This window comes from Bufo gargarizans, chromosome 6, assembly GCF_014858855.1.
Source record: "Bufo gargarizans isolate SCDJY-AF-19 chromosome 6, ASM1485885v1, whole genome shotgun sequence".
Classification (NCBI taxonomy): Eukaryota; Metazoa; Chordata; class Amphibia; order Anura; family Bufonidae; genus Bufo; species Bufo gargarizans.
In genome coordinates, this window is record NC_058085.1 from 353,067,438 (window position 1) to 353,169,205 (window position 101,768).

General features: G+C 47.3%; 1 protein-coding gene across 2 annotated transcripts; it reads left to right on the forward strand.

The window, feature by feature from the left end:
- The first annotated feature begins 491 nt into the window (after positions 1-491).
- On the forward strand, positions 492-76,748 carry M6PR (mannose-6-phosphate receptor, cation dependent). Of its 2 annotated transcripts, none has more exons than XM_044296275.1 (7): positions 492-792; positions 54,568-54,708; positions 55,940-56,112; positions 63,250-63,359; positions 68,543-68,673; positions 74,376-74,502; positions 75,833-76,748. In XM_044296275.1, exons 2-7 carry the CDS (start codon positions 54,569-54,571, stop codon positions 75,953-75,955), a joined length of 804 nt encoding a protein of 267 aa, XP_044152210.1. In that variant the 5' UTR covers positions 492-792; position 54,568; the 3' UTR covers positions 75,956-76,748. The 2 variants fall into 2 exon arrangements, with proteins under 2 accessions (XP_044152210.1, XP_044152209.1); XM_044296274.1 differs by lacking the exon at positions 492-792 and adding an exon at positions 51,446-51,740.
- Positions 76,749-101,768: the final 25,020 nt, after the last annotated feature.

Here is a 101,768-nt window from a genome sequence, read left to right on the forward strand (position 1 = left end):
CCTGTACCACAGATATGAAACCGCTGTTATGTTCCCTCTTTGAGAGACATTTTCCACGTCTGCAGATCACCTGGTCAGACATTTATGAAATCTTTTATGTTTATGTGAAAATGAAAAATGTTATATTTTAGTAAATGGTGTAAAACTGTTCCTAGTGCTGCACAATTATTTTCTGTATTGACTTCTAGTCTTTATTCTTTTCATCCTGTCTCCATACACTTTGAAACTTTGCGCAAAATAATGAAATAAAATGCAAAAACTACAATTCCCGGCATGCATTGAGCTCCCGCATCATGTGACACGCCCCGTGACTCCGTTCTAAGCCCGCCTGAGGCGACGCGGGTGGGCGTGACAAGCTGCAGTTCCTGGTTGCTGATTGGTTAGCTGAGGCGTCGATTACCATTGGTCCTTTTCAAGCCTCAATTGCCAGTTTGGACTACACTTCCTGTTCGCTTCCGGTTTCCGGCCCCCTGTTGAATAGAAGGAGAAGCGACAGGAGGAAGTGAGTGAGGAGTCACGTGACCACAGGCAGGGAGACGTTGTGGGGGGACGGGGGCTGATCTCTCCGGTGTCTCGGTGCAGGCAATGGTCAGATATTAGTCGGGGGGGTCTGGAGACTGACGTCAGTGACGTGCCCGCTGTTACATTGGGGTAGATGAATAGTGCACACTGTAGTTACTGCTCTTCCATTGCTGCTTAGCACAGATACCTCTAGCTATTGTGTGGCCCCGAGAGCCACCGAGGACAGGACCCCGAAGAACACTTCCACAGGAGGCTCCAGGATCCATACAGGTAACTGGTGGCGTGCAGCGCCCGCTGGGGGTCCGAGACCCTAATCTGGCCCCAAGTCCAGAGGACATGAAAGATGCAGACTATGTCACTCAGACCTGAAACAAGCCTTAGGGGCGCCGCTGATCTCATCCACACATCAAGACCCAAACCCACAACCAGTGCACATGCACCGCTTATCTCACCCGCATCAGAATCCACAGGCACCGCTTATCTCACCCGCATCAGAATCCACAGGCACCGCTTATCTCACCCGCATCAGAATCCACAGGCACTGCTTATCTCGCCCGCATCAGAATCCACAGGCACTGCTTATCTCGCCCGCATCAGAATCCACAGGCACTGCTTATCTCGCCTGCATCAGAATCCACAGGCAGCACCATTGTGACCTGCATTAAGATTCGATACCCACAGGCACCACTTCTCTCTCCCACACATTGGGACCCATACCCACAGGCACCGCTTATATCTCCCTCATGTCTGGACCCACCTGTCTCGCTTTGCTTCAAGATTCTTTGCCTGCAGGCACCACTTCTCTCTCCTGCACATCAAGACCTAAAACCACAGGCACGATATTATACCCACAGGCAGCATGAGAGCGCAGAGGCATGACTCACTCTCACATCGAGATCCCATGGGCACCACTTATGTCATCCGTATACCAGGATCCCAAACCCATGGGCACAATATTATTCACACATCAAGATCCCAAGTCCACGGGTGCCACTTATCTCAAAATATATAGACCCCACTTATCTCATCTACTCATCAGAGCCAAAACCTTTAGGTCACGTTTGTCTTCATTGATCCATATCAATACTAATATCTGAAGACTTGATGGTTCCTCTTATCTCTCCCAGTTATACCAGTACCTAGACCCCAGTGCCTGTAGATCCTGTTTCTCTCCTAATCATATTGTACCCATATTATGACTGTAGGTCCAACATACAGTCTTCCATACTAATGGTAGCTTCTCAGGAACCAAAACCTGCAGGCACCGCTGATCTCCACCAGCTCCCACACATCAAAATCTTCAGGGGCCATTTATCTTTAGCCATACCAATACCAGTATCTCAAAACCTGCATGTCCAGCTTATCTCACAGGCCATTCACATGGTGACTCAACCTGTAGGACAACTTTCGGAGTGTTCAGACGCAGCAGACTTATTTCAAATATCATTGATCAACTGTATTAGGGAAGGCGTGCGCAGTGCGTGCCGCCTCCCTTCTCTCTTCCTGCTCACCATAGACAGCAGCAGCGAGCAGGAAGGGAGACGGCACCCACTCGCTGCGCGCGCCTTCCCTTCATAGAGCTGATCAGCGTGGGTGCCGGTTGTCGGACCCCTGCCGATTTGATATTAATGACCTATCCTGAGAATAGCGCATCCATATTAAAAACACGGAGAACCCCTTTTAAAGCGGTTGTACAAGCCTAGGAAGACTTGGCTGGTTTCTTCCAAAAACTGTGTGACCTCTCTCCAAAGGTTGTGTGTGGTATTGCAGCTAAGCCCAGTGGAGCAATGCTGCAGTACCACTCCCCACCCGTGGACAGATGTGGCGCTGTTTCTTGAATGGCTGTCCCTACAACACATGATCGGCGGCGTATTTCAGAAGGCGAGCCGCTCTTACAGATCAGCTCTCTCTTCTGGTTCATAGAGTGGGTTCCCAACGGGGGTCCCTATCTGTGTCCAAATGTCTACATGAGATAAACCTCTCAACGACTAAGGTGGCTTTTACATCCTTCATACTTGTATTTATTAAAGAGGTTTTTCTGGACTTTAAAGGGGTTCTCCAGCTTTTTAACACCTTCTGGCTCCCTTGGCCCACCGCTGTTTGTCGTACTTCGGTCCGCTCTTGTAAACTTCCAGCACTGATGGGGCAGTCACGTTTCCTGCTGCAGCCAATGACTTGCCTCATCGGTGACATGTCCGCCAAGCATGAGGGGCTAAAAAATATATATTTTAAAAATCCAGCATGTCCAATCTTTGTCCCTTGTCAGGTCATGTATGATTCTGGTGAAATGAAGAAAAAAAAATATATATATTATTATTATTATTTTAAATCCTTGAAGCACTTGGCGTTCCTGCGATCGCTCGGCCCCGGTCTGTGCACTTCAGGTTCCCCTTATGCTGCCATGAAGGAAGCTTCTTGGTAGGCGTTCGGTGCTTGTAGCGATGGCACTGTTTACTTTGCTGTGTGACTCCTCTCTGCGTGCCAAGCTTCTAGAACAGGTCCGAGCAGTTTGTGCGCTGCCGATGACCTGCTGCCGGAAGAATGTGAATTGCACTTGAGTTTATATAAAACCCTGAAAGTGAAACTTTGTGTAAGGGGAAATAAGTCAGAAATCTAAGCTTCACCCCTCACCCATTCCCAAAATAGGAAGAAGCTGCGATCTGGGGGCGTTCTTCTGCGTGGTCCAAACGTCTCCTTTATTCAGAGGAGTTCTCTGCCTGAGACAGAGTGTGGATGCGACTGGAGAACTCCTGCGGATACGATGAGTGTAGCTATTAGCACCTATTTACCTAACAGAGGCCTATTTACCTTTACTATCGGGGTGGTATGTGCCGATGATGTCACGTACGTTGCTCACGAGACCGCTCCAGCAGTGAGCATGTGACCACGGAGACTGATGATTGGCTGCAGCCGTCACGTGAATGATATTCATGACATCGTTGCTGCAGGATTGGTGGGACCACCAGAGCTGCGGCAGTGATTTTTATTTTTTTAACCATGTCCATTTCTTAAAATCTCAATGAAAATCTGACAGTTTGAGTAGAAAACCGTAAATTTTTTTTTTCTTTTTTACACTTTGAATGTTACATGAGAAGCTCTGGGCAGTGCCAGAGGGGCCCTGAGTGGTCTATAGAGCCCTTTGAATTCTGGGAATGGATGGTGGCCCAAGATCTTGGACCGTTGTATTCTCACAGTAGTTGAGTAAAGCTTGTTATTCCCATTGTTCTTTGTCGCAGGATGTTCGCTCAGTTGCTGTGCGTCTGCCTAGCTGCCGTCTCAGTCGTGGCTGCTCAAGTCGTTGATGACTGCAAACTGAACAAGATGTCCCCCTCTGAACAGGCTGTCCTCGACAGACTGGCCCCCTTGAAGCACAAAAGGTAACGGGATACAGTCACGTCTTTCAGGATAACGGCAAAGCGCTCAGCCACGCTAGAGAGAGAACCTCGGAGTACTGAGCTATGCCATAGTACAGGCGCCATGTCTACAGCTCTGCCACCTGTCGGGTCCCTTTAATTTTAGGTTCTTCTAAACCTTCTGTTTTAGGAAGGGCTCACTAGGGTTTTAGGGTACTTTCACACTGTTGTGGGGATCCGTTGCCGGCACTGCCTGATGGATCCAGAAATCCATATGCAAACGGATATAATTTGTAGACTGATCCGGATGCGGCTCAGTCTGACAAATGCATTGAAATACCGTATCCTTCTCTGGGGTGTTATCCGGAAAAACTCATCCGGTATTTATTATTTTTAAAGGTCTGCGCAGACCTGAAGACCGGATCCGTCAATGCGGCAATTTTAATTCTGGATCCGGCACTAATACATTTCAATGGAAATTAATGCCGCAAGCTGCAGTATTTTCTCCGGCCAAATACCGTAAGAGGGACTGAACTGATGCACACTGAACGGATCGCTCTCCATTCAGAATGCATTAGGATTAAACGGATCAGTTTTTCTCCGGTATTGAGCCCCTGGGACTGAACTCAAATCCGGAAAAGAATAACTCTAGTGGGAAAGTACCCATAGATGATAATAAAAAATTGGCGTCAAATGTTTTAATATATGCAAATGAGCCTCTAGGGGCAACAAGGGCTCTGCTCTCTCTGCATCTGCACTTTAGAAGTCGGGGCTGGGCGTGATCACGTTTTCACTGCCTGGTCCTGTTAATCAAAGTGGAGAAGGTGTAATGGTAACGCCTCCGTTGCTCCTAGAGGCTCATTTCCATATATTAAAACATCATTTTTCTCAGCAATGAGGGCAGATATGAATATGGGACCAAAACAGATGCTTTCAGCTGCCGAGCGCACATGTAACAGGTCAGCCAGTGTCATAGGTACAAAACTGCTGACAGATGCCCTTTAAAACTACTCGCACTAGGGGGAAAAAAGCAAGCCCTTATACGGCTACGTCAATTGACAAAGTTATGGCACTTAGATTGTAAGGATGAAAAAAGGAAAAACAAATGCAAGCCCTAAGGCCCAAAATAGGAGGGTCATTAAGGGGTTAAAGGAATTTCACTTCTTACTGCTTATTGTTTTCCGAGATGCCGGGGAAGTCCTGCTGCTAAAGTATATGGATTTCATGTCTTGTTCTACTGCTTCAGGTTTGAGACCACCACTGACGATGGCAAAGACTCCTATACCTACACATTAGTAATTTGTGGTGGGGTCTTCAATGGCAGCAATGAAGGATTGGTGCAAAACAAAACGAAAGAACAACGTATCACTGTGGTCGGCCGCATCAACGACACTCGCATCATCAATGGACGTAAGTTCTCGCTGCCGAAAAAGAAAACTGCACCGCTCCTGTCCAACGGTCGTGTCTGGTATTGTGGCACAGACCCATTGGAGCAAATAGAAATGGCAGCCATTATACCTCTCCTTATAGGAGTTGTCACCCACTTTTTTCTGACTCCTGGAAATGTAAACCTTGAGACTGAGAGAGGAGAAGTTGTTGCTTGTGGGGGGGAGGTTGGCGGCACACTTCTTACATCAGGCCATGTAAAGGGGCCTTTACAGGAAGAGATTGTCGGGAAGGAAGGATTACATGGTGACTAGTTCCTTTCTGTACAGTTCCTCTTCTCCCATAATTAGGTTCATTAAAGGGATTCTGTGACCAGGTTTCACCCCTGTCAGCTAAACATATGCTGATGTTCAGGGCCTCATCACGATTCCTAATGTGGGCTTCTAAATGTGATCTGTAGCCTTATTTTGCTAAAAAAACAGCTTTTACTAACCTGTCACTCAAAGAAATAAGGTGCCCAAGGGGATGTCAAGGGATCCAAGCTGCCGGCCGCACCCGCCGCCGTTCGTACCCAGCGCCGCCTTTCCAGACTTCTGCGCCGCCTCCTAATCCTCTGTGCCGCCTCTCGCTCTCCCTCCCTCCTCCTGCTGTAAGATCTCGCACATACAGGGGTTGAGTGAAGTGCCGGCGCATGCGCACTTTGCTGTAAGAAGCCAAATTGAGAAGTCCGCACGGGCGCATCAGGCAGAGCCCTGTGCGCACGCGCGAGATCTTACAGCAGCAGCAGCAGCAGCAGGAGGAGGAGGAGGAGGGGGAAGGAAGGGAGAGCGAGAGGTGGCACAGAGGATTAGGAGGCGGCGCAGAAGTCTGGAAAGGCGGAGCTGGGCACGAACGGCGGCAGGTGCGGCCGGCACCTTGCATCCCTTGACATCCCCTTGGGCACCTTATTTCTTTGAGTGACAGGTTAGTAAAAGCTGTTTTTTTAGCAAAATAAGGCTACAGATCACATTTAGAAGCCCACATTAGGAATCGTGATGAGGCCCTGAACATCAGCATATGTTTAGCTGACAGGGGTGAAACCTGGTGACAGAATCCCTTTAAAGTGCATCTGTCAGCAGATTTGTACTTGGGAAAGGTACACGTCTGCTGACAGATGCCCTTTAAAACTACAACTTTACAAGGCAAGTAATTGTTTTCTTTTTTGGCAGCTGATTGGATCTTACTGACTTATTCTTCTGGAGAGAATTTCGACACTGACTGTGGTGGAGAGCCAAGGAAAGCGATGATTATGATATCCTGTAACAAGAAAACACTGGCGGTAAGAACTTGCTTACTATTGGGGGGGCTGAGAATTGACAGAAATTGCCAAAAAGCCTAATTGCAATGTTTGTTTATAGAAGACCTTTCACCTCTCCTGACGTGTGTTTTTTATATCCCTATCCCTCCTATATAACAATTCAACTTTTCCTATAACTCTGTTCGGTCCTGTTCCTCTGTTATTCCTTCATAAATGGACAACTAGGCGTTACCATTGTCCTTGCTAATGGGGTGTATTGTAGTGCATTGCTGAGGAGATCAGACCTCCAAAGGTTGTAGTCCCAGAGTGGGATAGAAATAAAGTGTAAAGAGGAAAAAAGTGTTTTTAATAATAAAAAAACAAACAAAAACCCTTTCCTCTGATTTTATAGATTTTATAATAAAAATTAAGGGGAAAAAAAAAGAATAAACACACACATTGGGTATTGCCGTGTGCATAACAACCAGCTCTATAAATATATCACTTTACCTCCCCCTTCAGATAAACACTATAAAAAAAAAAAAGCGATCAAAAAGATGCACCCCAAAATAGTACCAATCAAACTGTCACCTCATCCCGCCAAAAATGAGCCCCTACACAAGACAATTGGCCCAAAAAAAAATATAGCTCTCGGAATATGGAAACACTAAAATAGAAAAAAGGAAAAAGTGGCAGCACTGTCTCTAATGCAAACAAGGGGGTGCAACTGGCCCAATATGGATATTAGCAAATCCAATGCATAAAAGTAAAAAAAAAAAAAGTGGGCAGCACTCCATAGGATAAAAAGGTACAAAAATCTTTATTTACTCAAACAGGCTCCAGCATAGAGCCGAAACGTCGCATGTCCTGTTTGGGTAAATAAAGATTTTTGTACCTTATGGAGTGCTGCCCACTTTTATATATATATATTTTTATATTATACCCCTCAGGTGAACTCTGTAAAAATAAATACCGTCTATTTCGCCCCATAAGACGCACTTTTTCCCCTGTGTCTTATGGGGCGAATACTGCCATTTTGCATTGCAGACTGCGATGTATCAGCTGGAGGGAGGAGGGGCTGGTGGCATGCAAATGCGGCGGGGCCGGTGCGGTCACTGTACTCCGGCCCCGCCGCTCGCTCACTTCCTTAATGCCTAAACCTTTTATAATAGCTTTCATTGAAGTTCTGATCCCCAGCCCCATCTGTACTATTTACTAAATGTCCTGTAGCAGGCAGAGCAGGACGGGCGGCCGACCGTAACTCACTGATGTCACGTGCCTGCCCCGCCTACTTCATTCATAAAGTAGGCGGCGCAGGCACATGACATCAGTGAGTTACTGCCGCCCGCCCGCCCTACTCTGCCTGCTACAGGACATTTAGTAAATGGTACAGATGGGGCTGGGGATCGGAACTTCAATGAAAGCTATTATAAAAGGTTTAGGCAATAAAGCAGTGAGTGAGCGGCGGGGCCGGAGTACAGTGACCGCACCGGCCTCGCCGCATTTGCAAGACACGGCCCCTCCCACAGGTTTAGCTTCGGTATATTAAGGCATCTGTGGATGCCACTGTTATGGGGTGGGGGATATGTGGGTGACACATACATATATAGCAGTTCCATCCACAGATGACCCCCCCCCCATAACAGTGCCATCCACAGATGACCCCCCCCCATAACAGTGCCATCCACAGATGACCCGCCCCCCCCCCCCCATAACAGTGCCATCCACAGATGACCCGCCCCCCCCCCCCCCCCCATAACGGTGCCATCCACAGATGACCCGCCCCCCCCCCCATAACGGTGCCATCCACAGATGACCCGCCCCCCCCCCATAACTGTGCCATCCACAGATGACCCGCCCCCCCCCCCCATAACTGTGCCATCCACAGATGACCCGCCCCCCCCCCCCATAACGGTGCCATCCACAGATGACCCGCCCCCCCCCCCATAACGGTGCCATCCACAGATGACCCGCCCCCCCCCCCATAACGGTGCCATCCACAGATGACCCGCCCCCCCCCCCATAACGGTGCCATCCACAGATGACCCGCCCCCCCCCCCATAACGGTGCCATCCACAGATGACCCGCCCCCCCCATAACGGTGCCATCCACAGATGACCCGCCCCCATAACGGTGCCATCCACAGATGACCCGCCCCCCCATAACAGTGCCATCCACAGATGACCCGCCCCCCCATAACAGTGCCATCCACAGATGACCCGCCCCCCCATAACAGTGCCATCCACAGATGACCCGCCCCCCCCATAACAGTGCCATCCACAGATGACCCGCCCCCGCCATAACAGTGCCATCCACAGATGACCCGCCCCGCCATAACAGTGCCATCCACAGATGACCCGCCCCGCCCCCCCCATAACAGTGCCATCCACAGATGACCACCCCCCCCCCATAACAGTGCCATCCACAGATGACCACGCCCCCCCCATAACAGTGCCATCCACAGATGACCCCACCCCCCCATAACAGTGCCATCCACAGATCCCCCATAGTAGTGTCATGCACAGACCACCATTAGTTCAAAACCCACCAAAAGCACACCTTTTGGTTAAAAATATATTTTTTCTTATTTTCCTCCTCAAAAACCTAAAACGCGTCTTATAGGGCGAAAAATACGGTAAATAAAAACTGTGCCAAAACAACCAATTTATTTGTCACCTTGCCCTATAAAGTGTAATAATGAATGATCAAAAAATCATATGTACCCAAAAATGGTACCAATAAAAACGACAACTCTTCCTACAAAAAAAACGAGCCCCTGCTCAAGACGATCGGCAGAAAAAAAATACATATATTTTTAAGGCGTTTAGAAAATAGAGACACAAAAACATAATTGTTTTTCAAAAATTCTTTATTATGTAAAACTGAAACATAGAAAGTAGGCATATTTGATATCATCTCGTCCGTAACAACCTGCTCTATAAAAATAGCAGATGAACATTGTAAAAAACAAAAATAATGGATTAAGGCTACTTTCACACTAGCGTTCGTCGGTCCGCTCGTGAGCTCCGTCTGAAGGGGCTCACGAGCGGAGCAGAACGCCTCCGTCCAGCCCTGATGCAGTCTGAATGGATGCGGATCCGCTCAGACTGCATCAGTCTGGCGGCGTTCAGCCTCCGCTCCGCTCGCCTCCGCACGGCCAGGCGGACAGCTGAACGCTGCTTGCAGCGTTCGGGTGTCCGCTTGGCCGTGCGGAGGCGTGCGGATCCGTCCAGACTTACAATGTAAGTCAATGGGAACGGATCCGCTTGAAGATGTCACCATATGGCTCAATCTTCAAGCGGATCCGTCCCCCATTGACTTTACATTGAAGGTCTGAACGGATCCGCTCAGGCATCTTGCGCACTTAGAAATTTTTCTAAGTTATTAATGCAGACGGATCCGTACTGAACGGAGCCTCCGTCTGCACTAATATGATCGAATCCGTTCAGAACGGATCCGATCAAGCGCAAGTGTGAAAGTAGCCTAAATTGGAAAATCTGCCAAAAAAGTGAAATTTAGAAATTTCATCTCCATTTTCCTTTAATTTTTGTGGAACACCTAACGGGTTAACAAAGTTTGTAAACATCAGTTTTGAATAACTCTAGGGGTGTAGTTTCTAAAATGGGGTCATTTATGGGTGGTTTCTACTATGTAAGCCCCACAAAGTGACTTCAGAACTGAACTGGTCCTTTTTTAAAGTGGGTTTTTAAAATTTTCTTAATTTTAAGAATTGCTTCTAAAATTCTAAGCCTTCTAACGTCCTAAACAAATAAAATGACATATTCCAAATGATGCAAACATTGGGGAATGTTAAAGGGAGTCTGCCTCCTCCTCCATATGGCCATACACAGTGCTTACATTGTCCTATAGCACACCTATACATGAATGTCTGTCTGTCTTTTTCTTTACACTTGCAGAAGCTGGAAAAACTAAGTTGAATTAATATGCAAATGAGCACTCGCAAGTGCCCACGGGCGGCGTTCACTGTGTTGGAGCCCAGGCTGCCCTGCCTTTTGTTTGTTTCCCTGCCCCAGCCTCTGTATATGCCCGCCCTCCTATTCCCTTGCATTATCCTTCGGTCCGGCCGAGATCCTGCGCACTGCCGGGCCGGGGCATGCGCACTGCAATGCCCATTGGGCATGGCATCGCTTTAACTGCTGCGCATCTGCCGGCGAACGCCCTGTTGCCGCTGGTCTCGCGCCGTTCAACTGTCTGGTTTCAGTATTGTGTGGTAAAAGAGCTTTTATTTTATGTAAGAGTAAAGGCTCATGCCCACAATCGTAAGTGCCCTGTACCCATGCTGCAGACCACAAATTGCGGTCCGCAATGCAGGGCACTGGTCGAGTATACTACATTTGCGCATGCAGACCCATTGACTTGAATGGGTCTGCAATCCGTAACATACGCCTAACGATAGAACATGTTCTATCTTTTTGCGTTGCAGAGGCACGGATGGGAAGCCCACGGAAGCACTTTGTAGTGGTTCTGTGGGCTTCCACTCTGTGCCTCCACTCAGCAAAAGATAGGTGAAGTCCTATCTTAGGTCCACAATCCGCAAAACAAGACCGATCTAAGTCAATGGGTCTGCCTCCACACCACCGAGTGCACACGGCCAGTGCCCATATACTGCGGACTAGCCGGTTACGGTCTGCATTATAGCCAGTACGCTCGTGGGCATGAGCTATGACAGAAGAGGAGTCTGGTGGCTTCTGGCACATTACAAATATATAGGTACAATAGACTGCGTTTACTCTTCCTTACAAAACTGGTTCATAATGTGTAGGTACCTATCATGTATTCAGGTGTGTGTAGTTGTGAAGGCCGCACAGCTTTAAGGCTGGCAACGTATATATCAGTTTTGTCCACCCCATGTACCTGTATACAGCCTCTTTCCACTTCAGGACACCGGTCCAACATCCATAGTGTGAAAAGAGCAGACATAACATGCAGCTTTTTTGGTGCTTAGAGATATCTGGCGTCAAAACTGATCCACCGGATGCCATAAATGATCCCATATACAACTGTGGGATCAGTTCTGGCGTCAGTTTCCCCGTAGTGTTTCTGCACCATGCCGGATGGAAACTACGCTGGACATGTGTGCACCTAACTGATGGGCATGTGGATGATGGGGTAGTGGGAATTTTATGGGACTTGAGTTCCTGTATAACAGTTTAGTTGATGCTGCTTTGTGCTAACGTATTTGTGCCTCTATTTCAGGACGGCTTCACGGTAGTTGCTGGGCATAGAGACAAGACAAATGACTGTTTCTACCTATTTGAGATGGACAGCAGTGTTGCTTGTCCTCCTTAGGAGTCTCATCTCAGCGTGGGCTCCATCCTTCTCATTGTGTGAGTTCTCTCATGGACTGTAGGAAAGTAGAAAACGTTCATATGGCCCAGTATCTGGTTACTGTAGGTTTCTTAACCTAACCAAAGTGTCAGCAGTGGAATAATTTTAATCCAGCACCTTGTTACCTCCATATCTGCCTCTGTGCTATACCCAGGGAGTCAGGCTCTTCTTAACCACTTCAGCCCCGCTAGCTGAAACCCCCTTCATGACCAGAGCACTTTTTACACTTCGGCACTACACTCCTTTCACCGTTTATCGCTCGGTCATGCAACTTACCACCCAAATGAATTTTACCTCCTTTTCTTCTCACTAATGGAGCTTTCATTGGGTGGTATTTTATTGCTGCTGACATTTTTACTTTTTTTGTTATTAATCAAAATGTAACGATTTTTTTGCAAAAAAATGACATTTTTCACTTTCAGCTGTAAAATTTTGCAATAAAAACGACATCCATATATAAATTTTTCGCCAAATTTATTTTTCTACATGTCTTTGATAAAAAAAAAAATGTTTGGGCAAAAAAAAAAAATGGTTTGGGTAAAAGTTATAGCGTTTACAAACTATGGTACAAAAATTTGAATTTCCGCTTTTTGAAGCAGCTCTGACTTTCTGAGCACCTGTCATGATTCCTGAGGTTCTACAATGCCCAGACAGTAGAAAACCCCCACAAATGACCCCATTTCGGAAAGTAGACACCCTAAGGTATTCGCTGATGGGCATAGTGAGTTCATAGAACTTTATATTTTTTGTCACAAGTTAGCGGAAAATGATGATGATTTTTTTATTTTTTATTTTTCTTACAAAGTCTCATATTCCACTAACTTCCTAGAATTTTTAAATTTTTGTCGCAACTCGCCATGCCCCTCACGGAATACCTTGGGGTGTCTTCTTTCCAAAATGGGGTCACTTGTGGCGTAGTTATACTGCCCAGGCAATTTAGGGGCCCAAATGTGTGAGAAGTACCTTGCAATCAAAATGTGTAAAAAATGGCCTGCGAAATCCGAAAGGTGCACTTTGGAATATGTACCCCTTTGCCCACCTTGGCTGCAAAAAAGTGTCACACATCTGGTATCGCCGTACTCAGGAGAAGTTGGGGAATGTGTTTTGGGGTGTCATTTTACATATAACCATGCTGGGTGAGAGAAATATCTTGGCAAAAGACAACTTTTCCCATTTTTTTTTTTTATACAAAGTTGGCATTTGACCAAGATATTTATCTCACCCAGCATGGGTATATGTAAAATAACACCCCAAAACACATTCCCCAGCTTCTCCTGAGTACGGCGATACCAGATGTGTGACACTTTTGCGCATCTAGGCTGCAAAAGTGCCCAAATTCCTTTTAGGAGGGCATTTTTAGACATTTGGATCCCAGACTTCTTCTCACGCTTTAGGGCCCCTAAAAAGCCAGGGCAGTATAAATACCCCACATGTGACCCCACTTTGGAAAGAAGACACCCCAAGGTATCCAATGAGGGGCCTGGCAAGTTCATAGAATTTATTTTATTTTTTTCCGCATAAGTTAGCGGAAATTGATTTTTATTTTATTTTTTCTCACAAAGTGTCACTTTCCGCTAACTTAGGACAAAAATTTAAATCTTTCATGGACTCAATATGCCCCTCAGCAAATACCTTGGGGTGTCTTCTTTCCAAAATGGGGTCAGTTGTGGGGTGTTTGTACTGCCCTGGCATTTGAGGGTCTCCGCAATCATTACATGTATGGCCAGCATTAGGAGTTTCTGCTATTCTCCTTATATTGAGCATACAGGTAATGAGATTTTTTTTTTCCGTTCAGCCTCTGGGCTGAAAGAAAAAAATGAACGGCACAGATTTCTTCATTCGCATCGATCAATGTGGATGAAAAAATCTCTGCCAAAAAAAAAAAAATGGAGGGGAAAGGCGTCTGCCAGGACATAGGAGCTCCGCCCTACATCCATACCCACTTAGCTCGTATGCCCTGGCAAACCAGATTTCTCCATTCACATCAATCGATGTGGATGAATAAATCATTGCCGGGATTTATTTATTTTTTTTAATATATATACAAAGTGTTTGCCAAAGCATAGGAACGCCGCCTCCTCCTCAGCTCGTATGCCTTGGCAAACGCAAACGTATCTGTTACTGCAGAGTAGAAATCTCGTCTTGCAGCGCCGCATACACTGACTTGCGTGTAATCTGACAGCAGTGCAATGCTTCTGTCAGAATGCACATCAGTGCTGCAGCTAATCGATCGGTTGGTCCACCTGGAAGGTAAAAAAAAAGAAAAAACCAGGCCGCAACGCAATAATTTTATTAACTTTGCAACAGAACATATAAACTTTAACTTTAACTGAACATTAACTTTTTTGCTTACTGGTGTTTTTTTTTACCTTTATAGAACAAACCTCTCCTTCCCCATGGGTCAATGTGCAAAGCGCAAATCGCCCAAAGATGTGGCGAAGTGTGTTATGCACTTTGTCCCAGGTGAAAGGAGACGTTTGCAGCAGCTGTGTGAGTGAATGGGCCCTAATAGCCCTGTGTGCCTATCCTGGTGAGATGATCCCTATGCTAATAGTGTACCTGTGAGTGGTACTTCCGGAAACACTCTCCAAAGCATAGGGCAGGGTGGTCAGGACAGAAATAGCGGGTGTCACGCCTTATTCCACTCCTGCTACAGACACTACATCTTTTTCGGGGTGACGGTTGGGTTGAGGTACCAGGAACGACATTGGGGAAATGTCGCTCGTGTAGACGGCTAACTACACTGGTGGATGGGGCCACGGAACCTCCTGGGTACAGGAGGTTCTCGATGATCTCTTCCTGAAATTTGAGGAAGGATCCAGTTCTCCCAGCCTTACTGTAGAGAACAAAACTATTGTACAGAGCCAATTGAATTAAATATACAGACACCTTCTTATACCAGCGTCTGGTTCTGCGGGAAACTAAATACGGAGACAACATCTGGTCATTGAAGTCCACCCCTCCCATGTGGAGGTTATAGTCGTGGACTGAGAGGGGCTTTTCAATGACACGGGTTGCTCGCTCAATTTGTATTGTCGTGTCTGCGTGAATGGAGGAGAGCATGTAAACGTCACGCTTGTCTCTCCATTTCACCGCGAGCAGTTCTTCGTTACACAGTGCGGCCCTCTGCCCCCTTGCAAGACGGGTGGTAACGAGCCGTTGGGGGAAGCCCGCGCGACTAGTTCTCGCGGTACCACAGGCGCCAATCCGTTCTAGAAACAAATGCCTAAAGAGGGCCACACTTGTGTAAAAATTGTCCACATAAAGATGGTACCCCTTGCCGAATAAGGGTGACACCAAGTCCCAAACTGTCTTCCCACTGCTCCCCAGGTAGTCAGGGCAACCGACCGGCTCCAGGGTCTGATCTTTTCCCTCATAGACCCGAAATTTGTGGGTATAGCCTGTGGCCCTTTCACAGAGCTTATACAATTTGACCCCATACCGGGCGCGCTTGCTTGGGATGTATTTGAAGCCAAGGCGCCCGGTAAAATGTATCAGGGACTCGTCTATGCAGATGTTTTGCTCTGGGGTATACAAATCTGCAAATTTCAGGTTGAAATGGTCTATGAGGGGCCGAATTTTGTGGAGCCGGTCAAAAGCAGGGTGGCCTCTGGGACGGGAGGTGCTGTTATCACTAAAGTGCAGGAAACGCAGGATGACCTCAAATCGTGTTCTGGACATAGCAGCAGAGAACATGGGCATGTGATGAATCGGGTTCGTGGACCAATATGACCGCAATTCATGCTTTTTTGTCAGGCCCATGTTGAGGAGGAGGCCCAGAAAAGTTTTAATTTCCGAAACTTGGACTGGTTTCCACCGGAAAGGCTGGGCATAATAGCTTCCCGGGTTAGCGGTTATAAATTGTGTGGCATACCGATTTGTTTCTGCCACAACTAAGTCTAAGAGCTCCGCAGTCAAGAACAGCTCAAAAAATCCCAGGGCCGAACCGATCTGAGCCGTCTCAACCCGAACTCCAGACTGGGCGGTGAAAGGGAAAACTACAGGTGCGGCTGAAGTTGGGGACTGCCAATCAGGGTTTGCCAGCACCTCTGGGATTCTAGGGGCTCTACGGGCACGTCTTTGCGGTGGCTGCGACGGGGTCACTACTGCACGTGCCACCGTACCAGCTTCAACTGCCCTTCTGGTGCTCGCTACTTCACCAGGTTGTACGGCAGTGCTGGTACTAGGTCCAGGAAGGGCTGGGCTGCTGGTGTATGCCTCACCACGTAATCCGACAGCACCAGCCCCACTCTGCTGCTCTTGAAGCGGGTCCTGCGCAACCTGCGGTCTAGCGACTCGGGGCCGGGTACGCCTGGTGCTATCAGGGACCTCAGCCTCCTCGTCCGAACTTTGGGTCAGAGAGCCACTGCTTTCTACAGGTTCGTATTCTGACCCGCTGGATTCATCAGATGAGGGTTCCCACTCCTCATCCGACTGGGTCAGAAGCCTGTAGGCCTCTTCAGAGGAATACCCCCTGTTAGACATGTGGGCAACTAAATTTAGGGGTATTCCCTGAGACTACCCAAGAAAAAAAAGCAAGCCTGTCTTACAAAGGGGAGGCTAGCGAAGTACCGGAGGCCGCTGCGGTTGATAAAAAATATCAAAACTGATTTTTTTATCGCCGCAGTGCGTGTAAAGTGAATGTGCAGCGATCAAAAAAAAATATTTTTTTTTGTCACTGCGGTGGGGCGGGTGTGGGCGAACGCACGTGTGGGCGAGCGATCAGGCCTGATCGGGCAAACACTGCGTTTTCGGTGGAGGGAGAACTAAAGTGACACTAGTACTATTATAGATCTGACCGTGATCAGTTTTGATCACTTCCAGATACTATAAAAGTACAAATGCTGATTAGCGATACGCTAATCAGCGAATAACGGACTGCGGTGCGGTGGGCTGGGCGCTAACCGATCCCTAAACTACCTAACCAAGGGGCCTAAACTATACTGAAACCTAACGGTCAATACCAGTGAAAAAAAAAAGTGACAGTTTGCACTGATCACTTTTTTCTTTTCACTTGTGATTGACAGGGGCGATCAAAGGGGTGATCAAAGGGTTAATTGGGGTTCAGGGGGGTGATCTGGGGCTAAAGTGTAGTGTTTGGTGTACTCACTGTGAAGCTTGCTCCTCTGCTGGATCCAACCGACGAAAAGAACCAGCAGAGGAGCAGGCAGCCATATAACAGATCATATTTACAAATATGATCTGTTATCTGGCTTCTGATTGGATTTTTTTAAAAATCAGCAACCTGCCAGCCAATGATCGCAGCTGGCAGGTTGCTGACGAAATACTCCTGTGCGACATGCCGGCCCGAACTGCGCATGCGTGCGTCGTCTCGCGAGATGACGCGTATATGCGTGACTCTGCGCAGCGCTGCCGCCTCCGGACCGCACATCTGCGTTAGGCGGTCCGGAGGTGGTTAAAGGGCATCTGTCAGCAGATTTGCACCTATGAAACTGGCTGACCTGTTGTATGTGCGCTTGGCAGCTGACGGCATCTGTGTTTGGTCTCGTGTTCATATGTGTCCGCATTGTTGAGAAAAATTGTTTTACATAGTTGCATAGTTAATACGATTGAAAACCAAGGGATCGGTGGGGATGCGAATACCAGAAGGAAGTGAGACTCAGATTTCTACACATTTTCATAAGCATTAATGTTGTTTACTTTTAAGAATTCATCTAAACCCTTTTTAAAACTATTCACTGTTCCTGCAGTGACCACGACCGGAGGAAGTCTATTCCAAAGCCAGAATAATATATGTAAATGAGCCTCTAGGAGCTTCAGGCGCACTGTCATTGCAGAGAGAGCTGAGCCCATTGCTCCTAAGGCTCATTTGCATAAAATAAAACATAAATTTTCCCCTCACCCATGACGGCGCCCATGCGACTAGGACCTCCCACCCAGGACCGGAAACCTGAAGAGACAAAACTCCTAGAGAGGACTTACTATCTTCCCTCCCAACCTTCCTCAAGGCAGCAGATTTCCTTGCAGACGCTTCTACTGATGTGGTCTGTTTTTCTTTCAGAGCAGCTGCAATGTCAAATGCAACAAGGTGTGCTATTTGTATTAAATCATAGAAAGGGGATCAAGGGTCCAGGTCTAGACTTTGCTCTCTCCCATGTGATGGTTCTAGATTGTTTGGTTCCTCTCTTGATGACATCTTGGAGAGAGCCTCTGACAAAAAGAAGGGGTTCCTCCGAAAACTTCTTTTTTTTTTCGTAAACCCCAGGCCAGTTTTAAAAGAGGTGTAGGCAAAGTAATAGAAGTGAAAGAGAAAAATTTCCTAACGGATCTGGGGGGGTTTTGTTTAAAACCCAGGAAAACGGACCAAAAGACAAACCGTAATGACTCCAGAAGTCAGGTGGGTGGAAGACTGTCTCAGTCAATCAACATGAGGAGGGGGCGTCTTTATGAAAGGAGGATGCGGCCGCTACCAGCAAGTAGCTGCCCTACTTGCTGGTAGAGAGGTAATTTACCTAATATAAAAGTCTACAGTTAGTCCAGCAAGAGTACCCTGTTTATCCATTAAGTAACTAAATTTAATAGGTAAGTTCAGAATTTACATATATACAGACAAAACAGTTCTATGCAAATGATCCATGTAGAGGCCAGAATATGGATACCTAAGATACAGGTATACACAGGCGGGAGGCCGGGGAAAGTTATCCCTAGCACTGATTCCCTGATCTGGTCCTCTGCCCAGGGACGTCTCCTGATGGTGGGGGCGCCCTGTCCCCGTACCTGAACTCCAACTCCTAATTATCCCTGGTGAGGTGAGTGATGGAGTGGGACGATATACGTGGTGTCTAACATGGAAAACAAGCACAGATAGGAAAGGATAGGTTACAAAGGTGTCCACTGTATACTGCCCTCATGGCGTAACCAGGAGGTACAGGGCCCACCTAGAAGATAAAATATACTAACAAAACGCACAATTGGGTATAGATATATTAAGATAATTATAGATGACCTACAAACCCCGACGCGTCGGGGTTTGTAGGTCATCTATAATTATCTTAATATATCTATACCCAATTGTGCGTTTTGTTAGTATATTTTATCTTCTAGGTGGGCCCTGTACCTCCTGGTTACGCCATGAGGGCAGTATACAGTGGACACCTTTGTAACCTATCCTTTCCTATCTGTGCTTGTTTTCCATGTTAGACACCACGTATATCGTCCCACTCCATCACTCACCTCACCGGGGATAATTAGGAGTTGGAGTTCAGGTACGGGGACAGGGCGCCCCCACCATCAGGAGACGTCCCTGGGCAGAGGACCAGATCAGGGAATCGGTGCTAGGGATAACTTTCCCCGGCCTCCCGCCTGTGTATACCTATATCTTAGGTATCCATATTCTGGCCTCTACATGGATCATTTGCATAGAACTGTTTTGTCTGTATATATGTAAATTCTGAACTTACCTATTAAATTTAGTTACTTAATGGATAAACAGGGTACTCTTGCTGGACTAACTGTTGATACATATTGATACCCCGTCTTAGTATAAGCTCGCTATCTGTATTGCTGGACTTTAATATAAAAGTCTGTTTTGTTTTTTTTAAGAAACTACTGAACGAATATGAGTAAGAGCACTACATAGTGATATATCGCAGTATAAGGATTTTAAGTAGCCCAAAAAAATATATATGACTTTAGGGGGGGTGACAGAAGCCCTTTAACCCCTTAGGGACACAGCCTTTTTACACCTTAGGACCAGGCCATTTTTTGCAAATCTGACCAGTGTCACTTTAAGTGCTCATAACTTTAAAACGCTTTGACTTATCCAGGCCGTTCTGAGATTGTTTTTTCGTCACATATTGTACTTCATGACACTGGTGAAATGAAGTCAAAAAAATATTTTTTTTTGCACCAAAAAATACCTAATTTAACAAATTTTTGGAAAAATTAGCAAATTTCAAAGTTTCAGTTTCTCTACTTCTGTAATACATAGTAATACCCCCAAAAATTGTGATGACTTTACATTCCCCATATGTCTACTTTATGTTTGAATTGTTTTGGGAATGATATTTTATTTTTTGGGGATGTTATAAGGCTTAGAAGTTTAGAAGCAAATCTTGAAATTTTTCAGCAATTTACAAAAACGACATTTTTAGGGACCAGTTCAGGTCTGAAGTCACTTTGCGAGGCTTACATAATAGAAACCACCCAAAAATGACCCCATCTAAGAAACTACACCCCTCAAGGTATTCAAAACTGATTTTACATACGTTGTTAACCCTTTAGGTGTTGCACAAGAGTTATTGGCAAATGGGGATGAAATTTGAGAATTTCTTTTTTTTGTCAAATTTTTTATTTTAACCCATTTTTTCCACTAACAAAGCAAGGGTTAACAGCCAAACAAGACTGTATCTTTATTACCCTGACTCTGCCGTTTACAGAAACACCCAATATGTGGCCGTAAACTACTGTACGGCCACACAGCGGGGCGTAGAGTGAAAGGTGCGCCGTTTGGTTTTTGGAGGGCTGATTTTTATGGACTGGTTTATTTACACCATGTCCCATTTGAAGACCCCTGATGCACCCCTAGAGTAGAAACTCCCTAAAAGTGACCCCATCTAAGAAACTACACCCCTCAAGGTATTCAAAACTGATTTTACATTCGTCGTTAACCCTTTAGGTGTTGCGCAAGAGTTATTGGCAAATGGGGATGAAATTGGAAAATTTCATTTTTTTGCCTTATTTTCCATTTTAACCCATGTTTTCTACTAACAAAGCAAGGGTTAACAGCCAAACAAGACTGTATCTTTATTACCCTGACTCTGCCGTTTACAGAAATACCCAATATGTGGCCGTACACTACTGTACGGCCACACAGCGGGGCGTAGAGTGAAAGGTGCGCCGTTTGGTTTTTGGAGGGCTGATTTTTATGGACCGGTTTATTTACACCGTGTCCTGTTTCAACCCCCCTGATGCACCCCTGGAGTCGAAACTCCCTAAAAGTGACCCCATTTTGGAAACTACGGGATAAGGTGGCATTTTTTGGGGGAGTATTTTTAGGGTAAATATAATTTTTGGTTGCTCTATATTACATTTTTGTGAGGTAAGGTTACCAAAAATTGAAATTCTGATATTTCATCTCCATTTGCCATTAACTGTTGAGGAACACCTAAAGGGTTAATAAAGTTTGTATAATCATTTTTGAATACCTTGAGGGGTGTAGTTTCTTAGATGGGGTCAATTTTAGGGAGTTTTTACTCTAGGGGGGCTTCAAAAGGGATATGGTGTCAATAAAAAAGGCCATCAAAATCGGCCTTCCAGAAACCATGTCGGTCCTTTCCTTTTGCAGCCTCCCTTTTACGGATACAGCAGTTTACGACCACAAATGTGGCGTTTCTGTAAACTGCAGTATCAGGGTAATAAATTTTAACTTTTGTTTGGTTGTTAACCCTTGTTTTCTTACCGGAAAAAACGGACTGAAATGGAAAAGTGCCAAAAATAGCGGTTTTGGCACCGTTTTTTTGTTTTTTTTTTAACCGTGTTAATCTGGGTAGTTAGGTCATGGGATATTGTTATAGAGGAGATTCTTACGGACGCGGCAATATCTAATAAGTCTACTTTTTTTTACAATTATTTAGGTTTTTGACTATATTATCTTTTTTGATACAACTTTTTTTTTGGGTATCTCTAAAGTCTAAGTGTAATTTTTTTAATTTTCTTTTAGCCAATTATCTTATGTGGGGGCTCATTTTTTGCGGGATGAGCGGACGGTTTTATTGGCACTATTTTGGGGGCTATATGACTTTTTGATCGCTTGCTATGAAACTTTTTGTTATGTAAGGTGACAAAAACAAATTTTTTGCACCTATTTATTTTTTTTTTTTTTTACTGTGTTAATCTGGGGGGTTGGGTCATGGGGTATTTTTATAGAGGAGATTCTTACGGACGTGGCGATACCTAATAAGTCAACTTTTTTTTTACAATAATTTAGGTTTTAGACTATATTATCCTTTTTGATTCCCTAAAAAAAAATTTGTATCTCTAAAGTCTAAGAGTCATTTTCAATTTTTTTTTTTATCTGATTATCTTATGTGGGGGCTCATTTTTTGCGGGATGAGATGACGGTTGTATTGGCACTAATTTGGGGGCTATATGACTTTTTGATCGCTTGCTTTTTATTATGTAAGGTGACAAAAAAAAACTTTTTTTGCACCTTTTTTTTTTTTCTGGACCGTGTTAGGCTACTTTCACACTAGCGTTCGGGCGGATCCGTTCAGAACGGATCCGCCCATAATAATGCAGACGGAGGCTCCGTTCAGTACGGATCCGTCTGCATTATTTTAGCAAAAAAAAGCTAAGTGTGAAAATAGCCTAGTACGGATCCGTCCAGACTTTCAATGTAAAGTCAATGGGGGACGGATCCGCTTTAAGATTGAGCCACATTGTGGCATCTTCAAACGGATCCGTCCCCATTGACTTACATTGAAAGTCTGGACGGATCCGTACGGATCCGCACGCCTCCGCACGGCCAGGCGGACACCCGAACGCTGCAAGCAGCGTTCAGCTGTCCGCCTGTCCGTGCGGAGGCGAGCGGAGCGGAGGCTGAACGCCGCCAGACTGATGCAGTCTGAGCGGATCCGCCTCCATTCAGACTGCATCAGGGCTGGACGGCTGCGTTCGGGTCCGCTCGTGAGCTCCTTCAAACGGAGCTCACGAACGGAATACCGAACGCTAGTGTGAAAGCAGCCTTAATCTGGGGGGTTAGGTCATGGGGCATTTTTATAGAGGAGATTATTACAGACGCGGCAATACCTATGTCTACTTTTAATAAATTATTTTAGTTTTTTTGGGTGTCTCAAGTCTGAGAACCATTTTTTTTTTTTATCCCATGTCAGTCCTAAATTGGGATATAAATTTAGTACTCCATGGAAGTGTGATACTCCCTGAAGCAACCGTCAATGCAGAGGCCCGGATGATCGGGGCATGTGTCGCACTGAGTAGTCGTGTCCTTCCGTATCCCCCTCCTGCGACACACTCTGCACTTTTTTTGGGTTCGTCCCTTCTTTCCAGTATGGGGGACCACACCTGGAAAGTGTTGGCCAGGGACGATCCGGGCGCCTACAGTTCCCGAGGTACTCCGGCCTGCTCTTTCCCGGTCCGAAAAGATCAGGGCCTTGAGGACTGCCTCATAGAACTGGAGGAATGTCCCTGTGCTGCCAGCGCTTCGGGATAGTACAAAAGAGTTGTACATGGCAACCTGCACCAAGTAGACCGCAACTTTTTTGTACCATGCCCGGGTTTTGCGCATGGCGTTATATGGCTTGAGGACTTGATCCGAGAGATCAACTCCTCCCATATACCGATTGTAGGCGACGATACAATCGGGCTTGAGGACCGTTGCCGCGGTACCTCGCACAGGGACAGGGGTGATGCCGTTACCATGAATTGTGGACAGCATAAGGACATCCCTCTTGTCCTTATACCTGACCAGCAACAGGTTTCCAGTGGTAAGGGCACGGGTCTCACCCCTGGGGATGGGTACCTGGAGGGGGTGGGCAGGGAGGCCGCGTTGATTTTTCCGCACGGTCCCACAAGCGGACGTGGATCTGGCGGCAAGGGACTGGAACAAGGGGATACTGGTATAAAAGTTATCCACGTACAAGTGGTAACCCTTATCCAGCAGTGGGTACATAAGGTCCCACACGAGTTTCCCGGTAACACCCAGAGTGGGGGGACATTCTGGTGGTTGAATCCGGGAATCTCGCCCCTCGTACACACGAAATTTGTAAGTGTACCCTGAGGTACTCTCACAAATTTTGTATAGCTTCACGCCATACCTCGCCCGCTTGGAAGGCACATACTGGCGGAAAATGAGTCTCCCCTTGAACGCAATGAGAGACTCATCAACCACGACCTCCCTTCCAGGTACATAGGCCTCCATGAATTTGGCCCCAAAGTGATCGATGACCGGCCGTATCTTGTACAGACGGTCATGGGCAGGATCACCTCGGGGTGGACATGCTGCATTATCGGAATAATGCAGACATTTCCTGATGGCCTCAAACCGGGAGCGTGTCATAACCGTACTGTAAAGTGGGGTCTGATATAGGACGTCCCCACTCCAGTACAGCCTGGCACTGGGTTTCTTGACCAGGCCCATATGCAGCACGAGGCCCCAAAATGTCCTCATTTCGGCTGCACTGACCGGCGTCCAGCCACCGGGCCTGGCCAAAAAGGAGCCCGGGTGTTGAGCGACGAACTGTTGGGCGTACAGATTCGTCTGCTCCACCATCAGATTTACCAGTGAGTCACTGAAAAAATGACAAAAAAAGTCATATTCAGTGTAGCCCACTGTGGAAATCTGGATTCCTGATTGGCCTACAAAATCAGGAATCACGGGCTCGTATCGCTCTGGGCTACACCAGACAAGTTCACCGGCAGGGTGCTCCGGTGGATTTAACTGGTGGGCCGGGAAACCAGTACGAGCCCCAGAGCTGCTCGTACTAGTGTGGGCCACAGGGTCCCTAACATGGCGGTCCCCTTGCTCCGCCTGGCGGCGTCTCCGCCGCCTTGGGGGCTCATCATCATCGCTAGATGATGAGGAGGATGCGGATGACAACAGGAATGTGGGGTCATCCTCATCCTCACTGGGACTCTCGGACTCGGAGGCAAGCTGGGCGTATGCCTCCTCGGCCGAGAACGTCCGGCGGGCCATAGGGGAGTGTGTGTCTGCGTGTATATGTGCGTGTGTGTAACTCTTTATTTGGTGTGCGTGTGTGAGGGGGCACGGGTGTTCACGAACTCACCCTAAAACTAACAGAAAAAAATAAATAAAACTAACTAAAAAAAGGGCAAAAAAGTGAGGAAAAAAAATTCAAAACTGCTGATCAACCGTCCGAAGTTGATCAGCGGTGGGGTGTGCGATGCGCTTACAGTGGCCGGACGCTAAGTGCCGGTCACAGTCAGCGAACTCAAAAAAAAAAAAAAAAAAAAAAAAAGCACCCCAAAAAAGGTGGGGGGGGGGGGGGGCAAGTGGCAGGGGGAGGGGGGTAAGTGGCAGCACCCCTGGGGGGTCTAGGGTCACACAGCTGTGCTGTGGACCCCAGACACCCTAACTAGGGTGATGCAATAAAAAGTAAAAAAAAACTAACTTTCCCTTTTTTTTCCCTGCCTATCCCAAACTTTCCCTAGCTGTCCCTATGTACCTGATGGGGTGCTGGGGCACAGATCGGGTCCTGGGGGCACAGATCAGGGGTGCTGGCAGCGATGGTGGACACAAGCAGGCAGCTCCTCTCTCCTCCGGCGCTGGAACACAAAAGGAGGAGGAGAGGGGCGCCTGCCTCTTTTGAATCTGCCGCCGCACCGCCCCCTGACCAATCAGAAAGCGATCCTGAGTGGTGATGTCACCATCACCACTCAGGATCGCTGGATGGTGATTGGTGGAGTGAAATCACACCACCATCACCATCCTGTTCCGGGTTATCGGGTCTTCAGAGACCCGAATAACCCGGAAACGCAGAAAACCGCAGGTCTGAATTGACCTGCGGTTTTTTGCGATCGCATACATGGGGGGGTCACCGGACCCCCCGACGCATTTGCCCCAAGTGCCTGCTCAATGATTTGAGCAGGCACGGGGTTCCGATCGCCGCCGGCCGCGCGGCGGTGATTGAAAATGCACAGGGCGTACATGTACGCCCTGTGTCCTTAAGTACCAGGGCACAAGGGCGTACCTGTACGCCCTGTGTCCTTAAGGGGTTAAAAACAGTAGAGATGGCACTAACGGTGGCTCTTCCGGAAATAAAAAAACAAACAAAAAACTGAGATTGTTGTGTTCGGACAATTCAACAGTGGTGACCTACATAAACCGTCAAGGAGGAACGAGAGTCTCTTCCCTCCTACATCTATGCCAGGAGATCTTTTGCATAGCAGAAAGTAGAATGCTTTTCCTTTCAGCGCTACATCTGAAGGGGAAGGAGAATCTTATAGCGGACTTCGAGTCGAGTCTCCATAAAACAGGGAAAATGGTGTCTGAACAAAGAAATATTTTTGCAGATCGTCCAGAAGTACGGTCTTCCTACAGTGGGCCTTTTCGCCTCAAAGAGTCAACAGGAAGGGAGAAAAAAAATGTCTCCCTCAATCATTTGGACTGCCCATCAGCAGTGGATGGGTTAACACAGAACTAGAGCCAAGAATTGGGGTACACCTTCCCTTCATTTTGCCTTATCCCACAAGTATTGAAGAAATTAGAGAGAGAGGAAGCCTCGGTTATTCTGATAGCTCCTGATATTTGAATCTTCTGAGGTTGGCAGTACAGCCTTCATGGTCCCTACCATTGAGAGAGGATCTTCTGGGCTGGGATGAACTAGCGCACCCTAGTAAAGAAGTCCTTCATCTTTCAGCATGGATTTTGAAAGGGAAGTCTGGTCGGGAAGGGGATTCCACCTTGGTAAAAAGTCGGAAGGCGGTTACCTAAAAAAAAAAAATAATAATAATAATATAAAAATAAATACCAAGTATACTAGATTTTTGTACAAGCAAGGCTAGATAGGAATCTTAAGGCTTCCACACTAAAGGTTTAGATAGCTGCTCTAAGTTATTTATTTGATTATAGGTTAGCTGATCATCCATGGATTTAAAGATTCTTGTCAGCAGCCTCCAGGTTACATCCTTCCTTAAGACCATTGTCTTCTCCCTGGGATTTGAATACTGTTCTTTCGGCCCTATCTCAGAAGTCGCTTGAACCATGAAGCGAAATCTCTATCAATATGCTTTCTTTTAAAATGGCCTTTTTTCTAGCAATAACCTCTGCTAGACAGGTATCTGAGATTCAAGCTTTTTCTGCCTTCCCTATACCACGATTTTGGAGGATAAAGTGATTATTAGACCAATTCCATTTTTTCAGCCCAAGGTGGTCTCAGATTTTCACAGAAGTCAGGATGTGATGCTATGTCCAACTACCACTAAGTGGCTTCCTTGGGGTTTCTCCCTTGTTATGAGGCTTCCTGCCTATTCCGTGCTTTTTTCCTGTTGGGTCCCATGGTTCTCCTGAACTTGTATGCCCAACAGGTGGTATGGCTGTTCGCATATAATCAGCTGATAGAGGAGCTCACATTCACTCCAAAATGAGGCTTGAGACGCTCCCTCCATCAACGCGCATGTGCAAAGCGCCCTGGCGACAGGCGCGCATTTTTAAAGGGCACGCTACATTCTATACACGTGGGGCATGTCCTATAGTGCTGAGGCACATTTCCAGAGCGCACGCTTCCCGGATTAGGGACCTCCATTTAGGGACCTCTGTCTAAATACCTTCCTACCCTTCAGAACACATTCAGAATAATTTCTACTGTATGCAAATTGCTTTTTTTTTCCTTTTGGCTCATTATTTTCTCACCATAAATGCATTATTAAGAATACCATGTATTAGAATATCTTCCTTATTATTTTTTTCATATATATGGACTCAATCTATGCATTCTACAACCAAACCTTGCGCATTTATTAAGAACTAGGTGGAATTAAATTTACAGCACCGTGATCAATGTTACTTCAGTGACCTCAATCGTGTAATTACCAATTTGTTGAAATTAGATTTGTTTAGATTTATTTCTGTCATTTATTTCTTTTGCTATAGTTTGATGATTTGTACAGCCGCATGCTTAAATAAACAACAATCTTGCAACTATATTGCTGGAGTATTTCTTCTATTGTAAAATAGTCATAGTAAGGGCTAGAGGGCTGCAAAAGAAAGCAAAATGGGGGTTAGAGCAGGACAATTGCCCTGCAAACAACTGTGGAAATAATTGAAAATAACAGAATATAAAAAAAAAAAGATATAATAATCTTGAACTAGGAGGCGGAGACCAAAGTGGAGTAGGAGGTTGAGGAGGCGGTAGACATGTAGGTGGAAGCGGTAGACATTTATTTTTTTATAAATTTGGGAGGGCCCTAAAACATTGGGAAATGGAAAAGAGAACGCAAAGAGAAAGTGCGCTGGAGTATAACAATGGCTGGGTGTGGCCGGTATACTTGTCTATTCAGCGCAAGGTACGGACAACTGTGGACAGGTGGCTGCGCTTGTCTGTGATCACCCCCCAGCCGTGCTAAACACACGTTCGGACAATACACTGGTTGCAGGTAGGCCAGCACCTCCAAGGCGTAAAGGGTAAGCTCAGGCCATGTGCCCAATTTGGAGACCCAGAAGTTGAAGGAGGCAGACCCGTCATTCAGTACAGTACGTGTAGGTGTGTGCACAAATACTGTTCCGCCATGTTGCTGAAATGCTGCCTCCTGCTAAGACGTTCCGTATCAGCTGGTGGTGCTGGTTGTTGTGGCGTGCTGACAAAGCTTTTCCACATTTCGGCCTAACCCTCCCTTCTGAGGTGCTGGTGGTGCCCCGGGTGTGTTGGCGACTTCTTCCTCCTCCTCTGCCTTCACCTTGTGCTTCCACTGAGCCCCCGCTGTCAGGTGGGAATGCCATCAGCAGCAGGTCTACCAGCATTTGTTTGTACTCGAGCATCTTCCAATCACGCTCCAGTGACGGAATTAAGGACGGTACGTTGTCCTTGTATCGGGGATCCAGCACGGTGGTCACCCAGTAATCAGCACTGGTTAGAATGTGGGCAACACGGCGGTCGTTGCGCAAGCACTGCAGCATGTAGTCGCTCATGTGTGCCAGGCTGCCCAGAGGCAATGACGAGCTGTCCTCTGTGTGAGGTGTATCGTATGTGTCCTCTGTATCCCCCCCCCCCCCCCAGCCATGCTCCAGTGATGCCCATGAGCTGCTTTGGGTGCCATCCTGCTGTTCCTCCTCCTCATCATCCAGAACTGTGTAACTGGCCTCTGTTGGTGCAGGAACCCACCCTCCGATCCACTTGTGAATGACTGGCCTGATAACCATGGAAATTACCCCTCTTCCTCCTGTGCCACATCCTCTTCCATCATCGCCCGAAGAGTTTTTTCAAGGAGACATAGAAGTGGGATAGTAACTCTGAGGATGGCGTCATCGGCACTGGCCATGTTGGTGGAGTACTCGAAACAGCGGAACACGGCACACACGTCCCGCAGAGAGGCCCACTCTGTGGTGCTGTTCCGCAGAGCGACTCACCCGTGCGTGCTGGAGATGAAACTCCACTATCGCCTGCTGCTGCTCACACAGTCTTTTCAGCATGTGCAAAGTGCAGTTCCACCTTGTGGGTACGAAGTTACACTGCAGCGCAGACAAGCGAGCAGCAGCAGGGTCAGAACGCTGAAAGCACGCACAGATGGCTCGCACTTTCTGCAGCAGCTCTGACATATTGGGGTGATTTTTCAGGAACCTCTGCACCACTAAATTTAGCACATGCGCCAGGCAAGGGATGTGCGTCAAACCGGCTAGGCCCAGAGCTGCTATGAGATTTTGCCCATTATCGCACTGCACCAGGCCGGGTTTGGGGGCTCAGTGGCACCAACCACTCATCGGTCTGTTGTTCCATGCCCGTCCACAGCTCCTGCACGGTGTGTGGTTTTTTCCCCCCAAACATATGAGTTTGAAAACAGCCTGCTGTCGTTTCCACCTGGCTGTCATGAAGTTGGTGGTGCAGGTGTTACGCTGACCGGATGAGCCGGTAGAGGAGGAAGCGGAGTAGGAGGCAACCAGAAATGCCCTGCAATCATTGGTGGCGGAAGGACATGCACCAAACTGCTATCTGCCTCAGGCCGAGCTGCCACTGCATTTATCCAGTGTGCAGTTAGGGAGATATAACGTCCTTGCCCGTGCTTACTGGTCCACGTATCGGTGATTATGTGGACCTTGCCACAGATGGCGTTGCACAGTGCACACCTGATTTTGTCTGCCACTTGGTTGTGCAGGGCAGGGATGGTTCACCTGGAAAAGTAGTGGCAGCTGGGAACCACGTACTGTGGGACAAACACCACCGTAAGGTTTTTCCATTTTCCACCACACCAAATTTTTAAATGCTGGCATTCAGGGCCCAGGAAAGCTGGTGGGTAGAGGGGTACTTCCTCTTTCTCTCCAGTGTTTAGGGGATGGACAGCTGAACGCTTCCATGGAACAGTGTGGAGATGCTTGGTGACGGTGGTGTTGCTGCCACATCCTCTGTTTGCGGGGTGGCAGGTACCACTGTCACTCCAGAGGGGGAGGAAGAGGCCGAGACTGCAGCAGAAGAGGGAGCAGGAGGAGCCTGAGATCTTTCGTGGTTTTTGAGGTGTGTACTCCACTGCAGCTTGTGCTTTGCAGTAGTCTTCCATTCATCCCCTTCCTTGATCCTAACCAGATTATATGCCCCTCTTAAAGGGGTTCTCCGGGCTTTTAATATTGATGACCTATCCTCAGGATAGGTCATCAATATCAGATCGGTGGGGGTCCGACACCCAGCACCCCCGCCGATCAGCTGTTTGAAGAGTAGGTACGCGCCGTGCCAGCACTGCCTCCTCTTCACTGTTTCCCTTCTCGCCGTCGCCTCTGCAGCGGTAAGCAGGTGTAATTACACCTAACCGTTCCATTAATTTCAATGGGACGGATCGTTCCTATACACTTGTATAGGAGCGATCCGTCCCATTGAAATTAATGGGACGGCTTGGTTGTAATTACACCTGCTCACCGCTGCAGTCGACGGCGAGAAGGTAAACAGTGAAGAGGAGGCAGCGCTGGCCAGCACGCACCTCCTCTTCAAACAGCTGATCAGCGGGGGTGCTGGGTGCCGGACCCCCGCCGATCTATATAAAAAGCCCAGAGAACCCCTTTAAGTCTAACTTTGGAGAACACCTTGGCACCAATAATCTGGTTAAACAAGTCGGGAATCAAAGGAAGAGGGTAAGGATCACCGACAGTAATCCGATTGAGTTCACGGAAATCAAGACATGGCCGAAGACCTCCATCCTTTTTTTTTTTTTTAACAAAAAAAGAACCCTGCTGCCACTGAAGACTTGGAAGGTCTTATGTGTCCTTTAGCCAAACTCTCGGCAATATATTCTCTATAGGCCAGTCTTTCAGGTTCAGAAAGGTTATACAACCTAGATTTTGGCAATTTAGCTCCGGGAATAAGATTGATAGGACAATCATATTCCCGATGCGAAGGTAAATCCTGGCATCCACTCTCTGAAAACACGTCCGCCAAATCAGATATAAAAGACGGTAATGTCTTAGTAGTTAAAGCAGAAAAAGATGTATTCAGACAATTGTCAATGCAATAATCACCCCAATCCAGAATCTGTCTAGCTTGCCAATCGATGGTTGGATTGTGCTTGTTTAACCACAGTAAACTCAAAACCACCGGTGCATGAAGACCCTCCAACACAAAATACAAGATAAATTCTTGATAAAAGTCACCCACTCATAATCGGATATCATGCACCACTTGAGATCAACACTTCTGAGTTAGAGGTGCAGAATCAATAGCAAAAATGGAAATGTTTTTTTCTAATGCACTCGGTGACAACCCGTGCATACGGACGAACTGAGCATCAATCAGGTTCACCCTGGCCCCGCTGTCGATTTAAACACCTCAATCCCCACAGTTTTTGACTCTAGCGCCACCTCAGCAGTCAGGAGAAATCGTGTACTACCAGTAAAAGACAAATGCACATTTTCTGACTCTCCTCTAACCCCTCCAAGAGTCAGATGGAAATTAGATGCCCCTCTTTATTCTTTTTGCCGTTGAATGTACGGACATACTCTGATAAAATGTCTCTTTTGTCCGCAGAAAAAAAACATACTCCTTTCCTATTACCAGTATGCTTAAAAGTGGATCCAGGAGTAGCTCCCGCTAATTGCATGGGTTCGTCCCCAGACATAAACCCAGGAGTAGCTTCACCCAAAGTATCAGAGGAGGACGATACATCATGTCCTGAGAGTGGGGGCCCCTAGATCTCTCTCTCAGGCATCTATCCATGCATATAGCCAGAGACATAGCAGCCTCCAAAGACACTGGGGTTTCATGAAAGGCCAAGGCGTCCTTCAGCCGCTCTGATAACTCTTGACAAAACTGGCTACGGAGGGCAGGATCGTTTCACTCAGTATCCGTAGCCCCCCTCCTAAACTCAGAGCAATAAAAAATTCAGAGGAACAATCACCCTGACGAAGGCCGTGCAGCTTGGCTTCAGCTAGAGAGGTCCGATCCGGATCATCATAGATAAGACCCAAAGCTTCGAAAAATTCATCTACTGACCCGAGAGACGGCGATCCAGTCGGCAGAGAAAAAGCCCCTTAGAGGGAATCTGTCACCTAGTTTGACCATATTAAGCTCTCACCATTGCCATGTTTAATAAAATACCTTCTCTCCTGCAGTGGTTTTCTTTCTTATATTCATGCTTTCATTTTGCTAAAAAAGCGATCTTTGTGTTATGCAAATGAACCCAGAAGGTGCCCAGAGGGGCGTTATTCTTCACCCTCTGAGCCCAGTAACGCCCCCCTGCAGTGCCTAGCCCGCCTTAGTTTAGAGCCCAAGCGCGCCTCCTTGCTATGTAGTATCGTCCCACAGCCTAGTTTAATGGCGCCACACCCTCTGCTACGTCAGTTAATTCATTCAAGCCACGCACCTGGAATCTTCAGTTAGTCCGGCTGAAATCTTGCGCAGGCGCAGTACCGCCTACTGCCTGCGCCTGTGCGATCCGACTGTTCCTGAGGGTAACAGCGATAAGAAGACATCACTGGGCTCAGCGCATGCCCAGTGACACTTTTAAAGGCTGTTGCCCTCAGGAGCAGTTGGATCGCACAGGCGCAGGCAGTAGGCGGTACTGCGCCTGCGCGAGATTTCAGCCGGGCTAACTGAAGATTCCAGGTGCGTGGCTTGAATGAATTAGCTGACGTAGCAGAGAGGGTGGCGCCGTTAAACTAGGCTGTGGGACGTTACTACATAGCGAGGAGACGTGCTTGGGCTCTAAACTAAGGCGGGCTAGGCACTGCAGGGGGGCATTACTGGGCTCAGAGGCTGAAGAATAACGCCCCTCTGGGCACCTTCTGGGTTCATTTGCATAACACAAAGATCGCTTTTTTAGCAAAATGAAAGCATGAATATAAGAAAGAAAACCACTGCAGGAGATGAGGTATTTTATTAAACATGACAATGGTGAGAGCTTAATATGGTCAAACCAGGTGACAGATTCCCTTTAACCACTTCAGCCCCGCTAGGTGAAACCCCCTTCATGACCAGAGCACTTTTTACTCTTCGGCACTACACTCCTTTCACAGTTTATCGCTCGGTCATGCAACTTACCACCCAAATGAATTTTACCTCCTTTTCTTCTCACTAATGGAGCTTTCATTTGGTGGTATTTTATTGCTGCTGACATTTTTACTTTTTTTGTTATTAATCAAAATGTAACGATTTTTTTTTGCAAAAAAATGACATTTTTCACTTTCAGCTGTAAAATTTTGCAAAAAAAACGACATCCATATATAAATTTTTCGCCAAATTTATTGTTCTACATGTCTTTGATAAAAAAAAAAAATGTTTGGGCAAAAAAAAAAATGGTTTGGGTAAAAGTTATAGCATTTACAAACTATGGTACAAAAATGTGAATTTCCGCTTTTTGAAACAGCTCTGACTTTCTGAGCACCTGTCATGATTCCTGAGGTTCTACAATGCCCAAACAGTAGAAAACCCCCACAAATGACCCCATTTCGGAAAGTAGACACCCTAAGGTATTCGCTGATGGGCATAGTGAGTTCATAGAACTTTTTATTTTTTGTCACAAGTTAGCGGAAAATGATGATGATTTTATTTTTTTTATTTTTTCTTACAAAGTCTCATATTCCACTAACTTGCGACAAAAAATAAAAAATTCTAGGAACTCACCGTGCCCCTCACGGAATACCTTGGGGTGTCTTCTTTCCAAAATGGGGTCACTTGTGGGGTAGTTATACTGCCCTGGCAATTTAGGGGCCCAAATGTGTGAGAAGAACTTTGCAATCAAAATGTGTAAAAAATGACCGGTGAAATCCAAAAGGTGCACTTTGGAATATGTGCCCCTTTGCCCACCTAGGCTGCAAAAAAGTGTCACACATCTGGTATCGCCGTACTCAGGAGAAGTTGGGGAATGTGTTTTGGGGTGTCATTTTACATATACCCATGCTGGGTGAGAAAAATATCTTGGTCAAATGCCAACTTTGTATAAAAAAAAATGGGAAAAGTTGTCTTTTGCCAAGATATTTCTCTCATCCAGCATGGGTATATGTAAAATGACACCCCAAAACACATTCCCCAACTTCTCCTGAGTACGGCGATACCAGATGTGTCACACTTTTTTGCTGCCAAGGTGGGCAAAGGGGCACATATTCCAAAGTGCACCTTTCAGATTTTGCAGGCCATTTTTTACACATTTTGATTGCAAGGTACTTCTCACACATTTGGGCCCCTAAATTGCCAGGGCAGTATAACTACGCCACAAGTGACCCCATTTTGGAAAGAAGACACCCCAAGGTATTCCGTGAGGGGCATGGCGAGTTCCTAGAATTTTTTATTTTTTGTCACAAGTTAGCGGAAAATGATGATTTTTCTTTTTTTTTCTTTTTTCCTTACAAAGTCTCATATTCCACTAACTTGCGACAAAAAATAAAAAATTCTAGGAACTCGCCATGCCCCTCACGGAATACCTTGGGGTGTCTGCTTTCCAAAATGGGGTCACTTGTGGCGTAGTTATACTGCCCTGGCAATTTAGGGGCCCAAATGTGTGAGAAGTACTTTGCAATCAAAATGTGTAAAAAATGCCCTGCAAAATCCGAAAGGTGCACTTTGGAATATGTGCCCCTTTGCCCACCTTGGCATCAAAAAAGTGTCACACATCTGGTATCGCCGTACTCAGGAGAAGTTGGGGAATGTGTTTTGGGGTGTCATTTTACATATACCCATGCTGGGTGAGAGAAATATCTTGGCAAAAGACAACTTTTCCCATTTTTTTATACAAAGTTGGCATTTGACCAAGATATTTTTCTCACCCAGCATGGGTATATGTAAAATGACACCCCAAAACACATTGCCCAACTTCTCCTGAGTACGGCGATACCAGATGTGTCACACTTTTTTGCTGCCAAGGTGGGCAAAGGGGCACATATTCCAAAGTGCACCTTTCGGATTTTGCAGGGCATTTTTTACACATTTTGATTGCAAAGTTCTTCTCACACATTTGGGCCCCTAAATTGCCAGGGCAGTATAACTACCCCACAAGTGACCCCATTTTGGAAAGAAGACGCCCCAAGGTATTCCGTGAGGGGCATGGCGAGTTCCTAGAATTTTCTTATTTTTTGTCGCAAGTTAGTGGAATATGAGACTTTGTAAGGAAAAAAGAAAAAAAAAGAAAAATCATCATTTTCCGCTAACTTGTGACAAAAAATAAAAAATTCTAGGAACTCGCCGTGCCCCTCACGGAATACCTTGGGGTGTCTTCTTTCCAAAATGGGGTCACTTGTGGCGTAGTTATACTGCCCTGGCAATTTAGGGGCCCAAATGTGTAAGAAGTACCTTGCAATCAAAATGTGTAAAAAATGGCCTGCAAAATCTGAAAGGTGCACTTTGGAATATGTGCCCCTTTGCCCACCTTGGCTGCAAAAAAGTGTCACACATGTGGTATCGCCGTACTCAGGAGAAGTTGGGCAATGTGTTTTGGGGGGTCATTTTACATATACCCATGCTGGGTGAGAGAAATATCTTGGCAAAAGACAACTTTTCCCATTTTTTTATACAAAGTTGGCATTTGACCAAGATATTTTTCTCACCCAGCATGGGTATATGTAAAATGACACCCCAAAACACATTCCCCAACTTCTCCTGAGTACGGCGATACCACATGTGTGACACTTTTTTGCAGCCTAGATGCGCAAAGGGGCCCAAATTCCTTTTAGGAGGGCATTTTTAGACATTTGGATCCCAGACTTCTTCTCACACTTTCGGGCCCCTAACATGCCAGGGCAGTATAAATACCCCACATGTGACCCCACTTTGCAAAGAAGACACCCCAAGGTATTCAATGAGGGGCATGGCGAGTTCCTAGAATTTTTTATTTTTTTTGCATAAGTTAGCGGATATTGATTTTTTTTTGTTTTTTTTCTCACAAAGTCTCACTTTCCGCTAACTTAGGACAAAAATTTCAATCTTTCATGGACTCAATATGCCCCTCACGGAATACCTTGGGGTGTCTTCTTTCCGAAATGGGGTCACATGTGGGGTATTTATACTGCCCTGGCTTTTTAGGGGCCCTAAAGCGTGAGAAGAAGTCTGGAATATAAATGTCTAAAAATGTTTACGCATTTGGATTCCGTGAGGGGTATGGTGAGTTCATGTGAGATTTTATTTTTTGACACAAGTTAGTGGAATATGAGACTTTGTAAGAAAAAACAAAAAACAAACAAAAAATTTCCGCTAACTTGTGCCAAAAAAAATGTCTGAATGGAGCCTTACCAGGGGGGGGTGATCAATGACAGGGGGGTGATCACCCATATAGACTCCCTGATCACCCCCCTGTCACTGATCACCCCCCCTGTAAGGCTCCATTCAGACATCCGCATGATTTTTACGGATCCATGGATACATGGATCGGATCCACAAAACACATGCGGACGTCTGAATGGAGCCTTACAAGGGGGTTATCAATGACAGGGGGTGATCAGGGTGATCACCCCCCCCTGTCACTGATCACCCCCCCCCCGTAAGGCTCCATTCAGACATCCGCATGATTTTTTACGGATACATGGATACATGGATCGGATCCACAAAACACATGCGGACGTCTGAATGGAGCCTTACAAGGGGGTTATCAATGACAGGGGGTGATCAGGGTGATCACTCCCCTGTCACTGATCACCCCCCCTGTAAGGCTCCATTCAGACATCCGCATGATTTTTTACGGATCCATGGATACATGGATCGGATCCACAAAACACATGCGGACGTCTGAATGGAGCCTTACAGGGGGTGATCAATGACAGGCGGGTGATCACCCATATACACTCCCTGATCACCCCCCTGTCATTGATAACCCCCCTGTAAGGCTCCATTCAGACGTCCGCATGTGTTTTGTGGATCCGATCCATGTATCCATGGATCCGTAAAAATCATGCGGACGTCTGAATGGAGCCTTACAGGGGGGTGATCAATGACAGGGGGGTGATCAATGACAGGGGGGTGATCAGGGAGTGTATATGGGTGATCACCCGCCTGTCATTGATCACCCCCCTGTAAGGCTCCATTCAGACGTCCGCATGATTTTTACGGATCCATGGATACATGGATCGGATCCACAAAACACATGCGGACGTCTGAATGGAGCCTTACAGGGGGGTTATCAATGACAGGGGGGTGATCAGGGAGTGTATATGGGTGATCACCCGCCAGTCATTGATCACCCCCTGTAAGGCTCCATTCAGACGTCCGCATGTGTTTTGCGGATCCGATCCATGTATCCACGGATCCGTAAAAATCATGCGGACGTCTGAATGGAGCCTTACAGGGGGGTGATCAATGACAGGGGGGTGATCAATGACAGGGGGTGATCAGGGAGTGTATATGGGTGATCACCCGCCTGTCATTGATCCACCCCCCTGTAAGGCTCCATTCAGACGTCCGTATGCTTTTTGCGGATCCGATCCATGTATCCGTGGATCCGTAAAAATCATACGGACGTCTGAACGGAGCCTGACAGGGGGGTGATCAATGACAGGGCGGTGATCAATGACAGGGGTGTGATCAGGGAGTTTATATGGGGTGATCATGGGTGATCAGGGGTTTTAAAGGGGTTAATAAGTGACGGGGGGGGGGGTGTAGTGTAGTGTGGTGTTTGGTGCTACTGTACTGACCTACCTGAGTCCTCTGGTGGTCGATCCTAACAAAAGGGACCACCAGAGGACCAGGTAGGAGGTATATTAGACGCTGTTATGAAAACAGCGTCTAATATACCTGTTAGGGGTTAAAAATGTCGGATCTCCAGCCTGCCAGCGAGCGATCGCCGCTGGCAGGCTGGAGATCCACTCGCGTACCTTCCGTTCCTGTGAGCGCGCGCGCGTTCACAGGAAATCTCGGCTCTCGCGGGAGGACGCGTATATGCGTCCACCCAGAAGAGCAGGACCGCCGGCAGGACGCAATCCTGCGTACGGCGGTCCTGAGGTGGTTAAGCAAGGAAATAACCACACAGACTCGCTGTTTCTCATCCCCAGATGAGTGTGGACGTAGCCTAAAATACAGTTTGCACGCTTCCCTAAACAAAATTATCACGTCCCCCAGAGAATCTGTCCGGGAGGGCAACTTTAGTTTCAAGACAGGCCTGGTAACCGCCACCACCACTAGGACCAGCAGCCTGTGGTCTCTGCATCTGCGGTCATGCGGAGGTCAGCTACCTCCAAAGACAGCCCTTGCAGCTGACCTGCCAGTGCAGCAATAGGATGCATGGCTGCACACAAACAAAATGACGGTTTTGGCGGTTTATAATGTCACGCTTCGGTGGGGGAGGGAAACACCACAACGAGCAAAAGAGGAAAGGCGGGGAACATGGAATCAGGCCTGAGAACTAGGGAAGGAAGAAGGACACCTCCTAGTAAAACCCTAACCAAAATCCTGACTGACTACCAGTATGAACAGGTGTGTTCATACTCAAGAATACCCAGAGTCCTATCTAGCCCTATAGGACCATGGTACTAATTTCAGGGACAAGACTACCTGTTCCTCCAAAAGGAAAGACAAACAGGAGTCTACTTCAGGCCTAATACAAACAACAGGGAAATGCAACACACAGAACCCAAACAAAACACAGAAAGGGAAAGGAAAGACAACTATAAATAAGGAAGGTAAATGACCACATAAGCAACACCTGAGGCAAGGGGTGTGGCCATTACCAGAAACACCACAGACGCCTATTGATCCACAAGGATCTCCGATCTCCTGCCACCTGTTGCGGAAACGTCCATGACACAAATTCATGTAAAACTTGTTACTCTCCATTGTGGAAACACATAACCTACATCATATTGTGGAAGAAATAAGGATAGGAATAATACATTAGGATGACACCATAAGAGCAGAGGCAACATGGCTGATCTCATAGATGCCTATTGTCAACCCATAATGTATTAAAGGGGTTATCTAATGCTCTAAACTGCCGGGCCTCTCACAGGGAATATACTCACCCCACTCCCCGCGCTACTCCTAGTCCCTGCACAGCTGCTGCTGCTTCTCTCCATGCCCTGATGAAAACATCCGGTGTCGGGGGGAAACAGCCAATGGCAGGCAGGGACGGGGATGAGCCTCCCTAGCATCACGGGTGACGCTAGGGAGGCTCGTCCACATCCCCGCCTGCTATTGGCTGCTCCCCCCGACACCGGATGTTTTCATCGGCGCACAGGGGGAAGCAGCAGCGGCGCAGTGAGCGGGGAGCCAGGTAAGTACAGTTGAAACCAGAAGTTTACATACACTATATAAAAAGACACATATGCATGTTTTTCTCAATATCTGACATGAAATCAGAATAAACCTTCCTGTTTTTGGTCAATTAGGATTACCATAATTATTATTATTTGCCAAATGCCAGAAAAATGAAAGAGAGAATGTTTTAAGGCATTTTTATTACTTTCTGCAATGTCAAAAGTTTACATACACTAAGATTACTATGCCTTTAAACAATCCTGGACTGCCCATATGATGATCCAAACATATAGAAAAAAAAAGTCCAGCTCACCAAATATCCACCGTGCAACGGACAAGCCAAGGCCAGCTCTGTGTAATGAACTTCAAGGAAAGGAACTTCCAGCACGTAGTAAGTTAAAACGTTGCATCGTCTTTATTCCGTAACAGTCATTGTGATTAAAGTGCGGTGGACAAAACCTCCCGTCAGATCGGCATGTTTCAAACCGTGCGGTTCTTACTCATGATCTTTAATCACAATGACTGTTACGGAATAAAGACGATGCAACGTTCTAACTTACTACGTGCTGGAAGTTCCTTTCCTTGAAGCCCATATGATGATGTCATGTGTTTGGAAGCTTCTGTTAGGTTTGTTGGCAACATCTGAGTTAGAGACACACCTGTGTATGTATTTAAATGCACACCTGAAACACACTGCTTCTTTGTGTAGCATCATTGGAAAGTCTAAAGAAATCAGCCAAGATATAAGGAAGAGAATTGTGGACTTGCACAAGTCTGGCTCAACCTTGGGTGCAATTTCAAGATACCTGAAGGTGCCTCGTTCACCTGTACAAACAATTATACGCAAGTACAAACAAGATGGGAATGCCCAGCCATCATACCGCTCAGGAAGGAGACGGGTTCTGTGTCCCAGAGATGAACGTGCTTTGGTCCGACATGAGCATATCAACCCCAGAACAAAAGCAAAAGACCTTGTGAAGATGATGGCAGAAGCTGGTAAGATTGTGTCAATATCCACAGTATCAACATGGGCTGAAAGGCCACTCTGAAAGGAAGAAGCCATTACTCCAAAAACAAAGAAAAAGAAACATAAAAAGCCAGATTAATGTTTGCAAATGCACACAGAAACAAAGACCTACATTTTTGGAGACATGTCTGTGGTCTGATAAAACTAAAATTGAACTTTTTGGCCATAATGACCATCGTTACGTTTGGAGGAAAAAGGGAGAAACTTGGAATCCTAAGAACACCATCCCAACTGTGAAACATGGGGGTGGCAGCATCATGTTGTGGGGTTGTTTTGCTGCAGGAGGGACTAGTGCACTTCACAAAATAGATGGACTTATGAGGAAAGAAGATTATGTGGAAATACTGAAGCAACATCTCAAGACATCAGCCAAGAAGTTAAAGCCTGGACGGAAATGGGTCTTCCAAATGGACATTGACCCGAAGTATACTGACAAACTGGTTACAAAGTGGCTTAAGGATAACAAAGTTGATGTTTTGGAGTGGCCATCACAAAGCCCTGATCTCAATTCTATTGAAAATGTATGGCCAAAGCTGAAAAGGCAGGTGTGAGCAAGAAGACCAACAAACACGGCTCAGTTACACCAGTTTTGTCAGGAGGAATGGGCCCAAATTCCGACCAACTATTGTGAGAAGCTTGTGGAAGGATATCCAAAATGTTTGATCCTACAATCATACAGTTTGAAGGCAATGGTACCAAATATTAATGAAATGCATGTAAACATTCTCTCTCTCTCTCATTATTCTGGCATTTGGCAAATAATAATAATTATGGTAATCCTAATTAACCAAAAACAGGAAAGGTTTATTCTGATTTCATGTTAAATATTGAGAAAAATATGCATATGTGTCTTTTTATATAGTGTGAACTGTTACGCCCTCCTGCGGGGTTGTTTTGGGCAGAAAACAGGAACACCGACACCTTTGTAGCTTGTGCGTCAGACTGTTGCTAGTTTATTTTGCAAGTTGCTCAAAATAACAACCAAAACCAAACAATAGCCGTCTGGTTCCTGCCTATCTCACTCGTCTGGCTCCTGCCTATCTCACTCGGCAGCCCTAGCTAAACTCATGACACAAAACACAAAGAGCATTTTCAAGGGCAAAACAGAGCAACTTACAGTTCAGTAGTTAGAAAAGCGACCGCTCTCAGAGCTCCTAGGCTTGCAGCTCCTCAAACAGACTGCGCACACTCCCAGAGAGAGCTCCTGCGTCAGGGCTGCTGACTTAATTAGTACATCTGTGTGAGCAGTCCCCCAGGCAGGTAAAACCTGGACTGGCTCTGGGTGGTCAGGGAACCCACCCAACTCTTCCCTGACCGGCTCCAGGACCCTAAACTGGCTTTCTTTTTCCCAGGAAACTTCTAGAAAGAAAGAAAACCAAACCTTTCTGGAGCCTTTTAGGAAACTTGGTGCAATGTACACACCATCCAACACTTTATCTGCCAAACATTGTGACACCCTGTCACAATAGTATATGTAAACTTCTGGTTTCCCTGTGAGGGGCTTGGCATGGGGGGGGGGGGGGGGGTTTATAGTATTGGATAACCCCTTTAACCATTAATCATAGGCCAGGCTAAAGAAAGTCCTGTATCTTTATCGGCTACTACATAATGAGCCAGGTGAACAATATTCCATGAAAATGAGTGAAAATCTCAGTAATGCCATTCTGGATGTCAATTAATACTGTTACTGGAAAACATAAACCCCAACATCTCATTTATCTAATGCCATATTTACAATTTAAAGGGGTTATCCTATGATTAATGTAAAAAATTTAAATCAGACATAATATAGTCCATGACAACATCTTTCTAACAAAGCTAGAACCAGCCCTGTACCTCACATGGATCCAGAGATCTCCCCAGTCATTGCTCTGCTAGATTTATATTAAGCTGACAGCTCAGGGGGAGTGTCTATTCTGCTGCAGCTCAGGGGGAGTGTCCATGTTCTCCCTATCACAGCTCAGGGGGCGTGTCCATGTTCTCCCTATCACAGCTCAGGGGGCGTGTCCATGTTCTCCCTATCACAGCTCAGGGAGCGTGTCCATGCTCTCCCTATCACAGCTCAGGAGGCAGTTGAAGGATGAAACTGAGCATGTGCGGCCATCTCAGTGAGCAGGACAAAGAAATAAGAAAAAAACTAACAGCAGGTGGCGCTATACAAAGACATTTTATTGAATAACTAAGTGGCTATCCAAAATGTTTAATTACATGCAGTTACAAAAGTATTCAGATCCAGGTGCTGGTTTGAAAATTGTAGAATATTGATGTAGGCAGAGTAAAAGGAGTTATCCCGATACATTTTAAGCTTTTTTACTCACAGTATCTGCTTATCTGGAGGACTTTTTTCCCTTTCTGTGGGAGGACAGCAGCTCATGAATCTGTATCTCTCAGGGAGCATTGCAATTAACTCTCGTTAACCCCTTCTTCCCCTGCAATGAAAATAGTTACTCACATATAACCCCAGAGATACACATGGTAGGTAATGCTCCCACAATTTCCTTCTCCACTACAGAGATATAACTATATATTTTCTATAAATTTGAAAGTAGGAATGGATGAATGAATTAATTAATTAATTGTGTCTCCGCTTCACTATGAGATTACTACACCAGCACTGAGGGGATGGGAGGGGAGCAAGGAAGCTACTGAGCATGTCAGCCCACCTCTGAATGCAGGAGAAGGTGGACCAGAAGGACAAACAGCAGGGGGCGCTATCAAAGAGGAAAATGTAATTTACCATTTATTGTATAATACCGTAATACTTTTTGTGGGATAATCTCTTTAAAGGGGTTATCCCATCTTAGACAATGGGGGCATATCGCAAGGATATGCCCCCATTGTCTGATAGGTGCGGGTCCCACCTCTGGGACCCGCACCCAAACGAGAACGGAGCCGGGCAGAGTTGTAGCTGGAGGACCCCGGGTTTCCCAGGGTCCGACCACCACCAGGCGCAGCTCCCCGCCTCTCCCATTGAAGTGAATGGGAGCGCACCGCACATGCGCGGCCAATGCTCCCATTCATTTCTATGGGGCTGACGGAAATAGCCGAGCCAGCGCTCGGCTATTTTCGGCGGCTCCATAGAAATGAACGGAGGGCGGCTGCGCATGCGCAGTGCGCCCTCCTCCACTTTCTCTGCTTCATTCTCCTTATAGGTGCGGGTCCCAGCGGTGGGACCCGCACCTATCAGACAATGGGGGCATATCCTTGCGATATGCCCCCATTGTCTAAGATGGGATAACCCCTTTAAGGAAATAAATATGTTCTGTGTGCTCCGAATTAGAAATGAATCTTACATCTACCCAGATGGATGGGAGATTTAGAAAATGCAATTGGGGAATACTGAAATATTTTCCTCTTTTTACAGAGCAAATTATTTATACAAATAATTTCACTATCTCTGATCATTGCAATGTAAATAATAAAACATGTACAGTGCAATACTCTATCAGACCAGCAGATGGCAGGCTGTGTTCAGTATAGAGTTGCCGAACCCTATAGCAGAAGCTATGGCACCTCACAGACGCACCATATGGTGGAAGAAAGAGAACCTACTGGGAATACCGAGGTCTAGAGACTCTTGTGTGCTGCTATACAGAGTCTGCAGTGTGCAAGAGGACGTACCACCTAACCAAGCAACTAATGGCAGATTTACACCACACAATTGTGGGGCAGATTATTACGAATGAACATTACTATTAGGGATAAGCGAATCGAAGTCCACGAAGCCAGGGAATTCAGGATAAATTCAATTTGCTGCAAAACAGCCAAATTTCCTCGTGCTTCGCAGTAGCAAATTAACCGCCTCCGGACCGCCTAACGCAGATGTGCGGTCCGGAGGCGGCAGCCCTGCGCTCAACGACGCATATACGCGTCATCTCGCGAGGGCCGGGATTTCCTGTAAACGCGCGCACACAGGCACGCGCGCTCACAGGAACGGAAGGTAAGCGAGTGGATCTCCAGCCTGCCAGCGGCGATCGCTCGCTGGCAGGCTGGAGATCCGACTTTTTTAACCCCTAACAGGTATATTAGACGCTGTTTTGATAACAGCGTCTAATATACCTGCTACCTGGTCCTCTGGTGGTCCCTTTTGTTAGGATCGACCACCAGAGGACTCAGGTAGCTCAGTACAGTCGCACCAAACACCACACTACACTACACCCCCCCCCCCCCCGTCACTTATTAACCCCTTATAAACCCCTGATCACCCATGATCACCCCATATAAACTCCCTGATCACCCCCCTATCATTGATCACCCCCCTGTCATTGATCACCCCCCTGTCAGGCTCCGTTCAGACGTCCGTATGATTTTTACGGATCCACGGATACATGGTTCGGATCCGCAAAACACATGCGGACGTCTGAATGGAGCCTTACAGGGGGGTGATCAATGACAGGCGGGTGATCACCCATATACACTCCCTGATCACCCCCTGTCATTGATCACCCCCCTGTCATTGATCACCCCCCTGTAAGGCTCCATTCAGACATCCGTATGATTTTTACGGATCCATGGATACATGGATCGGATCCGCAAAACACATGCGGACGTCTGAATGGAGCCTTACAGGGGGGTGATCAATGACAGGCGGGTGATCACCCATATACACTCCCTGATCACCCCCTGTCATTGATCACCCGCCTGTCATTGATCACCCCCCTGTAAGGCTCCATTCAGACGTCCGCATGTGTTTTGCGGATCCGATCCATGTATCCATGGATCCGTAAAAATCATACGGACGTCTGAATGGAGCCTTACAGGGGGGGTGATCAGTGACAGGGGGGTGATCACCCTGATCACCTCCTGTCATTGATAACCCCCCTGCAAGGCTCCATTCAGACGTCCGCATGTGTTTTGCGGATCCGATCCATGTATCCATGGATCCGTAAAAATCATACGGACGTCTGAATGGAGCCTTACAGGGAGGGTGATCAGTGACAGGGGGGTGATCACCCCCTGTCATTGATAACCCCCCTGTAAGGCTCCATTCAGACGTCCGCATGTGTTTTGCGGATCCGATCCATGGATCCGTAAAAATCATACGGACGTCTGAATGGAGCCTTACCAGGGGGGTGATCAATGACAGGGGGGTGATCCGGGAGTCTATATGGGTGATTACCCCCCTGTCATTGATCACCCCCCTGTCATTGATCACCCCCCTGTAAGGCTCCATTCAGACATTTTTTTGGCCCAAGTTAGCGGAAATTTTTTGTTTGTTTTTGTTTTTTCTTACAAAGTCTCATATTCCACTAACTTGTGTCAAAAAATAAAATCTCACATGAACTCACCATACCCCTCACGGAATCCAAATGCGTAAACATTTTTAGACATTTATATTCCAGACTTCTTCTCACGCTTTAGGGCCCCTAAAAAGCCAGGGCAGTATAAATACCCCACATGTGACCCCATTTCGGAAAGAAGACACCCCAAGGTATTCCGTGAGGGGCATATTGAGTCCATGAAAGATTGAAATTTTTGTCCTAAGTTAGCGGAAAGTGAGACTTTGTGAGAAAAAAACAAAAAAAAACAATATCCGCTAACTTATGCAAAAAAAAAAAAATTTCTATGAACTCGCCATGCCCCTCATTGAATACCTTGGGGTGTCTTCTTTCCAAAGTGGGGTCACATGTGGGGTATTTATACTGCCCTGGCTTTTTAGGGGCCCAAAAGTGTGAGAAGAAGTCTGGGATCCAAATGTCTAAAAATGCCCTCCTAAAAGGAATTTGGGCACCTTTGCGCATCTAGGCTGCAAAAAAGTGTCACACATGTGGTATCGCCGTACTCAGGAGAAGTTGGGGAATGTGTTTTGGGGTGTCATTTTACATATACCCATGCTGGGTGAGAAAAATATCTTGGTCAAATGCCAACTTTGTATAAAAAAAATTGAAAAGTTATCTTTTGCCAAAATATTTCTCTCACCCAGCATGGTTATATGTAAAATGACACCCCAAAACACATTGCCCAACTTCTCCTGAGTACGGCGATACCACATGTGTGACACTTTTTTGCAGCCAAGGTGGGCAAAGGGGCACACATTCCAAAGAGCACCTTTCGGATTTCACAGGCCATTTTTTACAGATTTTGATTGCAAGGTACTTCTCACACATTTGGGCCCCTAAATTGCCAGGGCAGTATAACTACGCCACAAGTGACCCCATTTTGGAAAGAAGACACCCCAAGGTATTCCGTGAGGGGCACGGCGAGTTCCTAGAATTTTTTATTTTTTGTCACAAGTTAGCGGAAAATGATGATTTTTCTTTTTTTTTCTTTTTTCCTTACAAAGTCTCATATTCCACTAACTTGCGACAAAAAAAATAAAAATTCTAGGAACTCGCCGTGCCCCTCACGGAATACCTTGGGGTGTCTTCTTTCCAAAATGGGGTCACTTGTGGCGTAGTTATACTGCCCTGGCAATTTAGGGGCCCAAATGTGTGAGAAGTACCTTGCAATCAAAATGTGTAAAAAATGACCAGCGAAATCCGAAAGGTGCACTTTGGAATATGTGCCCCTTTGCCCACCTTGGCTGCAAAAAAGTGTGACACATCTGGTATCGCCGTACTCAGGAGAAGTTGGGGAATGTGTTTTGGGGTGTCATTTTACATATACCCATGCTGGGTGAGAAAAATATCTTGGTCAAATGCCAACTTTGTATAAAAAAAATTGAAAAGTTGTCTTTTGCCAAGATATTTCTCTCACCCAGCATGGGTATATGTAAAATGACACCCCAAAACACATTCCCCAACTTCTCCTGAGTACGGCGATACCAGATGTGTGACACTTTTTTGCAGCCAAGGTGGGCAAAGGGGCACATATTCCAAAGTGCACCTTTCGGATTTCACCGGTCATTTTTTACACATTTTGATTGCAAAGTTCTTCTCACACATTTGGGCCCCTAAATTGCCAGGGCAGTATAACTACGCCACAAGTGACCCCATTTTGGAAAGAAGACACCCCAAGGTATTCCGTGAGGGGCATGGCGAGTTCCTAGAATTTTTTATTTTTTGTCGCAAGTTAGTGGAATATGAGACTTTGTAAGAAAAAAATAAAAATAAAAAATCATCATCATTTTCCGCTAACTTGTGACAAAAAATAAAAAGTTCTATGAACTCACTATGCCCATCAGCGAATACCTTAGGGTGTCTACTTTCCGAAATGGGGTCATTTGTGGGGTTTTTCTACTGTTTGGGCATTGTAGAACCTCAGGAATCATGACAGGTGCTCAGAAAGTCAGAGCTGCTTCAAAAAGCGGAAATTCACATTTTTTCACCATAGTGTGTAAACGCTATAGCTTTTACCCAAACCATTTTTTTTTTTTTGCCCAAACATTTTTTTTTTTATCAAAGCTCTATTAGTGAGAAGAAAAGGAGGTAAAATTCATTTGGGTGGTAAGTTGCATGACCGAGCGATAAACGGTGAAAGTAGTGTAGTGCCGAAGTGTAAAAAGTGCTCTGGTCATGAAGGGGGTTTCAGCTAGCGGGGCTGAAGTGGTTAATTTAAACTGAAATAGTGTAAAAAAATAATAATAATAATACTTACCTGCTCTATTTGCTCGCAAACTGAAATCTTTTAGGTAGAGGGAAGAAAAAATATAAAAATAAAATAATATGGTTGCATAAGTGTGCACACCCTTAAACTAATACTTTGTTGAAGCACCTTTTGATTTTATTACAGCACTCAGTCTTTTTGGGTATGAGTCTATCAGCATGGCACATTTTGACTTGGCAAGATTTGCCCACTCTTCTTTGCAAAAACACTCCAAATCTGTCAGATTGCGACGGCATCTTCTGGGCACAGCCCTCTTCAGATCACCCCACAGATTTTCAATCGGATTCAGATCTGGGATCTGGCTGGACCATTCCAAAACTTTCATCTTCTGGTGAAGCCATTCCTTTGTTGATTTGGATGTATGCTTTGGGTCGTTGTCATGCTGAAAGAGGAAGTTCCTCTTCATGTTCAGCTTTCTAGCAGAAGCCTGAAGGTTTTGTGCCAATATTGACTAGTATTTGGAACTGTTCATAATTCCCTCTAACTTAACTAAGGCCCCAATTCCAGCTGAAGAAAAACAGCCCCTTGGCATGATGCTGCCACCACCAGCGTCACTGTGGGTATGCTGTTCTTTTGGTGATGTGCAGTGTTGTTTTTGTGCCAAACATATCTTTTGGAATTATGGCCAAAAAGTTCAACCTTGGTTTCATCAGACCATAACACCTTTTCCCACATGATTATGGGAGACTTCAGATGTGTGATAAGACATGACTTATAATTTTTGCGGGGCCACGGAACGGAGCAATGGATGCGGACAGCACACGGAGTGCTGTCCGCATCTTTTGCAGCCCCGTTGAAGTGAATGGGTCGGCATCCGAGCCGCAAAAAATGCTGCTCGGATGCGGAACCAAACCACGGTTGTGTGTGTGGATGAGCCCTAACTCTCTGGTAGTGTGTTCATCTGCTGGGCCAGACTATGGGAGTTATGTGCTGCAGATGTGAATGAAGCCTGAGACAAGCAGTCTAAAGATGCGCAAATGTATCCAGTAGCTCATGCTGGATGATAGTTCTGTCATTTATGTTGGCACTTCTTAAAGGGGTTGTCCCATGAAAATATTCTACATTTTTCAAACCAGCACCTGGATCGGAATACTTTTGTAAGGGCACTTTCAAACTTGTGTTAAAGTTTTCTGGTATTGAGTTCCATCCTAGGGGCTCAATACCGGAAAATAACTGATCGGTTTTATCCTATTGCATGGTGCCATATGAGCAATTACTTAACTGGAATAAATCTCTAACATCAAACATAACTGAAATAAAACACCAAACCAAAATTGTGGTAGAAAATTGGCCGTGGTCCTTTATTAAGGGTTACATAAATATAATACTGCTGATAATAATAACCATCAATAATTAAATAACCAATCAATAAATACTCATTAAATATTCATTAAGTCCAGAATTGTCCCCCCAGAAAAGCTGGGTGACTAACCCCCCTCTAATACAGGACCACGACTTAAACGGGGGAGGGCGGGCGGGACAACGTCCTCTTCTTCCAGGCTCCGCGGCGGACAAGCTCCGGACCTGCTGTGACCTTCTTTAAATACTTACATTTCCCGCCCTAAAACATCATTAGCCAATCAGCAGCTGGCAGAAAACAGGTACCTCAGCAACAGGTAGGCAACCAGGTACCAATCAGAATCTTTACACAGATTCACCTCATAAGAACACATATTACTAAACAGAAAAGGCGGGAAAAAGGGGAAAAAATGGAAATTAAACCAACTACTACCCCCAATATGCTCAATGCCACCATGGTGGGCATTCAGTATACACTTCTGTGCCCACTATCATTCTGAATGGAGAGCAATCCGTTCAGGATGCATCAGGATGTCTTCAGTTCAGTCCCTCTTACGCTATTTGGCCGGAGAAAATGCCGCAGCATTTCTCTCCGTCCGAAATTCCGGAACACTTGCCGGAATGCCGGATTTGGCATTATTTTCCATTGAAATGCATTAACCAAGTGTTCCAGCAAAACGGATCCGGTTTTCCCGTCTGCGCATGCTCAGACCTTTAAAAATGCAAAAAATAATAAAAATACCGGATCCGTTTTTCCGGATAACACCTGAGAGACGGATCCGGTGTTTCAATGCATTTGTTAGATGGATCCGCATGTAACTAAAGGGGTTTTCCCATCTCAGACAATGGGGGCATATCGCTAGAATATGCCCCCATTGTGTAATGGGTGTGGGTCCCACCTACACCGGTCCCACCCACACCTACAATGAGAATGGAGCCGGGAAATGAACGGAGGGCATTCACTTCTATGGGAGCAGTGCTTGGTGGTCGATGGACCCCGGGAAATCTGAGGTCCTCCAGCCACAGCGCCCCTCGCTTTCTTCTTATTGTAGGTGCTAGGACCCGCACCTATCAGACAATGGGGGCATAACCTAGTGATATGCCCCGATTGTCTTACATGGGATAACCCCTTTAAAAATGTATTCACTGAAATATATACGGCGCCACCTGCTGCTTGCTTTTTCTAATCTCTCTGTCCTGCTGACTGAGATGGAAGCACACGCTCGGTTTCATCCTTCAACTGCCACCAGCTGCAGCAGAAAGGACACATCCCTTGAAAGTACACACCCACTGAGCCGCTAGCTTGAAATAAATCTAGCAGAACATTTAGGGTAGGTCTACACGATGACATTTTGTCGCACCAATGTCACGCGTCAATTTTTAGAATGTTAGTCTATGGTGTCGCACTGCAACATGCTGCGACTGTGACACGACAGTCGCAAAAAATCCATTTGAATTCTTCTGCGACTGTCGCGTTGCAGTCGCAGCATGTCTCATTGCGTACACCATAGACTATCATTCTAAAAATTGGCGCGCAACATTGGTGCGACAAATGTGGCAGTGTAATTGTGCCCTATCTGTTGCGCGACACATGTCGTCGTGTAGACCTATGCTTAGAGTAATGAATGTGGAGATCTCTGCATCCATGTGAGGTCCAGGGCTGCTTCTAGGTTTGTTAGAAAGGTATTGTCATGGACTCTATGATGTCTGATTTTCATTTTTCACATTAGTCCTGGGACAACCTTTTCATCGATATCGCTAAGTTCTTCCCATGTGTGCAGTTCCCGAGGCGCAGTGGACCATTCTTTTTTTGTGCATTTATTTCGTAAACTGGTCTAAAACTTGTATGCGTCCAATTTTATCACACATTCTAGGCGCAATCACATTCGTAATTATGAACCTGTACCACAGATATGAAACCGCTGTTATGTTCCCTCTTTGAGAGACATTTTCCACGTCTGCAGATCACATGGTCAGACATTTATGAAATCTTTTATGTTTATGTGAAAATGAAAAATGGTATATTTTAGTAAATGGTGTAAAACTGTTCCTAGTGCTGCACAATTATTTTCTGTATTGACTTCTAGTCTTTATTCTTTTCATCCTGTCTCCATACACTTTGAAACTTTGCGCAAAATAATGAAATAAAATGCAAAAACTACAATTCCCGTTATGCATTGAGCTCCCGCATCATGTGACACGCCCCGTGACTCCGTTCTAAGCCCGCCTGAGGCGACGCGGGTGGGCGTGACAAGCTGCAGTTCCTGGTTGCTGATTGGTTAGCTGAGGCGTCGATTACCATTGGTCCTTTTCAAGCCTCAATTGCCAGTTTGGATTACACTTCCTGTTCGCTTCCGGTTTCCGGCCCCCTGTTGAATAGAAGGAGAAGTGACAGGAGGAAGTGAGTGAGGAGTCACGTGACCACAGGCAGGGAGACGTTGTGGGGGGACGGGGGCTGATCTCTCCGGTGTCTCGGTGCAGGCAATGGTCAGATATTAGTCGGGGGGTCTGGAGACTGACGTCAGTGACGTGCCCGCTGTTACATTGGGGTAGATGAATAGTGCACACTGTAGTTACTGCTCTTCCATTGCTGCTTAGCACAGATACCTCTAGCTATTGTGTGGCCACCGAGGACAGGACCCCGAAGAACACTTCCACAGGAGGCTCCAGGATCCATACAGGTAACTAGTCCGAGACCCCAATCTGGCCCCAAATCCAGAGGACATGAAAGATGCAGACTATGTCACTCAGACCTGAAACAAGCCTTAGGGGCACCGCTGATCTCATCCACAACCCACAACCAGTGCACATGCACCGCTTATCTCACCCGCATCAGAATCCACAGGCACCGCTTATCTCACCCGCATCAGAATCCACAGGCACCGCTTATCTCACCCGCATCAGAATCCACGGGCACCGCTTATCTCACCCGCATCAGAATCCACGGGCACCGCTTATCTCGCCCGCATCAGAATCCACAGGCAGCACCATTGTGACCTGCATTAAGATTCGATACCCACAGGCACCACTTCTCTCTCCCACACATTGGGACCCATACCCACAGGCACCGCTTATATCTCCCTCATGTCTGGACCCACCTGTCTCGCTTTGCTTCAAGATTCTTTGCCTGCAGGCACCACTTCTCTCTCCTGCACATCAAGACCTAAAACCACAGGCACGATATTATACCCACAGGCAGCATGAGAGCGCAGAGGCATGACCCACTCTCACATCGAGATCCCATGGGCACCACTTATGTCATCCGTATACCAGGATCCCAAACCCATGGGCACAATATTATTCACACATCAAGATCCCAAGTCCACGGGTGCCACTTATATCAAAATATATAGACCCCACTTATCTCATCTACTCATCAGAGCCAAAACCGGTCACGTTTGTCTTCATTGATCCATATCAATACTAATATCTGAAGACTTGATGGTTCCTCTTATCTCTCCCAGTTATACCAGTACCTAGACCCCAGTGCCTGTAGATCCTGTTTCTCTCCCAATCATATTGTACCCATATTATGACTGTAGGTCCAACATACAGTCTTCCATACTAATGGTAGCTTCTCAGGAACCAAAACCTGCAGGCACCGCTGATCTCCACCAGCTCCCACACATCAAAATCTTCCAGTCCATTTATCTTTATCCATACTAATACCAGTATCTCAAAACCTGCATGTCCAGCTTATCTCACAGGCCATTCACATGGTGACTCAACCTGTAGGACAACTTTTCGGAGTCTTCAGACGCAGCAGACTTATTCCAAATATGAGGTCCATACACTTGAATGAAGTTGTCTCTGTTGCTTGTGCGTGGATTTCTAGAAGCCCCATTCACATGTCCCAGATATTTCACCAACTGATCTGCCGCTTGTGAACATAGCCTAATATTCATTTATCCATACAGATATCACTGTCCACCTCCTTATACTTTGGGGGCATATCGCTCACAGTGACTCCAAATTGAAGTACAGGGGTCTCATCACAGATTCAGTTATTGTTATTGGTCAGGAAATAAGAACAATAGAAAATTATCCAACGGTTAAAGGGGTTTTCTGAGACTTTCATACTGAGGACCTGTACTGACTGTATAGGTGGTCAGTATCTGATCAATTGGGTTCCGACACCCGGCTTCCCCATTGATCAACTGTATTAAGGAAGGCGTGCGCAGTGCGTGCCGCCTCCCTTCTCTCTTCCTGCTCACCATAGACAGCAGCAGCGAGCAGGAAGGGAGACGGCACCCACGCACTGCGCGCGCCTTCCCTTCATAGAGCTGATCAGCGGGGGTGCCGTTTGTCGGACCCCCGCCGATTTGATATTGATGACCTATCCTGAGAATAGCTCATCCATATTAAAAGCACGGAGAACCCCTTTTAAAGCGGTTGTACAAGCCTAGGAAGACTTGGCGGGTTTCTTCCAAAGGTTGTGTGTGGTATTGCAGCTAAGCCCAGTGGGGCAATGCTGCAGTACCACTCCCCACCCGTGGACAGATGTGGCGCTGTTTCTTGAATGGCTGTCCCTACAACACATGATCGGCGCTGTATTTCAGAAGGCGAGCCGCTCTTACAGATCAGCTCTCTCTTCTGGCTCATAGAGTGGGTTCCCAACGGGCCCCCCTATCTGTGTCCAAACGTCTACATGAGATAAACCTCTCAACGTCTAAGGTGGCTTTTACATTGTGCATACTTGTATTTATTAAGGGGGTTTTTCTGGACTTTAAAGGGGTTCTCCAGCTTTTTAACACCTTCTGGCTCCCTTGGCCCACCGCTGTTTGTCGTACTTTGGTCCGCTCTTGTAAATTTCCAGCGCTGATGGGGCAGTCACGTTTCCTGCGGCAGCCAATGACTTGCCTCATTGGTGACATGTCCGCCAAAAGTATATGTGTATATATATATAATTTTATTTTTTTAAATCCTTGAAGCACTTGGCGTTCCTGCGATCGCTCGGCCCTGTCTGTGCACTTCAGCTTCCCCTTATGCTGCCATGAAGGAAGCTTCTTGGTAGGCGTTCAGTGCTTGTAACGATGGCACTGTTTACTTTGCTGTGTGACTCCTCTCCGCGTGCCAAGCTTCTAGAACAGGTCCGAGCAGTTTGTGCGCTGCCGATGACCTGCTGCCGGAAGAATGTGAATTGCACTTGAGTTTATATAAAACCCTGAAAGTGAAACTTTGTGTAAGGGGAAATAAGTCAGAAATCTAAGCTTCACCCATTCCCAAAACAGGAAGAAGCTGCGATTTGGGGGCGTTCTTCTGCGTGGTCCAAACGTCTCCTTTATTCAGAGGAGTTCTCTGCCTGAGACAGAGTGTGGATGCGACTGGAGAACTCCTGCGGATACGATGAGTGTAGCTATTGGCCCCTATTTACCTATGCCAAAGCGGCCCTGAGTGGTCTATAGAGCCCTTTGAATTCTGGGAATGGATGGTGGCCCAAGATCTTGGACCATTGTATTCTCACAGTAGTTGAGTAAAGCTTGTTATTCCCATTGTTCTTTGTCGCAGGATGTTCGCTCAGTTGCTGTGCGTCTGCCTAGCTGCTGTCTCGGTCGTGGCTGCTCAAGTGGTTGATGACTGCAAACTGAACAAGATGTCCCCCTCTGAACAGGCTGTCCTCGACAGACTGGCCCCCTTGAAGCACAAAAGGTAACGGGATACAGTCACGTCTTTCAGGATAACGGCAAAGCGCTCAGCCACGCTAGAGAGAGAGAACCTCGGAGTACTGAGCTATGCCATAGTACAGGCGCCATGTCTACAGCTCTGCCACCTGTCGGGTCCCTTTTTAATTTTAGGTTCTTCTAAACTTTCTGTTTTAGGAAGGGCTCACTAGGGTTTTAGGGTACTTTCACACTGTTGTGAGGATCCGTCGCCAGAACTGCCTGATGGATCCAGAAATCCGTATGCAAACGGATATAATTTGTAGACTGATCCGGATGCGGCTCAGTCTGACAAATGCATTGAAATACCGTATCCTTCTCTGGGGTGTTATCCGGAAAAACTCATCCGGTATTTATTATTTTTAAAGGTCTGCGCAGACCTGAAGACCGGATCCGTCAATGCGGCAATTTTAATTCTGGATCCGGCGCTAATACATTTCAATGGAAATTAATGCCGCAAGCTGCGGTATTTTCTCCGGCCAAATACCGTAAGAGGGACTGAACTGATGCACACTGAACGGATTTCTCTCCATTCAGAATGCATTAGGATTAAACGGATCAGTTTTTCTCCGGTATTGAGCCCCTGGGACTGAACTCAAATCCGGAAAAGAATAACTCTAGTGGGGAAAGTACCCTTAGATGATAATTAAAAATTGGCGTCAAATGTTTTAATATATGCAAATGAGCCTCTAGGGGCAACAAGGGCTCTGCTCTCTCTGCATCTGCACTTTAGAAGTCGGGGCTGGGCGTGATCACGTTTTCACTGCCTGGTCCTGTTAATTAAAGTGGAGAAGGTGTAATGGTAACGCCCCCGTTGCTCCTAGAGGCTCATTTCCATATATTAAAACATCATTTTTCTCAGCAATGGGGGCAGATATGAACATAGGACCAACACAGATGCCTTCAGCTGCCGAGCGCACATGTAACAGGTCAGCCAGTGTCATAGGTACAAAACTGCTGACAGATGCCCTTTAAAACTACTCGCACTAGGGGAAAAAAAGCAAGCCCTTATACGGCTACGTCAATTGACAAATAAAGTTATGGCACTTAGATTGTAAGGATGAAAAAAGGAAAAACAAATGCAAGCCCTAAGGCCCAAAATAGGAGGGTCATTAAGGGGTTAAAGGAATTTCACTTCTTACTGCTTATTGTTTTCCGAGATGCCGGGGAAGTCCTGCTGCTAAAGTATATGGATTTCATGTCTTGTTCTACTGCTTCAGGTTTGAGACCACCACTGACGATGGCAAAGACTCCTATACCTACACATTAGTAATTTGTGGTGGGGTCTTCAATGGCAGCAAAAGCAGCAATGAAGGATTGGTGCAAAACAAAACGAAAGAACAACAGATCACTGTGGTCGGCCGCATCAACGACACTCGCATCATCAATGGAAGTAAGTTCTCGCTGCCGAAAAAGAAAATGGCACCGCTCCTGTCCAACGGTCGTGTCTGGTATTGTGGCACAGACCCATTGGAGCAAATAGAAATGGCAGCCATTATACCTCTCCTTATAGGAGTTGTCACCCACTTTTTTTCTGACTCCTGGAAATGTAAACCTTGAGACTGAGAGAGGAGAAGTTGTTGCTTGTGGGGGGGGAGGTTGGCGGCACACTTCTTACATCAGGCCATGTAAAGGGGCCTTTACAGGAAGAGATTGCTGGGAAGGAAGGGTTACATGGTGACTAGTTCCTTTTTGTACAGTTCCTCTTCTCCCATAATTGGGTTCATTAAAGGGATTCTGTCACCAGGTTTCACCCCTGTCAGCTAAACATATGCTGATGTTCAGGGCCTCATCACGATTCCTAATGTGGGCTTCTAAATGTGATCAGTAGCCTTATTTTGCTAAAAAACAGCTTTTACTAACCGGTCACTCAAAGAAATAAGGTGCCCAAGGGGATGTCGAGGGATCCAAGCTGCCGGCCGCACCCACCGCCGATCGTGCCCAGCGCCGCCTCCTAATCCTCTGTGCCACCTCTCGCTCTCCCTCCCCCCTCCTCCTGCTGTAAGACCTCGCGCATACAGGGGTTGAGCGAAGTGTCGGCGCGTGTGGGCTTCGCTGTAAGAAGCCAAATGGAGAAGTCCACACGGGCGAATCGGGCAGAGCCCTGTGTGCACGCGCGAGATCTCACAGCAGCAGGAGGGGGAGGGGGAGGGAGAGCGAGAGGTGGCACAGAGGGTTAGGAGGCAGCGCAGAAGTCTTGCATCCCTTGACATCCCCTTGGGCATCTTATTTCTTTGAGTGACAGGTTAGTAAAAGCTGTTTTCTCGCCCATTTTCCTTGGGGGACACAGACCTTGGGTATAGCTCAGCTCCCTAGGAGGCGTGACACTAAGTAAAACTGTTAAGCCCCTCCTCCATCAGCTATACCCTCAGCCTGGAGATAGAGGCTACCAGTTTTAGCTTAGTGTCCAAGGAGGCAAGACACTCCCTGCTACTGCAGGGCTGTTTTCTCCTTGTTGTAATTTTTTCTCCATTTATTTTTGTTTTTTCCTAGGGATACCAGAGACGCATTGGGCCTCTCTGCTCTCCCGGGGTGAGCTGCGCCAGTGCCAACTTATCTGCACTGCTGCCTCCCCCACAGAAGCAATAGGAGGATCTGGGCAGCAATGGCTCCCCTACATCCCGCCAGCTAGGGGGTCGCCCGCACGCAAAGCCCCTCTCCCAGCTTCCTGCCACTGCGGTGCCAGTAGCTGAAGGGGCGACCCTGCTGGAAGGAACTGAGGGTGAAGACAGGTGAGATGGCTTTTCCAGCCCATACCCCGTCCCTATCGGCAAGCATGTACCCCTCTGGGTAAGGGGGGCACCCGTGGTCGCGCATTCTGAGCGCTCCAGCAGACCCTCCCCAGCTCCCCTCCGTGTATCCTGCACCCCCACGCCGTTTTCCCCCATTTTCAGGCTACTCTTCAAGACGGCTGATCTCTCCCTCTCTCCCTCCCGCCGCCGCCGCTCCGTTCCGAACGGGGGGCGGGGCTTATGCCCGACATGACCATATCGGCATCGGCGGGGCAGGGGACAATGGTGGCAGAAGGTCACCCACCTGGGAATAATCGCCACACTCTTGGGGCCTGCGGGCCCTTTATTTCATGGCATCCTGCTTCTTCTTAGCCCTGCAAGTTTTTTCGGCAGCAGGGGGCGTGGCTTACGCGCGCGCGCGTCATTTTGGGGGCGGAGTTAGGTTCTCCTTCACAGGAGACATTTCAAGCGCTGGAGGGGGCGGAGCTTGTTCCCCGCGCTTCTGCTGAATTCTTCCCGCGTTTCCTCACTCCTAGACAGGAAGCTGGGACACGTGGGGGACTCTGAGCACCTGGTGAATCGCTCGGCTTCTGTGGGCGCTATCTGCAGGCTCTCTGCTGTTTGCTGCTCCCTGCTGCTGCTGCTGCTGCTGCTGCAGCTGCTGCTGATCCTTCTCTACTCCTGACGTTCTTCTGAGGCACTGGTAGGACAGTTAACCCTCTCCTAACCCTCCTGGTCATAGCTGCTATATCCCTTGTGGTCTCTGTATTGGGGTACGACCACTTTTCAGCATGTCAGATCCCACGGGTGCCCCCAAACCCTGGTACCATGCCTGTACCGCCTGTAAGGAACTTTTTTCGTGTGGGCAATCTGAGCCGCATTGCCTTGCATGTCAGGCCCCGGTGCAGGGCCCGCTTTCCGCTGCGCCCCCCGGTGCCTCTGAACCCCCTGACTGGGCTAGGTCTCTGTCTCAGGCGGTGGAAAGCCTTACACACGTAGTGGGCCGTCTCGTGGATAGACCGCCTCTCCCGCAGGCTGCCACAATCCCTGTCGCACCCGCTGGGACTACCGTTTCTGCCGCCCCCACTGATTCCCTGCCTCCCAGCGAATCTTCCAGGGCCCGGCATATTCAGAAACGTTCAAGGGTTGAGCGCACATCTTCTCCAGATGCTTCGCTCTCTCCGCCATGCGTGCGAGCTCAGTCAAGTCTATCCTCTCAAAGGGATACGCCTTCTGAGGGAGAACTGGCGGATTCGGACGTGGACATGGACTCAGAGCTTCCGTCCAAATTGGCGTCCGCGGTGGGGCATCTTATCACTAGCATCCGTGATACCTTTCACATACACGATGACCCCCCCAGCTCTGAACAGGCCGGCGTGTCCTTTCTTCGCCCCAGACAGGCCTCCAAGGTCTTTCCCATCCACGCTGATTTTTCTTCTGTGGTGTCCAAGGCTTGGACCCGGCCTAACGTCCGCTTTGTTACACCCAAAAAGCTGGACATTTGTTATCCCTTTCCAGCGGATACTGTGACCACGTGGACGTCCCCGCCTAAGGTTGATCCTCCCGTGGCTCGCCTGTCCAAAAGCACTACTATTCCTGTACAAGACGGATCTTCCCTCCAGTCTGCTGAGGACCGTCGTACGGAATCCCTTTCCAAGGCCATATTTACTGCCTCTGGTTCGGCCCTTAGACCGGTCTTTGCCTCCGCCTGGGCTGGTAAAGCGGTCTCTGAATGGGGTTTGCAACTGGAACGGGAGTTAGGGTCGGACGTCCCTCTACAGGACCTCCGTTCCTTAGCCCAACTAATTGTCCAGGCCGGAAAATTTGTCTGTGAGGCCTCTCTTGATGCGGGTGCCCTCATTGCCCGTTCCTCTGCCCTGGCAGTTTCTGTCAGGAGGGAACTCTGGCTGAAGGTTTGGGCGGCGGACGCCGCTTCCAAACGCTCTTTGGCTGGCCTACCATTCACGGGTTCCCGCTTGTTCGGAACCCGTCTGGACGAACTTATATCTGAGGCCACGGGTGGGAAGAGTACTCACCTCCCCCAGTCCAGGCCGAGGGGCGCCCCCCGTGGTCGCGCTGGTTCGTCCCGTTTTCGGTCTTTTCGCAAGCCCACCGGGTCTAGACCCGCGGCCGGTTCTTCTTCCTCTGGCCCAGCCCAGGATAGACGCAAGAAGCCGTTTTTTCGGACGCAATCTACCTGGCGCAAGCCCCAGCCCACACGGGCTCCCACAGGCCAGCAGCCCTCTGCCTGAAGGTGCGCCCCCACCCACCCGGGTGGGGGGCCGCCTTCTACTGTTCAGGAACGTATGGCGGGCCCACATCTCAGACGCATGGGCGCTCGAGGTTGTATCTTGCGGATACAAGATCGAATTTGCGTCCATTCCGCCAGACCGTTTCTTCCGGTCCCGTCCTCCGCGGGATCCCGTACGAGCGGCCGCCTTCTTCACGGCCATTCGCTCTCTAATGGACAAGGGTGTCGTCGCCCCCGTGCCTCCGACGGAAAGGTTCAGGGGGTTCTACTCGAACCTCTTTGTGGTTCCCAAGAAGGAAGGCTCAGTGCGACCGATCTTGGACCTAAAGCGCCTGAACCGTTTTCTCCGACTGCAGAGATTCCGGATGGAGTCTCTCAGGTCTGCAGTGGCCTCCCTGGAAAGAGGGGATTTCATGGCCTCAATCGACGTTCAGGATGCATATCTCCACGTTCCGGTTGCTCCATGTCATCACCGCTTCCTGCGCTTCGCGGTGGGGGACGATCACTTCCAATTCGTCGCCCTTCCCTTTGGTCTGGCGACGGCTCCTCGAGTATTCACCAAGGTCCTGGCCCCGGTCTTGGCCCTTCTGCGTTCAAGAAGTGTTTTTCTTCTCCCTTACTTGGACGACATCTTGGTCAAGGCACCCTCCTTCTCTCAGGCTTCCGGCAGTGTGGGACTCACTCTGGAGACCCTGACGCGGTTCGGTTGGATCATCAACCACCCCAAGTCTTCCCTTACCCCCTCCAGACGGCTGATCTTCCTGGGGATGCTCCTGGATACGGAGTTGGCGGAGGTCCGCCTCCCGTCGGACAAGCGTCTGGCCCTTTGCGGGTCTGTTCGCAGTCTCCTCCGTCATCACCGCCCTTCCCTCAGATCCAGCATGCGGTTGTTGGGGAAGATGGTTGCCTGTTTCGAAGCGGTGCCGTTCGCACAATTCCGATCCCGCACCTTTCAGAGGGCAATTCTGTCGGCCTGGGACAAATCACCGAGGAGTCTGGACAGGACCTTTCTTCTGCCTCCCCTGGCTCGGGCTTCCCTCAGCTGGTGGTTGCATATCCCTCTACAGGGGAGGTCCTTCCTCCCACTGAACTGGCTGGTGATTACCACCGATGCCAGCTTACGGGGGTGGGGGGGGGTTTTCCCTCCCCGGTCCGTCCAGGGCGTTTGGTCTCTATCGGAGTCCAGACTTCCAATCAATATTCTGGAACTGAGGGCGATTCTTCTGTCCCTCAGACACTGGACCCATCTACTGAGGGGCCACCCTGTTCGGATCCAATCGGACAATGCCACGGCTGTGGCATACATAAACCATCAGGGAGGCACTCGCAGCGCTGCAGCGATGCAAGAGGTGTCCCTCATTCTCCTCTGGGCGGAGGCGCACGTGCCGGCCTTATCCGCGATTTACATCCCGGGGGTGGACAACTGGGCGGCGGATTTCCTGAGCCGGTCCACCATCGACCCGGGAGAATGGTCCCTGCACCCAGAGGTGTTCGAAGCCCTTTGTCTTCGCTGGGGTCGCCCCGACGTGGACCTCATGGCTTCCAAATTCAACCACAAGGTCCCCCGATACCTGGCCAGGGCACGGGACCCGAAGGCGTACGGCGCCGACGCGCTCGTCCTTCCGTGGCGCGAATTCTCCCTTCTGTACGTCTTTCCTCCTTTCCCCCTCCTGCCACGGGTTCTTCGGAGGATCGCGGCAGAGGGCGTTCCCGCGATTCTGATCGCCCCGGATTGGCCCCGCCGGTCTTGGTACGCCGACCTAATGTTGCTGTTGGCGGACGCACCGTGGCCACTGCCCTCCAGGGAAGACCTTCTCTCTCAGGGACCGATCTTCCACGAGCATTTAGGCTCGCTACGTTTGACGGCGTGGCTATTGAGACCGCCGTCTTAACGCGACGGGGTTTCTCCGCGGACGTAGTCCGCACCATGATCCGTGCTCGTAAGCCCGTGTCCTCTAGGATCTACTATCGGGTTTGGAGGTCCTATCTGGGGTTCTGTGAGTCCCGGAGCATCCCACCTCTCCGGTTTTCTCTTCCCACGATCCTGTCCTTCCTCCAGTCGGGTCTGGACCTGGGGCTGAGCCTCAGTTCTCTGAAGGGACAGATTTCGGCGCTGTCTATTCTTCTCCAGCGTCCCCTGGCCCCTCTGGGGCCAATTAAGACCTTCTTACAAGGGGTGGCTCACTCTGTTCCGCCGTACCGCCCTCCGGTTCCATCCTGGGACCTGAATGTGGTGCTCTCGGCGCTCCAATCAGCCCCCTTCGAGCCTTTACGGGAGGTCTCCCCTCGCCTTCTGTCCTGCAAGGTCATCTTTCTTGTGGCCATCACATCTCTCCGACGGGTGTCGGAGTTAGCGGCTTTTTCTTGCTCCGAACCTTTCCTGATCTTCCACCAGGATAAGGTTGTGCTTCGGCCTGTCCCGTCCTTCCTGCCAAAGGTGGTCTCCGCCTTTCACATCAATGAGGACATCGTCCTTCCGTCGCTCTGTCCCTCTCCTTCCCACCCCAGAGAACGGGAACTGCACCGTCTGGATGTGGTCAGGGCGTTGAAGATTTACCTGGAGGTCACCGGATCCTTTCGGCGCACGGACTCCCTGTTTGTGGTTCCGGAGGGTTCGCGCAAGGGTTTGGCGGTCTCCAAGGTGGCTATTGCCCGTTTCATTAAACTGGCGGTGTCTGAGGCTTATCGAGCCAAGGGTAGAGCTCCGCCTTTCAGCGTCACTGCTCATTCCACCAGAGCAGTCGGAGCTTCCTGGGCGCAGAGGCATCGGGCCTCGGCTGAACAGTTGTGCAAAGCAGCCACTTGGTCCTCTCTGCACACTTTCACAAGGTTCTATAGAGTGCATACGCATGCATCAGCGGATGCTGCTTTGGGCCGCCTGGTTTTGCAGGCAGCGGTTTCCTGATGCTCCGGTGGTGGTCCGCCTTGGGTTTGTGGTCCCTCCCTTCTTGGACTGCTCTTGAACGTCCCAAGGTCTGTGTCCCCCAAGGAAAATGGGCGAGAAAAGGAGATTTTTGTATAACTTACCAGTTAAATCTCTTTCTCGCTCTTCCTTGGGGGACACAGCACCCACCCTTCTGTGTTTGGTTACGGGGTTATGGTCTGGCGCCCCGTTGGGTTGCTGGCTGGTTGTTTCCATTTTTGGTTGTTATCCTTTCACTACTTGGACACGCAACTGGTAGCCTCTATCTCCAGGCTGAGGGTATAGCTGATGGAGGAGGGGCTTAACAGTTTTACTTAGTGTCACGCCTCCTAGGGAGCTGAGCTATACCCAAGGTCTGTGTCCCCCAAGGAAGAGCGAGAAAGAGATTTAACTGGTAAGTTATACAAAAATCTCCTTTTTTTTAGCAAAATAAGGCTACGGATCACATTTAGAAGCCCACAAACATCAGCATATGTTTAGCTGACAGGGGTGAAACCTGGTGACAGAATCCCTTTAAAGTGCATCTGTCAGCAGATTTGTACTTGGGAAAGGTACACGTCTGCTGACAGATGCCCTTTAAAACTACAACTTTACAAGGCAAGTAATTGTTTTCTTTTTTGGCAGCTGATTGGATCTTACTGACTTATTCTTCTGGAGAGAATTACGACACTCACTGTGGTGGAGAGCCAAGGAAAGCGATGATTATGATATCCTGTAACAAGAAAACACTGGCGGTAAGAACTTGCTTACTATTGGGGGGGGGGGGCTGAGAATTGACAAAAAGCCTAATTGCAATGTTTGTTTATAGACCTTTCACCTCTCCTGACGTGTGTTTTTTATATCCCTATCCCTCCTATATAACAATTCAACTTTTCCTATAACTCTGTTCGGTCCTGTTCCTCTGTTATTCCTTCATAAATGGACAACTAGGCGTTACCATCGTCCTTCCTAATGGGGTGTATTGTAGTGCATTGCTGAGGAGATCAGACCTCCAAAAGTTGTAGTCCCAGAGAAGGATAGAAATAAAGTGTAAAGAGGAAAAGTGTTTTTAATAATAAAAAAACAAACAAAAAACCTTTCCTCTGATTTTATAGATTTTATAATAAAAATTTAGGGAAAAAAAAGAATAAACACACACATTGGGTATCGCCGCGTGCATAACAACCAGCTCTATAAATATATCACTTGTACTTCCCCTTCAGATAAACACCATAAAAAAATAAAAAACACCCCAAAATAGTACCAATCAAACTGTCACCTCATCCCGCCAAAAATGAGCCCCTACATAAGACAATCGGCCCAAAATAAAACTATGGCTCTCGGAATATGGAAACACTACAATATATTTATAGAAAAAAGGAAAAAGTGGCAGCACCGTCTGTAATGCAAACAAGGGGGTGCAACTGGCCCAATATGGATATTAGCAAATCCAATGCATAAAAGTCAGAAAAAAGTGGGCAGCACTCCATAGGATAAAAAGGTACAAAAATCTTTATTTACTCAAACAGGCTCCAGCATAGAGCCGAAACGTCGCATGTCCTGTTTGGTTAAATAAAGATTTTTGTACCTTTTTATCCTATGGAGTGCTGCCCACTAATATATATATATAGATATAGATATAGATATAGATATATATAGAGATAGAGAGATATATATATATATATATAGATATAGTAGGCAGCACTCCATAGGATTAAAAAAAAAAATATTTTTTTTTATATATATTTATATTATAATTTTATTTTTTCCAAAAATGCTTTTGTGTAAAAATATCACATGACCTAACCCCTCAGGTGAACTCTGTAAAAAAAAAAAAAAAAAAAAAAAAAAAAAATATACGGTCTATTTCGCCCGATAAAATGCCCCTGTGTCTTATGGGGCGAACGCAGTCTGCAATGCAAAATGGCAGCAATGTATCAGCTGGTGGCATGCAAATGCGGCGGGGCTGGTGCGGTCACTGTACTCCGGCCCCACCGCTCACTCACTTCCTTAATGCCTAAACCTTTTATAATAGCTTTTATTGAAGTTCCGATCCCCAGCCCCATCTGTACTATTTACTAAATGTCCTGTAGCAGGCAGGGCAGGGCGGGCGGCCGACCGTAACTCACTGTCACGTGCCTGTGCCGCCTACTTCTTTCATAAAGTTATGGCCGCCCGTCCTGCTCTGCCTGCTACAGGACATTTAGTAAATAGTACAGATGGGGCTGGGGATCGGAACTTCAATGAAAGCTATTATTATAAAAGGTTTAGGCAATAAAGCAGTGAGTGAGCAGTAGGGCCGGAGTACAGTGACCGCATCGGCCCCGCTGCATTTGCATGACACGGCCCCTCTTACAGGTTTAGCTCCAGTATATTAGGGCATCTGTGGATGCCACTGTTACGGGGTGGGAGATATGTGGGTGACACATACATATATAGCAGTTCCATCCACAGATCCACCCCCATAACAGTGCCATCCACAGATTCCCCCCCCCCCCCATAACAGTGCTATCCACAGATGACCCCCCCCCCCATAACAGTGCCATCCACAGATGACCCCCCCCCCCATAACAGTGCCATCCACAGATGACCCCCCCCCCCATAACAGTGCCATCCACAGATGACCCCCCCCCCCATAACAGTGCCATCCACAGATGACCCCCCCCCATAACAGTGCCATCCACAGATGACCCCCCCCCATAACAGTGCCATCCACAGATGACCCCCCCCCATAACAGTGCCATCCACAGATGACCCCCCCCCATAACAGTGCCATCCACAGATGAACCCCCCCCCATAACAGTGCCATCCACAGATGAACCCCCCCCCCATAACAGTGCCATCCACAGACGAACCCCCCCCCATAACAGTGCCATCCACAGATGAACCCCCCCCCCATAACAGTGCCATCCACAGATGAACCCCCCCCCCCCCATAACAGTGCCATCCACAGATGAACCCCCCCCCCCCCATAACAGTGCCATCCACAGATGAACCCCCCCCCCCATAACAGTGCCATCCACAGATGAACCCCCCCCCCATAACAGTGCCATCCACAGATGAACCCCCCCCCATAACAGTGCCATCCACAGATGAACCCCCCCCCCATAACAGTGCCATCCACAGATGAACCCCCCCCTATAACAGTGCCATCCACAGATGAACCCCCCCCCCATAACAGTGCCATCCACAGATGAACCCCCCCCTATAACGGTGCCATCCACAGATGAACCCCCCCCTATAACGGTGCCATCCACAGATGACCCCCCCCCCCCCCATAACGGTGCCACCCACAGATCCTTCCTTCCCCATAACAGTGCCTCCCACAGATCCTCCCCCCCCCCCCCCCCCATAACAGTGCCACCCACAGATCCTTCCCCCTCACAACAGTGCCACCCACAGATCCTTCCCCCCCCCCCACCCCATAGTAGTGTCATGCACAGACCACCATTAGTTCAAAACTCACCAAAAGCACACCTTTTGGTTAAAAATATATTTTTTTCTTATTTTCCTCCTCAAAAACCTAGGTGTGTCTTATAGGGCGAAAAATACGGTAAATAAAAACTGTGCCAAAACAACCAATTTATTTGTCACCTTGCCCTATAAAGTGTAATAATGAATGATCAAAAAATCATGTACCCAAAAATGGTACCAATAAAAACGACAACTCTTCCTACAAAAAAAACGAGCCCCTGCTCAAGACGATCGGCAGAAAAAAAAACATATATTTAAGGCGTTTAGAAAATAGAGACACAAAAACATAATTGTTTTTTCAAAAATGCTTTATTATGTAAAACTGAAACATAGAAAGTAGGCATATTTGATATCATCTCGTCCGTAACAACCTGCTCTATAAAAATAGCAGATGAACATTGTAAAAAACAAAAATAATGGATTCAATTGGAAAATCTGCCAAAAAAGTGAAATTTAGAAATTTCATCTCCATTTTCCTTAAATTTTTGGGGAACACCTAACGGTTTAACAAAGTTTGTGCAAATCAGTTTTGAATAACTCTAGGGGTGTAGTTTCTAAAATGGGGTCATTTATGGGTGGTTTCTACTATGTATGCCCCACAAAGTGACTTCAGAACTGAACTGGTCCTTTTTTAAAGTGGGTTTTTTAAATGTTCTTAATTTTAAGAATTGCTTCTAAAATTCGAAGCCTTCTAACGTCCTAAACAAATAAAATGACATATTCCAAATGATGCAAACATTGGGGAATGTTAAAGGGAGTCTGCCTCCTCCTCCATATGGCCATATACAGTGCTTACATTGTCCGATAGCACACCTATACATGAATGTCTGTCTGTCTTTTTTTCTTTACACTTGCAGAAGCTGGAAAAACTAAGTTTAATTAATATGCAAATGAGCACTCGCAAGTGCCCACGGGCGGCGTTCACTGTGTTGGAGCCCAGGCTGCCCTGCCTTTTGTTTGTTTCCCTGCCCCAGCCTCTGTCTATGCCCGCCCTCCTATTCCCTTGCATTATCCTTCGGTCGGGCCGGGGCATGCGCACTGCAATGCCCATTGGGCATGGCATGGCTTTAACTACTGCGCATCCGCCGGCGAACGCCCTGTTGCCGCTGGTCTCGCGCCGTTCAACTGTCTGGTTTCAGTATTGTGTGGTAAAAGAGCTTTTATATTATGTAAGAGTAAAGGCTCATGCCCACAATCGTAAGTGCCCTGTACCCATGCTGCAGACCACAAATTGCGGTCCGCAATGCAGGGCACTGGTCCAGTATACTACATTTGCGCATACAGACCCATTGACTTAAATGGGTCTGCAATCCGTAACATACGCCTAACGATAGAACATGTTCTATCTTTTTGCATTGCAGAGGCACGGATGGGAGGCCCACGGAAGCACTTTGTAGTGGTTCTGTGGGCTTCCACTCTGTGCCTCCACTCAGCAAAAGATAGGTGAAGTCCTATCTTCGGTCTTGTGTTGCGGATTGTGGACCTATTTAAAGGGAACCTGTCACCTGGATTTTGTGTATAGAGCTGAGGACATGGGTTGCTAGATGGCCGCTAGCACATCCGCAATATCCAGTCCCTATAGCTCTGTGTGCTTTTATTGTGTAAAAAAATGATTTGATACATATGCAAATTAACCTGAGATGAGTCCTGTCCCTGACTCATCTCACGTACAGGACACATCTCAGGTTAATTTGCATATGTATCAAATATGTTTTTTTACACAATAAAAGCACACAGAGCTATGGGGACTGGGTATTGCGGATGTGCTAGCGGCCATCTAGCAACCCATGTCCTCAGCTCTATACCCAAAATCCCAGTGACAGGTTCCCTTTAAGTCAATGGGTCTGCCTCCACACCACCGGGTGCCCGTATACTGCAGACTAGCCGGTTACGGTCTGCATTATAGCCAGTACGCTCGTGGGCATGAGCTATGACAGAAGAGGAGTCTGGTGGCTTCTGGCACATTACAAATATATAGGTACAATAGACTGCGTTTACTCTTCCTTACAAAACTGGTTCGTAATGTGTAGGTACCTATCATGTATTCAGGTGTGTGTAGTTGTGAAGGCCGCACAGCTTTAAGGCTGGCAACGTATATATCAGTTTTGTCCACCCCATGTACCTGTATACAGCCTCTTTCCACTTCAGGACACCGGTCCAACATCCATAGTGTGAAAAGAGCAGACATAACATGCAGCTTTTTTGGTGCTTAGAGATATCTGGCGTCAAAACTGATCCACCGGATGCCATAAATGATCCCATATACAACTGTGGGATCAGTTCTGGCGTCAGTTTCCCCGTAGTGTTTCTGCACCATGCCGGATGGAAACTACGCTGGACATGTGTGCACCTAACTGATGGGCATGTGGATGATGGGGTAGTGGGAATTTTATGGGACTTGAGTTCCTGTATAACAGTTTAGTTGATGCTGCTTTGTGCTAACGTATTTGTGCCTCTATTTCAGGACGGCTTCATGGTAGTTGCTGAGCAAAGAGACAAGACAAATGACTGTTTCTACCTATTTGAGATGGACAGCAGTGTTGCTTGTCCTCCTGAGGAGTCTCATCTCAGCGTGGGCTCCATCCTTCTCATTGTGTGAGTTCTCTCGTGGACTGTAGGAAAGAAGAAAACGTTCATATTGCCCAGTATCTGGTTACTGTAGGTTTCTTAACCTAACCAAAGTGTCAGCAATGGAATAGTTTTAATCCAGCACCTTGTTACCTCCATATCTGCCTCTGTGCTATACCCAGGGAGTCAGGCTCTTCTTAAAGGGCATCTGTCAGCAGATTTGTACCTATGAAACTGGCTGACCTGTTGTATGTGCGCTTGGCAGCTGACGGCATCTGTGTTTTGGTCTCGTGTTCATATGTGCCCGCATTGCTGAGAAAAATTGTTTTAATATATGTAAATGAGCTTCAGGGGCACTGTCATTGCAGAGAGAGCTGAGCCCGTTGCTCCTAAGGCTCATTTGCATAAAATAAACCATAAATTTCCCCCTCACCCATGACGGCGCCCATGCGACTAGGACCTCCCATCCAGGACAGGAAACCTGACGAGACAAAACTCCTAGAGAGGACTTACTATCCTCCCTCCCAATCTTCCTCAAGGCAGCAGATTTCCTTGCAGACGCTTCTACTGAGGTGGTCCGTTTTTCTTTCAGAGCAGCTGCCATGTCAAATGCAGCAAGGCATGCTATTTGGCTTAAATCATAGAAAGGGGATCAAGGGTCCAAGTCTAGACTTTGCTCTCTCCCATGTGAAGGTTCTAGATTGTTTGGTTCCTCTCTTGATGACATCTTAGAGAGAGCCTCTGACAAAAAGAAGGGGTTTCCGGTTTTTTGTAAACCCCAGGCCAGTTTTAAAAGACAAAGGGTGTAGGCAAAGTAATAGAAGTGAAAGAGAAAAATGTCTCAGTTCTTCCCAGCCTGGAGGTCCATTTCTCAGAACAAGTGGATCCTAGGTGTAATAGAAAACAGATTCTGGCTGGAGTTTTTTTTTTTTTTCTCGTCCCAAAATTTTTTCACTCTGGCAGTTCATCCCAAAAATCCAGAAAAAAGGAAAACTTTAGAATCGGAGATTTTTATTTATTTTTTCTCTTAGACAAGGGAGTATTTTATCCAGTCCCCAAGACAGAGAGGGGCAATGGGTTCTATGCCTTTATTTATGGTGAAGAAACCAAATGGAATATTCAGGGTTGCTGAACAAATCCCTGGTCGACAAGAAATTTCAAATGTAGACGATAAAAACAACTGTGAACCTCCTCTTCCAGGATTGCTGGATGGCAAGCCTGGATCTGGAGGATACGTATTACCATGTTCCAATCCTCCTCCCAAAAGTTTTTAAGAACAGCAGTCTGGGTTCAGGGGAAGTTGCTGCATCTCCAATACAGAGCGCTTCCCTTCAGTGTAGCGCAAGCCCCAAGAGTCTTCGCCAAAGTGGTAGCGGAGTTAGCGGCTTTTTTAAGACCGTTAGGAATTACTCTGGTGCCCTATATGGATGATTTTTTTTTTTTTTTATAGTCTCTCGGTGAAAAGAAGGGCTAGAAAAAGATATGAAATTCCTCTGCTCCACTTTAGAAAATCTAGGATGGATAATCAATTGGAAAAAATCTAATCTGATTCCTTCTCAAGTTTGCGTTTTTTGGGGGGATTCAGTTGGACTTCTGGTTACAAAAAAAGTTTTCTTCCACCTCGAAGGAGAGAGGCGATTATGGAACAAATATGGTCAGTCTTCCTGTCCACCCAGTGCACATTCAGGGAAGCGATGGCGGTACTAGGGCAGATGACATCAGCAATCCCAGCAGTACCTTATGCACAGATCCACTTCCGAGATCTTCAAGCAGACATCCTAAGATTGTGGGACGGCTCCCCTTGTTCCTTGGATCAAAAATTCCACTTTTCCTCAAGGGCAAGATGCTCCCTGTTGTGGTAGACGATACCAGAACATCTATCAGTAGGAGTTCCATGGACATTTCCAGACCATAATTACCACAGACACCAGCCCTTGGGGTTGGGGAGCCCACTCCCAGAACAGATACTGGCAAGGGAGGTGGGATCTGATTACGAGAAAAGCATCCTCCAATTTCAAGGATTTAAAGGGCTTCTGTCACCCCCCTAAAGTTGGCTGGCCCAGTCAATCAACATGAGGAGGGGGTGTCTTTATGAAAGGAGGATGCGGCCGCTACCAGCAAGTAGCCGCCCTACTTGCTGGTAGACAGGTAATTTGCATAATATAAAAGTCAGTTTTTTTTTAAAGAAACTACTAAACGAAAATAAGTAAGAGTACTATATAGTGATATATCGCAGTATAAAGATTTTAAGTAGCCCAAAAAATAAATAAATGACTTTAGGGGGGGGTGACAGAAGCCCTTTAAAAGCAGTAGAGATGGCACTGACGGTGGCTCTTCCAGAAATAAAAAAAAACTGAGATTGTTGTGTTCGGACAATTCAACATTGGTGACCTACATAAACCGTCAAGGAGGAACGAGAGTCTCTTTCTCCCCCCCCCCCCCCCCCCCCCCCCCCCTACATCTATGCCAGGAGATCTTTTGCATAGCAGAAAGTAGAATGCTTTTACTTTCAGCTCTACATCTGAAGGGGAAGGAGAATGTTATAGTGGACTTCCTGAGTCGAGTCTCCATAAAACAGGGAAAATGGTGTTCTGAACAAAGAAATATTTTTGCAGATCGTCCTCTAACGCTGGGTTCACACCTGAGCGTTTTACAGCGCGTTTTTACGCGCTGTAAAACGCTCAACAAGGAGAAACCAATGATTCCCTATGGGAATGGTTCTCACCTGGGCGTTTTACAGCGCGTACGATCGCGTTGTAAAACGCCTGACGCCCCAAGAAGTACATGAGCTTCTTTGGGGCGTCTTGTCGCGCGTTCCCATACATAGACTTTCAGGAACGCGCGACAATTGGCGTTCGCTTGTCTCTGTATGCGCGATTGCAAACACCGGTACAATCGCGCATACAGAGCGCTCCTTTCAGAACGCTCAGGTGTGAACCCAACGTAAAAAAAAAAAATTTTCTATCTTCTTAGGTCAGAACCCAGATCCCTTTAAATCTCCAGAAATACCAAGTATACTAGATTTTTGAACAAGCAAGGCTAGATAGGAATCTTAAGGCTTCCACACTAAAGGTTTAGATAGCTGCTCTAAGTTATTTGATTATAGGTTAGCTGATCATCCATGGATTAACAGATTCTTGTCAGCAGCCTCCAGGTTACATCCTTCCTTAAAACCATTGTCTTCTCCCTGGGATTTGAATACTGTTCTTTCGGCCCCATCTCAGAAGCCGCTTGAACCATTAAGCGAAATCTCTATCAATTTGCTTTCTTTTAAAATGGCCTTCCTTCTAGCAATAACCTCGGCTAGACAGGTATCTGAGATTCAAGGTTTTTCTGCCTTCCCTCCCTATACCACAATTTTGGAGGATAAAGTGATTATTAGACCAATTCCATCTTTTCAGCCCAAGGTGGTCTCAGATTTTCACAGAAGTCAAGATGTGATTCTACCCTCTTTTTGCCCAGATCCAGTCAATACGTTAGAAGAAAAATGTCATTGCTGAGATGTCAGGAGGTGTCTAGTGTTTTACCTAGATTCCACGTCACCTTGGAGGATAGATAAATATCTCCTTTTTCAGTTTCAGAGAAAGTGTAAGTTTCCACTAGTGTTTTTGCTAGATGGGTAAAGAATGCTATTTCTCTTGCCTATTCTTCTCCTAGTCTGCCTCCTCCAATGGGGTTTGGGGCTCATTCCACCAGGGCCATTGCGACCTCTTGGGCAGAGAGGGCAGATGCTTCTTTGGCCCAGATTTGTAGAGCCGCTACTTGGCGCTCTTCTGTTTTTTTCTTTATAGACATTACAGACTGCATCTTCATTCAGATGCGCCCTTTGGGAGAAAAGTGCTACAAGCTGTAGTGCCTCCCCCCTAATTTTTCCTTTGTCTTTATAATTTAGTCTCGCATGGGTGCCGTGATGGGTGAGGGGGAAAAATTATTGCTCTTACTGGTAATTGTTTTTCTTAAAACCCATGACAGCACCCCAAAAATTCCCTCCCTAATATATATATATATTTAAAAAAAAAAGTGTACATGTACATTTATAGTTTAGAGCTTATTTCCCATGGGAAATTAGAGGAGTTACAGGATAGGTTCTCTTCTTTACCATTATATGTGTTTTTTTATTTATTTATTTATTTTTTTAACTCTTCTTTCTTGGTGGTTGGCACGCCTCCGGAGGTCTGTTTATTATAATCACTGAGGTGTGGTGGGGGTGTGAACCATTTTGTTGATTCAGGTTTCCTGTCCTGGATGGGAGGTCCTAGTCGCATGGGTGCCTTCATGGGTTTCAAGGCAAACAATTACCGGTAAGGGCAATTATGGTTTTCTCGGCAATGTGGGCACGTATGAATATGGGACCAACAAAGATCTCTTCAGCTGCCAAGTGCACATGCAATAGGTCAGCCAGTTTTATAGGTACGAATCTGCTGACAGATGTCCTTTAAGTGCCGAAGTTCTTATCAGGGTTGTTTTGGTATTTTAAAAAAAAAAATAATAATAATAATAATGAAATTCAGAGGGGAAAACCACAGCTTGAAGGGTTTGTCTCACCTCAGACATTGGTGGCATTTCACTAGGATCTGACTCTAGAATGGAGCCCCTAAAGTGAATGAGCGCCGTTCTGTCTGTACATTTCTATGGGACTTCCGAAAATAGCCAAAAATGCTCACGTGGCTATTTCCCTTACACCCATGACAGCACCCTTGAGAGACCGCCTCCATCCAGGACAGGAAACAGCCCTTATCCACTTTAGGGACCCCGTTCTAGAGGTAGGTACAGGTACCAGAGGTGGGACCTGCGCCTTATCTGACATTGGTGACATATCCCAGCGATAAGCCACCAATGTGTGAGGTGACACAACCTCTTTAAGTTGATTGAATATTTCAAATCCGCAGTGCTGGTCAATTTACGTGCAGCTACTGCACATGTGTTTTTCACACCATGTGAATGAGATATTTTTGAAAAGCTCATACACTTTACTGCTATTGTAAATTCTGTGAATTTTCTGCCCGTATTTCTGTAGTGGAACATACGCAGCATATACACCCATGTTAACCTACCCTTGAAGGTGTTGTGCAGTGTCAGGGGTGTCACCCCCCCCCCCCCCCCCCCCCCCCATGAGCAGCTGTTTGTTGGGCTCATGGCACTTGTGCATGCGCTACATCCTCTTCAGTGTTTAACTGCATGTTGTCTAGATTATAGCGGTGGTGCCGTGTGATTACAACTGCCCATTCAAGTTGTAGTTATACTGCATTATTGCTTCAAGCTGGATGGCATGGAGTTAAACCACGAACTGGACGCAGAACTTAGCACAAGTCTTGCAAAACCCCTCAAACCAGTACTACTTTACAGAACTCTTATCCTGAGAAACCAAAGGACTGAGAGGGAACGCTGTATCTTGTTTGGTCCATTCACCAAACGTGGACAGGCCTCAAGACATTTAGTCAACAGATGCCACTGAAAATCATCAGGATCCTACATTAAATGTTTGCCTCCACTCCTCATCATAGTCCCACTAGTTATTACTAGTTACAGTTCATTATTAAACCTGACTACGTGGTACAAAAGTGACCGTACACATTAGGAGTCCCTTCCATACACTTCACAAGTCAATGCACAAGATTTGTCCCATCAAGGTGGAAAGTCTAGTTTGGGCGAGTTCAGTATTTGTCTTTTAGATGGTCTATTCTTTCCAAAATGATGGTGAAACTGATGTGTGTATGTCGTGTCCTTAGGTTTGCTGTACTGATTGCAATTTACATTATTGGTGGATTCCTGTACCAGCGGTTTGTTGTAGGAGCCAAAGGTATGGAGCAGTTTCCAAACATCACCTTCTGGAGAGATCTGGGCAACCTAGTCGCAGTACGTACTTGAGATGTGATATTTAACTGTTAACCTTGGTTATACACTTATCGGATGTCTGTAAACAGTCCTAGATTTCTGCTAGAGAACATGAGGTTATAAATATGATTATGGAGGTGCTGGGAAATTTAGCAAAGAATTGCGTTTTCAGTTTCTCATCAGCTCAAATGGTTAGATAACTGTCGGCTGAACCCACTGATTTCGGCAGCTGGCCATTGCGTTGATGTCTCATGGCTGTCCTCCCACGCCAGCTGGAGTTAAGTGCCCAAATCTGCTCTGCCTAAAGAAAAAGCAAAACTTAAAGGGGATCGCCACATTTTTTCAGGATAGGTGAGCCGCTGGGCTCACTAGAGCTCTGTTGAGCACTATGGCCTTCTCACGGCACAGCATAGCATGCACAGCGCCTGTTCTTGGCATTGCAACTCAACCCCATTCACTTTAATGGAACTGAGCTGTACCTAGGCTGTGTGACCAATGAACAAGATGTTGCATTGCCTAGGAAGAAGCTTTAGTGCTCACGAAGCTCTTCAGCCTCTTTATACAGCTGATCACTGGGGCTGGCAGGAGTTGGACCTCCACCGATGACATATTGATGACCTAGCCTGAGGATAGGCCAGCAAAATCCCAGAAAACCACTTTAACCTAGTCACTGGCACTCTGTTCTAGCATTGGTGGTCTTATCCCTGTTGCTTCCTGTCCCCTTTGGACCGCAATTGTGGCCTCCTGCCATTGACTGGCCTCATCAGTTATGTGCTACTTGGAGACAAGTCACCAGTGAGGCCAGTGCATGGCTGCAGCAGTGCACCTGCTGACAGATGAGAAATCACATGCAGCAGTGGGGTTTTGACCCTTAGGCCTAGTTCACACTTCAGTGATTTGATCAGTGACTTCCATCGGTGATTGTGAGCCAAAACCAGGTGCAGATCAAAAACACAGAGCAGGTGCAGATCTTTCCGATATAGCTTATCTCTGTGGAGGCTCCAATCCTGGTTTTTGGCTCACAATCACTGATGGAAATCACTGACGTGTGAACTAGGCCTTAGACCTGAAACAAATCGCAGGGAAGTGGATAAGTGCCTTTCCCTTTTATTTTTATTATTTTAGGCAGAGCAGAACATGGTGCTAAGTACAATACAAGAAGCTGCCCAGGGACAAGAGTGATGGTGTTTCAGAAAGAAAGCAGCCGTTTCAGTAATTTCATGCAACTGCTTTAAAGATCTGTCATAACCCCATATACGTGGACCCTAAGAGGGATGGTTCCATGTTTTAAGATCTGCCAATGAGGCAAGGTCCTGGCATGTTTTATTGATATTTTTTTTCCTCCTTTCAGGATGGTTGTGATTTTGTGTGTCGGTCTCAACCCCGATCTTCAGAAACTGCCTACCGAGGTGTTGGTGATGATCAACTTGGAGAGGAGCCAGAAGAGCGAGATGACCACCTATTACCTATGTGATTCATTCATGACATCGTCACAAAAATTAGCAATTGGAAGAAGTACAGATCTTCCACAACATTCTTCCCCGGCTGCTTAAAAATCCTTTGTTTCCTATTGCTCCTTTGCTGCAGTTGGGGTTCTCTGCCCCCGTAACCCTTCTGTAGTGTAACCCTACACTGGGCAGCCACCTCCTGTGCTTTGTACAGGGAGTATAGCCAACGTGGTACTTTTGGTTTATGGCCAGAAATAAACCTGATGTCTTCTCCTGTATTAGCACTACATGGGTACAGGCCGTAAACCAAGAAACATACTCAGGATAAGTCAGGAAGTCGATAGAAGAGACATGGAGGACGACCTTTCTTTGGATCATGTCTTACCACTGTGTGGACAGACACATGAGTGCTCTGAGGGTCACAACAATAGTCCTCTGTAAGATGGACTAATTGGCAAAACAGCGTAATTGACAAAGTGTAAGGTATATAATAAACTTGTGTATGGCCACTCAAATAACGTCACTAAACTGAACCCACTTAAACTCTTTTGTACACACTGGGGACACTCGAACCTGTGCGGTTATACTGTACGTTTCATCACCATTGGGTTTGTGTGACTTAGAGCAGCATCTGAATCACTATTCCACTCTCTCGCTTAGCTCTCCCTCTTAATATTTTTTCGGTTACAGTTTTGGGGTATTTACCTTTTTACGGGTGTTTATATCTTGTGTGACTTATTGGCAGTTTTGGAATTTTTTTTTCTTTGTTTCTGTTTTTTAACAAAAGAATTAAAAAGGGAAGAAAAAAAATGAAACTAAAGCATTACCTTTTATGTTCCATTCTGTACTGCAGACATACAACTGTTAGATTACAGTACATATCATGTCCAAACACCTCTATGGGGAATCTACTTGTGGCTAACAAGATATGCAGAAAAAAACACCAGCGAATTAGGCCTTGAACGTTACGTCCACCTTGGGGAAAATAACTGTCAACAAATATAATGTACATAAAAAAGAGATGAGTAACTTTAGGGTACCTGCAAAATTTCCATGTGGATTTATGTGCGTTTCTGTGTCTCAACCGCACCGAAAGCCGCAATTTCAAATTTTGGTGTGGATTTTGTGGTTTTTGCCTCCGATCTCACCCTTCATTTAAAAAGAGTGAAATCGGCAGCTAAAACTGCAAACATAATTGACGTGCTGCGGACTTGGAAAACCATACGACAGGTCAATTTCCACCCAGAAAAAAAAACCGCAAAGTGTACATGAAATTTGTTTAATCACATGCCCTTTGCCAGTACTGTACTACACTGCAGTTTTTCCACCACTCGGATCCAAGTGGGGAAAAAAAAAGTATGCAGATTCCTCAACATCTGCTGGTACCCTTATAACTACATTGTTCTGCTTCTGAGTTACAGCCTGTATGATATGTCAGAGCTGCATTCAAAATTCTGCTGCTTGTCACCAGAAATGTCCAACAAGCCTGTGATGGAAGATGAGCTCTAAATGTTACGCCTCTTTCACACTTGCGTTGTCCGGATCCGGCGTGTACTCCACTTGCCGGAATTACACGCCGGATCCAGGAAAAAACGCAAGTGTACTGAAAGCATTTGAAATGCTTTCAGTGTTACTATGGCAGCCAGGACGCTATTAAAGTCCTGGTTGCCATAGTAGGAGCGGCATACTTACAGTCCGTGCTGCTCCCGGGGCGCTCCAGAATGACGTCAGAGCGCCCCATGCGCATGGATGACGTGCCATGCGATCACGTCATCCATGCGCCTGGGGCGCCCTGACGTCACTCTGGAGCGCCCCGGGACCCGCACGGACGGTAAGTATGCTGCTCTCCCGCTCCCCACTACACTTTACCATGGCTGCCAGGACTTTAGCGTCCCGGCAGCCATGGTAATCAGTCAGAAAAAGCTAAACGTCGGATCCGGCAATGCGCCGAAACGACGTTTAGCTTAAGGCCGGACCAATGCCTTTCAATGGGCATTAATTCCGGATCCGGCCTTGCGGCAAGTCTTCAGGATTTTTGGCCGGAGCAAAAAGCGCAGCATGCTGCAGTATTTTCTCAGGCCAAAAAACGTTCCGGTCCGGAACTGAAGACATCCTGATGCATCCTGAACGGATTTCACTCCATTCAGAATGCATTAGGATAAAACTGATCAGGATTCTTCCGGCATAGAGCCCCGACGACGGAACTCTATGCCGGAAGACAAGAACGCAGGTGTGAAAGAGCCCTAACTTTAAAATGCCTGGTGCAGTATTTCAGTAATCGGAGCTAGGCTCTGTGTAGACGCTGAGCAAGCAAGGAATGCTGGGATACTTCAGTTCTGACGGCTGCAGAATTGGGAATGTGCAGTACTATGGGCTGTAGCTCAGGATCAGTACAAGATCAGTAATGTCATTTACAGAATGTAGATTTCCCACTTGTAAATTGGTGTCTGAAGTTGGACATGTGTTATAAATGACATGTAATCTGTCCTGACACATGTCTGTCCTACTAAATAATTGAATTCCTCATAAAATAATTGTGGAGCACCTTTTCTTAGAACTTTAGTTGGTGCCTTTGCTCCATTTAGTCTTCCTGAAAATTTATGAACAGATAAAAGGGCTTATCCCAGATTATTAAAAGTCTCAGACAACCACTAAAATGTCTTAAAATAAAAAAACATGATCTACTCTCCTGCATTTTCGGTGACTGCGCAATTCCAATGGTAAAGGAGGTAACCTCTTTAAATCGGAGCCATCCGCTTGTGCATGTATGGGAAAAACATCGAGTTCCACAAGTATCCTACACACAGAAGGACCTGTGAAATATCAGAGATCGCACCAATAGTATTGTCGTCACTATTCACATTCACATGTATTGTTCTACTCACAAGCGCAAGTGAAAATGCAAGCACATCAGATAAATCCAGCCGCCTCGTGCTTCTCCCGACTTTTCCTTCCCTCAGAAAATTCTATGAGACATCAAAAAAATCGCTCCCATAGTGAAGGACAGTCGCCAATAACCACATAAAAAGTATTTAATTATACTCACAAACACGGATAAAGGGCGCGCCTGAGGAAGCTTGGAGCAAAATCCAGGTCAGGCAGGAGTACTAGGCTGTTATATCTATTTGATATGCTGATATGTTATCTGCGTTGGTGAGTATAATTAAATACTTCTTATGTGGTTATTCTCAATGGGCCTTCCCCCCTTTTTTTTTTTTTTTTTTTTTTTTTTTTTTTAAAATAATGTCTCATAGAATTTTCTGTGGAAAGGAAAAGTTGGGAGAAGCACGAGGCGGCTGGATTTATCTGATGTGCTTGCATTTTCACTTGCGCTTGTGAGTAGAACAATACATGTGCATGTGAATAGTGATGACAATACTTCACTATTGGTGCAATCTTCTGACATTTCACAGGACCTTCTGTGTGTAGGAGGATACTTGTGGAACTATATTGTTTCCATACATGCACAAGTGGATGGCTCTGATTTAAAGAGGGTACCTCCTTTACCATTGGAATCGCGCAGTCCCCTAAAATGCATTTGACTGACTGTGGATTGAGCCCACTTCACACTTGGGACTGGCAGCGTTAGTCTGCTGAAGCAACGTATTTGGAGATTTTTATACTATATATGATCTACTCTCGTTTCTCCTGCGGCACTGGTCCTGTACTCCCACCTCTGTCAGTTTACATACAGCAGCCATGACTTGCCTGGATAGAGAACATCACTGCTGCAGCCAATCGCTGTCCTGAGCTGTATACTGCTGAGAACAGTGGTTGGCAGCAGCGATCATGTGCTGTATCTAGGTGCGTCGCTGCTGTTTGTAACAGGCAGTGGCGGGAGTACTGGACCAGTGCCGCAGAGAACAAAGCAGGAGAAACGGGGGTGTATATAGTGTTTTTTATTTTAAGACATTTTAGTGGTTGAGACTTTAACTAATTTGGGATAAGTCGGGGTGGTAGGGGACACAATGCCATATTAATTTTTCTTGACTTTGAAGGGCTGGAGAATGCGATAGAAAGCAGCACTGTTTTATTGGGTTTCCGGTGCTTCTTTCCCTTAGGATTCCTGATAAAAGTAGAGTGTTCCATTAACCTGTAAGGGGATCCCATTCCTTCACATGGTAGTCCTCGCTGATGGCCAAACAGATCCAGTGGGATATGGTTGTCTTGATAAAGGAACATGGAATTAACCAAAACCTGGAAAGCCACCTTTCATGAAATAAGATGTAAAGGAACATGCCAAACTTATCCCAAAATCTAAGACGGCCTACACTTTTTATGGACAAACTGGAAAACTTAATGGATGATGAAGATTATTAGTAATACATGTCTATAGCTCAATATACCGATAAGAACTCATTACCAGCATTTACTTTGAGCTGTAAAATGATTATAATTACCATCAAAATAATCTAATCAAGTACCATCAGCCTCAAGAAAATCATGGACACATCTATTTATTTTATTTTTTTCAAGGACACGGGAAAAAGTCACTTATTTTGCGGACTGTCCAGAAATTTCTGGACAGTTGGCAACCATGCAAAGGAGTATTAGTGGGATGTATTGAACGACTGAATATGGTATCCGTTGGAGAAAGATCTTGGCATGGGATTTCGAGGCCAAAAGCCTTTGGAAAAGAATGGATAAGATCTCGTTCACATGACCGTGTGCTGTGGACTGCAAATTGTGGTCCACAATGCACGGGCATCGTCCGTGGGGCAGGCGCATGGGGATCGCAGACCCATTCATTTGAATGGGTCCGCGATCCCTCCGTTCTGCAAAAAGATAGAGCATGTTTTATCTTTTTGCGGTGCGGAGGCACAGAATGTAACCCCAGAAAGCACTCTATAGTGTTCCGTGCTTCCGTTCCGCATCTCCGGATTTGCCGACCCATTGAAATGAATGGGTCCACATCTGTGATGCGGAATGACAACGTAACGCTGCCCGTGTATTGCGGGCTGCAATACGGGAACGGCACACCAACTGTCCTGTGAACGAGCCCTACGGCAAAGACCTGATCCTTCAAGGAACAAATGGCTAAAAAAGGGTTGTGCATCCAGACTGAATTGGAGGATGGCAAAGGTGAGGAGCAAAACGGTCATAGGGTTGATTTCTTTTTCCTCACACCACTGAAGTTAGTAATTCAAAGTACAGGGGTAAATGGGAGAGGGGACAATAGATGGTGTAACGGACCGTTTCAGCAGACAAGGGGTTAAAATCCGTTTAGGCGATATGCCCCTTTCTGAGAGACAGGCACAGCTACTGCAGAACACCAAACTCCCAAACTGGATACAAAATAGCACTCCAAACTGGAACCTCGTGAATAGCTGCTAGCAGACGAACAGGAAAAGCATACAATCAGCTTACACTCCTGGCAATCAGTCTCCAACAGCATACAGGGAATCCCCCCAATAACGAGACAAGGCTCCGTGTTGAGGGTCAAGCAGTGGTCTGACTGTACTTCAGGTACAGCCTCTTTTATTCATAAAATAAAAACATAGTACTGCCCACAGGGTTTTGAAATCCAACCAATCAATATCTTACAACACACACAATGCAAGTACAGCAGCCAATCGTTCACGCCCCCTAGAGGACCAGAAGGGAGACTGCGACACTGAACAGATACAACACATCCCCACAATGCATCATGGTTTCCTCCTCTCTGTCCCGGAGACAACCGAGGGCAATCCAATTATCTCTCAGGACAAAGGGAGATCGCCAATACACATGTGGAGACAACAGGACAGACATCACTATTTAAACACACAATAGGATAATAGAAACACACCCAGCATATTCCTCCCAAGCTGACAAGTTACACTTATTATAAATTGTTACAACTTTGTGAGGTTACATTGTCCATACATATAACTTACATCAATTTAAACAGTATAACTTGGGGGACAAACCTATCCAAAATTCCCTGGAATAGGTTCAGGGGTTTAAAAGTTAGTATGGGCCATAATCCTGAGGCAAGAGGCGTTTAAACAGGCCTCTCCAAAACCCAGTGGCGAGGTTGGTTTCGCCACACGCGTTACATTGGTGGCAAGCGGTGGGATCGTTCCTACAGCCAGAAGGACAGCTACAGGAGACACCATTTCTTTGGATTTTACAACTTAAGGGCAACGCATGTCTCAGTACAGCGACCCTAAAAGCACCAGGATGGAACCAGCAGTGGAGTACAGATACTCTGTTGAGGAATTTGACCGTATGATGTTGTTGCGGCTGAACTTCTTCGGACCCAATCCAGCTGAGAAATCCGTGAAGTTCATGAGGAGTCTAGTGTTCAAGACCCTACTATACCGGGCAGAAGGTGACGGTCAGCTGCCACGTTGGGTGGACCTCCATCGGAAGTTACAGTTGCGGGACAGAGGGAGCCCAGTCTCCATTCCCCAGCGGCAGTGTGAATTGCAGGGAATTGGGAGCCCAGTCTCCATTCCCCAGCGGCAGTGTGAATTTCAGGGAATTGGGAGCCCAGTCTCCATTCCCTAGCGGCAGTGTGAAGTGCAGGGAGAGGAGAGCAGCGTCCTCCCTCCCCAGCGGCAGGCTGAGTTACAGGGGGCAGAGGTAGTTGTTCCTGCCCCCCAGCAGCAGAGTGATATGCCGGGAAGGCAGTGTGAAATGCAGGGAGAGGAGAGCAGCGTCCTCCCTCCCCAGCGGCAGGCTGAGTTACAGGGGACAGAGGTAGTTGTTCCTGCCCCCAGCAGCAGCATGATTTTTTGGGAATTGGGAGCCCAGTCTCCATTCCCCAGCGGCCGTGTGATGTACAGGGAATTGGGAGCCCAGTCTCCATTCCCCAGCGGCAGGCGGAGTTACAGGGGGCAGAGACAGTCGGTCCTGTCTCCCAGCGGCAGAGTGTCCAGCAGGGAATAGAGAGCCCAGTCTCCTTTCCCCAGCAGCAGGACACTGTATTGGGAGCGGAGACAGTCGGTCTCCCCCTTCAACAACCAGGCTCCAACCATACTTCTTCCATGGTAACGCTGGCACCAGGGCAGAGTACCGCTGATACCTGCCCACAAAGCAACCTCCACTCCAAGCCGGGGAGCAACACAAAGACCGGGAGTACCAGCTACCAATATAATCTTGGTGGATTCACTGGACAGAGACAGGCTACTAAATTCCACAGGTCCAGTATTGGGTTGTGGGTGGGCTGCCAGACTAACTCAGGTACCGACCGGGTCAGGTATCTGGTTAGTCTTCCCTGGGGGGGGGGGGGGGGGAGATGTGTGGCGAAACCAACCTCGCCACTTGGTTTTGGAGAGGCCTGTTTAAACGCCTCTTGCCTCAGGATTATGGCCCATACTAACTTTTAAACCCCTGAACCTATTCCAGGGAATTTTTGATAGGTTTGTCCCCCAAGTTATACTGTTTAAATTGATGTAAGTTATATGTATGGACAATGTAACCTCACAAAGTTGTAACAATTTATAATAAGTGTAACTTGTCAGCTTGGGAGGAATATGCTGGGTGTGTTTCTATTATCCCATTGTGCCATTGTCCCATTGTGTGTTTAAATGGTGATGTCTGTCCTGTTGTCTCCACATGTGTATTGGCGATCTCCCTTTGTCCTGAGAGATAATTGGATTGCCCTCGGTTGTCTCCGAGACAGAGAGGAGGAAACCATGATGCATTGTAGGGATGTGTTGTATCTGTTCTGTGTCGCAGTCTCCCTTCTGGTCCTCTAGGGGGCGTGAACGATTGGTTGCTGTACTTGCATTGTGTGTGTTGTAAGATATTGATTGGTTGGATTTCAAAACCCTGTGGGCAGTACTATGTTTGTTTTTTATGAATAAAAGAGGCTGTACCTGAAGTACAGTCAGACCACTGCTTGACCCTCAACACGGAGCCTTGTCTCGTTATTGGGGGGATTCCCTGTATGCTGTTGGAGACTGATTGCCAGGAGTGTAAGCTGATTGTATGCTTTTCCTGTTCGTCTGCTAGCAGCTATTCGCGAGGTTCCAGTTTGGAGTGCTATTTTGTATCCAGTTCGGGAGTTTGGTGTTCTGCAGTAGCTGTGACTGTCTCTCAGAAAGGGGCATATCGCCTAAACAGATTTTAACCCCTTTTCTGCTGAAACGGTCCGTTACAGATGGGTTCTCTAGTAGGGTTGAGGGCAATAGATGGTTTCTCTATAGTCTGAATGATTGAGAAGACTTTTTTTTGGGTGAGGGGTAGTTTTGGATGATCTGGAAGGAGCCAATGGAAATCCAGGTTGACCATTTTCGCATGCCAGGTATGCCTGGGCCAATCAGTGGTCAAAGGATGACTGGAACTATCTGAACCTTGATCTTCTTGAGGAGTCATGGCAAGATGGAGGGAGAGAGTAAGGTCCATAGAATCACCAGGTCATCTGTCATTAGGGGAAGGTAGTCTTTGTACTCTGGTGAGAACCTGAGGGACCTTCTGGTTGATGTCCGATGTGTCCGAACATTGGCATGATGGAGAAGATGTGGAGATGGAGAGGCCACTATCTGGGATTCAGTTGCTCCCATCTGCGTTAGTTGGTAAGGGTATGTTCACACAGAGTATTTTATGTGTTTAAACTTAATGCAGAATCCTCATCAGTTTTTTAGGAATTTTTATTTTTATTTTACCTGACATTTTATTTAAACTTTACATCCTGCCCATTTTCGGTGGTGGGTCTGGATGCGATTTTTGCATGTAGGTCGCGTCAAGTATGGATAAGTAACTTTTTTCTGCGGTAAGGTTTCTAAAACTGCATGCAAAAAAAATCGTAGTGTGATTTCATGTGCAGATTCCCCATTGACATCAATGGAGAAGATCTGCATGTGTTTTTGGTGCAGAATTTGTGCCCCAAAAAACTCTGTGTGGACATACCGTAACCCAGGTTTCTACCCTGGGAATGTGAGGATGTGAACTACTGATATTGTCAGGAGGTAGAGTTCTCCCCAACATAGGATCTAGGCTGCTTTCCTCATGACTGCTCTGCTGCAGGTGCTGTACTGTTGGACCGATGAAAACTATGGCTGTAGTGTTGGCCATCTGGATTTGAATTGGATGTCCAGGATGTGATACGAGAATCTCCAGCCAGGGAAGGAGAAGGATCAATAAAGGTGTTGATGGGCAGATTGGTGGCTCGGAGCAAAATTCCAATTCTCAGATATTTCTGCCAAGTAGAGATGGCCGAAGAAACCCAAGTGTCTGCACAGACTGGGTTGAGTTGAAACTGCCAGTTCAGTGCATCTGTAAGCTCCATGTGGGAGGGAGCATCCGACAGCAGGAGGTCACCTTGCCCCACAAAAAGTATATTGAGTGATTAAAACGATGCATCTACCCCAAAATGGTACCAATGAAAAAGTCATCTCATCCAGCAAAAAAATTGCCCTGGCACAAGACCTTAGCCAGAAAAATGTTAAAAATATAGCTCTCAGAAAATGGCGACACAAAAAATTGTTTCTTTTAAAAAATGCTTTGTGTAAAAGTTGTAAAACATTAAAGAAACTATAATAAGGCTACTTTCACACTGGCGTTTCTGGGTCCACTTGTGGGATCCGTTTCAGGGCTCTCACAAGCGGCCTAAAACAGATCAGTTAAGCCCCAATGCATTCTGAATGGATAAGGATCCGCTCAGAATGCATCAATTTGGCTGTGTTTGGTCTCAGTTACGTTTTTTAGACAGTCACTAAAACGCAGCTTGCAGCGTTTTGGTGACCGTCTGACTATGCGGATCCATCTAGACTTACAATGTAAGTCAACGGGGACGGATCCGTTTTTCACTGACACAATATGGTGCAATTGAAAACGGATCCGCCTCCCATCGACTTTCAATGTAAGTCAAGACGGATCCATTTTGACTTTTTTTTTTTTTAATGAATAATGCAAACGGATCCATTATTAACGGATACAAGCGTTTGCATTATTTGTGCGGATCAGTCTGTGCAGATACAAGACGGATCCGCACAAAACGCAGGTGTGAAAGTGCCCAAGAAGGAACAGCTTACTGAGCAGCAGAAAAAAAAAAGTTATGTCACATTCTTCCACATGGTGTATGCTGCAATAACAAAACCCCAAAAAGTAATGGCAGAGTTGCTGCCTTTTCTTAAGAAGCTAATTAAAAAGTGATCTAAAAGTCATATGTGCCCCAAAATAGAACAAATGATTCTGATAACGCATCCCAGAAAAAATAAGCCCTCACACAGCTCCATCAAAAGAAAAAAGTATGGTTGTCAGAAAATGGCTGTACTGGTAGCTTGAGACTTCAAAAGCAACATGGTGCCGTAAACTAATCCATCAAAATCTGTGCTGGTAAATCCAAAAGGTGGCGTTTCCCTTCTAAACTCTGCAGTGTACGTAAACAGCAATTTATGTCCACATTTATGGCATTTCAGTACCTGGTAGAACCCCCGTATCAATTTAAACGGTGTGCTGTGTCTCAGATGGAACACATGCTAAAATGCCATATCTGTGGAAAACTTGCAATTTTCATTCTTCACCATCTCCTGCTCATTATTTTTTCTGCATAACACCTGTAGTGTGAAAAAGCTTGCTCCACCCTTGATAAATAACTTGAGGGGTGTAGTTTCCAAAATGGGACACTTATAGGGGACTCTGCAAATGTGATGTAGTTTAAAAAGTGAAGTTGTCCAACTCTCAGGTGGAAGTTAGTCGACCTATTCACCACGGACCCGGGCTGTAGTCACACCCTCTGAAAATGCCATGAAAACCAAGTGGATCCAGCTAATAAAACCAAACTAATCTTTTGGTTCAACTTTTTAAAAGGAAAGGATTCAACTTTTTAAAAGGAAAGGAAAGGATTCAACTTTTTAAAATAATTTTTGGTGGTTATTTTTAATTTTCAATGTCAATATAAAAAAAAAAAAAAAAGGCTGCAGCTTTCACACTAAGCCCAAGAACAGGCGCCACTTCTTGGTCTGTACAGTTCACTTTACTGCAGTTATCTGCTTATCTGTCATCCTGCCTGTACTGATATCACCTTTGTATATACATAAGGCAGGATCCACCATTCACAATAGGTGATTGTCACAGCTTATCTATTCTTCCCTTGTATAATGACCTCTGCAGAGATCACTGAGCATGCCTAGAAAACTATCCGATAGAAGTCAGTGAGGTCCCCTCCAGACTATTGTGTCCATGGCGGCTGCTGTAAAGCATAAATCTAAATGCTGTTAAAAATGGCTCAGGCAAGATGGCCACCCCCATAATCATGTATGGGGAAACAGAATAGCAAAATCCCTTTAAGAAGTGCATACCTCTCAATAAATTTGCCACATCTTTCTCGCAGTATGTGCTTTAATTAAACAGGTTGTCCAGGTTTAGAAAACATAGCTGCTTTCTTCCCATAACAGCACCACATTTGTCCATAGATTCTGTGCAGTACTGCAGCTCTACCCCATTGACTCCAATGGAGCAGAGCAGCAATATCTGACACAAACCAAGGACTGAGGAGGGGAGGATTTTTTTTTTTTTTTTTTAAAGAAAGCAGTTATGTTTTTCCAATTCTGTACAAATCCCTTTAAACTCGTTAGACTTGAGGCCACGCCTTTCTGCCTCCTAATCCCCACCCACTTTCATCAAACATAGCGAGTGTAATATAAAAATACAAAAAGTCGCTACATTTTTGCACAGATGGTGCACAAATGGACAACCCAATGTGTCTACCTGGTAACATACTACAAGCAATGTCTGTCACTTTTTGCTAACATGCTGTACACTTAGGCCCCTTTCACACGGGCGAGTTTTCCGCACGGGTGCAATGCGTGCACTGAATCCAGACCCATTCATTTCTATGGGGCTGTGCACATGAGCGGTGATTTTTTTTTTTTTAACTCGTTTTATTGAAACAAGAGTAACAAGGCACATCAGTGGTACAATTGCATAGAGGATACCAAAACATAGTACAGGTCTGGTCACATGTAAAGACAGTGATTATACATCCACAATTAATCAAACGCAGAGAGGGTACATCATTTCAGGGCTTACACAGCAGAGATACCATAGATCGAATAGGGCAGAACAGAAAAAGAAAAAAAAAAGAAAAAATTTTTCAAAACCGATCCTGTCCAGGACCAACTGAGACCGCAGACCCCATTGAGGTTGTTAAGTGCGAGTCACACCACAGTCCCCACACTTTCTGGAACTTATCTGGACACTTTCTATTGACAAATATCACTTTCTCAAAGGGGATCACCTGATTAACCAACCTTTTCCATATCCCCAAAGTCGGGAAATCATCCGCCATCCATTTGAGGGCAATAACCTTACGGGCCAAGAACAGGGATTCACTCAGGAATATCTTGTTATAATGAGTCCAGCCATCATTGTCTAGGATACCCAACAGACACACCTTAGGGCATAGCGGGACAGGACCTAGGCCCAAAGATGAAAGCACACCCAGTACTGCCTGCCAATATGACTTAATGTGAATGCATTCCCACATCATATGCCAAAAATCTGCGTTATTGTGAGAGCACCTCAAACAGTTGGAGTGGGGAAGTCTCCCCATCCTATGCAATCTAGTGGGGGTCAAATAGCTGCGGTGTAGCATAAATAACTGGATCAACCTATTATTGATTGAGGGAGATACCCTAGTTACCGCCTCTAACGCCTCCGACCAATCCTCCGCCGAAAGAAGCGGGATATTCCCTTTCCACCGTGCCTCAGCAAGTATAGGTTGCGCGGACATGTGATTCTCTAGGAGATGGGTGTAGAGCACAGATACTACGCCCCGGGGTCCCTGAGATTTAATAACTCCTATGAGGGGGTAAGAAGATATGGCCCTGTTTCTATCTCTAAATTGTTCCTGCAGAGCATGCCTAATCTGCAGATATTTAAAGAATTGGGTGCGTGCCAAACCATATTGCTCCTGGATTTGAGAGAATGAGCGTAGGACGCCTCCACTGTACAAATCCCGCAAAGCTACAACACCGGCTTCTGCCCAAGCATGCGTACCTACAATCCCTTGCAAATGGGGGAATAAGGAGTTATCCCACAGAGGTATGGTGTCGGCGCAGTCTTGATACTGCCTCAATTTAGCATCCCTCCAGACTTGTTGTGCCAACCTGTGTACCGGTAGTAACCGTCTCGACAAGGAGCTAGCCTTCTCCAGCACTGGCCACAAGTTAGATATGTCCAAGTGCTGCTGCAGATAATAATCCATATTTTGCAAGGGCTTCCCATTGACCCACCCAGCCAAAAACTTTAGCTGTCCTGCCAAAAAATACAAATGGAAGTTCGGCAGCGACGCCCCCCCTGTGTCCTGGGCCGCTGTAATGTGTTCAAGGCAAGTTTGTGCCTGGCTCTGCCCCATAGGAACTGAGTCATTGAGGAGTGGAGCCGGTCCAATAGATTCCGTGGTATAGGGGTGCACGCGTGTCCCAGAATGTACAGCCCTTTAGGCAACAAGACCATTTTGATCCTGCCCATAACAGACAGCGGGAGGGTTTTCCACACCTTGAACTTCTCAGTGAATATGGCCTCTAGGGGGGCAACATTCCTGGAGTAAGAGTCACCTGGTACTCTGGTAATGATAATCCCCAGATATTTAAAGTGGTCCACCACCCTCAGGTTATGGTGAACTGCAGGCCAATCGGAACGCCATAAAGGCATCAGGGCAGACTTAGCCCAATTAATGTGCAACCCAGAGAAATGGCTGAATTGCTCTATAATCGTGATAGCTCGAGGTAAGGAGGTATCCATGTCACTCATGTATAGTATGAGGTCGTCTGCATACAGACCCACTCTGTCCTCTCTCCCCCCCCAAACCAACCCCCTTGAATGATGAGTCAAGGCGGATACGTAAGGCCAGGTGTTCAATGGCAATTGCAAATAAGAGGGGAGAAAGAGGACAACCCTGCCTCGTACCCCTCTGCAATGGGAAGCAAGGGGAGGCCGTGCCATTGACCAAAATACTAGCTCTCGGATTATTGTATAGTATCCGAATCCATTGTAAGAACTTAGGACCGAAGCCAAATCTCCCCAACACCCTCAGCAGGTACGGCCACTCCAGCGAATCGAAGGCCTTGGCTGTATCTAGCGAGGCCATCGCCCATTGTCTCCCCTGGCAGGCTCCAAGTTGGGCTATGATTTGCGCTCTGCGGATGTTGCTAGAAGTGGACCTCCCGGGTATGAACCCAGTCTGATCGCAGTGTATTATGCTAGATACCACTTTGTTCAACCTATTGGCCAAGATCTCTGTCAGAATTTTGTAATCCAGATTCAGCAAAGATATCGGCCGATAGGAAGCACAGTCCGTCGGCTCCTTATCTGGTTTGAGAATCACTACTATGGATGCTTCATATAGGGAGTCCGGAAGTGTACCAAGACGCCACGCTTCCTTTAACATCTCTCTCAGTTGAGGACCAAGGATGTCAACATACCTGGAGTATACCTCCAGAGGCAGCCCGTCAGGACCAGGAGACTTCCCATTTGCCAAACCAGCAATTGCGGCTTGAATCTCCTCCAGAGTTATGTCCTCCTCCAATAGGTTGCTGTCTTCCATTGAGAGTGACGGACAAGAAATCTCATCCAGGTAATGCTCAAGTTCAGTCTCAGAGTAGGACACTCGTGATTGATATAACTCACGATAGAAGTCAGCAAAACGCGCCACTATGTCTGACACAGAGTCTTTAATCACTCCATCCAGAGCCTGAATACGCAAAACCGGTGGTGCAGAGGTGTTTCTATGCACTATTTGAGCCAGAAGTCTTCCCGCCTTATTTCCTACCTCAAAGGCCTGCTGCTTATAAAAGAATAGCCTGCGACTACTCTTTTCATGCAAATGGACTAAGTACATCCTGCCTTTCAACAGCCAATCCTGCCTATGTGTCTCCGAAGGGTCTGACAGGAACCTAGCTTCAGCTTCCCTAACGCAAGCATTGAGGGAGTCCTCTTGTTTCCTAGTATCCCTCTTGATAAATGAAATCGATGATTTAAGACATCCCCTCAAATATGCCTTCATTGTTTCCCAAAGAAGGAGGGCATTCGTCTCAGCATCATGCACTCCCAGGAAAACCTGCAATTGGTCCGGTATCCTATCCTGTTCCTTCAATAGGGTCAACCAAAATGGGTGAATTCTCATTTTCAAACGGGAGGTCGTTCCCTGTGCAGCATTAAACTGCGCAATCAGGGGCGCATGGTCAGACACATTTTGAGGGCCATAAAAAACGTCAGATAACTCCAAGTAAGCATCAGGGGAACCGAACATGTAGTCTATTCTGGACAAGGCTTCCTGGGAAGGAGTAAAACAGGAGTATTCTATCAGGTCTGGATGCTTCTCCCTCCATAAGTCCAGCCAGCCCACCTCTCCAGCCCAAGCCGCCAGCAAAGTAGGGGGGCTACGAGCCGGCGAGGCCGGGGAAGCATGGAAGCGGTCCTTCCGTGAATCCATGACCATATTAATGTCCCCCACACACAAAAGCTTGGCATGCGGAAATTGAGCTGCAAACAGGAGTGCAGTCTGTAGAATGGTTAGGTCAGCTGGAGGGGGACAGTAAACGCTCAGGATCACAAACGGAGCGCCATTCACATGCGCATAAGCAAACACATATCTACCCTCCGTGTCGCTCACAGTTGTGTGTAGCTCCCATCTGACAGAACGATTGATTAATAAAGACACGCCCCTGGAGTGAGAGGCACCATATGAATGATAAGCACATTGAACCCACGGTTTCCGCAGCCTAGCGTCAGTATCAGGTGTCAAGTGGGTCTCCTGAAGACTAAGTATGTGAGGAGCATATCGACGGACATGTGTAAAAACAGACAACCTCTTACCCGCATCCCCAAGCCCTCGCACGTTCCAGGACATTAAGGTCAGGGCGGCCATAGCATCCGCACATCACATATCAACACGGATCCACCCTCCCGCTGCAAAGTCGAATAGTCTCCTCCCACCACTTCACCAATCGCACCTCCTCTACTAATTGTACTAAATGGTGTACCACTTAATGCCCAAACTAAGTATACAAACATAAGGCAAAACAAGACATGCCAAGAACAAATAGTGCAGTAACATACATTTCGCCCAGAATGGGAACTTGTTGTCCCCGTGGCAGCAAAGTCAGGGACCCGCATAGTACAAGGTGGTAGTAAAACCATGCAGGTATCTGACCAGCCCCCCTAATATTGTATAGCATAATGACACATGACAAGTGACAAAATCAGGCAAAAGCAAAACTCACTCCGGGATGGGTGTCACGAGCGCTGCAAAGTCCAGGACTAGAACATGTCCACAAAACGTAAGTATCCACACACCACCCTCAGAGAGCAACAGGATCCGCTGATAAAGTCCCGGAACAGGGAAAAAGCGGGAAAAAGAGGGTAGAGGTGTCAGAGCCATACTGCACCTCAAGATGGCGCCACTCTGCGCGATTTCCTTGCGACCCAATCATCCGCTTCTCTAGGGTCAGTAAAGAAAAGCGATTTCTCCCCATCCACCACTCTCAGCCTGGCTGGGTACGCCATGGAGTAAGGTAAGTTCATGTCCCGAAGCCTTTTCTTGACAGAGACAAAAGGTCGCACGTCTTTTCTGAAGCTCCGCGGAGAAATCTGGAAACAAGGACACTTTGGTGTTCTCATACATGATGGTCTGCTTCTTCCTCGCTTGCGTAAGGATAAGGTCGCGATCCTTCCAATTCAGCATACGTGCCAATAGCGGTCTAGGTGGAGCTCCAGGTGGCGGTGGGCGAGCCGGAACCCTGTGGGCCCTCTCTACTGCGTACGCCATGGAGAAGGCAGCCTCCGGGAAGGTAGATTTAAACCAGGCTTCTAGGAAAGTGGCAGGATCAGGCCCTTCCGAGCGCTCCGGCAGGCCCAAGATGCGCACATTATTTCTCCTGGCCCGGTTCTCCAGGTCATCACACTTTTGCCTCCACAAGGAGACCGAGTCTTCCAGGGCATGAATCTTGGCTGGCATGGGGCGGGTGAGATCCTCCAAGTCAGAGATCCTCTCCTCCGCTCCCTTCACTCGCTCCCTGAGCTGCTGGACATCTTGTCTAAGAAGGCCCACGTCCACACGCACCTCGTCAATCTTGGTGGTGAGGGAGGTCTGACAGGCCAGAATCGCTGTCAAAAGCTGTTCATGTGCCTCCTTCGGCGAGAGCTCTGGGGTATCATGCTCCTCATCAATCGCCTGCTGTGCCGCCTGGCCGCGAGTGTGTTGAGTGCTGGATGTTGCGGCGCCATGCTGGGAGTCTTGGCGCGCATATTCTTTCAGGCGGTCAGCCGCCGCTTGAGCTTTGCTGGGACCCATAATGAAGTTTTGCAGGGTCTCTGTGGGGTCTCGTCGTGTCACCCGACAATTCTGTGAGTATGCAGACCGTGTCAATGCTCAGGATTAGTCAGGATGCTTAGCGGGAGCCGGAGCTCAGATCAGATGCGACCGCTCATGTCGGCAGTTAGCCACGCCCCAATGAGCGGTGATTTTAACGCATCACTTGTGCGTTGCGTGAAAATTGTAACATGCTCTATACTATGTGTTTTCATAGAAGTGAATGGGGCTGCGTGAAAATCGCAAGCATCCGCAAGCAAGTGCGTGATAAGGCAAAATAATAACATTCCTTATACAGAATGCAAAGTAAAAGAGGGATGGAGGGGTTAAAAAAAAATAAAAATGTAATTAAATTAAACTCACCTCATCCACTTGTTCGCGCAGCCCGGCTTGTCGTCTTCTTCTTTGAGGACCTGGGAGAAAAGGACCTTTTGTGACGTCACTGCGCTCATCACATGGTCCATCACCATGGTGATGCACCATGTGATGAGCGCGGAGCCATCACATGGCCCATCACCATGGTGATGAGCGCAGTGACGTCACCAAAGGTCCTTTTCCTCCCAGGTCCTCAAAGAAGAATAAAGACGAGCCGGGCTTCGCGAACAAGTGGATGAGGTGAGTTTAATTATTTATTCAATTTATTTTAACCCCTCCATCCCTCAATTTACTTAGAATTCTGTATTAAGAAATCACGCATTTTCCCACAACACACCCACATCTTTTTCCACATGTCATCCGCAACACCGGTGTGAAAGAGGCCTTAGGGTCCATTCACACGTCCGCAAAATGGGCTCACATCCAATCTGTAATTTTGCGTAACAGGTGCGGACCCATTCATTTTCAATGGCGCCGGAATGTGCTGTCCGCATCCGCATTTGCGGATCCGCACTTCCGTTCCGTAAAAAAAATAGAACATGTCCTATTCTTGTCCGCAATTGCGGACAAGAAAAGGCATTTTCTATGAGAGTGTCGGCGATGTGCGGTCCGCAAAATGCAGAGCGCACGTGGCCGGTGTCAGTGTTTTGCTGATCCGCAAAATACATACGGACGTGTGAATGGACCTCTAAAGGGGGTTTCCAAGAATTAAATTGGAAACTCCCTTTGAATGTACAGTATACTAGTACATTTTTGGGGGGAGTTTCCAAGAATTTTAAATGCTCATGACTTATTATCCAACTTCTGGCTCCCCTGCTGATCAGCTGCTTGAAGGGGCCACAGAGGCTTACATTGTATGGCAGCTGTACTTGGTATTGCAGATCATTATTAGGGATAAGCTAATTGACTTCACTCCGTACAGTATTAAAATGTATTAGCTCTGATGAGCCGAAGTTATTACTACGAAGTCTCGCGAGACTTTGCATAATAACTTCAGAAATTGATTTATACTGTAAAAAAAACATTTCCCGAACTCAGGTTCGGTTCCAAGGTACCACTTGGAACCGAACCAGAGTTTGGGAAATGTTTTTTTTTTTTTCAGTATAAATCAATTTTTGAAGTTATTATGCAAAGTCTCGCGAGACTTCGCAAAGTAATAACTTCAGCTCATCGGAGCCAATACATTTTAATACTGTATGGAGTGCTCGCTCCGTACAGTATTGAAACAAAGTTTTATGCGAATCGACTTCGGATGTTTCATCCGAAGTCGATTCGCTCATCCCTACTCATAATCCCATGCACTTGAATCAGTCTGAACTGCTCAATGACTATGCAACTGAGTGCTTGTCCTAGTGATCTAGCCCCCTTCTAATAGCTGATCGGACCCCCATCAATCACCTACCGATTAACTACCCTAAGGATAGATCATCAATATTTAAATCTTGGAAAACCCCTTTAAAAACAGCCCATCTGGACCAGACTGTTCTCCTTTTTCCTACAGTCACCTCTATCTATCTTGCTAGAATCTAGACCGGGGGTCCACAATGTTTTTGTCATCCAGATTAAACCAATCCCATTAAAGGTTTACTACTATATGAGACACGTATGGCATATCAAAAAGTATACTTTATGCCAGGGGTCAGCAAACTCCACTTTTTGTGAAACTACAACTCCCACTATACCCATTACACTTGAGAACAGCTGAGCAAATCTGTGAGCTGGCAGTTGCCGTTTCATAACAGCTGAAGTTCTGGATATATCTGTAGTCAGAGCAACAATTACTTAGGCCTCATGGACACAAATGTGTGCCAGCCGTGCCCATATTGCGGCCCGCAAACAGCAGGTCCACAATATACAGGCGCCAGCCGTGTGCACACCACAGCTTCACAGATGCGGACCTGTTAACTTGAATGAGTCCGGAATCCGGAAGGTATGGTGGCTGAGGCACAGAGCAGAGGGCCACTGAAGCACTACGGAGTGCTTCCGCGGCATTTCGGTCTGTGCCTCTGCATCGTATCTTCCGAACTGCGGTGCAGATGGATCGCAGGCTCATTCAAGTTGAATGGGTCTGCATCCGTCATAACTGGCCACACGGACGGTGCACGTGCATTGGGGATTTGAGGCACAGGCGGCACACGTTCATGTGCATGAGCCTTTAACTTGGATTTTTTGATAATCTGACTGGCATTCTCAACTGGAATGGCTTGTACAAGAATTGGCCTGCATTAAATACTAGTGACTCGTGCTTCAGTCATGGCGATACGGTGTTGACCCCATTTGCATGACTGAAGTATTCAGGTGTGGTTAAACTGCCTTGGGAGAGGTGTTAGAGCCATATTGTAAGTAGCAGACAACACCTCTACAGAGGCAGGTTAACCAGACCCGGCGACTGAAGCATGAGTCACCAGTATTTAAAGCGGGAGAATTCTCGTACAAGCAATTCTAATTCAAAAAGCCGGTTGGATAACTAGTAAAATGTCTGCAAGAAAAAAAAAAAAAAAAAAAAATTATATATATATATATATATATATATATATATATATATATATATATATATATATATATATATATATATATATATATATATATATATATACACACATGCACACATACACACACACACAAAAAGTTGAGTTGCTCTGACTTATTACTACTACCATGAGAACCTTCACAGAGTGTAGTGCTGGAGGTTGTGAACCTCAACTGTATGTCATAAATGATAGGTAACTTCCAGGACTCTCACCTACTGGGAGAATGGGGGACCCTTTTTCACCAAAAAGGGTGATGCATGCATATGTCTCTCTCCATTGTAGTTTACTACTCTGATAGACTTAGCCACATTTATAAAAGGCCACCAAGGGAGAAGGGCAACTCTATATTAAAATAGGGGCGTCTTGGCTAATAAGAGTTTTTTTTAATAAAGACTATGACAGCAGAGCCGATCCCAGGAGTGAGTGTTATGCACGCATCAGCCGCATGTTGCAGCACAAGAAACCACTGACGTATCACCCCAGACATCCAAAGCAATGATTCTTTTATTTCATTGTCTTCAAGTGCTGACAAAATGTAACAAAAAAAAAGGGAACACATTCCAATCCCCTCCCACCCGCTGCCGGAACGGCTATATCGGCTGCCAACAGTCACAGCGTCCTATGATCGGTGATACTCCAAAGAGCTCTTACATAAAAACCTACAGAAAATATATATATTCATATATGTCAGAATAAAAAACGAGATTTTTGTATAACTTACCAGTAAAATCTCTTTCTCGCTCTTTCCTTGGGGGACACAGAAGACCTTGGGTATAGCTCATCTCCATAGGAGGCGTGACACTAAGTGAAAACTGTTAAGCCCCTCCTCCACAGCTATACCCTCAGCCTGGAGAGAGAGACTGCCAGTTGCGTGTCCAAGCAGTGAGAAAAGGCAAAGTCCAACAAGGAACCAACAAGCCAACTACCCAACGGGTAACAAAAACTTGGAAACAGTACAGAGAAAAACAATGAATGGGTGGGTGCTGTGTCCCCCAAGGAAAGAGCGAGAAAGAGATTTTACTGGTAAGTTATACAAAAATCTCGTTTTCTCGCCCAGTTTCCTTGGGGGACACAGAAGACCTTGGGACGTTCAAAAGCAGTCCAAAAGGGGGAGGGACCACAGCACCAAGGTGAAGCACCCGAAAGGCATCAATGAACCGCCGCCCGCAAACCCAGGCGGGGCAGGCAGCATCTGCCAAAGTCAGAGTATGCACCCTGTAGAACTTGTCAAGGCGTGCAAGGTAGACCTGTGGCCGCCTTGCCCAAATGCATGGCCGAAGCCCAATGCCTCCGGCCCAGGAGGCACCGACCGCTCTGGTGAAATGAACGGTGACACCAAGACAGAACCCTGCCCTAGGTGCGGGAACCTCAGCAATAGCCAATCTGAGCAAGCGGAGGACAACCACCCTGGAGTCCGTCAACCCTATGCACAGACCTCCTGGAAACCCAAGAGGCCGAACATCTACAAGAGTCGGAGATCTCCAAGGAAAAAAACGGCAAGGCCCAAACAACGTCCAAATAGGTGAGGTGCTGAAGCGAAAGGCAAACACCACCTTCAGAAGGAAGGAAGGAAGGAACGAACGAAGAAAAACGGGATGTAGAACAGCCCTGTCCTGGAAAAGACAGAAGGCTCGTAACAAAAGAAGGGCCATTCCGGCACCCGTCAGAGAAACGACTGATACAGAACACAACCGTACCGGACAGAGGGGTTAGAGAGAACCTCTGTAACGGCCCCAAGGACAAGATTGGAGCGCCGAGAGCTCAGTATATAGTCCCAGGGCGGTACCGAAGGACAGTACAGAGGAACCAAAGAGCCACTCCGAGGAAGGAGGTCTTGGCAGGCCCAGAGGGCCGGGAACGCTGGAAGAGGAAGAACAGCGCCGACACTAGACACCCCAAGTAAACGACAGAACCATGGGGAGAGAAATTCAGAGTGGGGAATGCACAGCTCCCCACAGAACCCCATACAAAAAAAAAAAAAAACCCCAAGCCTTACGACAGATCCTGGACGAAACACAGCCAGGAGTGGACAGTAGCGAACCCGCTGGAGTCGCCTGGCAAGCGGGCGAAAACCCAATGTGATCAGGCGCAGACCAGTAACACGGGCAGAAGGGTCGACAAAACTAGCCCCGTCGGCCCTCGAACAACGTTGTCCCGTATCCACCCGAGTGGGGGAGCAGAGGACAGATGGAAAAAACCCAAAGGATCCGCCAGATACCAGGAGAAGACAGGCAAAAATCCATGCTGATGTAACCACGTTGTACAGCCCCGGTGTGGGAGATCAAAGGACAATCCGGATCGAAAAAGGTAGTCCCCCCAAGTTATCAAGAAGGCAAGTCTACAGCAGGACCATGCAATCTGCACTCAGCGGGAGGACAGCACGCGGTAGACTCAGTAAATAGGCACACAGCTAATACAGCCAGTGTGCCAAACAAAGCCGGCGAGATAAGGCAGCGGAGACAGAGGCCGGCATAACACCCTCCAACCGAAAGGAGGAGGGGAGGGCAACAGGGAAGCCATAGGCCAGCTGAAAAGCAGAACCCGCTACACTGAGAGACGCCCAGTCCACCGCCTCGCAGAAGGCGAATACCTTGGCGAACCCAAGGCGGAGGTCCTCCGGACCTGGGTAATCGAGCACCCAAGAGAAGTTGGGTGACCTTCCAGAGAATAGCAGCCCGAACCTGGCAGCAGATCAGACAGAAGCGCAGAGGCGCCAAGACGAAGGACTCATACCACACTGCATCCGAAGAGGAGGAAATTGCAGCAGGCAAGGGAATCGCAGTCCTGTACGAGCCAACGAAGCATTCGAGAGGCGCTGCAGACAACAGCACTCTCGAGCATGTGACCACTAGCGCAGGGGAACAATGCCGCGGGAGAACGAATGGGTACGCATCTAGGGACCACGAACACACCCCGGGCGGAAGGGCCACGAAAGGAATGAGTACCACCCAGCCAGGTGCAGTAGCGAACAAGTAGAGCCCGTCTACTGATAAAAAAGGTAGGTACCTTGAATACATTGGGCATTCATCTGCTGTTTGTTGGACACCACCTCAGGCCCACACAGTTGGACCGAATGAGCTCCTTAGAGAATAGTGCAAGGCTTGCTGGAAGCACCATATCCCAAGAGAAAAAAGTACATCTCAGGATAAAGGGGGGCATACGGACGAGCAGCCCCGTAAGCAGTGAGAAGGCCAACCCACCAATGGGAGAAGGCATACACGGCCCAAACAACGGATAGAGCGCACAAGAAAGTCCGCCCACTGCAAAAATAGTCACTCAGCGAAGAATCAGCCAGAGTCCAACCGTAGCAATGGAAGTGCAAAGTGCAACCCGAAAGGTAGTCATGCACAAGACTAGCACGGCATGCGATGGAACGCAAACAGTCCGCCCAGAAAAGGGGGAAAATGTACCTGGCAACCACTGCAGAGGCCTGCCCAAAAAAAGGGGGGGATGCCAAGGCCAGAACCTACTCCGGAAAGGTAGGACATACCATACTCCGCCCAGAAGGGGGCCATGCCCATGGCCGCACATATCCAGCAGAACGCAGGAAGGTCCACTTTAGTGAAAGGGGGCATGCACAGGTTATTCTATCATTAAGTGATTGTGCAAAAAAATCCACCCAACACCGAATGTCGTGAGAGTGCACCACTCCTCCAATGACGGGGGACGTGTACCAGTCCAGCACAGCATAAACAAGGACAGCCGTGGATCGTGTGAGCGTGCAAAATGCCGCCCATGGAATAATGGGGGGTTAAGCACAAGACCAGCACCGTATCCAATGGAAGTGCCAGCATTCCACCCAAGCTAGAGGGCAGGCTCCTGACCGGCAACGCATCCAGTGAGTGCAGTATTCCGCCCAGAAAAGGGGGTCATGCATATGGCCAGCCACGCATCCAGTGAGAGCGCCGCCATGGATGAGAGTGCACGTATGTCGCCTGAGGAAAGGAGACATGTCCATGGCCGGCAGCGAATCCAGTGAGAGTGCGGCACACCACCTACGGAAGGGGGGGTGGTCATGCAGATGGCCTGCAACGGATCCAGTGAGAGTGCAGTGTACCTATGAAAGGGGTTCACGCACACGGCCGGCACCGTATCCGGTGAAAGTGCAGTATTCCGCCTATGGAAGGTTTCATGCACATGGCCGGCAGCGAATCCAGTGTTCCGCCCATGGAAGGGGAACGTGCACAAGGCCGGCACCGTAACCGGGGAAAGTGCAGTACACCTCCTTATCCGGGGAGAGTGCAGTAGACCTCTCATGGAAGGGGTTCATGCACATGGCCAGCACCGTATCCGGTAAGAGTGCAATATTCCACTTATGGAAGGGTTCATGCACAAAGCCGGCAGCGAATCCAGTGAGTGCAGCGTCCCGCCTGTGGAAGGGGGTCGTGCATATGGCCAACACAGCATCCGGCGAGAGTGCAGCAGTCCGCCTAGAAAAAGGGGGATCATGCATGAGGCCAGGCCGCAGCCAGGGAGAGTGCAGTATTCCGCCTAGGAAGGAGGGTCATGCACCTGCAGCCACCAGAACTGGAGTGGGTGACGAAGTCTGGTCAGAAAAAAATTTGCATGCACTTGGCCAGCGCCGAATCCCGGGCGAGGGCAAGAAAAAACCGCCTGGGAGGCGCCGCGGCCGGGGAACACGACACACCGCCTAAGAGAGGGGGGCATGCATACAGACAGCAGTACTGAATGATGAGGCTCCCGCATCCTGCGCAGCCCACAAGTCCATTTATTTAAAACAAAATAATATTATTTTTTTTTTTTTTTTTTTTTTTTTTTTTTTTTTTTATTATTATTATTATTTCTATTATCATTATTATTTATTTATTAATATTACAGCCTCCCTGAGGCAGAAAGGGGGCCACCATACAGGGGCACAGGTCGTACAGGCCCTCAGGAGCCGGCCAGTACCCCAAGGGTTAACCGGCATCTGGCCTGGGGGCGGCGCAGCGAACCCCTGGGGGTGGGGGAACCTCCAGGCGGGAAATCAGCGCCTGGAGAGTTCCCGCCCCCCCCCCCCAGAGGCCAGAATGTTGCGGCCTAGCAGGCCGTGAAGCCGGGGCCTAAATTTTTGCGTCGCCCGGCTGACCGGGGCCGCAAGTATTTAAAGTATCGGCCGGGCCTAAGCCGGCCGCGGGAGCACCCGTACCGGTCGCGGGTGCCCAACCCGAGCGCCGGAAGTGCGCAGCAGGCCGCTAAACAAACTATGCAGCGCCCCGGCCGGCCGCGCCGCCATGGATGAGAGAATGCACCGACGGCCGGCCGGGACCCGTTGGAACACAGCGCTATCCAATGCCGGCTGCGGGAGCCCACCCGGCAGCCGGGAGAATCAGGGACCCGAGAGGAGCGTGAGGTGCGGCCCAGTAGGCCGCGATGTCTGGGCCCAAAGTTGTGGCGTCCGGCCAACCGGACGGATGGTCGGCCGGCCCAGTTATAGCATAGTGCGCACATGCAATGCAGACCGCGGGTGCTCACCCCGCGGCCCGGAAAAGTCAGGGGCCCGAGGAAAGAGCACCGGATGGTGCGGGCCAGCAGGCCGCGAAGCCTGGACTAAATTGTGGCTGCGCCCAGGATTACCCATGCCGTCAGGAGCGGCAGCAGGTCCTGAGCAGCGCACCGGTAAGCGCCCCCTCTTCGGTATGATCTATGGCGGGAGAGAGAGGGAGCAGATTGCCGCCTTGCGGCACC

Bases quoted from the DNA above. Each gene is read 5' to 3' on its own strand.
- M6PR (XM_044296275.1), top strand. From the start codon at position 54,569: ATGTTCGCTCAGTTGCTGTGCGTCTGCCTAGCTGCTGTCTCGGTCGTG. The intron at 54,709-55,939 runs GTAACGGGATAC...CTACTGCTTCAG, and splicing joins GCCCCCTTGAAGCACAAAAG to GTTTGAGACCACCACTGACG. The intron at 74,503-75,832 runs GTACGTACTTGA...TCCTCCTTTCAG, and splicing joins ATCTGGGCAACCTAGTCGCA to GATGGTTGTGATTTTGTGTG.